The 121,896-nt window shown below is 40.7% G+C and overlaps 8 protein-coding genes, 1 long non-coding RNA gene and 1 pseudogene across 14 annotated transcripts in view; 3 read left to right on the top strand and 7 right to left on the bottom strand.

Moving 5' to 3' along the window:
• The first annotated feature begins 860 nt into the window (after positions 1 to 860).
• Positions 861 to 4,116, top strand: LOC129856696 (1-phosphatidylinositol phosphodiesterase-like). The gene is made up of 3 exons (XM_055924429.1): positions 861 to 1,607; positions 1,751 to 1,838; positions 2,985 to 4,116. Exons 2-3 carry the CDS (start codon positions 1,759 to 1,761, stop codon positions 3,826 to 3,828), a joined length of 924 nt encoding a protein of 307 aa, XP_055780404.1. The 5' UTR covers positions 861 to 1,607; positions 1,751 to 1,758; the 3' UTR covers positions 3,829 to 4,116.
• Positions 4,117 to 4,246: 130 nt separating this feature from the next.
• LOC129857513 (uncharacterized) lies at positions 4,247 to 9,599 on the top strand. Its single transcript, XM_055925836.1, has 7 exons — positions 4,247 to 4,385; positions 5,577 to 5,775; positions 5,892 to 5,993; positions 6,227 to 6,283; positions 6,478 to 6,702; positions 6,991 to 7,113; positions 7,259 to 9,599. The coding sequence occupies exons 2-7, from the start codon at positions 5,602 to 5,604 to the stop codon at positions 7,322 to 7,324; spliced, it is 747 nt and encodes a 248-aa protein (XP_055781811.1). The 5' UTR covers positions 4,247 to 4,385; positions 5,577 to 5,601; the 3' UTR covers positions 7,325 to 9,599.
• A 14,657-nt stretch (positions 9,600 to 24,256) lies between these two features.
• On the bottom strand, positions 24,257 to 39,781 carry LOC129857512 (protein rapunzel-like). The gene is made up of 3 exons (XM_055925835.1): positions 39,669 to 39,781; positions 30,153 to 30,243; positions 24,257 to 29,406 (listed from the first exon to the last, which is right to left on the bottom strand). Exon 3 carries the CDS (start codon positions 29,354 to 29,356, stop codon positions 28,181 to 28,183), a length of 1,176 nt encoding a protein of 391 aa, XP_055781810.1. The 5' UTR covers positions 29,357 to 29,406; positions 30,153 to 30,243; positions 39,669 to 39,781; the 3' UTR covers positions 24,257 to 28,180.
• A 386-nt stretch (positions 39,782 to 40,167) lies between these two features.
• On the bottom strand, positions 40,168 to 44,978 carry LOC129857511 (uncharacterized). Its single transcript, XM_055925834.1, has 2 exons — positions 44,555 to 44,978; positions 40,168 to 42,260 (listed from the first exon to the last, which is right to left on the bottom strand). The coding sequence occupies exon 2, from the start codon at positions 42,189 to 42,191 to the stop codon at positions 41,007 to 41,009; it is 1,185 nt and encodes a 394-aa protein (XP_055781809.1). The 5' UTR covers positions 42,192 to 42,260; positions 44,555 to 44,978; the 3' UTR covers positions 40,168 to 41,006.
• A 14,389-nt stretch (positions 44,979 to 59,367) lies between these two features.
• On the bottom strand, positions 59,368 to 63,348 carry LOC129857509 (protein rapunzel-like; annotated as a pseudogene).
• A 19,582-nt stretch (positions 63,349 to 82,930) lies between these two features.
• On the top strand, positions 82,931 to 111,277 carry LOC129857508 (uncharacterized). 3 transcript variants are annotated; one of them, XR_008759911.1, is made up of 5 exons: positions 82,931 to 83,150; positions 90,473 to 90,596; positions 91,326 to 91,443; positions 105,380 to 105,447; positions 106,300 to 111,277. It is a non-coding gene; the product is annotated as an uncharacterized LOC129857508 (long non-coding RNA). The 3 variants fall into 3 exon arrangements; XR_008759912.1 differs by lacking the exon at positions 82,931 to 83,150 and adding an exon at positions 90,287 to 90,404; XR_008759910.1 differs by lacking the exon at positions 82,931 to 83,150 and having other exon boundaries at positions 90,287 to 90,596.
• On the bottom strand, positions 86,638 to 90,254 carry LOC129857505 (protein rapunzel-like). The gene is made up of 3 exons (XM_055925830.1): positions 90,100 to 90,254; positions 88,297 to 88,793; positions 86,638 to 88,109 (listed from the first exon to the last, which is right to left on the bottom strand). Exons 2-3 carry the CDS (start codon positions 88,788 to 88,790, stop codon positions 87,419 to 87,421), a joined length of 1,185 nt encoding a protein of 394 aa, XP_055781805.1. The 5' UTR covers positions 88,791 to 88,793; positions 90,100 to 90,254; the 3' UTR covers positions 86,638 to 87,418.
• Positions 95,015 to 106,797, bottom strand: rpz (rapunzel). 2 transcript variants are annotated; one of them, XM_055925831.1, is made up of 3 exons: positions 106,707 to 106,797; positions 103,059 to 103,115; positions 95,015 to 98,502 (listed from the first exon to the last, which is right to left on the bottom strand). In XM_055925831.1, the coding sequence occupies exon 3, from the start codon at positions 98,406 to 98,408 to the stop codon at positions 97,725 to 97,727; it is 684 nt and encodes a 227-aa protein (XP_055781806.1). In that variant the 5' UTR covers positions 98,409 to 98,502; positions 103,059 to 103,115; positions 106,707 to 106,797; the 3' UTR covers positions 95,015 to 97,724. The 2 variants fall into 2 exon arrangements, with proteins under 2 accessions (XP_055781806.1, XP_055781807.1); XM_055925832.1 differs by lacking the exons at positions 103,059 to 103,115; positions 106,707 to 106,797 and adding an exon at positions 101,095 to 102,425.
• Positions 99,017 to 101,088, bottom strand: LOC129857507 (uncharacterized). Its single transcript, XM_055925833.1, has one exon. The coding sequence runs from the start codon at positions 100,264 to 100,266 to the stop codon at positions 99,595 to 99,597; it is 672 nt and encodes a 223-aa protein (XP_055781808.1). The 5' UTR covers positions 100,267 to 101,088; the 3' UTR covers positions 99,017 to 99,594.
• Positions 111,278 to 118,672: 7,395 nt separating the features above from the next.
• The window catches only part of zgc:113210 (uncharacterized protein LOC541387 homolog), a 7,827-nt gene continuing 4,603 nt past the window's right edge, over positions 118,673 to 121,896 (bottom strand). For 2 of the 3 annotated variants that reach the window (XM_055925827.1, XM_055925826.1), the window contains 4 exons: positions 120,856 to 121,765; positions 120,641 to 120,710; positions 120,204 to 120,378; positions 118,673 to 119,550 (listed from right to left, as the gene is read on the bottom strand). In XM_055925827.1, the coding sequence (XP_055781802.1) occupies positions 119,397 to 119,550; positions 120,204 to 120,378; positions 120,641 to 120,710; positions 120,856 to 121,765 (1,309 nt within the window). In that variant the 3' untranslated portion in view covers positions 118,673 to 119,396. Of the gene's footprint in view, positions 119,551 to 120,203; positions 120,379 to 120,640; positions 120,711 to 120,855; positions 121,766 to 121,891 lie in introns of all 3 variants that reach the window. The other variant, XM_055925829.1, reaches the window with a different exon arrangement.

Below are 121,896 nucleotides of genomic sequence, written 5' to 3'. Positions count from 1 at the left end.
CACCCTATCAAAACCCAAAATATAAGATTGTTTTACTCCAATGGTTTGTAAACAATGTAAATGTAAACAAACACTGCATTCTAAAAACTTGGTTGAAAAGAAACTGTTAATATCGTGGATGGTCAGTCCTTGCACCGTCATGTTTATGAAAGTGAGAGTGGTTACATTTCTCCAGGCCCATCCCTCAGCTTTTTACCATACCATAACAGCGTTGGGGTGTCTACTTTGTTATTGTTTTAACTGCAAATTGGCCCTTTAAATTATTTAAGTTTTTGTGCGGTAATGAGCATAAAATCCAACATGCATTCATTTAATTCTTTAATGACATGAAAATTAGGTTTAGAAGGTGAATAACAGCCTATTAGGCCTAATAACTAAATCAGAGCACTGCACGACCCTAATGCATTTGACCTAAAGTCCTATCTTATAAAAAAATATTAATGAAAGCTGTGATGGAAACAGGGAGTTTCGGTAGGCTTCAATGTTATAAATCCCAACAGATAATTTGTTCATTGGACATGGTGGGATCTTTTTGTGTCGGTAAAATTAATTATGCGAGAAATGGCGGTGGAAACGCCTTTATGCGCAAATATTGATTTGATATAATAATTATCTTATGAAAGTACATTTGGATGTGGCGCGCGCGCAGGGGGAAGGGGGTCCCGAGTGAAAACGTTTTGGGATCCCCTGGTGTAGATAATGATTGTAGGCATACTATCTAAACCAGGGGTGTCAAACTCATTCCATGGAGGGCAGAGTGTCTGCGGGTATTTGTTTTTTCCTTTCAATGAAGACCTAGACAACCAGGTGAGGGGAGTTTCATACTAATTACTAACCTTAATTAGTCAATCAAGTACAAGGGTGGAGCGAAAGCTCGGCTCTCCGTGGAATGAGTTTGACACGTGATCTAAACTGCTGTAAAATACATTTTCCATAAGCAAAAATGTTGAATTTTCAGCTGTTTGAAGCTGGTATAGCCTACAAAACTGAAAGTAAAAGACTCAAAAACTAACCTTTAAACCGGGAGCCACAGCCCACCTAAAACTGTTCTACCGCTTCTTAGTAGGAAAAATAATGCACTCACTACTGTAAGTCTTTGTGATATGACTAACATGTAAAACATCTTAGACTTGCTTTCAATGGGAATGACAGTAACAAGTTAAATATTGCAGCTTTAAGCGAAAAAGAACATTGTGTGCACTACATTCTCACGCACGGACTTTTAGATTTTAGAATATTCGCATGAAAATCTGTATCCAATTGGGTGTAAACCTACCGACTGGTGGGAAAATGTGCATATGTTCTTTATGCAGATTTTAGAAAATTCATATTAAAATCTGTCGCCAAATTGTCTGGAAACCTAGCTAATGACATTCTTAAAGACGCTCGTCTCACATTGGTGAAGGCAGATCAAGGCTGAGAATGTACCATTTGATTTCATTTGATCTTTTTGAAGTGTGCTTAACCTTTCTCAAAGAAAAAGAAAAACCGTAGGTAAACACTACGAGGCCACACCTATCCTTTATCAGTATGCTATAATTCTGTTGCCAATCTGCAGAGGTCAAAACACCAGCACCTGTGTGAAACTCCTTAGTCCAGAGCTGTATGTGAGTATCCCAGTCTTTAGCCAGGTGAAACATTTCAGTATTTCAGTCTTGGTATAGGAAAGCCATCTAGAAAAGGTAGGCTATATAGAAAATCAGGAGTATGATTTTTGGATTTGCATTATATTATTCATGTTTTTTGGCAGGTTGTTGAATGTTTTCCTCCTTTAACGTGACCATGAGGACCACTGAGAAAGCTTTGTTTTGCCACCTTTACATGTTACTGCTTTTTGTGTAAGTATGGCTACAGGTATTTAAAATAAGTCCCCATTAATTCCAGAATGTATATTGTAGGGGTTTACATTGTCCACTCTGATTCGAACCTAACATTTCTTCTTTTAGTGTAAACTTAATGGAAGTAGTAAAAAAGTTTATGAAAAGTGAGCAAAATGCTGTGAGTCAATTGATGTTTTTGTGATATACCATACATATGGTGTAACGTGTAAACTGGGAGTCGGGAAACAAGTTCAGGGAGTGTATTTAATAAATGAATATGGAACAAAAGAAGAAACAGGAGTGGCGTACCGACATGAAACATTGACGCCTAGCGATTTAACTAAAGGGAGTGATATGTAAGGTAATCAGGCAGGTGATTGAGTCCAGGTGAGTCTGATGACAGGTGTGCGTAATAATGAGCCGCCTGACGACCCCAAGCGCCAGAGAGGGAGTGTACGTGACATATGGCTTTGGTGCAAGTTGTAATTCACAGGGATACACAGATATTTAAGAAAAAGTAAGCATAGTCTGGACTGATTGTTTAAAAAAATATATATTAATATTTTTTTTTATCATGGTTTCTTTATTTGGCTTTTCAATATTTTACAAACACTACCACCCTCAATCCCATGCTCCATTGACTGATTATATTCTCCCATCTTTGAATGAAACAGCATGTGTAACGGATGTGAAATAGCTAGCTAGTTAGCGGTGGTGCACGCTAGTGGCCTTTCAATCGGTTACGTCACTTGCTCTGAAACCTGAAGTACTGGTTCCCCTTGCTCTGCAAGGGCCGTGGCTTTTGTGGAGCGATGGGTAACGATGCTTCGTGGGTGTCAGTTGTTGATGTGTGCAGAGGGTCCCTGGTTCGCGCCCGGGTCGGGGCGAGGGGACGGTCTAAAGTTAAACTGTTACACATGGTACCTGAGTAAAGCCTCTCTTCAACCTTTCAGTCTCTATTATCTAGCTGATGACCTTTGATAAATGGTATGGCATTAGTTGCAGAACAAGGTGACTTTGGTAAAGTGAGTACACTGCTCAGGAAAGTGCAAGGTGACATCTTTTTTTACTGTGAGCTTATACACCATTCATAACCCTCAAACACCAATATTTCGATGACAAACAAATGATGAGTCAATCCTTTGTTGTATGATTTACTTTTAGAGGTTTTTGCCAAGGAAAGGACCTCTTCTTCAATGACAAAGGACTCCTACTCCCAGAAGCCTACAAGATTGGCTGGATGGAGGCCATTGATGACGACAAATTAATCTCTGACATCACCATACCTGGTACCCATGACACCATGGCTCTCTATGGAGGCCCAGCGGCAGAGTGTCAGGCCTGGGAGTTGGGGGATCAGCTGAGGGCCGGCATACGCTATCTGGACCTCAGGATATTCGCCTTTGAAAACAAACTCTATGTCATGCACGGGGTTGTCTACCAACACAAGTCGTTCTATGAGGTCCTTGACACGATCAGAGCATTTTTGTCCAAATTCAGAAGTGAGGCGGTTCTCATTAGAGTAAAGCCTGATTTGTTTGATAAAGAGAATGTTGAGGAGCTGGTTGGAAAAATGATTATTGATGATACAGATGTATGGGTGAAGTCTGACATGCCAACTATGGCTGAGGCAAGAGGAAAGATGATATTTGTACAGAAATCCAGCTTTAAGCTGGGCATTCCTCTCTTGGAAACAGACAGCAAGGGTGACTATGAAGTTACGCATATTGCAGACAAGGAGAACAAAATTGTGAAACACTTGACACAAGCTTCAGGTGATTGTGGTGGGGATTATATCGTTCTGAGCTACTCCAGTGGCACTGGCATTGGCACACTGTTGGGCATGTTTCTAACTCCCAAGAAGGTGGCTGAAAAGATTGACCCATGGCTCGATCAGTATCTGAGACAGTTCTCCAGTGACCACAGCAGTGCATGTTTTGGGGTGATTGCCATGGACTTTCCTGGTATCGACCTCATTCAAACAGTCATTAAGATCAATGGTTGGTGAAGTGTTCACCCATGGAAGTCATAATTATATTGCTGTCTGAAATGTTAGTTGACACCATTAGATTAAGTCCAGCAACAACACATGACACATACTATACTTGATTGTGCTCATATTGAAAAGGAGTGAGATAGAAGACTATGACAAAGTAAAGAATTTAGTGATTGTAACGTAGTATTGGCATGAGCTCTTAAACAACAATAATGAAGAATTGGCACTACACGTCTTTGTACTTTGCCCCTGCTTGCTGTATTAAAAACAAAGAAAATCATTAAAATGGCAAAGAACAACTGTGGAGTCCTTGCTTTGTGTGTGTGGTGGGGGGGTTCTTCAGTATGACAGGAATCCATTATATGTTTATTATTCAGTGAGGGAAGGGTTAACCTCTCAGGATCTCTTTAAAGTGGCGAGGAAAGCCTGTTGGGAACTAGCTGAGACTGGCTGAGCGCTCCCTACCAGCTACTTCCCTGTAATTAAACCAAACTGCGCAACAAGCAGACTGGTCTGCCACTGTGATTGAACAGGACCTGTAGAGGTGTCCATCTCAATTGCAGGAACGGGTGAGCTTTTCTCTAAAATACATGTTGAATTATACGTTTTGAGTGAATTTAAATCTGTGTGTAGTTGTTTCATGCTCTCAAAAAGAAATGATGTAATTACAAAATAGTAAATAAATAGATTATATTAAACAATTCACGCTGCAAAGTTCAGCAGTTATAATCTAAACAAACATTTGTTAGGGTTTACATTTGTGAGTCGGGATGGATTTGATTGGAGAACACCCAATGGTTGAGTTTGTTTTGCATGGCCTGGTGCTCCTGGTGGCGGAGTTTGCGTATTTTAGACCATTCCATTGGTCTTTAAGTGAAATCTGTACACACCCGGGGCACCGGGACATGCCAAACGAACTCCACCACTGACACACGGATGTGTAACTTCTGGATAGTACTGTATTTTACAGTACTGTTTAATCTGGTTTACTGGGACAGTATATGGTATGTGTACTTTCTGCTGCTAACTAAAAATAAACACTATTTGTAAATACCTGTAGCCTACTGGTACAAAATGGGTGGAGTTCTTTCTAATTCAAAATGGCTGCCATTGATGGCATCGCCCAGGTGGGTGCTATACATTGTAAGTGGATGACGTGAGTTTCCCCCATATCTAAGTAAACAACCAGTGGCATAAATGCTTTATGGTAAAGTGATGCAGAATTGTTGTGCTGTACTGATTTGCTTGAATTCATAAGTTAATTGAGCAACATGGTAATACAATTGCTGTTTCAAGTCATTTCCCAGAAGGAGGGAGTTGTTGTGCACTTCCTGCTCATGTGTAGCAGAGGCTCTACACCCACTCATCACCACACTTTATGACATGCCCTATCTCCTATCATCTTTCAATGAGGCAAGAGATTACCGCAATGAAGGAAAGCAAAGCAACAAAATAATGGGTAGATTCACTTTAATGTTGTCCACGTGGGATGGAACCTGTTAGTCACTATGACCCAATACACACTGTAGCAGTGACAGTAAGAGAGCCCTTATTTAGGTCATATTCAGAGTGCTGTACAATGCAATACATTCTCTAACGGAAGGATAGTTGGTCCTTTAAAGAAAAAGTTGTATCCTGCAGATACAACACAGACTTTTTCAGATGTTTTTCGAATGAATGTGCACCTTTTAACATCATGACAGTATAAGGCATACACACTTATTTTAACATTAAGGTGATTGTTCTGCCTTTTGTTTTAGAGCTGTGTAACCAAGAGTGGCCAGCATGTCAGTGACTGTGACCAAAGGTGGAGGGGTGACTGTATTTACTGTGAACTCTAAAGAAGGAAGCAGTTGGCCCCAGCTGTGTCAAATACTTGGGACCTTGTGCTACAGCCCATCATGCGTTGTGTCCGAGGCACTGAGGAGGCTCCAAACAAGTTCCCAGACAGCTCTGGGGGTGGGTGAACTAAATTAACACACACACCACAACATACATGTCTATCATCACTGAGTTGCATTTGTCATCGGAAGTGAGCCAGAGATTTATAAAATTATTATTTTCTTCTTTCACAGACTATACAGATCATGGTGGGAGTTCTCAACATTGGCTTGGGAATGATCCTTGTTAGCCCGGATTATTCTAATAATGGGGTTCCTTATTGGCTTGGTGGTGTGGTAAGTTTACTTTATTTTGTTATCGTTTACCATGTCATCATGTTTAGTATGGAAGCATGTGATTTCACTTGGAGTTATAACCACAGTAAACAAAACCAGGAAACATAACTGCCTACCCACACTTATTCTTAATTTTTTTTTTACATGCAGGGTTAAAGTCAAATGTTTTTGTTATTTATTAGGACAAATAATGTGTAGGTTGTTCGTATTTGATATGTGTGCCTTCTCCTTAGTTTATAGTCGTTGGCATCATGTGTATATTGGCTGAGAAGTTCCCCAGTCCCTGCTTGGTGAGTTGTTCACTGATGCACATACCTTTAACTCTTTCCTGTCATTCCTTAGCCTCATTCCCTTCCTCCATTGAACAATCATTCAATCTGATCCAGCTGAATTATAATCATCAACTGAACATCTGAGATATCTAGACCTCTGTGGTTTACTCAGTTGAGTCAAACTGGTTTTATATTCTCTGATTGTGTTTTAGGTGGGTATCAATGTGTTGATGAACCTGTCAGGTGCTGCTCTGGCCATTACTGGAATTGTGCTGTATGCTATAGACCTGGCAAACTACAATTTCTGGTGGATTTGCAATGATGACAACTACAACTGGCGAGATGACTACTATGGCGGCCAGGTGGCAAAACCACCCAGTGATTCGGAGAGGGATAGACTCTTGACGAAATGCAAAGATGCCAAGCAGATTGCACAGGTGAGTGCTTTTGAATTAAGTTTTTTAATGATATCCATCATGTGAGGAAGGTGTCCCTTGTCTGTTCTAAGTCAAATATATTAACATTTGATTAGAAGGATCAAACTGCTTAATTTAGTAATGAACATGTCTCCTTAAACAGAGATAGTGGGTACCATGTTTAAAGCACATTCTAATAGCTGGTATGCCAGTCTGTTTCTGTATTTTCCAGTGTTCACCAACAGCACTATCTTGCTAAACAATCCAGTCAATATGTTCAAATCCTCCATGTGTTTGTTCTACCATTAGATGTTGATGAATGCCTTGGACATCGTGCTCATCGTCCTTGCAGTCCTTCAACTTTGTGTCACCATAAGCTCTGCGGTGTTGGGTATCAAGGCTTTGTACAAGAATGGAAAGGAGGGAAAAGAGGTATGAACAGAGAACCCTTGAACAGAGCGAATACAACGGCCATACAAATGGAAGTAGAATACGGATATGTAGATACACACACAACCAAGGTAATGTTTGTTGTGTCCTGCCAAGTAATATGTAACTTTGCTCTGATATGTTGCAGAACATCCGGGACCTGGAGCAGTATAAGCCTCTGCTGGAGGAGGTCACCACTAACCCTGCAGCTTAAAGAGCACTGATCTGATCTGATATACTTTATTGACCACATGGGGAAATTTGTCATGGACGATTAAAGAGTGATGCTGCTTCCACATGGAATACATAAATAAATAGAATTAAATGTATTCTACATAAATGGATCATCATACACCCCCCCTCCACACCCCCCTCCACACCCACATTTGTTGTTATACATACAGTATGTAGTACATATAGTTAATTTACTTAATTTACTTCCTTACTTAATTTACTGTAATGCCTACTGTGACTTTGTTTTGTTTAAATGATAACTGACACTGATTGTGTCTTCATGACTTTTGTATTGGTTGTTTTTCCAGAACTGAAAGGACAGTTAAAGGGGACTATATCAAGTTAATTACTGAATTGACTCTTGTATATGATTTTTTTCCTTCTGCATTTTGATCATTTCTTACTGTATCTTTTATTCTGTCCCCAGAGCCCCCCCCTTCAAAAAAAACAAACTGTTTTAGCTCAACAGTTTGAAAACCGTTTTACTTAACATTGCCATCTGGTGGCAGTCATTCCCATACAAACATACACCATTGGTTGCTCATAGGTTTTCTTGGAGGTAAATACAGTTAACTGCCAAAATAAAGACAACACCAACATAAAGTGTTGCATTATCTACTAAGTTAATATATGGAATTGTTTAAGATGGTCATCAAATTGATAATTTAGCCACTTGAATGAGGACCACAGTAGGTATATAAAAAATATATATATATATATTTGATGAAACATTGAAATTGGCCTTTACTGCTATAACACATTTGTACATGGCAAAACAGACAGTCCAACAATACATAAGGAATAACGTTTTAAAGTGTCTGTCTTATACACTGGCGTAACGCAGTTTCTCTGGACCAAGGTTGGAGTGGGCCCCCAATCCCTATTGTGGGGAGCCACTACAAACCACTGTCCATGGTGCTGACATTGGGACATATCTATGCGGTTGCCGATCGGATCGATGATAGGGTTTCTGTGGTGCCAGGGCATGTAGCTTATAGCTTTGCTTCAGCAAACGGATACAGTGGGGCAAAAAAGTATTTTGTCAGCCACCAATTGTGCAAGTTAAAGATGACTTAAAGATGAGAGAAGCCTGTAATTTTCATCATAGGTACACTTCAACTATGACAGACAAAATGAGGAAAAAAAATACAGAAAATCACATTGTAGGATTTTTAATTAATTTATTTGCAAATTATGGTGGAAAATAAGTATTTGGTCAAACTTTTGTTCTCAATACTTTGTTATATACCCTTTGTTGGCAATGACAGAGGTCAAACGTTTTCTGTAAGTCTTCACAAGCTTTTCACACACTGTTGCTGGTATTTTGGCCCATGCCTCCATGCATCTCCTCTAGAGCAGTGATGTTTTGGGGCTGTTGCTGGTCAACACGGACTTTCAACTCCCTCCAAAGATTTTCTATGGGGTTGAGATCTGGAGACTGGCTAGGCCACTCCAGGACCTTGAAATGCTTCTTACGAAGCCACTCCTTCGTTGCCCGGGCGGTGTGTTTGGGATCATTGTCATGCTGAAAGACCCAGCCACGTTTCATCTTCAATGCCCTTGCTGATGGTAGGCTTTGTTACTTTGGTCCCAGCTCTCTGCAGGTCATTCACTAGGTCCCCCCGTGTGGTTCTGGGATTTTTGCTCACTGTTCTTGTGACCATTTTGACCCCACGGGGTGAGATCTTGCGTGGAGCCCCAGATCGAGGGAGATTATCAGTGGTCTTGTATGTCTTCCATTTCCTAATAATTGCTCCCACAGTTGATTTATTCAAACCAAGCTGCTTACCTATTGCAGATTCAGTCTTCCCAGCCTGGTGCAGGTCTACAATTTTGTTTCTGGTGTCCTTTGACAGCTCTTTGGTCTTGGCCATAGTGGAGTTTGGAGTGTGACTGTTTGAGGTTGTGGACAGGTGTCTTTTATACTGATAACAAGTTCAAACAGGTGCCATTAATACAGGTAACGAGTGGAGGACAGAGGAGCCTCTTAAAGAAGAAGTTACAGGTCTGTGAGAGCCAGAAATCTTGCTTGTTTGTAGGTGACCAAATACTTATTTTCCACCATAATTTGCAAATAAATTCATTAAAAATCCTACAATGTGATTTTCTGGATTTTCTTTTCTCATTTTGTCTGTCATAGTGGAAGTGTACCTATGATGATATAACTTTTCAAGGAACGGTTTGCCTTCTTTATTCTTCAGACACAATTATCTGGAGGGATTAAAATCATAAAGTACCAGTCCCCAAATGTGAAATGTGTCTGCCTCTGTGTTCAACCTCTCACATTTTGTCAAAGTGAGGCTGTGGGTGGTTACATGTATTTCTAAGAAAAATACCTTGGCATTGAGTCAAAGCTACCAAGGAAGGATGCTATATTGAGTTTTAGTGCAGTCATGGTCTCCTTCAGATGTTTGTGCTTTCATGAGCTGAAGGTTATTGAGCTGCCTTTGTAGCTAGGACACAATAGACTGACAACATTCAATGCGTAGTGTTTGCACTGAATGTGAAAGCCTGTAAGTATGAAAGCCACTGAAATAAGCCTCAGGGTATCTTTTGTTACCAATGCTTACTTTAATACACAATACTTTTCCATTGTGGGAAATATCTTTGAGGCAGTTCCAGATACGTTTTTTGAGTCTAGTAATGTTGGGAGATTGGTATGCAAGAAGGAGTCAATCTGAGAATAGGGATACCATATGTACTAGTGACGAAACTGCACGTGACAACATGACTGCATGTGAAATATATGTCACAGCATGGGGATGCAAAATTTCAACATGTGATACCATCAAACGTCAATGTTTTTAACATATGAAAATGCAATTCCGTATGTTTATTTTATTTATTTATTTTACCGTTATTTTACCAGGTAAGTTGACTGAGAACACGTTCTCATTTGCAGCAACGACCTGGGGAATAGTTACAGGGGAGAGGAGGGGGATGAATGAGCCAATTGTAAACTGTGAGGTGTGAGGTGTTAACATGTGAGGTGTTAACATGTTATTCTCCTCATGTGAAAAGGTGGTGTTAACGTGTTTAATACATGTGAAAATTTGGTTTCATGTGAACAACTGACCTCATGTGTCTCTTGTTTTCACGTGACAATTTCAGCATAACATGTGAAAACAGCTATTTCACATGTGAAAATACGATTTCACATGTGAAATTGCACATTTGGCATGTTTTTTTGAGGGACATAATGAAATGGTATGGGGGTTTTCAGTGGTGGATAAAGTACTCAATTGTCATACTTGAGTAAAAGTAAGAACACCACATCAATCTCACTTTCACATATGGAAATGGAAGTTCACATGTGGAAACCATTCACATGTGAAAATCTTATTTGCAGCAGTTTCACATGTAAGAAAACTCCACATCAAAATCTAACTTTCACATGTGGAATTGCAAGTTCACATGTGGTGGCGAAATAGTGTTATTCTCCTTACATGTGAAAAGGTAGTGTAAAAATAGCATTAGCAATGTTTCTAGATATGAAATAGCTAATTCTGTAATGCCATTCGGTAAAAAGGTAACTTAGCCTACCTAAGCATAATAATTCAAATGTGTTAAAAATAATTATTTCTTATTTCTGAGCCATCCATTTGGGGTGTTACTGCTGCAGGCGCACACGTCTCTTCTTCAAACGTTGGTCAGTGGTCGTTGGAAGAAGCCCAGTGAAAAGAACAGAGAAGCTAGCGCTCCTGATTTATCCTGTTTAACATGTTAAAGTAAATCAGTTCACTCAAGTTCACTTTTTGTCATTTTAGTGCTCTTTCTTTATTGCATTGTCTGAAAGCGTTCAAAATACACTGAAAACCTCTACAATCTGTACAGCTAAAAACAACAATGTGATGTCAAAGCAAGTTGACATTGAGGTTACAAAAAAGTGTGTTTATCAATTTACCTGATTTTGAGAACCATTTCTTTGTACAAAATCAAGACGTCAATTTTCTTGTAATGCTTTTTGTATACAAAATCTGAAAATTTCAACTCCATTTGAGCAAATTTTGAATTTTTCCTCAATGTTGTTGTTGTGTATTTTACCTTTATTTAAGCAGGGAGTCACCATTGAGACCAAGGTCTCTTTCATAAGGGAGCCCTACATATACAATTTCATGAGACAAATACAAAATAACATACAGTATAAAACAAGTAAAATACAGCACGATACAAATATTCCAGAAAATCAGTTACATTCCTCAATAAGAACGTCCCCAATAAATATTTTAAATTGCCCAAGCAGCACCAGAACATCCAATTGTAATGTATTTTGTAGTTGGTTCCAGCAATGAGGTGCTTGAAAACTAAAAGCGGATTTACCTATATTTTAACAGAGAAGTTAGGTAAGTCGTAAGCTTGTGTATTAGGGCTTTGTAAAGAAAAAAGGAATAATGAAGTAATCTATACGGGACTTTAACGAGGACCAGCCAACCTTTTGCTACAGGATGCAGTGGTAAGTATTAAAACGGTCACCTGTGATAAAGGGCTATGGTAGACGGCATTCAAAGGTTTAAGAGAACCCGATCATGGGAGAACCAATGAATACATATGTAGTCCATCTGAAACAGTTTTGCAAGAAGTAGAGAACAACACATATTTAATTTGGCCCACAATAAGTCGTTTTAAAGTTTTAAACCAACCAGGGTTTTCTGTAAAGCAACAAATTCCGATTGTAGCTATAACATAGCCTGGTCAACAGTTGGGGCAAAGGCATACATAAATGCAACAGCGTCGTCTGCATACAAATTAATATTACACATTTTAACAGATAGACCAATATTATGTATATAAATAGTAAAGAGAACAGGTCCCAGTACTGACCCCTGTTGTACTCCTTTTGTAATATCCAGGAATCTAGACTTGACACAATCAGAAATCATGCATTCTGTCCTATCTGACAGATCATTCTCAATCCATTTGCAAGAAGCCTGATCCAGGCCTATTTCAGTCAGCCTTTGAATGAGAATGTAATGATCAATAGTGTGATCAAAGGCCTTGGAAAGGTCTATGAATAAGGCAGCATAATGGTTTTTATGATCTAAGCTATTTAACACATAATCTAGAACAAGTGCAGCAGCTGAAACGGTGGTATAGCCAGGTCAAAAACTAGAATGGTGCACATTTAGAATAGAATGAGAAGAGAAAAAAGTTCTTAGCTGAAACTTAGCCAGGGATTCTAAAACTTTGGAAAGGCAAGATAACTTGGAAATTAGACAGTAGTTACGTTGTTTCAGAGATTTGACTACTTTCCAGAAGTTCGCTGGATTCCCACCATTCTCAGATACACAGTTCAAAAAGTATATTGACTTTGCTTTTCTAACCAGACATCTATTTTTCAAATGTCTGAAGGGCTGCCAGTCAGACATAGTATCAGTCAGTCTAGCCTTAGCCCAAGCGACATTTCTTTCTTGTAATTTTTCAGACAATTCATGCATAAACCAAGGGTTTGATCTATCCGTTACTCTTAGTTTTGTATATGGAGCATGCTTATCGGCAACAGTGTTAATAAACAGAGGGGCCTGACCCGAGTCAGAGATAGAAGACATTAAAATGTGAAAATGCACATGTTAAAGTGTAGCGTACATGAGTTGGTCATGGTTGCTCATGGTCACGTAATGAGGTAGCCCCACCTGCGAATAAATAATTAGTGTAGGCCCTCTTGGTCTAATGATGTTGGCTTCTCCCGTGGGAAATCTGGGTTCTAATCATGCCAGTTACAAAAGCACAGATTACATTTTTAATATCACAATGTGAAATGTTGGGGGGAATTGACCTGATGTTTTTCACGTGATTTGTTCACATGTAAAAAAAAATCTGTGAAACGTCACACGTGTCCTAAAACCACATGTCTGACTTGTGAACATTTTCAGGTGATTTGTTCAAGTGTGTCCGAAAACCACTTGTTTTTTTTACGTGTTCTTTTTTAGCTGTAACTGTGGTGGGGCTTTTTATTATGTTTTGATGTTACTCTTGAATCACTATGATAAATATAATGGTTTTTCTTGAGTGTATTTTTAACAAAGCTGGGATTTGCTTTGAAGTCCAAAGTGTAGGAATACAGGTGAACTCAGTTATTGACACAGGCATGGTGGCGTAGCAGGAAGATCAGAATGGCGTGAACCTAGAGGTTGTGAGTTCAAGGCGAGGACATGTTGAATAATCATTACTGTATAAATAAACGTACACAATGTATGTCAAATATGTAAGTTGAAGACTGTGTGACATTCATGGGACATCCTAGCGACTCCTTTTTGTTTGCAGGGTATCACCTGTGAAATCTCATGTGAAAAATATCCACATGTGGAACTTCATGTGAAATATCCTCATATGTGAAGTGTTCCAGAAACACATGGTTTCACATGATTTCACATGTGAAAGGTTAAGTGATCACATGTGAAACATCATCACATGAAGTGTTCCAAAACCACATGGTTTCACAAGTGAAATAACATTTTACATGTGCAAATCATAACACTTTCAAACTCTGAAGATCTACTTCAGTCCTTTATAACTCAGGTGTGTGCAGAATTAAATCACATTTTACGTTTTACTTTTTTTTTACTCGGCGTGCACTGGAGTCGCTAGTTCGCGATGAGACAAGGACATCCCTGTCGGGCAAACTCTCCCCTAACCCGGATGGTGCTGGGCCAATTGTACGCCGCCCCATGGGTCTCCTGGTTGCGGCCGGCTGCGACAGAGCCTGGACTTGAACCCAGAATCTCTAGTGGCACCTTAGACCACTGCGCCACTCGGGAGGCCCCTATTTCAGTCACTTCTAACCATGGTAGCCATAATAATGGGCACTTCTAACCATGGTAGCCATAATAATGGGCACTTCTAACCATGGCAGCCATAATAATGGGCACTTCTAACCATGGCAGCCATAATAATGGGCACTTCTAACCATGGTAGCCATAATAGTGGGCACTTCTAACCATGGTAGCCATAATAGTGGGCACTTCTAACCATGGTAGCCATAATAATGGGCACTTCTAACCATGGTAGCCAAAATAATGGGCACTTCTAACCATGGTAGTCATTATAATGGGCACTTCTAACCATGGTAGTCATAATAATGGGCACTTCTAACCATGGTAGTCATAATAATGGGCACTTCTAACCATGGTAGCCATAATAATGGGCACTTCTAACCATGGTAGCCATAATAATGGGCACTTCTAACCATGGTAGCCATAACAAAGAGAGCAAAAAAAAGAAGAAAAAAGCTCAATCAGTGAATGAAGGATTGGAGGAAAATGACTCAACTATATTCTGTAAGCATGTTGTAATATTCAAAGGATGCAAAGGATAGACTGTAACTTAGGCAAACTTACATTTAAACGTAATCAGTTCCCTTTGAAGCTTCTCACATGGGTTATCTGTATTCCTCCTTACATAAATAGACTGTCAGGTTCCTCATAGTGAAAACTCAATATATTCTCTGCAAAGGGTTTAAACTTCGCTGTACTTAGTCTCATAACCTTGTGATACAGCTTCAAAATCCTTAACTTCCTAGTTTCTCTGTGCAGTGCCTCTGTGAGGGCCTTGTGATGCTGCCAGTGAATTTCTGGAGCCCACCATCTGATAAACATTTACGGGTTTCTATTTCCCAGGAGAAAATAAAGTCATTTCCACGGAGACGAGATTAAACAAGAGACAGGGTGACGTTAAGGTAGATAAGTGCCAGCACAATGTATCCCTGCATGGCGGACGCATCTTTTCGTTACCTCGTGATGTTTTTCTGCGTTCCTGAGGTCACCTGATGGGCCGGCTCAATTACGGACTGTGGACAAATCATATCTATGGAAGAGTCATTTTGGTCTGATTGAAAGCATCTCTCAGCCTATTCACCAGTCTTGCATGGTCAGCCCTCTCTTGAATATAGACAAAGTCTAGCCTGAGAGTGAAGCCATCCCATGAATGCAGAGGACACTTTGTGTTAGGTCAGGGATGGGCAACTCCAGACCTCGGAGGCCTGATTGGTGTCACACTTTTGACGCAGCTATCACACCTGACTCCAATAATCAACTAATCGTGATCTTCAGTTTAGAATGAAATTAGTTTAATCAGCTGTGTTTGCTAGGGACGAGGAAAAAGTGTGACACCACTCTGGCCCCCGAGGACTGGAGCTGACCGTCCCCATTTTTACTTAAAAAGGATCGGACCCTTTTTTTCTCTCAATTTTAGCCTAAAATGACATACCCAAATCTATCTGCCTGTAGCTCAGGACCTGAAGCAAGGATATGCATATTCTTGATACCATTTGAAAGGAAATACTTTTAAGTTTGTGGAAATGTGAAATTAATGTAGGAGAATATAATACATTAGATCTGGTAAAAGATAATACAAAGAAAAAAACGTTCCTTTTTTTTTCTCATAATCTTTGAAAGGCAAGAGAAAGGCCACAATGAATTATTGCAGTTTAGGCACAATTTAGATTTTGGCCACTAGATGACAGCAGTGTATGTGCAAAGTTTTAGACTGATCCAATGAACCATTGCATTACTGTTCAAAATGTTATATCAAGTCTGCCCAAATGTGCTGAATTGGTTTATTGACACATTTTCAAGTTCATAACTGTGCACTCTCCTCAAACAATAGCATAGTATTCTTTCACTGTAATAGCTACTGTAAATTGGACAGTGCAGTTAGATTAACAAGAATTTAAGCTTTCTGCCCATATCAGATATGTCTATGTCCTAGGAAATGTTCTTGTTACTTATAACGTCATGCTAATCACATTTGCGCACGTTAGCTCAACCGTCTCGCGGGGGGGAGACCGATCCCATAGAGGTTAAAGAATTTAAGAATATTGTGTCACAACTCCATTCAGATTGTTCAAAAAGTTGTTGAAGAAACGATGAGAATGGTTTCACAATATGGACACTGAAATCAAAAGGCAGCCATTAAGTCAGTCTAATCAACACTGTTCTTGATTTTAGATTGTTCATGAGAAGGAGAAATTAACAATGAGTCTAGGTAGACACAAAACGGTAAGGACAAAAAGTGAAAAAGTCAAGATCAATAGAGAAGAGTCCAAATTTCTGTCTAACAGGTAAAAGAGAAATTAACCAGGATTCAGAGGGGAAAAGAGATGGGCCTTCAACAGAAGCCGGAGGTGCTCCAGAATGTCCATCATGATATTCAATAGCTCTGGATTATGTCATGTTGGATTACACACAGAGACGGACTGGGACCAGAAATTGTCCCAGGCCTATTTTTTTGTCCCAGGCCCACCGGCCCATTTTTTCCCTTGATGCCCGTATTTTAGGCAAATAATGATAATTCTGCACAATTCCCCTCAGTTAGACAGGCCCACTGGCCTTAGATGGACCAGCCCATCTGGCATTTACCCAAACTGTCAGTTTCTGATTACACATACCCACATTTGGGTTATTCCTATCAAAGAATATCATGATCAAACATCTTGATATGTGGAGTTTATTATTAGCCTGTCTGCAAGTCTCTCTGATTTGGCCAATATCTTGCCAAAAACGTCAATGCAACTGTGCAGCATTGTTGAATTCAAGAGACTCATGCTTAATTATGCATTTTTTTTTATAGAAAATAAATTTATAATTTTGTGATTTTCTATGAGATTTTATTTCTATTCATTTTTTATTTTAATTAGAAATTCAGTTTAGTTTCAGTTAGTTTTCAGACTTTGATTTACTAGTTTTTATTTAGTTTGAGGTTTATAAAACAATTTCTATTTTGTTTTTATATTATTTATTTTAAGTTTTAGTGTTAGGGACAGAAAGTAGAGTGGGAGGCTAGGAGTGTGGGAGGCTGCCTCACCGTTCAAAGCTATTGCTAGCTCTGGTTGATGTTGGTCATGGATATTCTCTTGCCTGTGTTGTAGGCCTATAGTTTGTGTTTTCTGGGGATTTCACCTCTTGCCACTGGGGGTCAGTAATACACAAGGTGAGTAATACATAGGTTTGATTATGTTTAAATTATAAATCAATCTTAATATGACGTGGATTTAAAATGATAATCGTCGGTGTCCCACTCAGATCCAGACATTTCCGCCTCGCTGTTCAAAACTATTGCGAGCTCTGGTTGATGTTGGTCATGGATATTATCTTGCCTGTTCTGTAATAGCTTAATAGAATTGACTATGTTCGCCCCGTTGTCACTATGGTATGTCCCATGTGTTCAATGTGCGGTCAATTACCTCTCCGGTGTGTGGATGCTAAATCCGATGGAGGTTGAGCAATGCATTCTGTGCCTTGTTGGAAGAGGGGTGATAGAAGCAGGCTGATATGCCCATAAACAAACCAGTCAGTCCTTTCTTGCTACATCCGTCTACACGTAGGGTTATGCCTCTTTTAGAATCTCCTTAACTTTCTATGTTACTGTATCCATTTGCAAAGCCAACTCTAGCAACCCCAGGAGTTTTACATTTGGGATCAAGTGTTTGGTTGAATTTTCGGAAGGCTAGTTCATTGCACAGTGTCGTGGACTTGCCAGACTGGATGAATAAATGAACCGGTGCTGCTTCACTCTATTTTTTAACTCATTTGAATTGAGTTGCCATGTTTCTGCTCTTTTCATGCAAACCGTTAAAGTTGATTGCCCAAGCAATGCCGTCTAGCAATGCCGTTGATGTGCAGCTACTAATAGCTGGTGTCTATCTCACCTTGTCTTTATCCTGACATGTTTTTTATGATTCCTTGTGGGTGCTGTTCAGATGAACTTTGAGGTTGGTTGGGTTTTACCATTTATCTCTGTTCCACACATGCTGCTGACACTACAACACATTTGCTTTTGTATTTTCCAGCAATGTACTCAAAACAATCCCATACAGGGCTTTACCTTTTGCTGCCGCCATTGTTCACACTCACGGTCAGCGATCACCCTCTGATTTCTTCCCTGTTAGCTAGATAGCTAGTGATAGTGATGCACAAGCTAGGCCTATTGCAAACATCACCATCTACTGGCAGCATTTATCCGCCAGATTCAGAAGCTTGAAAACCCCATCCGAAAAAAATGACTTGAAAACCCCATTTGAGAAGGAAAAAAACTACAACTAAACATAATTTATGATGGTTTGTATTTTATTCTTGTTAGTTTTGCAGTCAAAGATAATAGTTTCAGTAGAGTTTTAGTTTTTCAAATGTTTTGTAATGTCTGGAGAGTGATGGGTGTGGAGTCAGATGCAGAGAGCAGAAGGTTGACGGGAAAAACGCTTTAATGTCCTTTCGCACAGTAACTAGTTACAAACATGGGTGAAGCCCAAAACACAGGCGCAACAAACCCAAAACCATAGTTACTAAAATACAGGACAGCGAAAACCCAAAAGAACACAAACACCACTAACGTGAAATAACAACAAGCCCGCACAAACACCAGCGGGCTAAACGAACTTAAATAACACCCATCCCAAAACCCCAACAAGGAACAGGTGAAAACAATTAGACAAAAACAAACGAAAAGGAAAAAGGGATCAGTGGCAGCTAGTAGACCGGCGACGACGACCGCCGAGCGCCACCCGAACAGGAAGGGGAGCCACCTTCGGTGGTATTCGTGACATGTTTTTCCTGATTATTTTATTTCAGTTTACTAAATAGTTTTTCCAATTGTTGTTTTTATTTTAGTTTCAGTTTTCGTTAACTATATTAACCTTCCTTCACAGGTTTTGAAAATATTATACATAGGAAGTAAAACATATTTGATGTGAGTTAGTTATTACACTGTAGATATAGTCGTTTATATAACATAATAACAGTTTATGATACATTTGTTTCTTAGTTATTCTAGGAAGATGTAAACTATATAACTGGTGTGCTAGTAGTAGCCATTGTGCAATAACTTCACATCCCCTGAGACCTGAAGTGGTGTTGCTTCCAGTCTACCACAACCATGGGTTTGGATGGCTAGTGCCATTAGGAACACCTTCCTAATATTGAGTTGCACCCACTTTGTCCCTCAGAACAGCCTACATTCGCATGGACTACAAGGTGTAAAAAGTGTTCCACGGGGATGTTGGTCCATGTTGACTCCAATGCTTCCCACATTTGTGTCAAGTTGGCTGGATGTCCTTTGGCTGGTGGGCCATTCTTGATACACACGGGAAACTGTTATGCATGAAAAACCCAACAGGGTTGCAGTTCTTTAACACTCAAACCGGTGCGCCTGGCACCTACTACCATACCCTGCTCAAAGGCACTTAAATCTTTTGTCTTGCCCATTCACCCTCTGAATGGCACACATACACAATCCATGTCTCAATTGTCTCAAGGCTTAAAAATCCTTCTTTAACCGGTCTCCTCCTCATCTACACTGATGGAAGTGGATTGAACAGGCGACATCAATAAGGGATCATAGCTTTCACCTGGAGACACCTGGTCATTCTATGTAATGGAAAGAGATACTGTTCCTAATGTTTTGTACACTCAGTGTAGATTTGAGAGTACAACGTGTAGTGTGAGTTTGCATCCCAGGTCGGACAAACAGAAACAAACTCCAATACAGTTTCCTAAATATACAGTTGAAGTCGGATGTTTACATACACTTAGGTTGGAGTCATTAAAACTCGTTTTTCAACCACTCCACAAATTTCTTGTTAACGAACTATAGTTTTGGCAAGTCGGTTAGGACATCTACTTTGTGCATGACACAAGTCATTTTTCCAACAAATGTTTAGACAGATTATTTCACTTTCACATAATTCACTGTATCACTATTCCAGTGGGTCCGAAGATTACATAGACTAAGTTGCCTGTGCCTTTAAACAGCTTGGAAAATTCCAGAAAATGATGTCATGGCTTTAGAAGCTTCTGACAGGATAATTAACATCATTTGAGTCAATTGGAGGTGTTCCTGTGGATGTATTTCAAGGCCTACCTTCAAACTCAGTGGCTCTTTGCTTGACATCATGGGAAAATCAAAAGAAATCAGCCAAGACCTCAGGAAAAAACATTGTAGACCTACACAAGTCTGGTTCATCCTTGGGAGCAATTTCCAAACACCTGAAGGTATCACGTTCATCTGTACAAAGAATAGTACGCAAGTATTAACACCATGGGACCACGCAGCCGTCATACCACTCAGGAAGTAGACGCATTCTGTCTCCTAGAGATTAACGTACTTTGGTGCGAAAAGTGCAAATCAATCCCAGAACAACAGCAAGGACCTTGTGAAGATGCTGGAGGAAACAGGTACAAAAGTATCTATATCCACAGTAAAACGAGTCCTATATCGACATAACCTGAAAAGCCGCTCAGCAAGGAAGAAGCCACTGCTCCAAAACCTCCATAAAAAGGCCAGACTATGGTTTGCAACTGCACATGGGGACTGTTTGGCCATAATGACCATCGTTATGTTTGGAGTAAAAAGGGGGAGCCTTGCAAGCCGAAGAACACCATCCCAACCGTGAAGCATGGTGGTGGCAGCATCATGTTGTGGGGGTGCTTTGCTGCAGGAGGGACTGGTGCACTTCACAAAATAGATAGCATCATGAGGGAGGAAAATTATGTGGATATTGGAGCAACATCTCAAGACATCAGTCAGGAAGTTAAAGCTTAGTCGCAAATGTGTCTTCCAAATGGACAATGATCCCTAGCATACTTCCAAAGTTGTGGCAAAATGGCTTAAGGACAACAAAGTCAAGGTATTGGAGTGGCCATCACAAAGCCCTGACCTCAATCCTATAGCAAATTTGTGGGCAGAACTGAAAAAGCGTGTGCAAGCAAGGAGGCCTACAAACCTGACTCAGTTACATCAGCTCTGTCAGGAGGAATGGGCCAAAATTCACCCAACTTATTGTGGGAAGCTTGTGGAAGGCTACCCAAAACATTTGACCCAAGTTAAACAATTTAAAGGCAATGCTACCAAATACTAATTGAGTGTATGTAACAATCGTCCTGGGAAGAAGGTGACCAAAACGCAGCGTGGTAAGTATTCATGTTATAAATGTAATTAAAACTGAACACTAAACAAAATAACAACGAGGAAGAACGAAAACAAAACAGTTCTGTCAGGTGAAGATGCACAAAACAGAAAACAACTACCCACAAACACAGGTGGGAACAGGCTACCTACGTATGGTTCTCAATCAGAGACAACGATAGACAGCTGCCTCTGATTGAGAACCACACCAGGCCAAACACCTAGAAAAGGACAACATAGAACAAAACATAGAATGCCCACCCCAACTCACGCCCTGACCAACCAAAAATAGAGACATTAAAAGGATCTCTAAGGTCAGGGCGTGACAGTGTATGTAAACTTCTGACCCACTAGGAATGTGCTGAAAGAAATGAAAGCTGAAAAACATAATTCTCTCTAATATTATTTGGACATTTCACATTCTTAAAATAAAGTGGTGATCCTAACGGACCTAAGACAGGGAATTTATACTAGGATTCAATGTCAGGAATTGTGAAAAACTGAGTTTAAATGTATTTGGCTAAGGTGTGTGTAAACTTCCGACTTCAACTGTATAGTCTAGTTGTGTCACGTTCTGACCATAGTTCTTTTGTGTTTTCTTTGTTTTAGTATGGTCAGGGCGTGAGTTGGGGTGGGTAGTCTATGTGTGTTTTTCTATGTTGGGGTTTTGAGTTCGGCCTGGTATGATTCTCAATCAGTGGCAGCTGTCAATCATTGTCCCTGATTGAGAATCATACTTAGGTAGCCTGGGTTTCACTTTTGAGTTGTGGGTGTTTGTTGTCGTGTCAGTGTTTGTTCGCCACACGATACTGTTTCGTTCATTTGTTCACTTCGTTTGTTGTTTTGTATTTTGTAGTGTTCTGTTTGTTGGATTAGCATTAAAATTCATCATCATGAACACTTACCACGCTGCGCCTTGGTCCTCCTCTCTTTCACCCGAAGACGAGCGTTACAAGTTGTCATGTAGAACACATACTTAATATCAACAAAACAGAAACATTTCTATCAAACATTTTATTCATCGTAAGAGTATTTTTGACCCTGCAATTTCCAAAGAGGGGATATGAAAGTTCTGTCACATGGCCACAAAATTATGTTGGGTGTTTTCAAACTATAATGCCATAGCCAAAGCTTCTGTCCCTCAGATAGCTCTACCCTGTGACTCCGATTGTTTTGCTATGATGTCATTGACTATATACACTACCGTTCAAAAGTTTGGGGTCACTTAGAAATGTCCTTGTTTTGAAAGAAAAGCTCATTTTTTGTCCATTAAAATAACATCAAATTGATCCGAAATACAGTGTAGACATTGTTAATGTTGTAAATGACTATTGTAGCTTGAAACGGCAGATTGTTTATGGAATATCTACATAGGCGTACAGAGGCCCATTATCAGCAACCATCATTCTCCTGTGTTGCAATGGCACATTGTGCTAGCTAATCGAAGTTTACCATTTTAAAAGGCTAATTGATCATTAGAAAACCCTTTTGCAATTATATTAGCACAACTGAAAACTGTTGTTCTGATTAAAGAAGCAATAAAACTGGCCTTCTTTTGACTAGTTGAGGATCTGGAGCATCAGCATTTGTGGGTTCAATTACAGGCTCAAAATGGCCAGAAACAAATAACTTTCTTCTGAAACTTGTCAAGTCTATTCTTGTTCTGAGAAATGAAGGCTATTCCACGCAAGAAATTTCCAAGAAACTGAAGATCTCATACAATGCTGTGTACTACTCCCTTCACAGAACAGCGCAAACTGACTCTAACCAGAATAGAAAGAGGAGTGGGAGGCCGCGGTGCACAACTAAGCAAGAGGACAAGTACATTAGAGTGTCTAGTTTGAGAAACAGACGCCTCACAAGTCCTCAACTGGCAGCTTAGTTAAATATTACCCGCAAAACACCAGTCTCAATGTCAACAGTGAAGAGGAGACTCTGGGATTTGGTATTTGGTATTTTATTAGGATCCCCATTAGCTGTTGCAAAATCAGCAGCTACTCTTCCTGAGGATGCTGGCCAAGAAACAACCATATCTAAGACTGGCCAATAAAAAGAAAAGATTAAGATGGTCAAAAGAACACAAACACTGGACAGAGGAAGATTGTAAAAAAGTGTTATGGACAGACAAATCTAGGTTGAAGGTGTTCAGATCACAACGAAGAACATTCGTGAGATGCAGAAAAAATAAAAAAAATGCTGGAGGAGTGCTTGATGCCATCTGTCAAGCATGGTGGAGGCAATGTGATTGCCTGGGGATGCTTTGGTGGTGGTAAAGTGGGAGATTTGAACAGGGTAAAGGGGATCTTGAAGAAGGAAGGCTATCACACCATTTTGCAACGCCATGCCATTCACTGTGGACGGCGCATAATTGGAGCCAATTTCCTCCTACAACAGTACAATGACCCAAAGCACAGCTCCAAACTATGCAAGAACTATTTAGGGAAGAACCAGTCAGCTGGTATTCTATCTATAATGGAGTGGCCAGCACAGTCACCGGATCTCAACCCTATTGAGCTGTTGTGGGAGCAGCTTGACCATATGGTACTTAAGAAGTGCTCATCAAGCCAATCCAACTCGTGGGAGGTGCTTTAGGAAGCATGGGGTGAAATCTCTTCAGATTACCTCAAAAAATGGACAACTAGAATGCCAAAGGTCTGCAAGGCTGTAATTGCTGCAAATGGAGGATTCTTTGACGAAAGCAAAGTTTGAAGGACACAATTTTTATTTAAATTAAAATCATTATTTAGAACCTTGTCAACGTCTTGACTATATTTCCTATTCATTTTGCAACTAATTTCATGTATGTTTTAATGGAAAACAAGGACATTTCTAAGTGACCCCAAACCTTTGAATGGTAGTGTATAACATTGAGTAAAATGTATTTTTTCCAATCTGTAACTCCTCACCTTAGTTGCAGATTTAGGCAATACTCCAGTGCAGTATCAGCCCTTTCCTCAAACATATTATACTGTTGTGACCAAAGGCAAACAGCAAACCAAATAAATCAAGATAAAATAAATTAACATAGTAATATCCATCTTTGTTTTTATTTGATACAGTAATTGTGTGATACAAGGCATATTGATAGAGAACCTAGAATAAAATAATAATTCATTTGAGGTGACGTATTGCTATTATAAACTGGTTACTAACGTAATTAGATCAGTAAAAATAAAATGTTTTGTCATACCTGTGGTATACTGTCTGATATACCAATCTGTCAGCCAATCAGCATTCAGAGCTCAAACCAGACAGTTTATAATGTTGAATATGGAGTCCTTATTACTTAGTTTAAGGGGGTGCAATGACTTGTGTTCTTTTCATCCCATTTAAAAAGGTTGAAGTTATTGGCAATGGCTAGTTTGTAATAGGCAGGACATAGACATCAAACCGCCACTTCATAATTATTAACTGATTGCATTTACAGTACCAGTCAAAAGTTTGGACACACCCACTCATCCAAGGGTTTTTCTTTATTTGTACTATTTTCTACATTGTAGAATAATAGTGATGACATCAAAACTATGAAATAACACATTTGGAATAATGTAGTAACCAAAAAAGTGTTAAACAAATTAATATATATTTTATATTTGAGATTCTTCAAAGTAGCCACCCTTTGCCTTGATGACAGTTTTGCACACTCGTCATTCTCTCAACCAGCTTCATAAGGTAGTCACCTGGAATGCATTTAAATTAACAGGTGTGCCTTGTTAAAAGGTAATTTGTGGAATTTCTTTGCTTCTTAATGCATTTGAGCCAATCAGTTGTGTTGTGACAAGGAAGGGGGGTATACAGAAGATAGCCCTATTTGGTAAAAGACCAAGTGCATTATGGCAAGAACAGCTCAAATAAGCAATGAGAAATGGCAGTCCATCATTACTTTAAGACATGGTCAATCAAACCGGAAAATTTCAAGAACTTTGAAAGTTTCAAGTGCAGACTCAAAAACCATCAAGCACTACAGTGTGATGAAACTGGTTGTCATGACGACCACCACTGGAAAGGAAGACGCAGAGTTACCTCTGCTGCAGAGGATAAGTGCAAAGCTGTCACCAAGGCAAAGGATGGCTACCTTGAAGAATCTAAAATCTACACTATATTTTGATTTGTTAAACACTTTTTTGGTTACTACATGATTCCATATGTTTTATTTCATAGTTTTGATGTCTTTATGATTATTCTAATATGTAGAAAATAGTAAAAAAATAAAGAAAAACCGATGAATGAGTAGGTGTTCTAAAACTTTTGACTGGTAGTGTATATAGCGCCTTTCCAGATGTCATCTACCACCAACGTGAAGCACCCACTTCAGATCAACATGTTTTGTAAAAGAAAACATAAAACTAGTAAAATTGCTCAGAAAATAAAGGTGCAAAAAAGAATGAATGCATGGAAAGTGGAATGGGTTAAACATTAAGATACTAAATGTAAGTACTTCATAGGGTTGTGGAACTATGGACTGAGTCGAGATGACCTGTGATACCACCATTTCTGTTGCACATCACAACAGGTAAAGATGTGACGAGCATATCTATGCTAGGCATTCATGAGTAAACAAGCGTATCTTCCTCCACCTTCACAGCAATAATATGTCTTAGCATGCCTGTGTAGTGGGTTGGTTGATCAAATCACATGGAATGGGAGCAGGTTCAGTGAAGCAGTGTGTGATAAAATATCAGTTGAGTTGTCGTCATATCACAGGAGGTTGGTGGCACCTTAATTGGGGAGGAAGGGACTCGTGGGAATGGCTAGAAAGGAATGAGTAGAATAGTGTCAAATACATCAAACACATAGTTTGATGCCATTCCCTTTGCTCCGTTACAGCCCTTATTATGAGCCGTCCTCCCCTCAGCAGCCTCCACTGTGCCATATGAATGTAAATTGCAGCAGTTGAAATTGAATCTGCAAGTGAAAGTTCACTCTAAGGTGCTGTTTTATACAGTTGAAGTCGGAAGTTTACATAAACCTTAGCCAAATACATTTTAACTCAGTTTTTCACAATTCCTAATATTTAATCCAAGTAAAAAGTCAGAATAATAGTAGAGAATGATTTATTTCAGCTTTCATTTCTTTCATCACATTCCTAGTGGGTCAGAAGTTTACATACACTCAATTAGTATTTGGTAGCATTGCCTTTAAATTGTTTAACTTGGGTCAAACGTTTTGGGTAGCCTTCCACAAGCTTCCCAGAATAAGTTGGGTGAATTTTGGCCCATTCCTCCTGACATAGCTGGTGTAACTTAGTCAGGTTTGTAGGCCTCCTTGCTCGCACACGCTTTTTCAGTTCTGACCATAAATTTTCTATGGGATTGATGTCAGGGCTTTGTGATGGCCACTCCAATACCTTGACATTGTTGTCCTTGGGCCATTTTGTCACAACTTTAGAAGTATGCTCGGGGTCATTGTCCATTTGGAAGACACATTTGCAACCAAGCTTTAACATCCTGACTGATGTCGAGATGTTGCTTCAATATATCCACATAATTTTCCTCCTCATGATGCCATCTATTTTGTGAAGTACACCAGTCCCTCCTGCAGCAAAGCACCCCCACAACATGATGCTGCTACCCCCGTGCTTCACGGTTGGGATGGCGTTCTTCGGCTTGCAAGCCTCCCCCTTTTTCCTCCAAACATAATGATGGTCATTATGGCCAAACAGTTCTATTTTTGTTTCATCAGACCAGAGGCAATTTTTCCAAAAAGTACAATCTTTACCCCCATGTGCAGTTGCAAACCGTGGTCTGGCTTTTTTATGGCTGTTTTGGAGCATTGGCTTCTTCCTTGCTGAGCGGCCTTTCAGTTTATGTCGATACAGGACTCATTTTACTGTGGATATAGATACTTTTGTACCTGTTTCCTCCAGCATCTTCACAAGGTCCTTTGCTGTTGTTCTGGGATTGATTTGAACTTTTCGTACCAAAGTACGTTCATCTCTATGAGACAGGACGCGTCTCCTTCCTGAGCGGTATGACGGCTGCGTGGTCCCATGGTGTTTATACTTGCATACTATTGTTTGTACAGAAGAATGTGGTACCTTCAGGCGTTTGGAAATTGCTCCCAAGGATGAACCAGACTTGTGGAGGTCTACAATTTTTTCTGAGGTCTTGGCTGATTTCTTTTGATTTCCCCATGATGTCAAGCAAAGAGGCACTGAGTTTGAAGGTAGGCCTTGAAATACATCCACAGGTACACCTCCAATTGACTCAAATTATGTTAATTAGCCTATCAGAAGCCATGACATAATTTTCTGGAATTTTCTAAGCTGTTTAAAGGCACAATCAACTTATTGTATGTTAACTTCGGACCCACTGGAATAGTGATACAGTGAATTATGTGAAAGTGAAATAATCTGTCTGTTAACAATTGTTGGAAAAATGACTTGTGTCATGCACAAAGTAGATATCCTAACCGACTTGCTAAAACAATGTTTTTTTAACAAGAAATTTGTGGAGTGGTTGAAAAACGAGTTTTAATGACTCCAACCTAAGTGTATGTAAACTTCCGACTTCAACTGTATATAAAGAGGGAAAATGCAGTTCTAGTTATGCAAAATGTTGAGGGATTTCTTACAGACAATACAAACATTAGGCTTTTATATTTACACACTTCCTCAAAAATCTATGATTTGATCAATTTAGAATATGTATCAAGATCCAAAGTTGAATTTACATTATCAGAGGCAACACAGAGTAGGGGGGATACATAAAAGAGAAACATTACAAAGAATAGATTAACAGGTAAAACAGTCTTTGGTAAGTATCATGCTTTATAATAAGTGTTAGCTTGTGTTCCTCCTCATTAGTATAGCTGGGGATCAGAACTCAACTGAGAAAGAGAGAAAGTTCTTGGGAATGTCAGTCTTAGTGCAAAGACCAAATTGGAATGAATATAATCTTGGTATCTATAGCTAATTATTAATTAATTTTTAAGTGAGAAAACGTCAATTGCAGTGAACGCAAACATAGAAGTTCTTGTGCTGCTCCCAGTAGTGTAGCTCTTCGGCAAAGCTCCAGGCACAAGCCAGGTCTTTGCAAGTCTTTACCGTGTGGACTGCACATGCACCTGGCAACTGCTCAAACAGGAGCTCAGCTGTACACACTACGGTGAGTTTCTTCTGACTCTGGATCAGCTGCTGGATGTGGGCCTTGTTCAGAGGCTCGGGCGAGGCACTGTAGGACACCATGACGTTCAGCTTCTCGTCTGTCGCTGGCACCTGAAAGCGATTTTTTCCTGTGGGGCACTGGATGTCTTTTTTGTTCGAGAACAAGCCCGAAGGGGAGCTGAATATACGGACAGACCAGCACACCCAGTCATACTTTTTTTTCATCTTCTCCAAAATGGCGTCAGCCAGCTGCTGGTTGCTCAGGTCAGAATGGTCCCTAACCAACCTCCGGGAATCCAGTTCAGCCTGCTTGGAGAAGCTGGTGATGCAGTCCTCGATGACAGTATTCATTTTCACCTGTACCTCCTTCATCTTTTCACCCCAGTCTTGAAGAAGCTTCTCTTCGTCATCGCAGTCCTTCAGTGCGGTGTAACCCATCAGAGCGATGAGGCCTATGCAAAAGAGGTTCTTCAACCTGGCACAGAAGTCTTCCATGGCGCGTCGACTCTTCTCCTCATAGTTAAGAGTAATCTCCAACACTGACTCTCCAGAGAAGTTGTCTCCTGTCACGGCACTGTAGAGGGTATGTAGGTTTTTGTCGCCACCTGTTTTGACAAAATGCTCCATGAAAAGCTTCTTTTTGACCTCACGAAACTTGGGTTTGGCATTGAGGATGTCCATGTACTTGCGGAACTGGTTAGATATGTTCTCCTCTACAGAAAAGTAGGCAGCGTCCGCGCCGCTCTTCTTGATTTCCTCGTTAATCCGCTGCATCTCCTCTGAAATCACCTCCAGGTGTTCACGAACCTTCTGGAACTGCTCCTTCATGAACACAGCTTCCTTACTCTCCACATTGTCCAGGGCCAATTTCACGATGGGAGCAGCGATGGCGAAAATAGGGAAGAGGTCACCTGCGATACTGGCCACCACCTCAGCTCCCTGTTCAAACACTTCCATTACAGTCTCTACCATGTTCTTCTTCTCTGATACAATCTTCTGTAGCTGGCTGGCCATCTTTGCTGGTATTGTTATTATTCAGTGCACAACAAATACCAGTATAACATCTGAAAAAAGAGCATAAGGGCATGGTCAAAAGGATGTTCGGAACTGTTATACATTTTTTTACCCATTTTTCTCCCCTAATTTCGTGATATCTAATTGGTAGTTACAGTCTTGTCCCATCGCGCTGCAACTCCCATACGGACTCGGGAGAGGCAAAGGCCAGGAGCCATGCGTCCTCCGAAACACGCCTCCGCCAAGCCGCACTGCTTCTTGACTCAATGCTCGTTTAACACGGAAGCCAACCATACCAATGTGTTGGAGGAAACATCGTACACCTGGCGACTGTGTCAGCGTGCATTGTGCCCGGCCCACCACAGGAGTCGTTAGAGCGCGATGGGACAAGGACAAACCCTCCCAAAACCCAGATGACGCTGGGCCAATTGTGCGCCGCCTCAGGGTTCTCCCGGTCGCGGCCGGCTGCAACACAGCCTGGGATCGAACCATGATCTGTAGCGTCTGCGATACAGTGCCTTAGACTGCTGCGCCATTCGTGAGGCCAGAACTGTTTTATTTACATTGGACATGATAAAGTCTATGGTCTATAGCAAGATTTCCCAAAGTTGGTCCTGCCCCCGACTTTGAATATCCATTTAAAACATTTAAAATATAGACAACCAATCATCCCCCAGTTCAAGGCCTTAGTTAAAATGAAGGAAAAGTTCAACAGCAATACCAAAGTTTTAAAAGCTAGGCCCATATAGTTGATTACCTCCCTCCCTCCGTAGAGTATATTATTTGATGAACTTACGTAGAGCTGTTCCACTATTGTTGGACTGTAGCTCTGCTTCCTTGCTCAAACTCTCAACTAGAGTGAATCCCTGCCGGCCTCACAGTGAGAACTGATAAAGAAAGAGAGAGAGGGATCAGTGTACATTTCAGTAACCAAGCCTGCTGGGGTTACAGCTGGACACACCCAGTGAGCAATAAGGCAACAATGCAAAGAGAATTCACCAGTGAGGGATGACACATAGGGGTAGATACTCTATGGAGTTTCAAATGTGTATTTCAAGGTAGTGTTTTAATGGTTTTATGTTATAGAAATGTTTTAAGTATTTACCATTTATTGTCTGCAGTATACACTCAATTCAAGTGTGTTGTATAACACATCAACAAAGTGCCAAATGGGGAAAAAAACAACCAACTAATGAAGATCTGAAATACAGTATGAAGTATGCACAGCAAGCAGAAAGCCAATTAGTAACTTCAAACACTATGATGTACTAGAGTAGACTGTGACTGAAGGGGTGGTGCTAAGTGCATTGTAACAGTGTACATTTGAGGAAATCACATACAGTATCTACCATTGGAATAACATAATACAAGCAGGAATTAAGACAAATTTCAGCCTGGGGGCCATTTTAGATTTAATACTATCATTATTTGTTATAGAAGAAGTTACAGAACATTTATTATTCAGTATAACGTATACACCACTGCTGAAATAAATCATGGTAAATTGTATTTGACAATTGGCATGATATTACTTCCAGGTCAAAGTAAAATGTTATAAGCTCACAGTTTATTAATAAAAACCTAATCCATTCTCCTTTGGCCCTTCAACTACCACCACCATCCCCACCAAGCTCGCTCAGCCAGTCCAGTCAATGCCACAGAGAGTGTGGGAGTGATAAACTGTCTGTTGGAGATTAAACTTGCTGAGCAGGAGTGCATTTTCCACAGTAATGCCAGTAACCACAGCAACAAGACAATGGAAACTATTCTGTCAGCGTCTCAGTCTGCCTTTGTCTGCTGCTGAGGTCTGTCCCAATGGGGTTTACACTGCAGATGATCAGTGAAGATGTCAACCTGATCTATCACCTACAGCTGTCAGGGGAGGCACAGTCTTTATGCCCATAGAGAACAGAGACTACTGAGAGAGAATTGTCTAAGAAAATCCAAGAACTCTAGAACAATCTCAATACAGCCAATCTCAATACAGCCACTAGGCTACCTGGAGCGGCAGGTAGCCAAGTGGTTAGAGTGTTGGTCCAGTAAACGAAAGGTTGCTAGATAGAATCACCGAGCTGACAAGGTAAAACATCTGTCATTCTACCCCTGAACAAGGCAGTTAACCCACTGTTCCTAGGCTGTCATTTTAATAAGAATTTGTTCTTAACTGACTAGTTAAAAAAAAAAAGAAAAAAAAAGAAGAGATTTTAACTCTGTATTAAATCATCATCAATGATTCAAAGCTGACAACGCCTTGGATGTGAGACACACGCATTTGACCATTTTCTCACGCCACACCTCATATGGCAGACATTAGATGAATGGTTTGGCGTCAAATAAGCCAGTCTTTATATGTTATTTGCCGAATCTCAGTTTGCCATGTGGGTTTTATGCTAGCTAAAGTTCCCTCTTTGAAGTTGGTAGCTAACTTGAAAATACATCTTCTTTAGGAGTGCTATTTATATCCGGTCGACTACTCATCATTCATCCATACTGTGTGTCCCCATGATTGCAGGAAATTTGACAAATGTATAAAGTATATGTTTTATACATTTATGAGCACCAGCTAGCAGCATATTAGCCTGGTTTTGTTAATTTGGAAAATATGTGGAACATTCTAGGTGTATTATATTTCTTCGCCACAAATGCAATTGTAAATAACATTATTGCATATACTGTAGTATATATTTTTTGGATTGACTTAGTGTTTTTCTTTTGCTGTTTTCGTATAACGTACTTTGAGGTCACTGATACTCCACCTGATGTGGAAGTTGTCGAACCAGATCAGAACGCCTTCGAAGACCACCTTCAGGCACGGACTGAGGTTTTTGACCAGGTGAAAATTATTGTCCGCTGTTAATTTATTTTCTGGCCTTCCAAGAGTTATATAAGAGATGTATTTGTAATAATATGAAATATAATTGCATTTATTTCTATTATCAATCAAGGTGAGACTGAACATGGACAGGGCGCATGAGAAGGAAAGCCACCTGAGAAGAATCAAGGGGACCTAGTGCTTCGACATCTGGGTGCATGACTTGGCTTGGAAGAAGGACGAAAGGAAGGCGAGGACCTGGGAAAGCTTGGTGCTTTCCATCAGCTACTGTTATTGTCAAGTTGTCATTATCTGCTAATAAATAGCAAGAAAACTAAAGTACTAGGCACATAATGTGAGATGCACAGATTAGCTAAAAACACTAGCACTGCAAACACTCAGAACAAAGAGGGCAGCAGCGCCTGGACTGCAGTTTCCCTCTTCGAGTCCACTACCTGTTAAAAAACAAGTGACGGGCAGAACCTCCCATCCACACAATACCCACCTCCTCTCTAGTCCACACACTAGAATTCTGTATTTCAGTCTGATTGCCATGTGAGTATACAAAACTAATCTGAAAGTAAATTGACAAACATGTACCAAAAAATATCAATGGTTATATATTTAAATCTAAAATATTGCTAGATTGGTTTTCACAGCAGCTTCATAACGTGTTCGGTACTGTAAATTGTAACGTATCTCTTGATGGTATTTGTTAGTTCAACATTATTAATTGTATCTTAAGACATACAATATATATATATATATATATATATATATATATATATATATATATATATATTCCAAGGGTGTACTAATGAGCTATGATTTATTTATTTTTTCCGTAATTGAGGACTGAAATTATTTCAGTGTAGATAAGGGAATGCCTGATTAAAATGAAAACATACCAGCCAGACAAGCCAGTGTATGAATCAAATGTATTTGCATATGTATGGAGTGGAAATTAGCTCACTTTGTGATCTGTAAGGTAAGTATCATTAATGTGTGCGTGTGGGGGGCATTGAAATGACATGTTTACCCTGATTCCTGTTCATTCATAAAAAGCAGAAGATGTTAAATAACATTAATCACAATGGTTAGCCTATGCAAATTAATAGGAATACATTTAGCCTAATTGGTAATACATTTGACGTGGGGGAAAGTCGAGATCCTAGCCAGGCTTCTGTTTGTCAATTCCAGATTAAATATAGGTCTTCATGTGTATCAAAGCTGTAGGCAATTCTGGGCTAAATCAATGACGCAGCCTAAATGTTCAGGCTTCATCATGGTCTGTGATCAAAACAGGCTGGGGTGTTTTCGGTTCCGTTTTGTCTAAGGATATGCGTAAGAATGGAACTGTACTGAAATGAATAGCCTGATTCAATGGGATTCTCCTGAATAATTCATGTTTTTATCTGTTAAGCTTTTTGGTCAATGCATAGACCCATACCGATTCTAACATTTTGGTATTTTGCATTAGACACAGCTCTACATTGCAGAGCATTTAATAAACCAACCACATTTTCCTGTGATGTTTAGGCTGCGCAAGACCTTCGATAGGCTAGTAGACTATGCAGAAATAATCGTGGAGTTTATCATTGTTATAGCCTAGATCGCTTTATAAAATCTGGACCGTTGCTTTTCCTATGGCTAAGCAAACAAGTGGCAGCATATGCTTTTTTGCATGTCTATAACAAGGCCTATATCCTCACATACCCCCTCAATTCGAACCCTGCTTTTAACCATAAAACATCTCAACAGAAATGTATAGACGAAGGATTGCATGGTGATTGTGTCTGTTAATCCGGTAAACTGGGAAGTGGGGGGGGAAACAAGGTCAAATCATGACATCAGTGATTTTCAGGTCAGAGAAAGATGCCAGAGATTCCGAGTTGGATTACTGTACAAAATAAAAATCCTAATCAGCTGGTTTTTTTCCCACAGTTCCCAGTTGTCTTGAACGCACTGAAGTCGGAAGTCAGAGATTGCCGACTTCCGAGTTGTTTTAAATGTGCCACTAGAGACCTAGGCTACCTCCAACAAAGGAAATTAAAGGGGGATACCTAGTCAGTTGTACAACTGAATGCATTCAACTGAAATGAGTCTTCCGCATTTAACCCAATCCCTCTGAATCGGAGAGGTGCGGGAGGCTGCCTTAATCGAAATACACGTATTCAATCGCATAGGGAACAGTGAGTTAACTGCCTTGCTCGGGCAAAACAACAAATAATGTATCTTGTCAGCTTTGGGATTCGATCCAGCAATCTTTCGGTTACTGGCCCAACACTCTAACCACTAGGCTACTAAGAAGCCCTTGATTTCATATGGATGCAAGAAATAGGCATATCTACAGGGTAATGGTGGCTGCGATATCAACTAGCCTAATAATTTTTGCATTAAGGTGATAGGCCTATTTTAGCTAAATCGACAAATGAAATTGATGAACTAAACAGACACTTAAACTAACACGTAACGCATAACACATGTAGATGTTTTTAAGGCGTTCATGGTAAGATCATTCTTAATAAACGTACACAAACTGACACGTTACGTGATGACTATGTGACGTGAACGCGTCGGCAGTTTCAGTCCATGTTAATTCATGGTGTTATTTTACGGCACGGCGCTAGGAAGACGTTAGGTGACTTGGTGAGAGGTATCATTAGCTTCACTACGCTTAATTCTGGCATGAATCACCCCCCATATAGGTGTGTTTTGCATCGGCTCAAAGTTGATTGCGTTCGATAAGAGAACCAAGCTGCCTCCAGGGCGTGAGCCAGGTGCCCTGTTCAATGCCCACGGTTAAGTTGGCTCAAAACAAAAGTGACATAATTATGCACGTGTAGTAATTAGTAGGATTGTGTGTTCCCATGCAAAAGTGATTTACTTTTTATAAAAATGCGTTATCTGCCTTCCCAATGAAAAATAGTTTGAATTTTCTAACATTGATTTTATGGAAAAGAGATGTATGTCTCTGGATGATGCACCATGCTGCCTTGTTGACAAAATGACCGAGTGGCACATATTACTGTTCTATTTGAGAATTGCGCTCTTCCCTTCCTGCTTTCGGTCATTGACGTGACGGGCCTTGCCCGGTGCCTCGCGGCTCAGCATAATCGAATCCGCCCATTGTCTTGCCACAGCACTGTGAACTGGGGCACATTGAAACATATGATTGGTCTAGTTATATAAGGGATCAAGGGGATTGGATGCGCGTTTTAAAGAAATTCCCCTCAAGATATAGGATTTGAATGGAGAGAGTGAGCGTTCTCCGCGGAGTTTATAAAAGAAGCAGCATGATAGCTCTGTTTTATGTACAATGTCAACAAAATTATGTTGCTGTTATTCCCATTCCTATAGGGGGGAAATAGTAATGCTGTCTTTTTTTAGGCACTAACTCCCCCATAGTTGGTCGATTTAATCCACACTTGTATTAGTCCCCTTGTTTTAGCAGGGAAGTTTAGTAGGGTGACCTGATTTGTAACTATGAAAATAATTTTGTCAAACAGATTGGGAACTCATAAATATACAAATGATTTGGTAAGGGATGGTGTAGGGGCAGATTTATGTAATCTTGTCTTCAGGAGATTGTATTATCTAGTTACTTTTTTTAGTCTGATCAGTGGAACAATTCTCATTCTTAATTATGGAGTAAAATATAGGGTAATTAGTGTGCTTGTCAGCAAGAACACTGTTTTCCCCCATAGTTATTTTATTATTCCGCTTCTTCCAATTTTGCCAGTGTAATCACATATATGAATTCTGATATGCCTATTTGTGTCTTTGAAAATGAATTTTATGAGACTATGCATTTTTGCAGCAATTCATTGACAGTTTGGAATAAGTCACACAGGCCTCATCATTTTATTTTAGTATTGTGCACATATTTTGTCTAGATAGAGTAAGACGATGGCAAGGATCTTCAACTAGAAGACATAAACCACCCGAATATTGATATTCATTAGATTTTTCTTGAAGGTTGGGTGATTGAGAAATGTTATAACAACAACATTTTCAAACACCCAGCACTTGGGAAGTATAGATCAGGAGTGGCCTACCCTCCTGGAGAGCAAGCAGGATTTTCTTCCAGCCCTAATTACAAAATACTAAATGTTTGTGTCCTTAACTTGAAAGCAGTCTATGGTCAAGTACAGTTGAAGTCGGAAGTTTTCATAAACCTTAGACAAATACATTTAAACTCAGTTTCACAATTCCTGATATTTAATCCAAGTAAAAATTCCCTGTTTTAGGTCAGTTAGGATCACCACTATATTTTAAGAATGTGAAATGTCAGAATAATAGTAGAGAGAACAATTTATTTCAGCTTTCATTTCTTTCATCACATTCCCAGTGGGTCAGAAGTTTAAATATACTCAATTAGTATTTGGTAGCATTGCCTTTAAATTGTTTAACTTGGGCCAAACGTTTTGGGTAGCCTTCCACAAGCTTCCCACAGTAAGTTGGTTGAATTTTGGCCCATTCCTCCTGACATAGCTGGTGTAACTTAGTCAGATTTGTAGGCCTCCTTGCTCGCACACACTGTTTAAGTTCTGCCCACAAATTTGCTATAGGATTGATGTCAGGGCATTGTAATGGCCACTCCAATACCTTGACTTTGTTGTCCTTGGGCCATTTTGCCACAACTTTGGGGGTATGCTTGGGGTCATTGTCCATTTGGAAGACCCATTTGCAACCAAGCTTTAACTTCCTGACTGATGTCTTGAGATGTTGCTTCAATATATTCACATCATTTTCCTACCTCATGATGCCATCTATTTTGTGAAGTGCCCCAGTCCCTCCTGCAGCAAAGCACCCCCACAACATGATGCTGCCATCCCTGTGCTTCACGGTTGGGATGGTGTTCTTCGGCTTGCAAGCGCCCCCTTTTTTCCTCCAAACATAATGGTCATTATGGCCAAACAGTTCTATTTTTGTTTTATCAGACCAGAGAACATTTCTCCAAAAAGTACGATCTTTGTCCCCATGTGCAGTTGCGAACCGTAGTCTGGCTTTTTTAATGGTGGTTTTGGAGCAGTGACTTCTTCCTTGCTGAGCGACTTTTCATGGAGCGGTTCCCAAGGATGAACCAGACTTGTGGAGATCTACATTTTTTTTCTGAGGTCTTGGCTGATTTCTTTTGATTTTCCCATGATGTCAAGCTAAGAGGCACTGAGTTTGAAGGTAGGCCTTGAAATACATCCACAGGTACACCTCAAATTTACTCAAATGATGTCAGTTAGCCTATCAGAAGCTTCTAAAGCCATTACATAATTTCGGGAATCTTCCAAGCTGTTTAAAGGCACAGTTATCTTAGTCTATGTAAACTTCTGACCCACTGGTATTGTGATACAGTGAATTATAAGTGAAATAATCTGTCTGTAAACAATTGTTGGAAAAATGACTTGTGTAATGCACAAAGCAGATGTCCTATCTGACTTGCCAAAACTATAGTTTGTTAACAAGAAATTTGTGGAGTGGTTGAAAAATGAATTTTAATTACTCCAACCTAAGTGTACGTAAACTTACGACTTCAACTGTTTACTGCAATCTATGATTTGGTTCCCCACTGCCATCAACCATTAATATAAGTATTCCTTGTGCAGAGCATTTGAAAAGTGGTAACTAACACTCCTCGGCACGTGTCACATACAACTTTCCACCTGAGAACATTGATCAATCCCTGCTTCCAACCTTCCCACTGTTTCTCCCATGTGCCTGTCTTCCCATCTCATTTCATTACTGTCTGAATAAAGTGTCAAACCACCTAAAAAATATGTTTACAATTTCCGACCCCAAAATGTGTTTTTTTGAGTGTTCATTTCACGCTGAAAGCATCCTGAATACATCTGACCTGTGGTTTTAATTTTGCACTCTGGTCATAGGCCTAAGGACCCACAGACCCCTCGTCTAGAGGTTGTGCCAGGGGGAAATGAAATTCGCATTGCAAATCTCACTCCAAGCTTTCTTCAAAAGTTGACAGCCCTGTCAATGTAATTGATTAGAATTTATAATCCAGCATCCTAAATAAAAGCAGATGGTCTGATACTATTAGATCAGCAGCTATCATAACAATTATGGTGCAAATGGCTTTGAAAAAGACACAGCTCTCATTGATACAACATCTGCATTAGAAGCCAGTTCAATGATGTAGGGAAATGGCATGCATTAGGATAGAAAAACATCCATCTCATTTGATTTAGCCATCCACACTGCCATGCAACAAAAAAAAATAGGAGACATTTCAGCTCTCCACTAAAACCCTAACTCCCAGGGGTTATCTCATGGTCTGAGTGTATGTGAAGTATCTCTACCGCACTAAAGCAGACAAATTATCCAGGGTAAAGTGATGGTGATTGTACATTTTCAGATGTGAAAGAATTAGGTCAACACACAGGTTGAATCAAAGTTGTTTCCACGTCATTTCAATGAAACTACGTTGAATTTACATCTTTGCCCAGTGGGTACAGAGTCAAAAGTGCTATATCTGTAGCTCTACACGGGAGGCATATCTCAGGCCCAACAATTCACCAAATAACAAGCAGGCCAGTTAACCTTAAAATGTACATTAACTGATGTCCACTGACGGGCAGTTAGGCCTACTGAAGTAATAATGTCAACATCATAACTGATCCATTTGTATATCAATATCTGGCCATCAAGATAGACATTTGGTCGTTTCTTCTTTTCATGGTTTGAGTCCTAAATTAAATAAAAATAATTTCAAGCTGCAAGAATAAATGGCAACATTTGAGTGGCCCAAACAAGCAGTAAGCTACAGTATCTATGTCGATTGAGGACTAGTTGAGGGAGGTGGCCAAATCATCCTGTGAAGTTTGCCCACATAAACACTGACCGGCCATGACTGGCTGCATTTAACAAATGGACATAGATCTTTGCAAGCTGAGAAGTGCAATCATATTACAGTTGTTGTTGTTAAAAGCTGTTCATGTGGCCTCTTAATGGGAAATGTATCGATTAGCTCGTTCAACAAGGGCTCTAATTGCTTTATTTCAGTATCTTGTTTAACTCCCTATACAGCCAGCATACCTCGTGGATTAATATGATAAGGCCTTGCAACAATATGTCAATTGATTAATTCAGCACTGTTGCCACTGCAGTACTTTAATCATGACAATATATAATTATGGCCACGAGAAACACTTCCTGGAAAAAGCCAGCACACTATTCTAGGCTACCAACGCCCATCTACTGTATTGACAGAAGTTCACATTGTGCACATAGTTACATTGTGTTTTGCGCAATTTACAGTAAAACATTGGATATTATTTAAATGCGCACATGACATTATAAAGTAATGTATTTAAATATGTCGTAGGATCTCAAAAAGGCATGGCCAAGTTTACCAGACGACTCGTTAAAGAACTGCTTAACTAATGAAAACAGCTGCGATAACTTTTGGAAAACATCCCAGTAACTGTATAAGCCTATTGAAGAAACATTGAAATGTTCATATGCAATAATGTTTGTCTAAAAACTCACCTTTTCATTCGCTGTAGTTTGAGGAAGAAAAGTAAATAATTTGTCCGATCTGTTTTTCTCTTCCTATTGGTCACATGGTTCTCATATTACAGCTAAAGTGACACACCCATAGAGAGCTAAACTTGGGTGGTGGTTAAACAAGTTGTTGAACAAATGATAGCATATTTTCCTGGTCAACATGGAAACTATACTAACTTACTCTCCTTTGACAAACAACTGACAAAAGTATTTTACCAAGGCTATTAAAACATCTGCTGATGGTAATTGTGCTCATATTTCTGGGGCTGATGATTGTTTAGAGAGTAATGTATATAAACTGTCACATATTATCACTATCGATGTTTATGACTCCGTGTACCTCTGCTTAAACGTTTTTACATAAAGTACCCTCTAAAATGATGTTATCATGCCAATTAGGCACATTTCCTCAGCTGCAGGTAGAGATAGAATATACAAGTCATAATTTACTATTGCATAATGATGACCCGTGATAACAATGTCCTTTAAATTGTGGTTTATTATGAATAAAGAAGACCATAAACATTTTATAGCTGTATGAAGGATATCAAATGTGTGAATATAGACAGAGATGTAATGTGGTAAGGCTGTAGATTTGGACCGTGAGGTGGGTCTATCACCAGCATTTTTCAAAGGAGCTTGCGTAAGTCCTCAGTACATTGACGAGGAGAAATAGTTGTTTGCAGTAAGCTTACATAACTCATTATTACGCTGGCTGGTGTGCTAATTTACAGTATGGTCATCATGAAATACTGGAAGGCAGGTAAAACAAGGCATCTTACTATTCTATTTGGTAGGAGGAAGTACTACGTTCTCATGCGTTGTCATTGTTGTTGAGTAGATAGCCACAGCCTGGCATAAAATGTCTCATATATGCCCATTAATACACATATACAAATCCTGATAGTTTAAACTAGGTGTGTGAAACTCATTTTACCCAGGGGGCCGCATTCACTCTTCAAAGAGATCGAGGTGCCGTACTAAAAATGTGTTATATTTCTCACCTTGAAATTTTGCATAAGACAGTCCACTATCCATTGTTTTTCCCCCCCAAAAAAATCTGTCCCCGCGGGCCATGTGTTTGACACCCCTGGTAAATGATCACTAACTACACAAAAATATACCAGGTCGATATACAAATAAACATTTTGCAGTCTGTAACAAGAGATTACATTTCACACAATCACTAGCTAAAGCATCAGCTAGGTTTGAGATATCAATAAAAACATCTCTAAACTCAGTTATAAACATTCATGAATTGTATTTGTAGTTTTCCCCATTATATCTACTCTATTTTCCATTGCACTGTTTTTAAAAAAGCTACTCAGGATGAATGCATAAGTATGCTTTTTTGTGTTTTCCATAGTAGTAAGAATCCTCTTGGAAGTTGTTGGCCTCCACCACTTCCTTATAGTGGCTGACAGCATGCACCAAGCAGTTGGGGAGACTTCTGCTGAGGACCTGAGCCACATCCATCATGTTCCCCTTCAGTTTCTGCCCCTCAATTTCTTGCTGAATCTGACCCTTGTTGATAGGCTTAGGCTGAACACTGAAAGAGATCACCACTTTGATGTTGTTCTTGGTCAACACATCAAAGTAATTAGCTCCTCCCTCCCTGCCATGGTATTTCTTTCCAGCTAGCCAGTTGAAAAAGAAAATGCGCTCCTTGTCATTGAAGACCCTGATAGACCAGCTAACCCAGTCATATTTCTTAATAAGTGTGTCCAATAGGGATTTGGTGAAGTCAAGGTCAACACTGCCAGGTTTCTCCTGAAGCTGGTTTTCCATGTCCAATTTGGCTTGATCAGCGAAGTTTTCAGTGCAATCATCCACCGCTGCTTTCATGCGGTTCTCAACATCTTCCATACGCTCCTGCCACTTCTTCACCATCTCATCCCCCACAACCCCTTCCTTGAGGCTGGCGTAACCCATGACAGCAATGATGCCCACCACAAAGAGCTTCTTAAGCCTGGCGCAGAAATCTTCTACCGCCCTTCTACTCCTTTGTTCTGTGGAAACCACTGTCTCCAGCATGGGGTCACCTGAGGTATTGTCCCCGGTAACGGCATTATAGAGCGCGTCCAGGTTCAAGTCCGTGTCCGTGTTCTCATAATGGCTGAGGAACTTCTCCATCTTCTTCTCTTTGAACTTGGGCTTGGCGTTGACAAAGTCCTGGAACTTTTCGTACTGGCTGAGCATTTGTGCCTCACGGTCAAAGTTCTGCTTATTCAAGGAGGTTCTCTGCAGCTCCAGGGCGATTTGTTCGATCTCAGCCTGGATGCCTTCCAGTTTTTGGTTGACCATGCTGAACTGCTCAGTCAGGTAACGGGCATCCTGCCCTTCCGGGTTGCTGAGGATCTCAGAGGAGGCTACAAACACGGCCTCCAGGACGGGATGGAGCTGACCCACAGTGGCTGCCAGGACTGCGGAGGCCTGTCCCATGATCTCTACCCCCTTCTCGATCTTGCCCCTGTTCTGCACGAGCCATTCTGTCACACTGGTCATTTTGAGGGCTTTGTCACAAAGTAACAATGGCCAACTAGGTCTTCAAAGAATATTCAACTATGTTGATGTCTGAAAGAGAAAGAGGAACAAATGATAAAACTCTTGTGAAGGTTTGTTGAGGTGAAATAATACATGTGTTATTAAGGCAGCAACATCAGATTTGGTCTTTTTTTATTTCTAAGGATTAGCTAGCTATTAGTTTGAAGAAGTTTGTGTTGGAGATGACTCGATCATCATCGTCTTCAGTGGTGTAAAGTACTACTTAAGTAATCTTCTTGGGGATTTGTACTTTACTATTTATATTTTTGACAACTTTTACTTTAACTTTTACTTTACTACATTCCTAAAGAAAATAATATACTTTTTCCTCCATACCTTTTCCCTGACACCCAAAAGTATTCATTACATTTTGAATGCAAGACAGGAAAATGGTCAGAGAACATCCCTGGTCATCCCTACTGCCTCTGATCTTGCGGACTCACTAAACACACATGCTTCATTTGTAAATTATGTCTGAGTGTTGGAGTGTGTCTCTGGCTATCCGTAAATAAAATAAAACAGATAATGGTGCCATCTGGATTGCTTAATATAAGGAATCTGAAATGATTTATACTTTTACTTTTGATACTTAAGTATATTTTAGCAATTACATTTACTTTTGATACTTAAGTATTTTAAAAACCAAATACTTGTATTTTACTGCGTGACTTTCACTTTTACTCAAGTAATTTTCTATTAAGGTATCTTTACTTTTACTCAAGTATGACAATTTGGTACTTTTTCCACCACTCATCGTATCTAGAAAACACGAACAGCATCTAACACAGATTACAACAGACAGTTGGAGTCAAATAGAACAAGCTACTCTCAGCAATAAAACAAATGGAGAACATGTTGGGACATGCAAGAGTCTAGTTTCATGCCACACCCAGAGTCTCAGGTTTATGACAGGTTTACGACAGGACTCGATCACAGCTTCGGTGGCACTGACTCACTTCAAACCATGATTTAAAATTAACATACTGAATGTTTATGGGGACTCAGAGCAAATATCAAAAGCAGTGTGTGTACTCTCGCTTTCTGACGTGGAGAGTTGCGCAACACTGCAGTGCTGGCTTTTTGGAGTTGAATTGACAAGCCTAACAATAGCCAAGACCCAAATCAAACACAGATGTCCACAACCTGGGAAAAAAAAGGGGATTTACTTTGTGAAGATATTATTTGCAATGTAAAATACACAAAAGAGATGAACTCAAACATATCTCATTCCCCTGAGACAATATCCACTACAGAAAAAGGCACACCCAGATCCAAGGAAAAAAATCCACCACTGCACTTGTTCAGTACTGAATTGTTTTTCTTCTCCCACACACTAAAATGTGAGTTAATTGAAATGCAATTGGGTCATTGAATTCACAGCAGCTATATGTACAATGTAGCCTCAGTCATTTATATTTAGAGGAAAAACACAAAATACAGATTCATATGTACACCCATAGACCATGGGCTTACCAGGTATTGCTGCATGGCAAGATGAATGGTGTCATTTTACATGCTTTCCCAAAGACTACCACTGTACTAATTACATTAGTCCAATTAAATAAGCTAACATCACCAGTTATTGCTATCCCTTTTTTAAGTTATAACATGTTAAAAAAAAAATGTTAAGAGTACATGAAATAATTTGATTTTTTAAATATTTTGTAGAATTCACTTGTGACTCATCACCACATTGAACTGAAGGCATTCTAATAAAAAATAAAAGTGAAGGAAAATACTTACTGAGCAATTGCCCTGGTTTAGGATATGTCAAGTCTTCACTAGCGAAACACAAATTGTTGACTGTGAGAATGGTAGTCCAAGGGTACAATTAAGAGGAAGAAAAAGGCGAGCCCCAAACTATTTTTGTAACCAACAGGAGGCATTTTGCCTTCTTTTCAATATCAGTCAACTTCTCTCAAATCCTTTGAGCATAGGAGTGCTGAGTAAAATTGTATTGCTACCCATTATTTTCCTTGCCACTTGGGGAAGAAACCAGCCTATAGAGCTCTTATGGAGACCACATCCTTGAGTCATGAGACACCAGCAAGACCATATCCGTTAACAATGCTTTCCCAACATCTCAAATTGCACTTCAATTTCACCTGTTTGTCTTGTCAGTACACAAAAATAAGTATCTTTCAAAACCAGTTCCTCACTTTTTCATATAGGTCTCAGAGGTACTCTATACTTCTCAAACAAGATCAGGTCATCAAAGAATAGACAATCTGGGTAAACAAAACTTGACACCCTTGATGGTAATTCAAACTTCCCGGAGAGATAGACAAAATGGAGCATGATAAAGAAAAGAGGAAAAAACTCACCTGTAATTGTCGAATAAAGTATACAGGGGGGTGAAGTCCAGTTATCCAACAGTCCAGCTGTGCCTATGAACACCAGCCTCCTAGTGTTGGGATGTATATGTAGTCTCTCTCTCTCTCTCTCTCTCTCTCTCTCTCTCTCCTCTCTCTCGTCACTCCCCCTTTGGAACTCCTCCATCCCCTCTCTGCATTCCAACGGGAACCCACTCAGAGGGATGAGGGGTAGGCACTGAGACAGATAACATCCTGTAAACATTGCCCATGCAAGGACACCACACTGCCATTCACACAGGGTCTGGAGGATTGTGTGTGTGCGTGTGCATCCAACCGTGCAAGTGCGCAGGAGAGCAGAAACAGGGAACGCCAAGCAGCCCTTTCCCACAAATACAAAACCCTGCTTGTTCTCTCTCTACTGAGGTTGCTATGGCCACTGCTTCTTGCCTCTTGCCTGCTTAACAAGGCCACCGAGTTCTGTAAAGTAAGCAAGAATTTTTACAGATAAGGAATTGCAGTTCCCTAAACAGAGGCAGTTTTTGGTTATTTTCAAAATAGCACACATAAGGGACATCAGAGCTAAAACGTGTGACATTTTGAACTATTTTAACCTTATAAATGCATTGTCATTGAAAGCAAGTCATTGGACATTTGGATTGAGGCGTAGTAATGGAGTTGTAATACAACCTGGAGCTGCAGTGCTCTCAGAGTCACTCTGTCACAGTGCTGAGCAGAGCAGTGAAAGGACCTCTGTGTCTCTGTATCCACACCATGGGAGACAGCGCTCACCCACTGTCTTTGTGCTTCAGCTCTGACTGTGACACACACTGCCTGACATGACCAATCAGTCCAGTTAACACTGAAGAGGAGGAGATAGAGGAAGAGGAGGGGATATCTGTCGTGAAGTCAGGACGATCAGTCATATTGAGGAGGAGTTGGCGAGCCTGCCGGCTACCCCCGGTGTTTTTTGGGTCTCCCTGTATCGTCCCGCAGTCAGATGTCACACTATGCTAAGTCATTACCATCGGAAAGGGGAGGATATGTTTCGCAGGGGCTCAACGGTAGGTGGCGTGTGGTATTGACTGGCGCTGGGAGACACGCTGACTAGGAGGCATCAGTGTGATGAAGCAAAGCTTACTTCCTGAATCCTACTTCCCGAATATTCCACATTACGTAATTTGAGATGTCCCATATCCTGTCAAAAATTACAGTTCACTATCCAGTGTGTGAAAATCCTAAATCATTCATCCATTACCCATTTGCCAACAGGTTTAGTAGTTCATTTTTGAAGAAAAGAGAACTGAAAACAACAGACTGGAAACTTCAGAAAGATTCCATCTCACATAAAATGTAATCAATGGAAAATAGGGCCTCATTTAAAAAATCATGGCCTTTGTAGGGGATTTAAGCAGACAAGGTGGAACAATGGTAAAGTCATTAAAATAATGACAACCAGGTGAACAAGGTGTGCCAGACAGGTCAGTGTACTTTTAGCTGATGTTTTGTCTGGTTTTACTCAGCTAATAGCCATATCAACTTAACATTCCTGTTCAACAGCTTTAATGTTAATAAACAGGTGGAATAGACATTATTTCTCTCATTACTTTATGTGCATAGTGAATCTGCAGACATTATGGCACACGTTGAACTTCTTTGTCTTCTCTTTGATGATCATTCTATGCCGGTTTTGTCACGATCGTCGTAACATTGAAGAGAGGAGGACCAAGGCGCTGCGTGAAATTAATACATATTTAATTAATGAAGACAAAGAACACTTTACAAACTAAACAAAACAACAAACGTAGAGCTATATAAACAATAAGTGCAGACACAGGCAACTTAGACATAGAAAATCACCCACGAACTACCTAATGAATATGGCTGCCTAAATATGGTTCCCAATCAGAGACAACGATAGACAGCTGTCTCTAATTGAGAACCAATCTAGGCAACCATAGACATACATACACCTAGACTAGACACTGCCCCATAAACATACAAAACCCCTAGACAATACAAAACACACACATCCCCCATGTCACACGCTGACATAACTAAAATAATAAAGAAAACAAAGATAACTAAGGCCAGGGCGTGACAGGTTTAGTCTATATTTCTAAAATCTCAACAGAATCTCATGATTGACGGTGAGGCACATGTCCAATGCTTTAGCTGCTATCCCTAATAATTCCAGACTTGATTAGGATGTACAGCATATTTCTTCAAATGAAAGTGCAAGGGAAATGTTTATGTGTGTGCTATTCTCATTACATATTTCTGTGTTCTATTCATGTGCTGTTCTAAATAACGCATTTCTGTGTTCATGCAAGTGGCTGACTGTACAAATCCTCACTATCAGTAGCTGCAATTTGGCAGTACGCCCAGATCTTGTTTTCAGAACGAACGAAGGATATCTCAGTTTCAAGGTCTTGGCTTAGAGAGAATGAAGTCTCGTGAGGTATTGGTCTGTCACGTGTTATGAACCAGTATTGGTCGTACACAAGGATGAAACAAAACGGTAATGATTCGTTCATTATGCTAAATCATACAAATATAACTTGTCTGTGTATAGCCATATATAAGACAACTGCTGTGACTTCCCAGGCAGAGTTCCTGATTGACATGTGTACTATGGTGCATTGAGTTGGTTTGAGCCTCTCCAGCACGCTGGCAATAAACAATGATTCATTAAGATTGACTTTGAGTGTCCCTGTGTAAGAATTTCCACGACAAAAGGTAATCAAAAACAGTTGTGTCTTCTCATGTTGAATGGCTGTTGAAATAGAAGATTACCTCAATATTATTGACCACACTTTCTGACCTTGGTCTCTAGCTATAGTGTTTCCTCCTTGCCACAAGATGTCACTTTAGTTCACTGGAAAGCCCCCCATTGTCTCATCCAAGACATAATGTACCACTTTGCCAGAGGGGGGGGGGGGGGGGGGGGGGCTCTGTTTGGGAAATAAATATACATATTTTTGCATAATGGGGATAGACAGGATGTCCTTTGTCTATCATTTGTTAATGTTAAGAGAGGACTTAGCACCCGTCATTCCTGGATTTGAGCAACTCCCATGGGAAAACAAATGTGGGTTGGAATGACAGTTTACTAGAACCAGGGTTGAGCAACAAAAATGAAATTGCTTCTCAGGCATAGTGGGTGCTACATTATAAGACGTGAGATACAGCTGGAGGCTCCAAGGTTTGGTCACAGCCAGAGACTGTAGGTGCATCAACATCATATGTCTGTATCATCAACATATGTGAGTGCTAACATGAGCATAAACTGTGATATCACAGTATAATATAATTTCATGGCATGGTATACTACCTAGTTATTAGGTCACTTATGTCATGTACAGGTGTGGTATCTTAATTTGATCACTCTGTTGTTGCTGAGAATATTCCTTCACCGCATTCAAATCAGCCTTGTGATTTACATAAATTCCCTAAAAACCCACAGTTTTCTTTCTCTCTCGCTCGATAAAAACGCTAAAGCACCAGACAGAATAAATGTCCTCCTACTGTAGTTCCTACAACTGCTACATTCAAATGTACAAAATGTATCCGAAATGCAGCCATACACATTAACAACCATTATTTTATATAACTTAATAAGACAAGATAGATATTGGTCTCCACTACACACAAGTGAATCTGAAATGCATCCGTAGGCTACACCTAAACTATAGACTACTGTAGCATATCAAAACAAATTTCCAGTTAGAAATCATCCCTTTTGTTTTAAAATAATCAAATCCTGCTACTGCAGGATTATTTTATTCTTGAGAAGGAACTGGTCAAATTAAGATCCTACACCCCCACTAAGCACAAACTGGTTGAATCAATTTTGTTTAAAGGTCATTTGTCAAGGTATTGTGACATGGAAATATCAACTACAGGATTATGTCATCATGGTAAGCAATTTCAAACATAGACAAATATGTTGAATATGTACCTTCGAAACAATGTTCAGATCTTCAACGTTACTGTATATCGACTATCAGAAAAGAAAAACAATAGGCTGGGCAGCACCTCCTACTGGAGAATTGATCTATGTACAGATATTAATTTGGTCTCCCATCCAAGAATATATCCAAGCCCTGCTTATATTTGTCACTGACTACTACCAATGTGCTATCGTGAGAATGATAATTAAATAGCTTCCCTGGTTAATAACTAAATAGATTCCCTGTTGCTATCAAAGTAATTTCAAAGGGTAGGTTTAACAGAGAAAATTAAATGTAACAATACTTTTTAAGTCATATATCATCAATATTTTTAGGCCTATTTAACATTTGTGAAGACATCAACAGCTATTGTTTCAATTCAACCCAGGGTTCAACTAAAAATAGACAATAGGCTACATGCACTGAGTATAACACACATTAGGAACACCTTCCTAATATTGAGAGGTGTGTGGACTTGATTAGCATGTACATTATAATTCCTCAAAGGAAAGGTTATCAAAAACGGTTGTGTCTTCTCATGTTGAATGGCTGTTGAAATAGAAGATTAGCTCAATGCTATTGACCACACTTGATCTTTCTGACCTTGGTCTCTAGCTATAGTGTTTCCTCCTTGCCACAAGATGTCACTTTAGTTCACTGGAAAGCCTCCCAGTGTCTCTTCTAAGACAGAAGGTGCCACTTTGCCAAAGATGGGATAAAATTGATGCAGGGCGGTGTTTGGGCAATATATAGACACCTTGGGGATAGACATGATGTACTTGTTCTATAAATAGTTTGTCTTGATTGGTTGGGTGAGGGTAAACTGGAAGAGCCTTTCATGTCATGAATAGTCTGGTTTGTGGATTATTGTTGCTGGTTTGTGGATTATTGTTGCTTCACTGGTTTTTAATTTGCAGGCAATTTAGAAAGATTATACAGTTATTTACTATGACTAAGCAGCCTATAGTAACAACAAAACTGGGATTGAGAAACACATGAAAATACAGTTATAGGTCAAAACTGTTTGCTGCTTATATAAAAAGAAACCATCCTTTATTCCACATGACCACAGTGTATTGTTGTGTTACTTTGAATGAGGGATTGCTATGCAAACAAAAAGTTGTTACTTTTCAGAGAGGATTTAGCACCCGTCATCCCGGATTTGAGCAACTCCCATGGGAAAACAAATGTGGGTTGGAATGACAGTCCATTAGAAAAAGGGTTGATCAACAGCCATGAAAGTGCTTCTCAGGCGTAGTGAGTGCTATGAGACGTGAGATAAAGCCGGAGGCTCCAAGGTTGGATCACAGCCAGATGCTGTAGGTGCCTCAACATATGCCTGTGTCAACAACATACGGTGCCTTCAGAAAGTTTTCACACCCCTTGACGTTGTCCACGTGTTGTTGTGTTACAGCCTGAATTTTTTTTGTTTTTACTGGCCTACACAAAATACCCCATAATGTAAAAGTGAAATTATGTTTTTCAAACTTTTTTTTACATATGAATAAAAAATGAAAAGCTGACATGTCTTGAGTCAATCAGTATTCAACTCCTCTGTTATGGCAAGCCTGAATAATTTCAGGAGTAAAAATGTGCTAAACAAATCACCTAATAACTTGCGTGGACTCACTCTGTGTGCAATAATAGTGTTTAACATGCTTTTTGAAAGACTTCATCTCTGTACCCCACACATAAAATGATCTGGAAGTGAAGCAGTGAATTTTTAACACAGATTCAACCATAAAGACCAGGGAGGTTTTCCAATGCCTCACAAAGAAAGGAACCTATTGGTAGATGGTAAAAAAGGCAGCATTGAATATCCATTTGAGCATGGTGAAGTTATTAATTACACTTTGGATGGTGTATCAATACATTCAGTCACTAAAAAGATACAGGCATCCTTCCTAACTCAGTTTCCGGAGTGGAAGGAAACCACTCAGGAATTTCACAATGATGACAATGGTGACTTTAAAATGGTTACAGAGTTTAATGGCTGTGATAGGAGAAAACTGAGGATGGGTCAACAACATTGTAGTTACTCCACAGTACTAACCTAACTGACAGAGTGAAAAGAAGGACGCCTGTACAGAATAAAACATATTCCAAAACATGTATCCTATTTGCAACAAGACACTAAAGTAATACAGCAAAAAATGTGACAAATCAATTTACTTTTTGTCCTGAATACAAAGTGTTATGTTTGGGGCAAATCAAATACAAAACATCACTGACTACCACTCTCCATATTTTCAATCATAGTGGTGGCTGCATCATGTTATGGGTATGCTTGTAATCGTTAAGAACTGGGGAGTTTTTCAGGATAAAAAATAAACGGAATGGAGCTAAGCACAGGCAAAACCCTAGAGGAAAACCTGGTTTTGTCTGCTTTCCACCAGACACTGGGAGATTAATTTGGATTGGATTGGATGTAAAAAAAAACACTGTCATTATAGGGTATTTTGTGTGCATGGGTGAGATTTCTTAAAATATTTTATCGATTTTGAATTCAGGCTGTAACAGAACACATTGTGGAATAAGTCAAGGGGTATGAATACCTTTTGAAGGCACTGAAGGAACTGTGAGTGCTAATATGAACATAAACTGTGATATCTCAATGTAACAAAAAAAGTATAGGTTAAAGTTGAAGTGTACTGCTCTGTCTTCAGCTGCAAGGATAGCTTCTCACTGTCCTCTGTCCTGCAGATGTTTCCAGGTCACAGAACATGTAACATGATGACAGACAACTTGGATTCAGGAGATTCAGCACCACTTGGCTGATTTAAGGCTTCCCCTGGTGAATGAGGGAGGTCCCACAGGAAATGAAATGAAAGTGACAAAAAAACGAGGACCACTCCTTTGTGCCAATACTTCACTGCACTACGGCTGAGGAATGGTGTTGAACAAACTGTACTCACAGGGAGGCAACATTATTCAAATAATTATAGGCTACAATAAATTAAAGTTGTGTGTTACAGAAAACATTGCTTTTCCTTTTGACCTTTTTCAGTTTCAATATGTTCCGTGGACACAAGGTAAACAATGCTGCTATGGCAATTAACTATTTGATAATGATTAACGCCACTAACAAATACAATTTCTCACTCTCCCATTCCCTCTTTGTCATGTGTTGTTAAGTACAATAGGCTAATCATCCATAAATGCTGCGCTCTAACAGAACTTTGACCAATCTGAGTCATAACCCACTGGGCCTCACTGGTTGAATCAACGTTGTTTCCAAGTCATTTCAATTCATTTACGCAGAACCAATGTGGAATAGATGTTGAATTGATGTCAGAGCCCAGTGAGAAGCCACTGATCTGTATGCACACAGCCGCTCTTGTGCTGAGGGACGCTTGTCTGTCTCTCAACCACACAAATAGGTCCAAGCCATCAGCCACTCCCACGGATCGATACAAACTCAGGTTAGATCAGAGGAAACAGATAAGGTTCAGAGGCTGGGATAGGGCAGCTTATTGATTGCAGACAAATTCATCCGAAAGGTCATTCTTGCCCTTACAAACCAAGCGAACCACCTTCATACAAATTGGAAATGAAATTACTCTGACTGTTGTAAATCTTGTTAAAGCAAATGTTTTTACCCCCCTATTTCAGGATTACATTTTACTGTAAGTTTCAGCAGAGCGGCTCATACATTAAATTGTCTCTAGTGCACGCAGGTAGGAACAATGTTAGAAAATGTGGACAACAGCTAAATTCCAATCATCTGTTTCATTGTAACCAGATTGTACATTCTATTGTGTCTCAAAACATATTCTGAGGTCTATTTGCATGATTGAGTTGCACACAACCCAGTGAGGCAGTGTAGCTCTCTTTAGAATCTGGCCTCATCAGTATTTGAGAGGGGGAGGTGGACAGCCAAACAGTGACGTGATTCCTTCACATGCCTCATTGTTCCAGTGTCATTGGCCATGGCCTCCTGCTGTGGACCCCAGTCTTCCACACACAGGCCCACTCTGCCAGCCAAACAACTAATGCCATTCATAGGAAGAGAGGACTGCCACAGCGTTTAAATAAATATTCTTAGGGATAGCCCCCTTTTTTTCCAATTTTCGCCTAAAATGACATAGCAAATCTAACTGCCTGTAGCTCAGGCCCTGAAGCAAGGATATGCATATTCTTGGTACCATTTCAAAGGAAACACTTTGAAGTTTGTGGAAATGTGAATTGAATGTAGGAGAATATAGCACAATAAATCTGGTAGAAGAAAATACAAAGAAAAAAAACAACTGTTTTTTTTCTACCACCATCTTTGAAATGCAAGAGAAAGGTCCAAGTTCTAGCCATCACTCTGGTTGTAATTCCGATGGTGTCCACAAGATGGAGGCAGTGTATGTGCAAAGTTTCAGACGGATAAGTTGAAGCATGAGCAAACTACATGACCTTTAGTGTGAAGTCACCCAGGTACATTTGGGCAAATCGTGAAGGAGACATTGGCATTCATATTACATTTTTCAGCAAGAATATTGTCAAATCTGTATACTTGGACTTTGATTTAGATTTTCCAGTATTAGTAGCCATATTATAAGTTCAGCATTTGCAAAACAACCAGTTTTCATAACTTCATAACGGAATACTCTTATTTTTGTCCAAAAGGAAAAGGCATGCTGTCGCAAAAGGTTAGCAAAATCGATCGTGCATGCTATGTGGACCTTTTTAGGATATGAAAAAGGGTTTTATCAAACAAAACGACACTTCATGTTATCTCTGAGACCCTTTGGATGATAAATCAGAGCAAGATTTCAGAATGTAAGTACACATTTCACCTTCAGAGGTGAATTTATCAAACCTATCGCGGTGAGAAAAGTGTTTTGTTGTTAGGAGCTCTCCTCAAACAATAGCATGGCATTTTATCTCAGTAATAGCTACTGTAAATTGAACAGTGCAGTTATATTAACAAGAATTTAAGCTTTCAGCCGATATAAGACACTTATATGTACTGACATTTGTTGTTTCTCTAAAATCTGAAATGGTGACAAAAGACGCTGCATGATTTACCCTATTCATTTTTTAAATTTAATTTGCGACCTGGCCAGGATAAAGCAAAGGAGTTCGATACATACAACAACACAGAGTTACACATGGAATAAGCAAACATACAGTCAATAAAACAGTAGAAAAAAAGTCTATATACAGTGTGTGCAAATGAGGTAAGATAAGGGAGGTAAGGCAATAAATAAGTAAGTAGAGATACTGGGGTGCAAAGGAGCAAGATAAATAAATAAATACAGTATGGGGATGAGGTAGTTGGATGGGCCATTTACAGATGGGCTATGTACAGGTGCAGTGATCTGTGAGCTGCTCTGACAGCTGGTGCTTAAAGCTAGTGAGGGAGATATGAGTCTCCAGCTTCAGTGATTTTTGCAGTGCGTTCCAGTCGTTGGCAGCAGAGAACTGGAAGGAAAGGTGGCCAAATAAGGAATTGGCTTTGGGGGTGACCAACGAGATTTACCTGCTGGAGCGTGTGCTACGGGTGGGTGCTGCTATGGTGACCAGTGAGCTGAGATAAGGCGGGGCTTTACCTAGCAAAGACTTGTAGATGACCTGGAGCCAGTGGGTTTGGTGATGAGTATGACGCGTGGGCCAGCCAACGAGAGCGTACAGGTGGCAGTGGTGGGTAGTATAAGGTGCTTTGGTGGCAAAACGGATGGCACTGTGATAGACTGCATCCAATTTGTTGAGTAGAGTGTTGGAGGCTATTTTGTAAATGACATCGCCGAAGTCAAGGATCGGTAGGATGGTCAGCTTTACGAGGGTATGTTTGGCAGCATGAGTGAAGGATGCTTTGTTGCGAAATAGGAAGCCGATTCTAGATTTAATTTTGGATTGGAGATGCTTAATGTGAGTCTGGAAAGAGAGTTTACAGTCTAACCAGACACCTAGGTATTTGTAGTTGTCCACATATTCTAAGTCAGAACCGTCCAAAGTAGTGATGCTGGACGGGCGGGGGCAGGTGCGGGCAGCGATCGGTTGAAGAGCATGCATTTAGTTTTACTTGCATTTAAGAGCAGTTGGAGGCCACGAAAGGAGAGTTCTATGGCATTGAAGCTCGTCTGGAGGTTTGTTAACACAGTGTCCAAAGAAGGGCCAGAAGTATACAGAATGGTGTCGTCTGCGTAGAGGTGGATCATAGAATCACCAGCAGCAAGAGCGACATCATTGATGTATACAGAGAAAAGAGTCGGCCCGAGAATTGAACCCTGTGGCACCCCTGTAGAGACTGCCAGAGGTCCGGACAACAGGCCCTCCGATTTGACACACTGAACTCCATCAGAGAAGTAGTTGGTGAACCAGGCGAGGCAATCATTTGAGAAACTAAGGCTGTTGAGTCTGCCGATAAGAATGTGTTGATTGACAGTGTCGAAAGCCTTGGCCAGATCGATGAATACGGCTGCACAGTAATGTCTCTTATCGATGGCGGTTATGATATCGTTTAGGATCTTGAGCGTGGCTGAGGTGCATCCATGACCAGCTCTGAAACCAGATTGCATAGCGGAGAAGCTTCGGTGGGATTCTAAATGGTCAGTAATCTGTTTGTTAACTTGGCTTTCGAAGACCTTAGAAAGGCAGGGTAGGATAAATATAGGTCTGTAGCAGTTTGGGTTTAATAGAGAGGCCACATAGGGTAACCATGAGTGTCCACCAAAGTCTGCTAAATAGGTATGTATAGCTATACTTGTACCAGTGTTGTGTTCCAGAATGTTAATTTGTTTTACAGACAGACAATTTTACACCATACAAGTTGCAAACGTGGAACTTGCAATGGTATCATTCTCAAAGGACAAGGTAAGAAATTGAAACAATTTGAAGAGTATATATTGTCTTTTATCCATGCTGAAGTTCTGGAGTTACTGGTTGTACAGTATATGTGCATGTAAGAGAGTGAGAGGTGAGTGCGTGTGGGGTGAGTGAGAGTAAAGAGAGAGAGAGAGAGCTAAAGAGAGAGAAAAGAGAGAACAGAGAGAACAGAGAGAGAGAACAGAGAGAGCACATGTTTCACAGCACAGATCAAAAGACAGATTACAGTACAACTTTAATTCGCTAATGGTTGTATGGACAGACAAAAAAAGGAAGCCTGTGGGACTATTTATAGTGCTGCTACAGGGAACCACCCAGACTGAGGTTGAAGCTGGTTCTCTTCTGTACATGTGACATTTTCCCTGAAAGTCTACTGCCTAATTAGGAAGCCACAAAGCCAGTTATGACGTATATTGTTTAGATGGGGATTCTATGTAGATTCCAAACTATTACTTCCTGTGCGTTGACAATCATAGATCGCTGCTGTGTGGTTTCCTGATTTCCCTTCCTCCATTTCCTCTTTCTCACGCTTTCGCTCACACTCCTTATCTTCCCCAGGGGGAAGGCCTCTTAGCCCCCTCCCCACACACACTCCGTAGCCCCTGACTCCCAGCTCATACAAGGCTACAGTAGATGAGTCCTCTAACAAAATGGGTTGATGTGCTGGACAGTATAAAAGAGGAACTACTCTGTGTGTAGTTTGGGGAGGAGGGTAAGTGTGGGGGAGGAGAGCAAACAAGAAATTCTGGCTCTTATCTCCGAGATAGAGAGAGAGAGAGGGAGAGAGAGAGAGGGAGAGAGAGAGAGAGAGAGAGAGAGAGAGAGAGAGAGAGAGAGAGAGACCTGAGACGGAGCTGCATTTCCTGACAAAATGTATAAAATATAAAACAATTAGAGAGTGTCATTTTCCCAAATTTGAAAACCCTTATTCAAGGTCTTAAAGACCTCTCAGACAAGGATAGGCTACCCATCCTGTTGGGGGAGGACGTAGAGAGCTGTGGGTTGGCAGCGCACTACATTGCTGCCTGCCATAAGTTGAGGGACAGTGTCTGATAGACCAATCAACCTGCAAATGTACTCTACTGTATGCTTATTGTTATTGTCCAATGTATGGTTATTTTGACCCTTGGGTATTGTTGTTACTGTTGTCCCGTTGACAATTGTGATTCTCATTTTTATTTATTTTTATATTGTAAATATCCAAAATAGCTTTGGCAATATGTACATTGTTACGTCATGCCAATAAAACGAATTGAATTGAATTGAATTGAGAGAGAGAGAGACAGAGAGAGAAAGAGAGCGAGAGAAAGAGAAAAGAGAGCGAGAGAAAGAGAGCGAGAGCGAGAGAGCGATTATCTACTTCACTTGCTTTGGCAATGTTATGTGTTTCCCATGCCAATAAAGCCCTTGAATTAAATTGAATTGAGAGAGAGAGGGCAGAGAGAGAGAGAGAGAGAGAGAGAGAGAGAGGGGCATAGAGATTCTGATGTGATGTATGAACAGCTATGAGGAGAAGAATTTGGCTGGGGGAAATCCAGTCTATACTGCAAACACAAACTTCATGGGGCCTTAAAGGGAGGCCACTGAGAGCTCGAGGGGAGACCGGAAGTGTTGCCCAACATGAGGGAACTGTTTGAGGCAGTGCAGATGGCAAAAACACATGTTTTGTATTCACTGGAAACACTTTCCCATGGTTTTTCACCATAAAGATGTGTTCTACAAACATTCCATACACTATTTCAAAGTCTCATATACCACTACTCCTAGAGAAGTGTGTAGCTGACTACAGCCCCAAACTCTAAATGCAGATCCTCCAGCCAACAGAGAGACTTTTTACAGAGTTGATCCTGAGTGCTGGGCTGCACCTGCTGCTGTGTGTCACTGAACAAATGTTTTAATGCTTTTTATCAGATTAGCCCTCTAAAAGAGCAGCGGTCTGGTCGATGGTCCACTCGGACTGATGGGTAATAACATTATCCTGGGCTGAGATTGGCAGAGACAGCCAGGCAGAGCCATCCTGCCATTGATCCAGACCCTCCAGGGCCACTCTGATGCTGCCCTCCATCAAATCACTCATTTGTTTATGAAATATTGATATTAGCTGCGATCTCTTCCTGAAGACGGGTAAACGTGGCTAGTAGGAGAAGAACATGTCTCTAAGCAGGCTTTTGGATCTACTAGATAGGGTTTATTAGAATTCCTGAGCAGGTTAAAATATTAAATCCAACAAACCTGTTGCTGATTGTTCATTAATGTCTCCTAACATTAGGGGGCTCAGCCATTCTGTGCAAACAACATGATTGATTTCGTGTCCTGTCTCCTTAATGCTGATTGTCACAGACTGGAAGTGTATAGACATAGATTCCAATGGAAATGTCAGCCGTCGCTTCTTTTCTATTTCATCTGTATCTAGGGGAGATTTGGAGATGGAAGACAGGGATCAATACTCTGACATTCAACAGTGCCACTACATGTACTCCTGTTGAATCATGGGAATCTTTGAGTACTTTATGAAAGTGAAAGTAAAAATTAAGGACTTTTGGAAAATATTTTCAGAATAGTATTTTTTTAAGGTTTTGAAAAGCTTAACATTTTAGCACGTATTGCAAATAATCTGGTATAAACAAATCAAACATGGTCATGCACAATATGTGGTAAAAACCCTCAAATGTTAATCTCTAACTGCTTTGAGACAGCTGCAGATTGTGGAGAATCAACATACAAAATCTGTCATTCTGAGGGAGTCTTTGAGAAGACCAATGAGAAGCCTGTTGATCTGTTTGGTGATAGCGCCCTCTGTCTTCAGAGTAGCACCTACTCCATGTCACCATACAACATTTCTCATTCAGATAATATTTTTATCCAGATGAACAAGGTAGCCTTGACTCCTTCCCCACAAAGCAGACTCCCTCAATAGATCAGGCTAGCAAGCAGAAGCTTTGATCGTTCCATATTGGCAGTTGGAATTGATGTGCTATCACAGGGAAGGCTCTTTATGCAGGAGTAGAGCTCCATGGATCAATAGAAGTCACCCAGGAAAAGCCCACAGAACCACTAATGAATACAAGACGTTCCATGGGCTTATGCTGTATGGTTTATGTAATAAGAGCTGAACTAACCACCAACCTACAGTGATAAACAGACCATGGAGAGGGACAACATGGCTCCAATCCTGTATTTAAAAAAAGAAAAACATAAACCCCCTCAGCCTATGAATTGAGACGTTGCAATTATTTCCATACTTATATACTATACTAGAGCATACTATGCTAGGCTGCATGAAGAGCAAAATGAAGTCCAGGGATGCCCTGTTAACCCCAATTTCCTGTTCTCCTGGGAGAAAGTTGGCGAAGTTGGCAAATTCAACTTTATGGCATTGTTTATCCTGTTGTGATGATGCATTTCACCAGTGGTCTGCAGGACAGGTTTTATGGTGTGTTTGAAGAGAAGTGCTCTTTAATGGTGAATATTTGACACACCCATCGGTCTGCAGCATTCTATCTCTTTTCAACACCACCTGTTTTTCAATGGTGGTAAATGTATGATCAAGGAGACCCTTCTTATGGAACTCATACCCTTGACTATGAAACTCAACCTTCAGAGAGGAGCAATGTTACCCTATTATGTCACCCTAGTAAACAACAAGAAATCTCCTAACCCTTGTTTTCCTCACACATCCCTTAGACACATTAAGAGAGGATGCATGGAAGACAAGAGGATGATTAAAAAAGGTCTATTTCCTACTGCACTGTATGTTACAGACTGCGCTCAATCAATGTTGACAGGCTTGATTTCCGATAGTGTAGCACTGAGGCTAAAGCCCTGGCAGAACCGTATAGCTACTCCACCGGCCAAGAAACGATGGCCGTTTCTACCGCTCTCCACCTCCAACACCGATAATGTGTGATTCCATCATGCTGATCCAAGCACTTTGGAGCTCGTCTTCAGGATATTAGCGCAGCCAAAGGTTATTCATAGACTATCAAACCAAAGTTGTGGACAGGAAACGCTGACTTATGTGCAAATAGCAATTCAATTAGTAGGGGCCCCAGTGAGTGCGGGTGCACTAGCTTGCTTTAATGGCAATAGACGTCAACATGTTTACACAAGACAGGCAAGACACACATATATACATCTAATAACAGCTGATTTCAAAGCATAATGCCAAAGGTTGTTTTTATTATGACTGAATTAGTAGGAATTAGAAAGATTAGTCAATTAAACATCACTTCACATCCATGCTGTACCAACTGCCATAAATAATGTGTTCACAAACAGGCACAGCTCAGGAGGTAATACCCTTAAAGTTATGTTACTGCAGCATGCCTGCTATGGGTTCAGAAGCAAGGATTTGAGTGTATTGTGAAGACAAGGCACAGTAGAGAACACTGCCAAGTTGTTTTCACGGATGGCAAAATAGCTTCCATGCTCTCTTTCATTGTAATGTAGGCCAGCCTGTGTCGTAGAGAGACAAAATGAGAGCACAGCTCACGAGTTGCAATCTCAGCAAAATCATCTCTGTGGAATTGTGGGCAGCAAGGTTATTCCTATTTGGCAGTAGGGTAAGATGCATTGAGTTAAGCTATTTAACTACGAGAGAGTATTGAGTAAAATGTGGTCATAAGTTATGGTAGGGGTTAGTCACTTATAATAAAATGCATATACAGTTCATTAAGTACTCTGCGAACACTGGACTATTGTAACACTGCCTCCAATTAGCAATACATTCAGATTTCTATACAGTGAATCTAATTGCAACCAAAGCTACTTGCTGTACACAGTGCAATTTATTATGTAATGGCTAGGACAAAACCTCATCACCATTTACTATAATTCCCCACACATCCTCTTTGAGTCGGTCAATTCAGAATTTAGAATAACCCTTCAGGTTGACTACATGAATTGTCCCTATTTGTCTGACTTGTTGCACCTCTATCCGCATCACTCTGAATGTACGCACAGCGCCACGTTCTTGTGCCTCTCCCAGTAGTGGCAGTCCTCAGGGAAGCTCCAGGTGGCCTCGCTCTCCATGTGGTGACTGACAGCATGCACTACGAACCCTGCCAGCTGCTTCTCCAGGACCTCCACCACGGCCTGGGCATCACCCTTCTTCCCCGGGCCCTCCATCAGTTGCCGGATACAGTCGCGGGGCACTGGTTGGGGACTGGTGCTGTAGGAAACCACCAGGTTGGTATCGTTCACCTGCAGCACGTCAAACCAGTTCTGACCGGCCATGTGTTGGAAGTGGTCCCCGGCACGCCAGTTCCGATAGCTGCTGCCAGAGTGGTTGACCACTCGGACCGACCAGCTCACCCAGTCGTACTTCCCGGTGAGGAATTCCTGTACTTCCTGAGCAGTGTCCTGAAGATTCCTTTTTTATTTTTCCTGGAGAAGACGCTGGGCGTCAAGGTAGGCCTGTTCAGGGAAGGCTGCTACGCAGGCCTCGATGCATGCCTTCATCTTTAATTCCACATCCTTGATTTTGCTTCTCCAGTTGCGGATGGTTTCCTCACATGGGCCCTTGGTGAGGGCACAGTGGCCCAGCAGGGCAATCAGGCCCAGGCAGAAGAGCTCCTTCATCCTCACACAGATGTCCTCCAGTAGGCGCCTGTTTCCTGCCTCATACCTGAGACAGATGAAGAACCAACCACTCAGTTGTTATGAATAACAATAAAAGTAGTCATCCTATTTCCCATAATCACAAGTTAGCAGTTCAAATTGATAACACAAGTGTTCTTGAACTAAAACACTCAACAAACACCATGCTCCCCAGCTGTATAAAGGTCCATTTAGCATGGTTAAGAACACTTTACATCTCCACCACCTCCAAGATGGACTCCCCAAAGCTGTTGGTGCCCATCAGAGCATCATACAGCACATACAGGTTCTTCTCCCCTCCGGTCTTGGAGAAGTGCTCCAGAAACAGCTTCCTCTTGACTTCCTGAAACTGTGGCTTGGCTTCCAGAATGTGCATGTACTTCCGGAACTGGTTCCTGATGTTCTCCTCCGCCGAGAAGTACTGGGAATCCAGCCAGCCCTTCTTAATCTCACAGTCAATGTCCTTCAGCTGGGTGGACAGTACGTCCAACTTGTTCCCCACGGCCTGGAACTGCTCTTTGACATAGAAGACCTCTTTGCTTTGCACGTTGTCCAGGGCTAGTTGTAGGACAGGGCCGGCTGCCACACAGAGAGGGAAGAGCTCCCCTACTGCGCTGGCCAACACCTCAGCGCCTCGCTCAAAACTCTCCATCACAGCCTCGATGGCCTTCACCTTTTCTAGAGGACTTGCCATGCTCTGGAGGGAGAATCAATAGGAAAGTTGAACTATGTGTCAATTCTTGTTTAGGTGTGCCGGTCTTCAGAAAGCATGCTCAAAATCAGGACGGAAAAGCAGCATATTGCTCTCTAATAAAGTGGTTGAATGCCCTATAATAACAATTGACATTCAACCCCTTATGGGGGCGCAGTCTGTGAGTTTTCCCTGCAGAGTAACACAGATAAATTATAAATTCAGATATCGCTATTGGACATTTACAAATATGATTGATAACCTTGTCAAAGACCAAAACACACATTTATGAGCCACATCACTATTACATCTTAAAGGGGCAATCAGTAGTTCTTACATACATTTATTTGCACTAAATGAATGATATGTACACATTGATGTACACACAGAATATAACTTAAAAATGCCTCATAAGCTAAGTTCAACTGTTGTACACCATCAGAACCTAAAAAATAAGCTTGTTTTACTTCAATGTTTTTCAAAGTAAACAAAGTAAATGTAAACAAACACTATAAAGCCTCAAAACATGGTTAAAATTATAATGATTGTATCATGGATGGTCAGTCCTTGCATCCATAGCTCTGTTTATGATTATTGTATTTTGATGTTACATTTCTCTAGCCCCATACCTCAGCTTTTTACTAAAACAGCTATGGAGAGTGTGCTTTGTTGTAGTTTCTACTGCTGATTGTCCCTTTAATGATTGACAGTCAGTGAAAAGAAATACATAGAATATCATAATTAAATCAATAAAGTACTGTAGTCAGGCAGAAAGTGTAATCACTAGCCAGGAATGTCACTATGCCACTTTTTACAGACACGTTTTAGAGATGCTTGTATACAAGAGCTACACTTTTATATGTCTGATATTGTCAAGGTCAAAGGTAAAAATCTGTATAATATTGAATGAGATGCAACATTGGCATGTAAAACAAATGTCAATCTAAAGCCAAAAGGGATGATACATTTATCATGTCATAAAATGACTGAAATAGACAGTGTGCGCAGCCCTTCACACTGGGTCTGTTTATGCCTCATTGGTTTCAGAACCGACCAAACTCAAGCAATATATATTTAAAAAATCAAATTTCATTCCTTGTCTGCAACCTCTAATAGGCGAAATTATTACACCACAATCCGTAGAGGATGAACGGTCATACAGACACTGCGCCATCTTCAAGTACATGATGTCCAATTAACCAAGCCTTAATAAATAAACACCAATTAGATGTGTTTTATTGGAATATCATGGATAATATTTTTACCAACAGTTGTAATTTCCAATGTTTGAAAAGAAATATGAAAAATTTATAGCACATTTTGATACTGACTTTATTTTACTTTTACATTTGCATTACTCCAACTGCAATTGATAACTATTGCAGTTGGGTAGGTCGAATAATATAATAATGATTTGTTTTTATTCATGCCCATGTATGATGGAGACGCACTGTATGGGTACATTTACGCACGCATTTGGCTAAGCCCCGTGAGTAACATTGGGCACACCTTGCAGTCCTGACCCCTGTCTTGTTGTTCGAGAAACCTATTCCTCTCTTACAACAGCACAGTTTCTTTACCTGGTAGTGGCTCGACTTGTCCTTTACGCCAGATCAGCCCCAACAGCTGCAGTTAAAATTTTCTTCTCACGTTTTCTCAAATTTTACCACGACTCTCTCTTTGCTATGATGTTGAGGAGAGGTCCTGGAAGAGAGGAGGAATCACGGCCACGCATTTAATATCTGCAGTTTGGCATGTGGAGAGAGAGAGCGAGAGCGTGAGAGAGAGCGTGAGAGAGAAAAAGAGAGAGAGACAGAGAGAGAGAAAGAGAAAGAGAGAGAGAAAGAGAGATAGACATATTTATTTTCATTTATTTTCCTGTTTATACTTTAACTATTTGCACATCGTTACAACACTGTATATAGCCATAATATGACATTTGATATGACTCTATTACTTTGGATCTTTTGTGATTGTAATGTTAACTGTTCATTATACTTTGTTTATTTCACTTTTGCTTATTATCTATTTCACTTGCTTTGGTAATGTACAATAAAACCCACTGAATTGACTTGAATTTAATTGAGAGAGAGAGAGAGAGAGAGAGAGAGAGAGAGAGAGAGAGAGAGAGAGAGAGAGAGAGAGAGAGAGAGAGAGAGAGAGAGAGAGAGAGAGAGAGAGAGAGAGAGAGAGAGAGAGAGAGAGAGAGGGAGAGAGAGAGAGCGCACGCTATGCGGTAGAATATTTTGGGATTCCCTCTCCCCTGTCTCAACCATCAGTTTACATGAAGAGGATTTTGGTAAGATCCTATGAGAGTAAGGAAAGATAGATGTGACTGTGACTGTAATTTTCACTGATTCTCGGGTACAGGCGTTTGGCTGAAGATCTTGGAAGAGACTATTGCACACTTTGTGTGAAAGAGTAAACTCTTGAAAATGGGCGCCTGGATGTGCACACATTGTCTATTCTGAAATTATTATTTTTAAACTCGGCAAGTACAACACGTTTGTGTAAATGTGTGATAGTATAACATGTTTTAGCGGTTAAGACATTGATCGATGGGTGAGACGTCGATACCGTTTATCGAGCGAATCTCCCTACAGGGAAAGCTTTTATCTGCTACCTATAGCACATACAATATTTTGTAGCCTGGTCTTTTTGTACAACCAGCATTGTACAAATGAATTGAAATAACTCCCTCGTGTCTAAAACCATTAATTGCATCAGTTTAATTCTCTCTGAGTGCGCGCCACAGTCTCATGAGCTACTCCCCATCCCTGTATGATGGGGAGCATCTATAATCTGCATCTATAATCATAATCTGATTATAGATTTGGTGAATGCAAAATTACACCTTTTTTATTAATTTAAATGTTATGAAACCAATTACACAACACAATAGAATTTAATGGCATTTATTTGCAGTTTAATAAAACAAATATCAACGGTCCGGAGCTTCCAGTGACGGTCAACGGTCCGGAGCTTCCAGTGACGGTCAACGGTCCGGAGCCTCCAGTGACGGTCAACGGTCCGGAGCCTCCAGTGACGGTCCACGGCCCGGAGCTTCCTGCGCCGGTGCCCAGTCCAGGCACGGCGTCCAGTCCCGCTCCATGACTGGAGCCTTCCTCTGCTCCGGTGCTCAGTCCGATCTGAGCGGGGGCTACGTCCTACACCGGAGCCGCCACCGATGCTAGTTGCCCACCCTAACCCTCCCCATCCAGGTTCAGGTTTTGCGGTCGGAGTACTGTCGCGCCCTGACCATAGAGAGCCCTCGGGGTTCTCTATGGTGCAATAGGTTAGAGCGTGACTAGGGGGTGTTCTAGTTTTTGTATTTCTATGTTGGTGTGAGTATGGTTCCCAATTGGAGGCAGCTGATGATCGTTGCCTCTAATTGGGGATCATACTTAATGTGGTCCTTTTCCCACCTGCGTTTGTGGGATATTGTTTTGTTTTCAGTTAGTGCCCAAGCGCGCGCTGTACTGGACGTTCGTTTATTCTTTGTTGTTTTTGTTAAGTTTCACTTTGTAATAAAGTATGTGGAACTCAATTCACGCTGCGCCTTGGTCCACTCCTTTCGACGAACTAAGGTCGGAGGAGACTTATCCAATTATGATCATTCAGTTTATTTTGTTTTGAAACATTTCTATAACTTTTTTCACTTTGAAAATGTGGAGTAGGTTGTGTAGATCTGTAGGAAAACAACCAGGTGTGCTTCTAGATACGAATGAAATACCTTTTTAGATTTAATTTTAAGGCAGAAAAATGTGAACTTCCTATTGCATGTTTCAAATATTAGTAAATTATATTATTTTATAGTAATACAATTGCTCAGAGAAAGAGATTTTGTTTAACAAGTCTCAAAAGATAGGGAAAGAAATATTGGTATTATTTCAATACTCTAGCAGCCTACCCTTGTGAGGATAACTACACTGATCCTTTTTCTAATTATATTGATTGTATAGTCTTTTTTTGAATCAAGGGTACAAATAATATGTATTGCCCATCATCATTTTAAGAGAAACCAAGTTAAAATGATGATACTATTGTGAATTCCTCAATACATTTTAATGCATAAAGCTAATACGAGTGATATTTAACTTTCAATCTTTATTGATAGTGCTGCATAGTACAACCAGGCAACTAAAGAACAACATAACAAAAAACATGCTATGACGTTTAAATGAGGGACATATATTTTCAGAAAGCCCTAAAGTGGTAAATATATTCCCATCTATTAATTTTAACAGTACAGAATTATAACTATTTAACAGCTGGTTGAAACAAAATGAAAGACAGGGACTGGTACCACAGAATAGCCATTCCATTGAATATAGGGTTATGAAACATAGATATGGAGAGCTCTCTTGGATCTGTGAGTATAGACATGGCATCAGTAACACTGGAAATCTGAGTAGTGGGGTTAATAGCACAGAAGAGATCAAATCAAACTGCAGTCCTTTAGAGCACAAGAACAAATGAAGTAAAGAACAGAAAACATAACTTTGTGAACACTTTTTTAGGCAAAGACACAGTAAGGGGACACGGAACATGGACCACAGTGTAAGAGGAGACACTGTTGGTCAGTCATGAGACGATTCCTATCAAAATAAAAACTACTATGGCAAATGAAGATGTATAAAATCCCCAAAACATCTAGACAACAAATGCCCATATTATTTTTTAGAGTGATTTTTGTCTCTTACCTTACTTTTGGTGTAAATTGCTTCAAAATATGTCAAATATATAATAGATTATGTAAAAGAAAGATATGCACAGAGCAAAGACAATTTCCCGAGAAATCTAATTATTTTGTTATAAGAAACACAAATAATTGTTATATTACTTCATCTCTGAGATACAATAAAACACATAAGAGATACATTCATAGATAACTTTGGATATTTGTTTTAAGTACACTTTTGGTTAAATTAGATTTTACAGTGTTTTATTTATCAATACATTTTTGATCCTATTTCCACTCAAATTGTAAATAATAGTTAATTTATGTGCAGATATTTAGTTACAAATTACCTACAGTAATAAGTAAAGGAATACCCTTCCAATTAACCCACTATTAAGTCAAGTTTTTTGCTATTTAGGTAATTGGCCTGCTTTGTTAATATTTGCAGCTATATAGATACAGATTTTTTTTGACTGATAGTGCAAGTGTATATATTGCATGGAGTGTATATCTGTTCAAACAGATACCCATTATGGTGAATCTTACGCATAGTCGCGAGAAGTAGGGGTGTTGACCGTGCTGCAGCACCTCCTGAAAAATCGAATGAATTTTTTTTTGAAATAATATATTTTTTTTTAATGTATTTTTCTGACAAAAGTAGTGCACTGGGCTGTGTATAGTGCTGTATTAGCTGGCATAGTGCTGTAATAGTGTTGTATTAGCTGACAGATATAGCACGGGCAAAAATTTTGTTCTGCACCCCCCCTACAAAAAAACGATATATATATATATATATATATAAAATTTAAAAAAGACAGCACCCCCAAACTATGATCTTACATTCATGCAACAGAATCAGCATGTTCTCTCTGTCTCCCTCTAAAAACTCAGTCTTATTGGCTGGGCCTGGCTCCCCAGTGGGTGGGACTGCCTCCCAAGTGGGTGGGCCCATGCCCTCCAGCCAATCAGACTGAGTACTTCCCCACAAAAGGGCTTTATTACAGACAGAAATACTCCTCAGTTTCACCAGCTGTCCAGGTGGCTGGTCTCAGACAATCCCGCAGATGAAGAAGCTGGATGTGGATGTCCTGGGCTGCCGTTGTTACACGTGGTCTGCAGTTGTGAGGCTGGTTCGATGTACTGCCAAATTATCTAAAACAATGTTGCAGGTGGCTTATGCTAGACAAATTAACATTCAATTCTCTGGCAAAAGCTCTGGTGGACATTCCTACAGTTGGCATGCCAATTGCACACTCCTTCAAAACTTGAGACATCTGAGGCCTTGTGTTGTGTGACAAAACGTCACATTTTAGAGTGGCCGTATATTGTCCCCAGCACAAGGTGCACCTGTGTAATGATCATGCTTTGAATCATCTTCTTGATATGCAACAACTGACAGGTGTATGGATAATTTGGGCAAAGGAGAAATGCTCACTAACAGGGATGTAAACAAATTCGTGCACAAAATTGAAGTGAAAAAAGCTTTTTGTGCGTATGGAAATGTCTACTCATGAGAAATGTGACCAACACTTTATAAACAAGCACAAATAGGGCTATCTTCTGTATCCCCCCTCTACCTTATCACAACTCAACTGATTGGCTCAAACGCATTAAGAAAGAAAGAATTTCCACAAATTTATTTTTAACAAGACACACCTGCATACCAGGTGACTATCTCATGAAGCTGGTTGGGAGAATGCCAAGAGTTAGCAAAGCTGTCATCAAGGCAAAGGGTGGCTATTTGAAGAATCTCAAATATGAAATATATTTTGATTTGCCAATTTTTTAAAAATTGGTTACTACATGATTCTATGGGTGTCTTCACTATCATTCTACAATATAGAAAATAGTACAAATAAAGAAAAACCCTTGAATGAGTAGGTGTTCTAACACTTTTGACCGGTAGTGAAGCTGCAATCCAATTTATTTTGAGTGACGCCAACTTCCATGGAAATGTTTCATTTATGTTCTACTGGAATGAAGTGACAATGGCAAGGTGAAAAAATTATGTTGAAAGTTATGATGCCAGATGATTCAATTGCACACACAAAGAGCTACTGAGATAGGGTGTTCATGCTTGCTATTTTAAGACAGCCTCTAAAAACAGTACAACATCTGTTGTGCAACTGATTGTCAGCAAAGGGGTGCACAGACGAGGAGTAGCAACAGCCCAAATAAAATTGTACACATTGCAGTCAGTGGCAATTTTAGCATACAAATCTTGGTGGGGCAAACTCAACAATTTTTTTCTAGCTGCATGCCAGCAAAGCCACTGCACAACACAACACTGAACAATACACGAATTGCATTATAATGGTGACAAACGGTGCCCACAAACGGTTATGGCCTACATAAAGCTGTACCAACAGCGGAGCTTTCCTTTCAGCACCATGGAATGAATCCTTACCACCGCTACACCTGGTTATCAGCGGAGCCTCGTCTGGCAGCGAAGCAGTTTATTCAGCCTCATTGCTGCCTTTTTAAAACTAAAGCTGATTTGGGCTGACTTGCTTAAACAAATGTGGTTTCTACTGACTCCTTGTGGTTTTGTGTAAGTGGATAAGAACCGCATTCTCCTTCAATAATAATGAACGCCAACATGAGTTTTAACTTTTGAACCATACACAAACAATATTAAGTTTATGTTCAGTAAATTCATCATGTTTGTTCTTATATCATTAACACTTAGCCCTATAGTATAAGCTGAGGTAAGTATAAGCAAGTGCAAACAAACGAGCTGCGAGGAGGTAGGCCTATTCTTTCAGGACTTTCAAAATGGACAACGACAGAAATTCAGACAGATGTTAGTTCAGATACAGTGCATTCGGAAAGTATTCAGCCCTCTTGACTTTTCCTACATTTTGTTACGTTACAGCCTTATTCTAAAACAGATTAAATTAATTGTTTTCCTCATCAATCTACACACAATACCCCATAATTACAAAGCAAAAACAGATTTGTAGAAATGTTTGCAAATCTATTAAAAAAACAAACAGAAATACCTTATTTACATAAGTATTCAGACACTTTGCTGTGAGACTCGAAATTGACCTCAGGTGCATTCTGCTTCCATTGATCATCCTTGAGATGTTTCTACAACTTGATTGGAGTCCACCTGTGGTAAGTTCAATTGTTTGGACATGATTTGGAAAGGCACACACCTGTCAATATAAGGTCCCACAGTTGACAGTGCATGTCAGAGCAAAAACCAAGCCATGAGGTTGAAGAAATAGTCCACCCACACAGACAGTGTGGAGAAGAAGGCGCAGCAGCGCCACTTCAACCTCAGGGGACTCATGAAATTAGGCTTGTCACCTAAAACCCTCACAAACTTTTATATATGCCCAATTGAGAGAATGCCAACAGTGTGCAAAGCTGTCATCAAGGCAAAGGGTGGCCTGTCGGCCTGTATCACCGCCTGGTACGTCAACTGCACTGCCCACAACCGCAAGGCTCTCCAGAGGGTGGTGCGGTCTGCACAACGCATCACCGGGGGCAAACTACCTGCCCTCCAGGACACCTACAGCACCTGATGTCACAGGAAGGCCAAAAAGATCCTCAAGGACAACAACAACCCGAGCCACTGACTGTTCACCCCGTTACCATCCAGAAGGCGAGGTAAGGCAATAAATAGGCCATAGTGGCAAAATAATTTCAATATAGCAATTAAAAACGGGAGTGATAGATGTGCAGAAGATGAATATGCAAGTAGAGATACTGGGGTGCAAAGGAGAAGAACAAAAATAACAATATGGTGATGAGTAGTTGGGTGGGCTATTTACAGATGGGCTGTGTACAGATACAATGATCTGTAAGCTGCTCTGACAGCTGATGCTTAAAGTTAGTGAGGGAGATAAAAGACTCCAGCTTCAGTGATTTTTGCAATTCGTTCCAGTCATTGGCAGCAGAGAACTAGAAGGAAAAGAGGCCAAAGAGGAGGGCTTTGGGGATGACCAGTGAAATATACCTGCTGGAGCGCGTGCTATGGGTGGATGCTGCTATGGTGACCAGTGAGCTGAGATAAGGCGGGGCTTTACCTAGCAAAGACTTATAGATGACTTGGAGCCAGTGGGTTTGGCGATGAATATGAAGCGAGGGCCAGCCAACGAGAGCATACAGGTTGCAGTGATGGGTAGAATATGGGGCTTTGGTGACAAAACGGATGGCACTGTGATAGACTACATTCAATTTGCTGAGTAGGGTGTTGGAGGCTATTTTGTAAATTACATCGCCAAAGTCAAGGATCGGTAGGTTAGTCAGTTTTACGAGGGTATGTTTGGCAGCATGAGTGAAGGATGCTTTGTTGCAAAATAGGAAGATTCTAGATTTAATTTTGGATTGGAGGTGTGAGTCTGGAAGGAGAGTTTACAGTGAGTTAATGTGAGTCTGTGAGTTAATGTGAGTCTGGAAGGAGAGTTTACAGTCTAACCAGACACCTAGGTATTTGTAGTTGTCCACATATTCTAAGTCAGAACCATCCAGAGTAGTGATGCTAGACGGACAGGAGGGTGCGGGCAGGATCGGTTGAAGAGCATGCATTTAGTTTTACTTGCATTGAAGAGCAGTTGGAGGGCACGGAAGGAGTGTTGTATGGCATTGAAGCTCATCTGGAGGTTTGTTAACACAGTGTCCAAAGAAGGGCCAGAAGTATACAGAATGGTGTCGTCTGCGTAGAGGTGGATCAGAGAATCACCAGCAGCAAGAGCGACATCATTGATGTATACAGAGAAAAGAGTCGGCCCGAGAATTGAACCCTGTGGCACCCCTGTAGAGACTGCCAGAGGTCCGGACAACAGGCCCTCTGATTTGACACACTGAACTCTATCTGAGAAGTAGCTGGTGAACCAGGCGAGACAGTCATTTGAGAAACCAAGGCTGTTGAGTCTGCCAATAAGAATGCGATGATTGACAGAGTCGAAAGCCTTGGCCAGGTTGATGAAGACGGCTGCACAGTATTGTCTTTTATCGATGGCGGTTATGATATCGTTTAGGACCTTGAGCAGTGGGAAGGTACAGTGGGATTCGAAATGGTCGGTGATCTGTTTGTTAACTTGGCTTTCGAAGACTTTAGAAAGGCAGGATAGGATAGATATAGGTCTGTAACAGTTTGGGTCTAGAGTGTCTCCCCCTTTCAAGAGGGGGATGACAGCGGCAGCTTTCCAATCTTTAGGGATCTCAGACGACACGAAAGAAAGGTTGAACAGGCTGAATAGGGGTTGCAACAATTGTGTCGGATAATTTTAGAAAGAGAGGGTCCAGATTGTCTAGCCCAGCTGATTTGTAGGGGTCCAGATTTTGCAGCTCTTTTAGAACATCAGCTTTCTGGATTTAGGTGAAGGAGAAATGGGGGAGGCTTGGGCAAGTTACTGTGGGGGGTACAGAGCTGATGACCGGGGTAGGGGTAGCCAGGTGGAAAGCATGGCCAGCCGTAGAAAAATGCTTACTGAAATTATCAATTATTGTAGATTTATCAGTGGTGACAGTGTTTCCTAGCCTCAGTGCAGTGGGCAGCTGGGAGGAAGTGTTCTTATTCTCCATAGATTTTACAGTGTCCCAGAACTTTTTGGAGTTTGTGCTACAGGATGCAAATTTCTGTTTGAAAAAGCTAGCCTTTGCTTTCCTAACTGCCTGTGTATATTGGTTCCTAACTTCCCTGAAAAGTTGCATATTGCGGGGGCTATTCGATGCTAATGCAGTACACCACAGGATGTTTTTGTGCTGGTCAAGGGTAGTCAAATCTGGAGTGAACCAAGAGCTATATCTGTTCATAGTTTACTTTTTTTTTTTTACGGGGAATGCTTATTAAGATGGTGTAACGTTCGTCGTCTGAAGATGAGGAATCATCGGACCAAGGCGAAGCATGGTAAGTGTTCATGTTAATTTATTAAAACAGAACACTAAACAAAATAACAAAGAGAATGAAACGAAACGAAACAGTCCTGTCTGGTACAGGCACAAAGACAGAAAACAGCTACCCACAAAACACAGGTGGGAAAAGGCTACGTAAGTATGGTTCTCAATCAGAGACAACGATAGACAGCTGCCTCTGATTGAGAACCACACCCGGCCAAACACACAGAAATAGAAAACATAGAACACAAAACATAGAATGCCCACCCCAACTCACGCCCTGACCAAACCAAAATAGAGACATAAAAAAGGAACACTAAGGTCAGGGTGTGACAGATGGTGAGGATAGCACTTTTAAAGAATAACCAGGCATCGTCTACTGACGGAATCAGGTCAATATCCTTCCAGGATACCCGGGACAGGTCGATTAGAAAGGCCTGCTCGCTGAAGTGTTTTAGGGCGCGTTTGACAGTGATGAGGGGTGGTCGTTTGACCGCGGACCCATTACGCACGCAGGCAATGAGGCAATGATCACTGAGATCCTGGTTGAAGACAGCAGAGGTGTATTTAGAGGTCAGCTTGGTCAGGATGATATCTATGAGGGTGCCCGTGATTAGTGATTTAGGGTTGTACCTGGTAGGTTCCTTGATAATTTGTGTGAGATTGAGGGAATCTAGCTTAGATTGTAGGATGGCCGTTAAGCATATCCCAGTTTAGGTCACTTAACAGTACAAACTCTGAAGATAAATGGGGGGGGGGGGGGGGCAATTAATTCACATATGGGGTCCAGGGCACAGCTGGGGGGTGAAGGGGGTCTATAACAAGCGGCAACAGTGAGAGACTTATTTCTGGAAAGGTGGATTTTTAAAAGTAGAAGCTCGAACTGTTTGAGCATAGACCTGGATAGCATGACCGAACTCTGCAGGCTATCTCTGCAGTAGATTGCAACTCCACCCGCTTTGGCAGTTCTATCTTGGTGGAAAATGTTGTATTTGGGGATGGAAATGTCAGAATTTTTGGTGGCCTTCCTAAGCCAGGATTCAGACATGTCTAGGACATCAGGGTTGGCAGAGTGTGCTAAAGCAGTGAATAAAACAAACTTAGGGAGGAGGCTTCTGATGTCATCTCCTGATGGAAGTTCCAGTTATAAGGAATAAAAATAGCAGATCCGTACCACATTGGGTGAGTTGGGTTGCAGGAAAGTATATTTAGTTCGTAGATAGAAAGTGAGATAAAGATATATACAAAGAAGACCGGCTATTTAAATGGGATAAGACACGGGTTAAGACAAGGACAAACACATACGTGCTACTGCTGCGCCATCTTGTATATGCATAATCGCATTTGTGGTCACTTTTGAGAATTGTGTTTTCCTGGAACATTCACGCTAATAGCCTACTGCCGTGTGCCATTGCTCCGCTTGTAATGTGAAGAAAAAGACTAATAGTTTATCAACATTTTAAGCTAAACATTCTCATCTGTTGAGTCAGGCTCATTGCTTAAAACACATGTTTTAATTCTGTGGTTGTATTAATTTGGTGTCTATCGCATCCCACAACTGTCCCAGACTGTTTGGAATATTTATTTCTCCCACAGAATAGAATAGGTAAACTTTTGTACTATGGGGGATAGTAGATTGACATAGGCTAGTGCTTTTGTTGTTCATTAGGCCTACTCGTCTTGTTGGCTGACGAAAAGTAAATGTGGACAGTTCTTCAATATCTTCAATATGCCCCACGGAATTTGATAAGGACGCGCGCAGTTGCGTCCCGGATGTGTCTGTCTTCACTTGTAGCCTGTGAGAAAAACCCGATCCCGTGACTGAGAGCCATGTGAGTGAGAGGTGCTTCGGCATGCAGCCTGGAGAAGGGAAAAGGCCACTGGCTGCAAATTTATTTAGAGGACATTACGGCCACACAAAGGATGCAGCCGGGAAATCTGAGGCATTATCAAGTGCTTGTCAAATTGTGAATGAGACTGATGAAGTGTGTACAGCCTGCGCAAAAAACAAAGCAAAGCTCATGCCTTTCATGCAACTTAGAAAGTATTAAAACATCTAAACATATAGTCCAACATTTGTATCACAACTAAAGTTTTATAAATAACTCTAAATTAAGCATATAGGAGTAGCTGTTTATCTGTTAACCGCTCAACACAGAATAGCCGCATGTGAGCACACCCTCAAATCATTTGGAGAAAAAAATTCCTATCTATTTTATTCAGCTATGTTCAATTGTATTCTTCATACTATACAATAATATAAAATAATGCCATGGAATTCTAAGCAAATCTTGTCTACTAAATTAACTAGTGTAGTCCACAGTAATATGTAATAGCCAGATCAGGGCCTAACTTAATTATGGACAACTCAGAATATGCTATTCTGTTCTTCTAAAATAGATTACATTTTCTTCATGTTTTTTTAGACCTAAATAATGGATTTATTGGGATGGTGTAGGTTATGTTACATGGATTTATTAGACTTTTTAAAACATAGGTGTTCCAAAGGTCTGCACCAGTGGCTTGTGGAAGCCAGGAGATGCTAAACGTGTTTATGTTAATTAACAGTCAATTACCGTGAGACCAGCAGTTATTTGCTTGACAATTACCGGCTGACAAAATGTCATGACCGCCACAGCCCTACGCACACCTGCTCTCATTCGTTATGCACACCTGGACTTAATCATTACCTTAATTACTTGCCCTTTATTTAGCCATCAGTAGCCTCAGTCTTCAGACAGTTTTGGTTTTGTTTACGTTCAGTACGCTACTCCTGTTTTGTTTATCTTCATGTTTCTTATTATTAAACTCATTTTCTGCACCTGCTTCCTGACTCTCTGCGTATGCGTTACAGAATTCTGGAAAAATAGGAAGCAGCAGAAGAAAACACCATCTTCCAGACAGTCAAGGAACAGGGTCATCTACTCCACCTACACCACGACCAGGAGGTCCTCCGCGTTCTCCACCACCTCGACAACACCAGCGAGGTTCTCCATACCTGTGACAGAGGGCCTCCTAACATGGGTTGTCACAGTGAGCCAGTCCCTCAGCCTAACCAGCCGTCCGCCCAGGTCAGCGATGTCCGACTGTCCCTTCCAAAATGCCATGGTTCCTACTCCAGTGCTCTCTCTATCAGACAGGAGCCCTCCATCTGGATAACCTTCTTCGTGAGCGCCAGTGTCCACATCGCCACTCGGCTCCCTCCTTTGGCTGTCCTGAGGCGGAGCCTGAACCCATGGCGGTAGGAGCCACACACCTCTCAGCAGAAGAGAGGTATAACTGGAGACAGCTGGAACTCTGTCCCTATTGCAGCCAGGAGGGGCACCAGCTTCAGTGGTGTCCAATGCATCCCAACCCGGGGTCCACTAAGAGCAGAGGAGTGGGACCCTGACCTTCCATCTCCCAGTGTATGTGTGAGTATTTCATTATCATAATTTTCCACCAAACCCTTTTCACTGGCTGTCCCTCAAGTGTCGTTTCTACAGCTCTAGTGGACTCCGGTTCCGCTGGGAACTTCATCGACCAAGCCCTCGCCTCCTCCCTGAACTTACCTTCCTACCCGCTCTCCTCTCCTTTTCCTGTCCATACCCTGGATATGCTACCTTTGGAATCCTGCGCGATTACACACATCACAGCACCACTCACCCTCACTGTGAGACCCATGCACCAGGAAAGCCTTCCCTTCCGCATCACCACCGCACCTGTACATAAAGTCATCCTCTGCCTCCCGTGGCTCCAACTTCATAACCCCACCATCTCCTGGTCAAGGATGAGAATCCCCGCCTGGGGACCAGGATGCCAGACGACCTGCTTTCCTGCACCCTGTGGTTTCATGCCTATCAATCTGTCCTCCCGAATCGTTGGCCCTGTGTATTGGGACGTGGATGTTGACATCTGCCAGTACTGGTTTAGTTTACGTTCAAAATGGGTTCTCCTATGGGGACAGCCGAAACCCAATTTTGGAACCATTTTCTTTAAGAGTGTAGAGGATGAGGCGATCTCCATAGTGAATTTGTATTGAGGAGGAATTGGTAAGCCCGTCTGGTACCCCTCAGTGTTTTTTGGATCTTCTTGTATCGTCCCGCTGTCAGATGTCACACTACGCTAACTCCTTACCGTTGGAAAGGGACTCAACGGTATGTGGTGTGATGGGTGGTAATGACTGACGCTGGGAAACACACTGGCCAGGAGGCGTCAGTGTGAGGAAGGAAAACTCAGCTGTAAAATCATCAATTCAACATCTATTCCACATTGGCTCAACATTTATTAAAGCAGTGTGTGCCCATTGGGCTACTTCCTGAATCCTATTTCCCAAATATTCCACATTACGTAATTTGAGATGTCCTCTATCCTATCAAACATTACAGTTCACTATCCAGTGTGTGAAAATCCTTCATCCATTACCCATTTACCAGGAGGTTTTATGCTTCATTTTTAAGGAAACAGTGGTAAAGGCATTAAGATAATGACAATCAGGTGAACAAGGTGTGTCAGACAGGTCAGTGTATTTTCAGTTGATGTTTTGTCTGGTTTTACTCAGCTAAGAGCCATAACAGCTTAATGTTCCTGTTCAGCAACTTTAATGTTAGTAAATGGGTGGAATTAACATTGTTTCTCTCATTACTTAATGTGCATAGGAACCGTTTTCCGATTTAGGAAATTACACCTTACTTATACACACCTTTCCAATGCAATTGTCACGCCCTGACCTTAGTTCCTTTTTTATGTCTCTATTTTGGTTTGGGCAGGGCGTGAGTTGGGGTGGGCATTCTATGTTGTGTTCTATGTTGTCTAGTTCTATGTGTTTGCCCGGGTGTGGTTCTCAATCAGAGGCAGCTGTCTATCGTTGTCTCTGATTGAGAACCATACTTAGGTAGCCTTTTCCCACCTGTGTTTCTGGGTAGTTGTTTTCTGTTTTGTGTGTCTTCACCTTACAGAACTGTTTCGTTTTTTCGTTCTTGCTCTTTGTTATTTTGTTCAGTGTTCAGGTTATTTATTCTATTAAAATATGAACACTTACTACGCTGCACCTTGGTCTCCTCCATTAGCCGATCGTTACAGCACTTCTCAATAGTTTGTATTCAGACTTACCTTGTGAAGTTGCATAACGGACTTTGCAGGCATGGTTCCCTTGAGTGCTCTGAATAAATGTAATTCAACCGCTGAAAACCCTCCCACTTGCTGGCCAACAGATTTTCTCATGGAGTTTTCATTAAACAGGGTTTCCAGTACCTTATTTTAAACCATCCCTTTAAATAGGTGTATCTTAAATATTGCGGAATGCATCGAGATCAAACTGTTATGGTTTGTTTGATCTATGCTCCGCTCCATAACAATTTAATTAGCCTACATGTCTTTTTCTGAATATTAACAACAGTTACTAATGATCCGCAGCAACAACCACATGGCCGTGACAGCGTTTACAGGGGAAGCAAATGAAGGTAAACAAAACAATGTAATGAAATTGTTTTTGGGTTAGGAAAGCATGTACGAGTCATATAAAGGCTATGTAGGCTATACCAACTAAAGGGAACTAACAGTAATTTGGCAGTTGAATATGTGTTGTTATTAGGCCTACTGATGGTCGATACTGATAGTGGCTAATATTTATGATAGAAATAGGAAACGGAGAAAGTCGCAGTAACCTATGATTAAGACATTTGAGAGTGGCCATCCCTGCAAGTTAAAAGGCTGTACAATTTCAATTCTGCATAATAGCACAGCATTTCATGAACTTTACTGCCATATGCAGTGGCCGTGCGTGGGGAAGCCAGTACACACTTGTATTTTTTGTTGTCCCAGGCAACCTGGCTAAAATGCTTCTCAGGCCAGGGGCACAACAATGTATGAATTAATGGTTGGATCAGATTCACCATTCTAATCATTGGCCAGTATGGAGAATTAAGTAAAACCACAAGTCCAAATCCCTATCTCCATCCATGGCTAATTTAGAAAAGGGACAATTTTATGCCCTCAGGCCCCTACTCCACCACTACCACATATCTACAGTACTAAATCCATGTGTATTCATAGTACGTATGTTATAGTGTGTGTGTGCCGATGTTTGTGTTGCTTCACAGTCCCCGCTGTTCCATAAAGTGTTTTTTTAATCGAATTTTACTGCTTGTGTCAGTTACTTAATGTGGAATGTAGTCATGTAGTAGTGTGTGCCTCCCATAGTCTGTTCTGGACTTGGGGACTGTGAAGAGACCTCTTGTGGCATGTCTTGTGGGGTATGCATGGGTGTCCAAGCTTTGCGCCAGTAGTTTAGACAGACATCTCGGTGCATTCAACATGTCAATACCTCTCATAAATAAAAGTAGTGATGAAGTAATGCATATTATTAATATTAGCTCTCTGTGTACACCCAAGGGCACGCTGTGCTACCCTGTTCTGAGCCAATTTTGTGGCACCTGACCACACAACTGAACAATAGTCAAGGTGCGACAAAACTAGGGCCTGTAGGACCTGCCTTGAGTAGACACACCTCCGCCACACCTTAATTTATAATTCATAATTCAGGGCTCATCTGTAAAAAAAAGACCTTTCAGTATGACTCCATGATAAAATAAAGGTTAAATAACAATTTCTTAGATCTCCACCGTGAACGAATAGCAGGTGAATAGCGTGCTAATCTCATGCTTGTTCATAGTCAGAATAAGTATAAAGAAAAAAAGTGCATAAAAAGGGAATAAAGTTCCATTTGCGTGGTCAAAATTGGGTGCATAGTGAATCTGCAATCATACTGGCACACTTTGAACTTTTTCTTCTTTTTGATGATACTTGTACGCCTTTGGAAAGTATTCAGACCCCTTGACTTTTTCCACATTTTGTTAGATTACAGCCTTATTCTAAAATCTATTCAATATTTTTTTCTCATCAATTTACACACACTACCCCATAATGACATAGCAAAAACAACTATTTTGAATTTTTGCCAATTTATAAAAATAAAAAAAGATATATTATATGTGTAAAAAAAACTGAAATATCACATTTACATAAGTATTCAGACCCTTTACTCAGTACTTTGTTGAAGCACCTTTGGCAGCAATTACAGCCTCAAGTCTTCTTGGGTATGACGCTACATGCTTGGCACATCTCTATTTGGGGAGTTTCTCCCATTCTTCTCTGCAGATCCTCTCAAGCTCTGTCAGCGTTGCTGCACAGCTATTTTTAGGTCTCTCCAGAGATGTTCGATTGGGTTCAAGTCCGTGCTCTAGCTGGGCCACTCGAGGACATTCAGACACGTGTCCCGAAGCCACTCCTGCATTGTCTTGGCTGTGTGCTTAGGGTCGTTGTCCTGTTGGAAGGTGAACCTTCACCCCCAGTCATATGCCTTTTCCTGAGGAGTGGTTTCTGTCTGGCCACTCTACCATAAAGGCCTGATTGGTGGAGTGCTGCAGAGCTGGTTGTCCTTCTGGAAGGTTCTCCCATTTCCACAGAGGAGCTCTGGAGCTCTGTCAGAGTGACCATCAGGTTCTTGGTCACCTCCCTGACCAAGGCCCTTCTCCCCAGATTGTTCAGTTTGGCCCGGGCAGCCAGCTAGGAAGAGTCTTGGTGGTTCCAAACTTCTTTCATTTAAGAATGATGGAGGCCACTGTGTTCTTGAGGACCTTCAATGCTGCAGACATTTTTTGGTACCCTTCTCCAGATCTGAGCCTCGACACAATCCTGTCTCAGAGCTTTACGGTCAATTCCTTCGACCTCCTGGATTGGTTTTTACTCTGACATGATGGCACCGAAGAACATGGCTGACGTTTTACATTCTCCCAACCAATTGTGAAATTTTGTTATTTTCTTTGCGTTTTGTGTAACTTATTTTGTTACTTGTTGTGTACATAATGTTGCTGCTACGGTCTCTTTCAACAGAAAATAACTTCTGGACATCAGAAAAGCGATTACTCACCGTGGACTGGGATAAACTTTTTCCTTTAATACGTCCGACGAGAAGGATATCCTGCTTTCAATGGAACAGGTCCAGATCCACTCCTTTTGCGTGAAGAAAAGACGCCGGAAAAGGGGATGCAGATCGGGGATCCTTCTGAGAATCCGGAAGCAAGCGAACAAACTCCCAATGCCTTCCATTCTTTTGCTAACGTGCGATCGTTGGAAAATAAAATGGATTACCTACTATTAAGATTATCCTACCAACGGGACATTAAAAACTGTAACATCTTCTGTTTCACCGAGACGTGGCTGGACGAAGAAACGGACAATATAGAGCTGGCGGGATTTTCCATGCAACGGCAGAACAGAGATGCTACATCTGGTAAGAAGAGGGGTGGAGGTGTGTGTCTTTTTGTCAATAACAGCTGGTGCGCGATGTCTAATATCAAAGAAGTCTTGAGGTATTGCTCGCCTGAGGTAGAGTACCTTATGATCAGCTGTCGACCACACTATCTACCAAGAAAGGTCTCATCTGTATTTTTCGTAGCCGTCTATTTACCACCGCAAAGCGAAGCTGGCACGAAGACCGCTCTCAACCAACTCTATAAGGCCATAAGCGAAGAAGAAAATGCTCACCCAGAAGCGGCGCTCCTAGTGGTCAGGGACTTTAATGCAGGCAAACTTACATCAGTTTAAACAAATTTTTGGTCGTAGTGAATGGATTACTGTACCGTCATAACAGGGTTGACCTTTGGGTTGCTGAGCCAGCACCTACTCAGAACCCTGATGGTCATAGGGGTCGTGAGGAGCCAGGGGATCACAGGACGCCCGCTCCCTCGCCCATCAATACTCCCCTCAGTCAGTCAGATGACATGCCTGTGCGTGATCCTGCAGTCTTTGCAGAAAATGTGGCTGTCCCAGCCACCTAAAATACTTAATCTGTAGGTTTCCTCCTATAGATTCCTGACAGATTTTTTTTTTTTAAATAAATGGGAAAAGTGAACAGACTATCAAAATGTGTTGTTTATTTTATACCTGAAAAAAAACGAAACTGTTCATGTTGGATATTATTACTAGGTTTGCTTTGTTAGTGTATTGACATCTCCTGTCCTATTTTATGAACGGGAAGATGTTATGGGTGTAAGTTGGCACGTTAATGCCATCTGTTGGTAAATGTTCGTTGCTGCAGCACAAGTGTTTTTACCAGTGTGCTTGATGTACCCGGATGTATTACAATGTGCTGAACAAGACTGGTTACTCGCATCATTGACTCCTTCTCGTCATTTAACATCCAAACAAATGCTGCTATGGCAATTAACTATTTGATCATGATTAACGACACTAACAAACACAATTTCTCACTCTCCCATTCCCTCTTTGTCATGTGTTGTTAAGTACAATAGGCTGATCATCCATAAATGCTGCGCTCTAACAGAACTTTGACCAATCTGAGTCATAACCCACTGGGCCTCACTGGTTGAATCAACGTTGTTTCCAAGCCATTTCAATTCATTTACGCTGAACCAATGTGGAATAGATGTTGAATTGATGTCAGAGCCCAGTGAGAAGCCACTGATCTGTATACACACAGCTGCTCTACTGGTGAGGGATGCTTGTTTGTGTCTCCATCACAGAGACAGGCCCAAGCCATGAGTCAGTCCCACGGATCGATACAAATTCAGGTTAGATCAGAGAAAACAGATAAAGGTTCAGAGGCTGGGATAGGTCAGCTTATTGATTGCAGACAAATTCACCCCAGACATCATCCTTGCCCCTACAAGCCAAGCGAATCACCTTCAGACTTTAAGCAAATTGAAAATGTAATTACTCTGACTGTCGAGAATCTTGCTTACCCCCTAATTTCAGGATTTCCTTTTACTATAAGTGTCAGCAGAGCGGCTCATACATTAAAATGTCTCTAGTGCACGCAGGTAGGAGCACTGTTAGAAAATGTGGACAGCAGCTAAATTCCAATAATCTGTTTGATTGTAACCAGATTATACTGTCCATCAGAGGTGGAAAAAGTATGCAATTGTCATACTTGAGTAAAAGTAAAGATAACTTAATATAAAATGACTCAAGTAAAGTGAAAGTAACCCAGTAAAATTCTACTTGAGTAAAAGTCTAAAGGTATCAGATTTTAAATGTACTTACAGTAAGTACAGTGGTGGAAAAAGTACTCAATTGTCATACTGGAGTAAAATTAGAGAGGTAAAGTAAATGCTACACATCAAATTCCTTATATTTAGCAAACCAGATGGCACAATTTCCTTTTGTATTACTTTTTTTGACAGCCATGGGCACACCTCAACACTCAGACATAATTTACAAAGGAAGCATTTATGAGCATTTATTTATTAAGCATTTATTTATGTTATTTTAGTGAGTCCAACAGATCAGAGGGATGACCAGGGACATTCTCTTGATAAGTGTGTAAATTTGGACCTTTTTCCTTTGCTGCTAAGCATTGACATTGTAACTAGTACTTTTGGGTGTCAGGGATAATGTATGGAGTGAAAAGTGCATAATTGTCTTTAGGAATGTAGTGAAGTAAAAGTAAAAGTAGTCAAAAAATGTAAATAGTAAAGTAAAATACAGATAATCCCCAAAAAAGTAGTACTTTAAATCATTTTTACTGAAGTACTTTACACGGCTGCTGTCTATTGTGTCTCAAATCATATTCTGAGGTCTATTTGCTTGATTGAGGTCTATTTGCTTGATTGCACACAACTCAGTGAGGCAGTGAAGCTCTCTTTAGAATCTGGCCTCATCAGTATTTGAGTGGTGTAGGTAGACAGCTAGACAGTCACGTGATTCTTTCACATGCCTCATTGTTCCAGTATCATTGGCCATGGCCCCCTGCTGTGGACCCCAGCCTACCACACACAGGCCCACGCTTTGCCAGCCAAACAACTAATACCATTCATAGGAAGATAGGAGTGCCACTGTGCTTAGTAGAGAGACCACATAGGGTAACCATGAGTGTCCACCAAAGTCTGCTAAATAGTTAGATACTGTTATACTTGCAACAGTGTTGTGATCCAGAATGTTATTTTGTCTTACAAACAATTTTACACCATTTAAGTTGCACACATGGAACTTGCTATGGTGTCAGTCTCGAAGGACAAGGTAAGAAATTCAAACAATTTGAAGAATAGTTATTGTATTTTATCCATGCTGAAGTTCTGGAGTTACTGGTTGTACAGTATATGTGCATGTAAGAGAGTGAGTGTTGAGAGAGAGAGAAAGCTAAAGAGAAAAAGAGAGAACAGAGAGAGCACACTGAATTGTATATTTAGATGAATATACAGATTACAACTTTAATTCACTAATAGTTTTGTGGACAGGCAAATAACAGCAAGCCTGGGGGACTATTTATAGTCCTGCTACAGGGAACCACCCAGACTGAGGTTGAAGCTGGTACTTTACTCTAAATGTGACCCTTTCCCTGAAAGACTAATGTCTAATTAAAAATCCACACAGCCAGTTATGACGTATATTGTTTAGATGGGGATTCTATGTAGATTCCAAACTATTACTTCCTGTGCGTTGACAATCATAGATCGCTGCTGTGTGGTTTCCTGATTTCCCTTCCTCCATTTCCTCTTTCTCACGCTTTCGCTCACACTCCTTATCCTCCCCAGGGGAAGGCCTCTTAGCCCCCTCCCCACACACACTCCGTAGCCCCTAACTCCCAGCTCATACAAGGCTGCAGTGGATGAGTCCTCTAACAAAATGGGTTGATGTGCTGGACAGTATAAAAGAGGAACTACTCTGTGTGTTGTTTGGGGAGGAGGGTAAGTGTGGGGGAGGAGAGCAAACAAGAAGTTCTGGCTCTTATCTCCTAGAGAGAGAAAGGGAGAGAGAGAGAAAGAGAGCAAGAGAGACAGCCATGACACAGACAAATCTGCTGAGATTCTTGGCTGCTGACGTGATGTATAAACCGTTATGAGGAGAGAAATTTTGCTGGGGGAAGTCTAGTTTACAGTATACTGCACAAACTTAATGGGGCCTTGAGGGGAGAGCACTGAGGGCATGGGGGGAGACCGGAAGTGTTGCCCAACATGAGGGAACTGTTTGAGGCAGTGCACATGGCAAAAACACATGTTTTGTATTCACTGGCCACACTTTCTCTATGGTATTTCACCATAAAGATGTGTTCTGTAGACATTCCATACACTATTTCATAGAGTCCCATATACCACTACTCCTAGAGAAGTGCGTAGCTGACTACAGCCCCAACCGCAGATCCTCCAGCCAGGAGAGAGACCTTTTAGAGAGTCGATCCTGAGTGCTGGGCTGCACCTGCTGCTGTGTGTCACTGAACAAATGTTTTAATGCTTTTTATCAGATTAGCCCACTTAAAGAGCAGCGGGCTGGTCGATGGTCCATTCCGACTGATGGGTAATAACATTATCCTGGGCTGGGATTGGCAGAGACAGCCAGGCAGAGCCATCCTGCCATTGATCCAGACCCTCCAGGGCCACTCTGATGCTGTCTACCATCAAATCACTCATTTGTTTATGAAATATTGATATTAGCTGCGATTTCTTCCTGAAGACGGGTAAACGTGGCTAGTAGGAGAAGAACATGTCTTTAAACAGGCCTTTGGATCTACTAGATAGGGTTTATTAGAATTCCTGAGCAGGTTAAAATATTAAATCCAACAAACCTGTTGCTGATTGTTCATTAATGTCTCCTAACATTAGGGGGCTCAGCCATTCTGTGCAAACAACATGATTGATTCCGTGTCCTGTCTCCTCAATGCTGATTGTCACAGAGTGGAAGTATATAGACATAGATTCCAATGGAAATGTCAGCCGTCGCTTCTATTCTATTTCATCTGTATCTAGGGGAGATTTGGAGATGGAAGACAGGGATCAATACTCTGACATTCAACAGTGCCACTGCTTAGCTACATGTGGTCCTGTTGAATTATAGGAATCTTTGAATACTTTATGAAAGTGAAAGTAAAAATCAAGATGTTTTGGAAAATGTCTTCAGATTAGGATTATGTTCTAGTTTTGAAAGGTTTAACATTTTTACCACGTATTGCAAATAATCTGGTATGAAAAATCAAACATGGTCATGCACAATATGTGGTAAAAACCCTCAAATGTTAATCTCTAACTGCTTTGAGACAGCTGCAGATTGTGGAGAATCAACATGCAAAATCTGTCATTCCGAGGGAGTCTTGGAGGAAGTCAATGAGAAGCCTGTTGATCTGTTTGTTGATCTGTTTGTTGATAGCGCCCTCTGTCTTCAGAGTAGCACCGGCTCCATGTCACCATACAACATTTCTCATTCATGATGGAGAAATCAGATGAACAAGGTAGCCTTGTCTCCTTCCCCACAAAGCAGACTCCCTCAATAGAGCAGGCTAGCAAGCAGAAGCTTTGATCGTTCCATATTGGCAGTTGGAATTGATGTGCTATCACAGGGAAAGCTCTATATGCAGGAGTAGAGCTCCATGGATCAATAGAAGTCACCCAGGAAAAGCCCACAGAACCACTAATGAATACAAGACGTTCCATGGGCTTATGCTGTATGGTTTATGTAATAAGAGCTGAACTAACCACCAACCTACAGTGATAAACAGACCATGGAGAGGGACAACATGGCTCCAATCCTGTATTTAAAAAAATAAAAACATAAACCCCCTCAGCCTATGAATTGAGACGTTGCAATTATTTCCATACTTATATACTATACTAGAGCATACTATGCTAGGCTGCATGAAGAGCAAAATGAAGTCCAGGGATGCCCTGTTAACCCCAATTTCCCGTTCTCCTGGGAGAAAGTTGGCAAAGTTGGCAAATTCAACCTTATGGCATTGTTTATCCTGTTGTGATGATGCATTTCACCAGTGGTCTGCAGGACAGGTTTTATGGTGTGTTTGAAGAGAAGTGCTCTTTAATGGTGAATATTTGACACACCCATCGGTCTGCAGCATTCTATCTCTTTTCAACACCACCTGTTTTTCAATGGTGGTAAATGTATGATCAATGAGACCCTTCTTATGGAACTCATACACTTGACTATGAAACTCAACCTTCAGAGAGGAGCAATGTTACCCTATTATGTCACCCTAATAAACAACAAGAAATCTCCTAACCCTTGTTTTCCTCACACATCCCTTAGACACATTAAGAGAGGATGCATGGAAGACAAGAGGATGATTAAAAAAGGTCTATTTCCTACTGCACTGTATGTTACATACTGCGCTCAATCAATGTTGACAGGCTTGATTTCCGATAGTGTAGCACTGAGGCTAAAGCCCTGGCAGAACCGTATAGCTACTCCACTGGCCAAGAAACGATGGCCGTTTCCACCGCTCTCCACCTCCAACACCGATAATGTGTGATTCCATCATGCTGATCCAAGCACTTTGGAGCTCGTCTTCAGGATATTAGCGCAGCCAAAGGTTATTCATAGACTATCAAACCAAAGCTGTGGACAGGAAACGCTGACTTATGTGCAAATATCAATTCAATTAGTAGGGGCCCCAGTGAGTGCGGGTGCACTAGCTTGCTTTAATGGCAATAGACGTCAACATGTTTACACAAGACAGGCAAGACACACATATATACATCTAATAACAGCTGATTTCAAAGCATAATGCCAAAGGTTGTTTTTATTATGACTGAATTAGTAGGAATTAGAAAGATTAGTCAATTAAACAACACTTCACATCCATGCTGTAACAACTGGCATAAATAATGTGTTCACAAACAGGCACAGCTCAGGAGGTAATACCCTTAAAGTTCTGTTACTGCAGCATGCCTGCTATGGGTTCAGAAGCAAGGATTTGAGTGTATTGTGAAGACAAGGCACAGTAGAGAACACTGCCAAGTTGTTTTCACGGATGGCAAAATAGCTTCCATGCTCTCTTTCATTGTAATGTAGGCCAGCCTGTGTCGTAGAGAGACAAAATGAGAGCACAGCTCACGAGTTGCAATCTCAGCAAAATCATCTCTGTGGAATTGTGGGCAGCAAGGTTATTCCTATTTGGCAGTAGGGTAAGATGCATTGAGTTAAGCTATTTAACTACGAGAGAGTATTGTGTAAAATGTGGTCATAAGTTATGGTAGGGGTTAGTCACTTATAATAAAATGCATATACAGTTCATTAAGTACTCTGCGAACACTGGACTATTGTAACACTGCCTCCAATTAGCAATACATTCAGATTTCTATACAGTGAATCTAATTGCCACCAAAGCTACTTGCTATACACAGTGCAATTTATTATGTAATGGCTAGGACAAAACCTCATCACCATTTCCTATAATTCCCCACATATCCTCTTTGAGTCGGTCAATTCAGAATTTAGAATAACCCTTCAGGTTGATTACATAATGATCCCTATTTGTCTGACTTGTTGCACCTCTATCCGCATCACTCTGAGTGTATGCACAGCGACACGTTCTTGTGCTTCTCCCAGTAGTGGCAGTCCTCAGGGAAGCTCCAGGTGGCCTCGCTCTCCTTATGGTGACTAACAGCATGCACCACAAACCCCGTCAGCTGCTTCTCCAGGACCCCCACCACGGCCTGGGCATCACCCTTCTTCCCCGGGCCCTCCATCAGTTGCCGGATGCAGTCGCGAGGCACTCGTTGGGGACTGGTGCTGTAGGAAACCACCAGGTTGGTATCGTTCACCTGCAGCACCTCAAACCAGTTCTGACCGGCCATGTGTTGGAAGTGGTCCCCGGCACGCCAGTTCCGATAGCTGCTGCCAGAGTGGTTGACCACTCGGACCGACCAGCTCACCCAGTCGTACTTCCTGGTGAGAAATTCCTGTACTTCCTGAGCAGTGTCCTGAAGATTGCGTTCCTCTTTTTCCTGGAGAAGACGCTGGGCGTCAAGGCAGGCCTGTTCAGGGAAGGCTGCTACGCAGGCCTCGATGCATGCCTTCATCTTTAGTTCCACTTCCTCGATTTTTCTGCTCCAGACGTGGATGGTTTCCTGCTCCTCATCGGGGCCCTTGGTGAGGGCACAGTGGCCCAGCAGGGCAATCAGGCCCAGGCAGAAGAGCTCCTTCATCCTCACACAGAAGTCCTCCAGTAGGCGCCTGTTCCTCGCCTCATACCTGAGACAGATGAAGAACCAACCACTCAGTTGTTATAAATAACAATAAAAGTAGTCATCCTATTTCCCATAATCACAAGTTAGCAATTCAAATTGATAACACAGGTGTTCTCGAACTAAAACACTCAACAAACACCATGCTCCCCAGGTACATAAAGGTCCATTTAGCATGGTTAAGAACACTTTACCTCTCCACCACCTCCAAGATGGACTCCCCAAAGCTGTTGGTGCCCATCAGAGCATCATACAGCACATACAGGTTCTTCTCCCCTCCGGTCTTGGAGAAGTGCTCCAGAAACAGTCTCTTCTTGACCTCCTGAAACTGTGGCTTGGCCTCCAGAATGTCCATGTACTTCCGGAACTGGTTCCTGATGTTCTCCTCCACCGAGAAGTACTGGGAATCCAGCCGGCCCTTCTTAATCTCACAATCAATGTCCTCCAGCTGGGTGGACAGTACGTCCAGCTTGTTCCTCACGGCCAGGAACTGCTCTTTGACATAGAAGACCTCTTTGCTCTGCACGTTGTCCAGGGCTAGTCGTAGGACAGGGGCGGCTGCCACACAGAGAGGGAATAGCTCGCCTACTGCGCTGGCCAACACCTCAGCCCCTCGCTCAAAACTCTCCATCACAGCCTCGATGGCCTCTTTCTTCTGGGCCACCACCTTCTCCAGAGGACTTGCCATGCTCTGGAGGGAGAATCAATAGGAAAGTTAAACTATGTGTCAATGCTTGGCATAGGTGTGCCGGTCTTCAGGAATCATACTCAAAATCTGGAGAGAAAAGCTGCACAGTAATCTAAAATAAAGTGGTTGAATGCCTTATAATAACAGTTAACGTTCAAATCCTTTATAATAACAGTTAACATTCAAATCCTTATTGGGGCGCAGGGTGTCAGTTTTCCCTACAGAGTAACACACTTGGACATTTACAAATAATATTGAGAACCTTGTTACAGAGCAAAACACACATTTATGGGCCACATCGCTATTAAATCTTAAAGGGGCAATCATCCATAGCACTGTTTGTGATTATTTATTTTTTCGTTACAAACGTTATCCCAGTGGGGTGTTTTTTGTTATGGTTTCTACTGCTGATTGCCCCTTTAATGATTGACAGTCAGTAAAAAGAAATACATAGAATATCATAATTAAATCAATAAAGTACTGTAGTCAGGCAGCAAGTGTAATCACTGGCCATGAATGCCACTATTTACAGACACGTTTCAGAGATGCTTGTATACAATAGCTGCATATTTATATGTCTGATATTGTCAAGGTCAAAGGTAAAAATCTGTATAATATTGAATGAGATGCAACATTGGCATGTAAAACAAATGTCAATCTAAAGCCAAAAGGGATGATACATTTATCATGTCATAAAATGACTGAAATAGACAGTGTGCGCAGCCCTTCACACTGGGTCTGTTTATGCCTAATTTGGTTTCAGAACCGACCAAACTCAAGCAATATATTTAAAAAATCCCCTAGCATCCCTTGTCTGCAAACTCTAGTAGGCTAGATTATTGCGTCCTTGGTCAGACCACAATCCGTAGAGGATGGACCGTCATACAGACACTGCGTCATTTTCAAATACATGATGTCCAATTAACCAAGCCTAAATAAATATTAGATGTGTTTTATTGGAATATCTTAGATTATGTTTCTGCCAACCGTCTGTGTTGTAATTTCCAATGTTTGAGAAAAAAAAAGAATAACAACATATAGCAAATTTTTATGTTGACTTTAATTTACTTCTACATTTGTATTACTCCAACTGTAATGAATAACTATTGCAGTTGGGTAGGTCGAATAATATAATAATGATTTGTTTTTATTCATGCCCATGTATGATGGAGACGCACTGTATGGGTACATTTACGCACGCATTTGGCTAAGCCCCGTGAGTAACATTGGGCACACCTTGCAGTCCTGACCCTTGTCTTGTTGTTCGAGAAACCCATTCCTCTCTTACAACAGCACAGCGTTTCTTTACCTGGTAATGGCTCGACTTGTCCTTCACGCCCGATCAGCCCCAACAGCTGCAGTTAAGATTTTTTTTCTTCAGTTTTCCCACAGCTCTCTTTTCACTGTGATGTAAAGGAGAGGTCCAAAAAGAGAGCAGGATTCACCGCCACGCATTTAATATCTGCAGTTTTATACGTAGAGACAAAGAGAGAGAGGGGGGAGATAGAGAGGGGGGGGGGGAGATAGAGAGAGGAGCGCACACTATGCGGTGGAATATCTTTGGATTCCCTCTCCCCTGTCTTAACCGCCAGTGCTTACATTTATATGATTTTGGTAAGCTCTTATGAGAGAGGGTAAGATAGATGTGACTGTGACTGACTGTAATTTTCACTGATTCTCAGGTACAGGCGTTTGGCTGAAGATCTTGGAAGAGACTATTGCGCACTTTGCGTGAAACAACCAGCTCTTGAAAATGGGTGCGGGATGTGCACACATTGTCTATTCTGAAATGGTTAAAACAATTCGGTATGTACAACACTTTTGTATAAATGTGTGATAGTGAGACATGTGTGATAGTGTGACATGTTTTAGCAGTTAAGACATCGATCGATGGGTGAGACGTCGATACCTTTTACCGAGCGCATCTCCCTACAGGGAAAGCTTTTATGTACTACCTATAGCAGATCAAATATTTTCTAAGCTAATCTTTTTTGTTTAACCAACATTGTATTCAGGAGTTTTCTTATTGAAATCCAATTAATGAAGTGTTGTATACAATTTGAGAATGTTCATGACTGTTTGAAGCTTTTTGACCTCATAATCATATTAATATTGTGCCATATTGTGCCTCTAATATTGTATAGGCTTATATGACAGTTCAATTACATTAATGAAATTGGTCAATTTTTACAGTTTTTTTTACAATGAATTGAAACAACTCCCTAGTGTCTAAAACAATTAATTGCATCAGTTTTATTTTCTCTCTCTCCCTCTCTCTCTCTCTCTCTCTCTGTGCGCGCCATAGAATTGGTGCGCGAGCGCGCCTCGCCTCTCCCCATTCCGGCATGATCAGAAACCATTACGCAAATCATTATTTATAAATCATTATAATCTGCATATAGATTTGGTTAATTCACAATTATAACTTTCTATTCATTGATATGTTATGAAACGGATGACATAACACAATTGAATTTAACGGCATTTAATTGCCATTTAATAAAACATATATCCTATTTTTCGGTGTCTTTAAAGCATGCAGCGGCCAGTCTCAAACGACGACTTCTGACTGATGCATAAAGGTGTGGGAGCTGCACATATCGGCCAACTGCACATGAAACAAGGGAATCCGACAAGTCGTGAAGTTATGCAGGTAAGACAATATCTTCTGTCTCAGACAATTGGCCTACTTGTCTTAATACATCTCAGTTTTGGTCAACCGACTCAGGGGAGGGGAGTGTGGGGGGAAACCTGTTTTTCTGGCTGACATGGGGACATACCACAGAGGAGTAGCTCATATCTGTGTGCGCTGTCTAGATGTCTCTTCTTTAACAGTGCAGTGGCCTAAAACGAAAGCAGACTTTTAAGTAAGCTTACTCTCATAGTAACATATTTTCCCAAATTAATGTATTTTTCATTTAGACCCACCATGACGCTTATCAAAACGGCCCATAGGCCTATACATTGACTTTGTAATACAGTTTGGTATACACCAGGCCCTCTGGTGGAAATATACAGTACACTCTTAGAAAAAAGGGTTATTTGGCTGTCCCCATAGGAGAACCCTTTTGGGTTCCATGTAGAATCCTCTGTAGAAAGGGTTCTACATGAAACCCAAATAGGTTCTACCTGGAAACAAGCATCTTCACGCAAAAGCATCTGCTGGCAACAAGAAAATGTCATTCACTAATACATTATAATGATTTATTATAACGATGTTATAACTACTTATGAGTTATGACAGCTAATAGCAAATATTAAAATGCACTTTATCATTAGGTATTAAATTCACTTATATGGCATGTGTGTTGGTGCCTACAGTAGCAGTGTTACCAAATGTTTAGTTATCAGGATTCCAAGTCTATTCTGACACCTAGAGGTATGAAATTATATTACAGCAGGGATCTCCTACCCTGTTCCTGGAGAGCTACCCTCCTGTAGGTTTTCACTCAAACCCCAGTTGTAACTTATCAACTAGCTAATTATTAGAATCAGGTGTGCTAGATTAGGGTTGGAGTGAAAACCTGCAGGTATGTAGCTCTCCAGGAACAGGGATGGAGAGCCATGTACTACAGTCACTACCCGATTGGCTTTTTGCAACACATGGGCCAATCCCAAAAGGACCCTATACATTTATTTTAATTTGACCTTTATTTAAATAGGCAAATCAGTTATGAACAAATTCTTATTTTCAATGACGGCCTAGGAACATACAGTTGAAGTCAGAAGTATACATACACTTAGGTTGGAGTCATTAAAACTTGTTTTTCAACCACTCCACAAATATCTTGTTAACAAATTATAGTTTTGGCAAGTCGGTTAGGACATCTACTTTGTGCATGACACAAGTCATTTTTTTCCAACAATTGTTTACAGACAGATTATGTCACTTATAATTCACTGTATCACAATTGCAGTGGGTCAGAAGTATATATACACTAAGTTGACTGTGCTTTTAAACAGCTTGGAAAATTCCAGAAAATATCATGGCTTTAGAAACTTCTTATAGGCTAATTGACATCATTTGAGTCAACTAGAGGTGTACCTGTGGATGTATTTCAAGGCCTACCTTCAAACTCAGTGCCTCTTTGCTTGACATCATGGGGAAAAAAAAAAAAAAAATCAGCCAAGACCTCAAAAAGAAATGTAGACCTCCACAAGTCTGGTTCATCCTTGGGAGCAGTTTCCAAATGCCTGAAGGTACCACGTTCATCTGTACAAAAAATAGTACGCAAGTATAAACACCATGGGACCACGCAGCCATCATACCGCTCAGGAAGGAGACGCGTTCCGTCTCCTAGAGATGAACGTACTTTGGTGTGAAAAGTGCAAATCAATCCCAGAACAACAGCAAAGGACCTTGTGAAGATGCTGGATGAAACAGGTACAAAAGTATCTATATCCACAGTAAAACGAGTCCTATATCGACATAACCGAAAGACTGCTCAGCTGGAAAAAGCCACTGCTCCAAAACTGCCATAAAAAAGTTTTTTTTTTAATAATTAAAAAAATAAAACAAAAATAGAATGGTTTGACCATAATGACCATCGTTATGTTTGGAGGAAAAAGGGGGAGGCTTGCAACCCAAAGAACACCATCCCAACCGTGAAGCACAGCGGTGGCAGCATCATGTTGTGCCGGTGCTTTGCTGAAGGAGGGACTGGTGCACTTCACAAAATAGATGTCATCATGAAAAATGAGCAAAAAAGACTGTATAAAATAAGTAATACAAATACTGAGCTACTGTGCCTATAGAAAGTCTACCCTCCCTTTAACTTTTTTCACTAGAGATCTACATAATCTACTCCACATTTTCCAAGTGAAAGAAAGTTATACAAAAACATTTTTAAATAATAATAATAATACAGAAATATCATAATTGGATCATGTGTATTTTGCATTAAAATGTGTGTAATTGTCCTACAGAAAATAAATCCCAGGGTTTTCAAAAGACTGAGGGGAATTATTTTGATCCTAACAAACTCCCCAGTCTCTGCCGGTGACAACCATACCCATAACATGATGCTGCCACTACAATATTTTAAAATACAAAGGGATCAACAACATTGCAGTCACTCCATATTACTGGCGTGTATGACAAAGGGGGAAAAAGAAGCCTGTGTTAAAAAAATCCACTCCAAATCATCCATTCTGTTTGCAACAAGGCCGTTAAGTAATACTGCAAGACAAAAACAGAAAATATCAACTTTTTGGCCAAAATTCAAAACTACATTGTGGTGGCAGCATTACATTGTGGTTATGCTTGTCATCGGCAGGGACTGGTGAGTATGTCAGGATCAAAATAAATATTAATGGAGCAAAACCAAGGTAAAAAGTTCGAGAAAACCCTGCCTCAATTTTCTGAAAACCTAACCCTGGGATAGGGTTTTATTTTTCAGTGAGACAATTACACACATTTTAATGCCAAAGACACACCAGAATGGCTTTCCAAGAGTTGTACCTGAGTGGTCTAGTTTCAGTCCTGACTTAAATTTGCATGAAAATCAGAGACAATATTTGAATATTGATGTCCATCAATGATTCCCAACCAAATGTAATGAGCTTGAGCAATTTTGATAAAAACAATGGATATATGTTGCCCTAAGAGTTATACAAATTTGATGGAATCTTATTCCAGATGATTCACAGCTGTAATGGCTGACAAAGGTGATTCCACCAAGTATTAACTAAGCGGGGTGGAGACTTATCCAATTATGATATTTCAGTTTATTTTGTATTTGTATAGAAACATTTCTATAACCTTCTTTCACTTTGAAAATGTGGAGTAGGTTGTGTAGATCTGTAGATTTAAAAAAAAAATGTAATCCCTTTTTAGTTAAAATTTTAAGGCAGCAAAATTGAAGAGGGTGTAGACTATATTGCATGCTCAAAAACATTTGTCAATTATTCTTTTATACTAATACAATTGCTCAGAGAACGAGATTTTGTTTAACAAGTCTCAAAAGATAGGGTTAAAAATGATATATTTTTGCACCTGTTTTCAATACTCTAGCAGCCTCCCTTTGCCACGGTAACTACACTGAGCCTTTATTAAATTGTATTATTTATTGTATAGACTTTTTTATCAAGGGTGCCAAAAATCATGGACCTGACTGTATGTATTGCCCCTCATCATCATTTTGAGAAAAACCAAGTTAAAATGATAATACTATTGTGAATGCCTCAAGATATTTGAATGCATAAAATCAATCTAATACAAGTGATATTTTACATTCAGTCTTTATTGATAGTGCTGCATAGTACAACCAGCCAACAAAGAACATAACAAAAAATAGGCTATGAAGTTTAGATGAGGAGCATATATTTTCAGAAAGCCCTAAAGTGGTAAATATATTCCCATCTATTAATTTTAACAATACAGAATTATAACTATTTAACAGCCATACATCTCGGTTGAAACAAAATGAAAGACAGGGACTGGTACCACAGAATAGCCATTCCATTGAATATAGGGTTATGAAACATAGATATGGAGAGCTCTCTTGGATCTGTGTGAGTATAGACATGGCATCAGTAACACTGGAAATCTGAGTAGAGGGGTTAATAGCACAGAAGAGATCAAATCAAACTGCAGTCCTTTAGAGCACAAAGAACAAATGAAGTAAAGAACAGAAAACATAACTTTGCGAACCCTTTCTTAGGCAAAGACACAGTAAGGGGACACGGAACATGGACCACAGTGTAAGAAGAGACACTGTCGGTCAGTCATGAGAGAATTCCTATCAAAATAAAAACTACTATGGAAAATTAAGATATATAAAATCCCGAAAACATATACAAAACATCCCCATAATGTATTTGAGTATTTTTTTTAATCTCTTACATTACTTTTGGTGTAAATTGCTTCAAAATATGAAAATAATATAATAGATTAAGTAAAAAGAAAGGGGGTCACAGAGGAAAGATAATTCCCCATAAATTTAATTATTTAGGGTGTGTTCGTAATTTGCGCGCTCTGGGCCTTCATACATTTTGAGTGTTGTCAGATTCTCCGTTTGTATATTCAGAGCGTTTCGCTCTTGGAGCGTTTAGAGGGCACAATGGACGCTCTGGCCGGGGAGTAGGGTTGATCTGAGCGTTCTGACCTCACAACGGCAGTCAAGCACCTAAGCTAACTGGCTAAAGTTGGCTAGCTTGCTAGCTACTTCAAGACACAAATGAGAGAACACCTCACTCGTGTTGTCTAGAGTTTTGGTGACTAACTGTGCTGCTGGCAACAATTTAAATACGTTTTCTTTGCAGATGTTTATTGACACCGGTCATATTCAACGGGTGTTGCGTGTTCGAAAATTAATCAGTTATTCTGCGCTCTGACACACTCAGACTGCTCTGAAATCATAGTAGATGGCCAGAGTGAATTTATGAACGCACCCTTGGTAAAAACAAACACATTTTTTTTGCTAATACTTAATTTATCCGAGATACAAGAGAACCAATAAGAGAGGAAGAACTTAAAGCTAATGTATACTTTGACCTTTTGTATTGTTGTGCGATTAGTTGTCACGTTCACGTATAGTTTAGTGTAGTCACTGCACTTGGTTGGCTTACATCACACCCACCATAATGTAGTGTGTTCATGAAAACAAACAAACACCAAACAACATGGTTGAAAAAGAAACAGTAGTGTTTTTGGACAGTATAGTAGGCCGGTTTTGGTAGTAAATTAAAACAGGCTACAAGTGTTTAGTGTTAGTTACAGTATGATTATCATTCCACTGACTTCATTTTCCGGGCCAAAGCGCTTTGACAGACAGTCGAGTGTTTTTGTTGAATAATTATGGAAGCAACATAATGCTAGTGTTGTGTGTGTGGGGGGTTAACTATAGGATCCCCGCCAAAAATACATTCTTAGATAACTTTGGATATTTGTTCTAAGTTAGATTTTGGTTAAGTTAGATTTTACAGTGCATTATTTAGCAATCGTTTTTTTAATGCTATTTCCAATTAAATGCTAAATAACAGTTAATTTAGCTGCAGATATATAGTTACAAAGGACCTACAGTAATAAGTAAAGTAATACCAGTTAACCCACTGTAAAGTCAATTGTTTTTGTATTTAGGCAATTGGCATGCTATGTTAATAGTGTCCACAGTATAGGTAATGTTTTTTTTTTTACTGAAAGTGCTAGGTTGCATCAGTGGCACTATTAGAATTGCATGGAGTATATATCTGTTCAAATTGATACCCATTATGGTGAATCTTACATTCATGCAACAGAATGAGCCTGTTCTCTGTGTCTCCCTCTAAATCACCAGCAAATACCAGCGAGAACACATTTTTCAAAAGTGCTGAATATTGTCAGACATTAAAACCACTCCATCTTACTCTTTAGAAGATAGGAATGGCATAATTAAATCTAATTGAGAGCCAGTCCAAATGTTGATCGTCAGACCGCTGTGTATGCAGGTTTCCATATCAACATGCACGTATTATATAGGTCTGTTCATTGACTACTGCTGTGGATGAGGCAAATAACTAACTGTTTTCATTCAATTTACTTACCTCTAACTCATAGATACCAACAGTGAATAGCCATGTGATCATTAAAGAATAATGAATTCACATCACATGAGGCTGATGAGGGGAGAAGGGCTCATTATAATGGCCAGAACTGAGCATATGGAATGGCAAACACCTGGAAACTGTGTTTGATGTATTGGATACCATTCCACTAATTCTGCTCCAGTCATTACCACGGGCCCGTCCTCCCCAGTTAAGGTGCCACCAACCTCCTATGATCCACATTGATAGTCAATTAACTGGTTGAATAAATAGAGACGTTGTATACACAGCTGTCCTGGAGTAAGGAGAAAAGTGATGGGGGGGGGGGGGGGGTTCCTAGAGGGAATGTGGAGAGAGTCCTACATATGGAGGATAAGTAGCAGCCTCTACACCTCCTTCTCCTCCTCTTCTTCACTTGCATTTCCGGAGGGCCTCCTGCATCCTCTCCTGCACGTGCTCCATCTTCTCGGTCCACTCGTCGCTGATGCCCTCCTCGTCGTCTCCGATGACAGCGGCGTAACCCATGAGGGCGATCAGGCCGATGCAGAAGAGGTATGTGAGGCGCGTGCACAGGTTCTCCATGGTGCGGCGGTCGCCCTGCGAGTGCTTCAGGTACACCTCCAGGATGGGCCGGCTGAACAGCTTGGGCTTGCCCACCACACCCTCGTAGAGTGTGTGCAGGTTCTGGTCGCCTAGGTCGTTGGAGTAGCTCTTCTCGAAGTCGTCCTTCTTGCGCTCACAGTGCTCGGGCCGTGCCTCCACCATCTCCATGAACTTGCGGAACTGGTTGCGCAGGTTTTCCTCCACACGGCAGTACTGACCGTCCAGCGTCTCCTTCTTGATCTGTAGCAGGGCGCCGCGGTTCTGCTGGGACAGCTGGTCCAGGGCACGGTTGACTGAGCCAAACTCGCGCTTCAGTGTCTGGATGTCCTCATCATCCACGTGGTGCAGCACCACTCGGATTAGAGAGCCGGCCACGCCAAAAATGGGGTTGACCACAGCCGCAGCAGATGAGATGGTGGCCACACACTGCAGCACCTTCACCAGGCCCTGTTTCAGCTTGGCCCGGTCCTCCACGATCTCCATCTCCGACATGATGGCAAGCAGGGGGTCACGACACAGAAGTCAAAACCAGGTAGGGCTTGAAAGGGTTGGGGAGGATGGTAGCTTCTGATTGAGAGACAGGAGTCTAGGAGAAAGAGAGAGAGTAGAGCAATCTATTGACAAGTTCTTAAAAAAAGAAAAGTCAATGTTTTAAACTCTAAGTGTTACATTTAAGACAAAAAAGTATCTATTGTTCCACACTACACAGAGTTAATGTTAGCTTTTTTTAGAGGCGGCAGGTAGCCTAGTGGTTAGAGTGTTGGGCCAGTAACCGAAAGGTTGCTGGATCAAATCCCAAAGCTGACAAGGTAAAATAAATCTGTTGTTCTGCCCCTGAACAAGGAAATTCCCCGGTAGGTCGTAATTGTAAAAAATAATGTGTTCTTAACCGACTTGCCTAGTTAAATTAAACACTCACTGAAGTTCTGTAAATAGTTTGAAATGAACACTAGCCAACACGGTTGAAAATCAACTTCATCAGTATGTTGTACGCTTTGTAACATTCTCTGTGTAAGTGTTTTGAACCTAATAAAGTGGACTATATTTTATCACCATTGGTGATTACATAACTCCATGTAAGAGCATAAAATTAATAACAATTAATAACAAGTGCAAAAAAGCATTTATTTAGAAAAAGTCAAGAAGCAAAAGTACACTTAATCGAAGGTTACCATAAAGTATGCATTCAGACTCATTTCTGAAAATAAATGACAGTCGGCAGTGGTAAATAGAAAACATGAGGGCTGAAGTGCAACACTGATCATAGCAAAATATTATACAATCTAGATTTAATCCATTCCATTCATTGACAAAGAATATCGCCCACCACCCAAAAGGAGATTACTTTTCTTTTTAAATTGAGGGAAGAGGTCTAGACTCCAAACAGCTTTTAACCTTACAGGGATACTTCTGGATGTTGCCAGTGAGGCCCTTTATCTACTTCCCCAGAGTTAGATGACTCGCAGATACCCATAAACTTCCAGTCATTGCGCTAATGCTAGTTAGCAGTGACTCACAAAACTACCTCTAACTTCCTTCATACTGGACACAGACATAAAAATGATACCCATGAGTTCATCTGACTCTGGTGAAGTAGATAAAGGGCCTCATTGCCAAAATCCCAAAGTATCCCTTTAAAGCCCTCATATGGACACCCGACCCTGGGAGTGGATGAGGATCAGTTCCCCTCACACTGGGCCAGCGCCTCATCCATCTTGGCCTGAATTTTCTTCACCCTGGGGGCCCATTTCTCCCTGACTTCAACCTCATCATCCTCTGTGACCACCGTATATGCCATTAGTGTCATCAGGCCCATGCGAAAGACATTAGACAGTTGGGAACACTTTTTCTCCATGACGTCTCGGTTTTGCTTGTAGTGCTCTAGGTACACCTCCAGCAAACCCCTTTGTTCAAAAGTTTTATTCTCTTTTACGACACTGCTGTAGTATGTGTCTAGAGCAAGGGTATCCTTGTCTCTCTCATAGACTTCCTGGAAATCTTTCATGTAGCGCTCTCTTCCCTCAGGGTGGTTTTTGAACTGTTCCACCATGGTGTTGAGGGCGGTGTACTGGTGCTTGATATACTCCTCATACTTGCTGTACTTCTCATTGACCTCGTTCAGGTGAATCTGCTTCAGAATCTGCTGGTTTGTCTTGGAGATGCTTTCCAGCTTGGCGTGGATGTGGCCCAATTGTTGGGTGTCCAGGTCTTGGGTGAGGTCTTTGGCGACCAGGTTCTTTGTCACCTTCACCACTGCAGTGACTATGTCGAAGAGTGGGTTGATGGTGGCGGAGAAGGAGCAGACTTTCTCCATGGCTTGTAGGATTATGACCACTGTCTCCTTGTTCATAGCTGCTGCTACACATACGACTTCACTGTCGTCCTAGAGAGAGAAGAGAGTATTTTAGTATTTACATCGCTCATGTCTGCAAGTAGTGCCAACTTTATTGCATTTCAATCATGTGGGGTGATTTGCTTTGACTTTTATTCAGAATATTCACAAAGCAGCCTCGTGAATCTTTGACAAACTTTTTAGTGTGTACGCACATTCTGCAACTGCATCTGGAATTTAGCTGAATAATAATAGAATATTGTCATACACCTGAAGAACAGATTACAGTCTGCTCTTTGAACATCGGCTGACTCTCTACAACATTGGGACACAACATTATGCCCCTTATTTTTAACAAACAGAACATTAAAAGTATTCTGCTGCAGCCAATGGTTGCTGTCCAGTTCTGAAACTGGAGTTTAAAATACCATGTATGTCACACATTAGATGGAAATGTTAGTTAAATAGTCTTCTCAGAGTATTTTTTAACTAGGCAAGTCAGTTAAGAACAAATTCTTATTTTCAATGATGGCCTAGGAACACTGGGTTAACTGCCTGTTCAGGAGCAGAACAACAGATTTGTACCTTGTCAGCTCGGGGATTTGAACTTGCAACCTTTCGATTACTAGTCCAACACTCTAACCACTAGGCAACCCTACCGCCCCATTGAGGAATGTACCATTTTTTATGTAATCATTGGAAGGGATTACGTCTTTTGATATCAGTGCGATCTACAACTAGAATTATTCAATCTGAAATTGTGACCAAAAAAAACATGTTATTGTGCTAGATAAATTCAATGTCCATTGATTTAATCTAAAATTATGATTAGTAATCGAATCTTACCTGAGTCAAGTCGGAAGCTGTTCCCCTCCTGGTTCTGTAGTAGTACTCTTGGTAATTGTGGTTCTGTAGTGGTAGTAGTAATAGTTGTAGTGGTCTTGGTATTGTGGCTCTGTTGTCTCTGAACTAGCAGCCTTTACATCCATCTGTAAGACCTTGGCCAGTCCTCCGTGCCATGTAAGGGCAGGGTGTAGGAGTGGCTCATGCATACACAATGCTGATTGGGTTACGGGGAAAAGGCTACTCTTCAATCCACTTTTGATTGGTTCACTATCCCACGGCTGCAGTGTTGAGTGATGCCAACTTCCATGGAAATCTTTCATTAATGTGAATGGAACTAGAGGAATGAGGAGTGACAATGACAAAGTGCTAAAAGATTTTTGAAATATTTTGTGGTTTTCTTTGGCTGTGTCTTCAGAAGGTTTACATGGAAATTATCTAGAAAGTTATGATGCAACTGCACACACAAAGATCTACTGAGATGAGGGTGTCCATGGTTGCTGTTTCGAGACAGCTTCTAATGTAGCACTTGGAGATATGTAAAACTTACTCCTCACCCTGGAGTCTCCCCACTTTGTGCCACCATATAGCTAGCTTTTTGTGTGGCGTGACTGGTAAGACGCTTCGGGAGGGCGGTCACATGTGCTAGAAAACAAGAGGTCCTGGGTTTGAGCCTCTGTGTGAGCCGAATCAGGAGGAAGTGGTACTCGCTAAGCAAGAAGCGTGACATCCATTATACTAACGCCAGTACCACAGCTGTCGTGCAACTGATACCCATTGTCAGCTAAGGGGTGCACAGAGCTATAGCAACAGCTAAAATAAAACTGTACACATTGCAGTAAAGTTACGTAAAACAGAAATATATGTAAAATTGTGACCGCTTTAATCAAAGTGGAGGTGATATGTAGGCTACATTAAGAAGTGTCAGAGCCTTTGTATCATTGTTGTGAATAAAATATCTAAGTAAAATGTTGTATCTTTAAAATTCTGTATTTGTATCTGTTGACAGGTGAGTGGATGAATTGTAATGGCTAGCTCCTGGTCTGTGACTCAGATGCCTATAGTGTCCCTTCAATTTCCAGATGATATTGGACAGCAGTGAAGGTGTTAATCGCCATCTCTGTTAGTGAAAGCTAAATCAGTGTGCCGCTAACAGCTTTGCTTCCTCCACTGTCCCTGCGTCCCCTTACTGGGCTCAAACCAGTGGTGGTCTAATCGCAAACACACGTGACCGCCACACGTGACCGCCCTCATTGACAACTTCCTAACCAGTTGCTCTATATAAAATGATCCGATACGATAGCACCATTGGCGACATTTAAGCTAGTTGTGTGGAATAAGCTTATGTCACTTTCTTACCTCCGTTACATTAGCATAGCAGCCCTCCTTTCAGTATTTCAGCACAAGACCGATGTGAATGTGCCTTTATGGAGGGGACTGGTCGCTCCAGTGAGGAAGTCATACCTTTTGAGTGGTAGTTAGAAGCAATGGACGCTAACAGCCACTGGGCGGGACACAGTCATACAGAGAAGCAGGTAGAATATCTGAGCTCAGTTTTGGTGAAAGAGAAACCTGTTGTGGGCCAGCACGGTTGACTTATACTGTAGTGTACTACATACAATACACTATACGATGCCAGATGATACAACTGCACACAAAAAGCTACTGGAATGAGGGTGTTCACAGCTGCCCTCAACCGTACCACAGCTATCGAGCAACTGACACCCAGAATTGTAGCAACAAACAAAATAAGTTTCCATAAAACACACTTATTATTTGACAGAAATGTAGGTAAAATAGTGAAAGCTGTAATCAAAGCGGAGTATGTAGGCTATATTAAGAAGTGTCAGACAGAGCCTTTGTATTATCCATGTGAGTAAAATATCTAAGTAAAATGATCTGAGTAAAATTTGTAAAGAAGTATTTGTAGCCGTTGACAAGTGAGTGGAGGAATTGTAATTGCTTACGTTGGAGGGTTTGACAAGCTCCTGGACTGCGACTTCGTGCTCTGATCGATGTGACGCCTAAAGAAAAGACAACATCCATCAAGATTTGGGGAAAATATGACTGCATCTGTGCACAGCTAATAGTGTTCTTTCAATTTCTAGATGAGATTAGACAGCATTTCTCTCTACAGCCTTTCATGCAGTTTTTAACAGGGGATCACATTGCCTACTACACAAGGACATTGTATTTGTCAGTGAAGGAGTTAACAGCTATCTCTGTTAGCATAGCAGCCCCCCGTTCAACACTTCAGCACCACGCTGCTTTGAATGTGCCTCTATGGAAAAGAATGATCGCTCCAGAGTAGCCGTGATATCAGTGCTAGTAGGTGGAATGTGGAAGTAGAAGTGGTGGTCAGAACCAATGGAAGCTAACAGACACTGGGCAGGACCGAGTCATACAGAGAAGCAGAGACGACAACAGACTGAGCTTAATCTTGGTGGAAGAGAAACCTGTACTATGGCAACACAGTTGCTTAAACTGTTGTGTACTACATCAAAGACACTACTTTACATGAAGTGAAATAATTTCACAGTGCTAATTTAACCTGCATGAGTGAGAGTGATGGACCTTTTCAAAGAGTGGCAGTTGTTTCCAAAGGTGTACCTAGATCACTGCGACTGAAACTGAGGTGGCTTTAAGGTAAAATGCTGGGTCATCTCTTCCACATGTTTGAAATACAAATACAAAATATGTTGTTTTTTGTTTTTAGCTGTGTTTTTCTTCAGGTGTGGGTTTACATGGACATGATCTTGAAAGTTCTTATATGATGCCACATGATGCACACAAAGACCTACTGAGATGAGGGTGTTCATGGTTGCGTTTCTGTTTTACAGCTACTAACAACAGTCACACAGCTGTCGTGCAACTGACTCCCATTGTCAGCTGTTTCTAAGGAGCGCACAGAAGAGATGTAGCCAAAATAATATGGGGGGGGGGGGGGGCTACTCTTCAAACCACTTTTTGCTGGATCACATGGCTACTGCTGCAGTAGAACATACAGTAGCTACAAACCAAAACAGAAGTCTAAAATCTGGAGTAGCAGTGGCATTTGGCAGTGAAGGAGTTAACAATTTTCTCTTTAAGCATAGCAGCCCTCTGTTCAGCACTTCAGCACCAGGCCGAGTTGAATGTGCCTCTATGGAAGAGACTGATAGCTCCAGTGTAGCTGCGATAGCAACGCTAGCAGGCTAAATGAGGAAATCTTGCCCTTCGAGTGGTAGTTAGTGCGCTAACAGCCACTGGGTGGGACACTGAGTCATACAGAGAAGCAGAGAAGACAGACTGAGCTCAATATTGGTGGAAGAGAAACCTGTTTTAGGGCAGGATGGTTGACATAACTATAGTACTACATCAAAGACATTACTGTACATGAAGTTAGATCATTTCACCGTGTTCTAGTGGAGGAATTCAGAGGCTAAATTAACTTATATGAGTTGAGGATTAATGTCTGAGAAGTGATTTCTCATTCTTCACAGTGGTACTTGTGCTCATGTTCAAATATGTTACAGAAACACGTAATTGTAGTCTAAGGTGTTTTTGAAAAAGCACAGCCTTAATGTACCAAAGTCACGAGTTGAATTTGACAGATATCAGACTGAGAGCGGTGTCAAAGTGAGAGCCTGCTCATAATCTCTCTTTTAGTCTCTCACCTCATTGAGTGCAAATGACAGGATAGGAATGCCTGCTGAGACCACAGCCACTAAAAACATGCACCCCAGTTGTGGGATTACAACAGTGGCTAAATGTACATGGGTTCTGGCAGACGTTCACCCACATGTACAGGCGGAGACAAGGGTTTATCAAGAATTGAGGCACTGCACACCATAGTGTGAGGAATACCCAGGTTGCCTGTTTGTCTTTGTTCCCACTCACTCTTGTGCCTGAATCTACCAGAGGGGGCAGTAAATGTACATATTTTTATGGGGGAAAAAACTCAGTCAGTTTTCAGCACCAACTATATGGACTGCGTAGCAATGTCTCTCCAGAGCACGTTTTAACCCTTTACATTCAGGCAAATATTAGTTAGTGGGTTTGGATAGGATGCTATTTAAATTCATATGGGGGAAAGAAGGCACTTGAAAAGAAGCAAATGGGGAGATAGCAGCTTAAAGAAATCTGATTAAAAGCCCAGTTTTCATGAGAATATGATCTGGCTTCCGGTGCCCCTTACCACACCGGTGAGACAACATATGTCACTTTCTGAGATCTGAAATATATCTATGGATACAATTTCTAATTCATTTGGGTAATTATTTCTCTTTTGGTGTCTTTCCCTTTACAGATAACACCGCATCCGAGAAAGAATTTGTTACCCATCACCCCTGACTCAACCCAATACGGCTTTGAAAAGTAGGTCATGAAAGGGTTAATTGTTTTCTTTAACCCGGGGGCCATTTTTTTTTACTTCTAAAACTACAAAAGCAGCAAAGAATTAAGTAAATTAAGAAACATAAAACACTATTACAGACATTTTCACATTAATACTCTGTCTATCATCATCACAGAAATGCAAGCAAGCGGCAATGTAATTTAACCCTTTGTGCAAATGAAGCCTGTGCTTAACTGTTCCTCCCAATTGAATGCTTTATAACTGGTGGTTTCAATTCTACCCATCCCATAGTAAACTGTTTCTACACAGTATAAAAGTGTATGCATGGAAAAGTTGATGTATATGGGCTGTCAACCTAATATGTTATTTCAGGGAAAGAGCTGACCAGGCCCCACGGCAGTTAAACTAACGTCTCCCTTTCTGGTTAACCGATCACCACTGTGCTACTGTATAGCTGAGCCTTCAGAGATTCAGAACATTGCAGCACTCCCTGTTTGAAGCAGTTAGTCTAGGCCCATGTCCTGTAGCCTCAAATACCACCATTATTTCCAAAATAATTAACTTAATTCTAAGTTAAAGCTGGTAATTTGTATTCAAACAACACATTTTGCCTGAGCATGAATGCAAACAAAGCTGTTGCGATGGTGCTTCAATCAGGAAGTGGGCAGTTACTCTCACCACTCTCCCTACAGTGGAGCGGCCATCTTTACAGCTCTCTAAAAAAGCACATAGCAGAGCAAGCTAACAAAATTCTACATGTTATCTCACACTAAAATCTTTACAAAGTTTACCATTTGCATGTTTCCTCTTTATTTGAATAATTTTCTGTCTCTTATTGTTCAATCATGACAGCTTCCCATCTTTCTTTACAGAGCACAGCCTGTGAGGCAGTTTGGGCACTTCCCTTTGGACAACAGCCCTGAGACCAATATAAATCTGACAATAACTGACTAATTAACACAATAGACAACAATACAGTTTCTTCCGGAGTTTTACTGACTTTGTGAGTACTAAATCCAACCAACATCTCCTCTGCAGTAGCATAGAGCCAGCAAGCTCCCTTCCTTTCCCAGCTATGGCTCCCCCTAGCCGTGCTTCCATATTTCCTTGTTTATGCACAGCATAATGGCCTGACCCTCCCTTCTCTATAACATTATACAGACACCACCTAGCACCTGAAAACCTCAATTTTTCTGGATATATTTTGAGATTAGAGTCTCAATATACCCCATATTCATCCAATGGCACCCTAACCATAGTGGAACATAGCTTTTCTTACCTTTACAAAGGGCCTCTCTCTATACCTCTCTCTCTCCAAAGTCCCAACCTCGATAGCCTCCTTCTTCTTCCCAGAAATCCCTGCAAAAGGGGCACTTCCATGTAAGTTGAATGTGTAGGGGTGCTCATTTTGGACTCAACCATTACTGTAAAATACAGAAGTCCCCAGATGCTCAGTAAGGGCCTATTTGGGTACATAGTCCCACAGGCACCAACATGTCCCTTTCAAACGGTATGCCACTGGCCCTATAGCAAATAACCCTCCCCTAACTCCCTCTGTCCTCCCCCCCAATGGCTTTCACATCATATGGCCCATCCACCAGTCATACAGCCAGTACTGAGAAGCAATTGTCACTTGCTGCACAAATGAGCTCTCAGAGAGTTTACACTGGGTTTTTGTGGATACACCATGCCTTGGGGCCTCTTAGAGTGGCCCAAAATCATTGCTAGGGGGTATTTTGGACACACAGAGACCCCGTTTTATTGAAACAGACCATTTGAATGCAGAGGAAAATATTATGGTGTGAATATGATGCAATCAAGCAAAAAGAGAGCATTGTCTCCAAGTGTCCCTCTCCAAAAGTGCAGAGATGTATCCACTGGGACAAGGAGCTTTCCACTCACACAATGAGAAGGTAATTAAGCTCCTGAAGTTTAAAATGTAATTTTTATGAATGTTTTTCTTCATATATTACTAAACAAATCATCATTTTAAGGGGTGGCGGATGACAAATGCCAATTTTGGCGTCCGTGCTTTGAAGCCCAACAGGTAAGCTCACTAATTGACAGGACACATTGCAGTGCATAAGGTAAGGACTTCAATCTTGTTCAAAACTATATGTATATATTTAAATAAAATATTTATTTAAAATATTTTAAGATGTCATATATCAATGGTGTATCGTCTCAAACTGAATATTTACCATATAGTCTACAATGTACACCTACCACTTTATTATAATATTTTATTCAGCACTAGCCTATACTAGCCTACCGTTGAGAGCATGGTCCTGAAACAAGATAACATGATGTTTTTAAAATAAACTTATCATAAAATGAACAAAACATAGCGTAGCAGTTTAAGACTGGACTGAACCAAATTTGATATAGCCTACCTGAATAAGCAGCTATATTTCAGGATCTGACAGTAGGCATCATCAAGACATGACATGAGTATGCTTTCAACATTTCCAATGTTTTAAAACCAAACACTAAAACCTTGTCTTATTTCACAGTATTTCCAAAGTAGAAGTGGTATGAAAAACAAATGCCAGTATTTGGTTTCCTGCGAGTCCAGACTTGAGATGATCTTTGTCCTAAAACAATAAGCCCCCAAACCAGTCATCAACTGCCCAAAGCAAAAGCAGATCAATCCCAACCTTCAGTATCAAAATATAGCGTAAAACGTGGTCTTCATTTTAAAACCTTGAATAACAAACGCCTAAACACCTGCCCAGAACGAATCTCGGCACTACAGCACAGATATGCTATTTAAAATGAATCATGTATTCGTAAACAATGTTAAATTATATTTAATCGAATAAAAATGAGACACTAGGTGCATTCAGAATATGGAGACAGGCTTCAGCGCAGGACTGGAGATGTCAGCTGCTGGCGCGCGCCTGTCGCGTTTGTTCACGAGAACAGCTGCAGCTGTCTGGCTAGAATAGAGCACATTTGTGAGCGGAATAAGCACCAATAACAGAAAATAACTGGCCATTTATCTTAACAGTAGCCAATAGCCATGGTGGTAGTAAGCTTCATATTTTAGTTGTCTGACGGCGGTTTGAATGCGTAAATATTTACATGTAGGCCTACACAAACATGGACGTTGCGAAAGATAGACGCCCTTGTTGATGGGGGTTTGTTTGCACACAGGTAGACCATTGCATGGGCTACAAGGGAAACGCTAACCTAAATACCGGTGCATACTATTCGACAAATTAGGCCTCTTATAAGAGCATATGATTTGAGCATTTTACATTTTAAACCATTCCTTCTAGCTACCTAAAGTTGAAGTATGCATAAGGGATTAATGCAAGGCTAAATGTCGCCTTTCACTATAAGTCCTAACACATATCAATAAAATCAATCAATATCTGCAGTGTAACAGTATCGCATTCCCATAATGACATGAGGCAGTGCAGAGCATGCTATGTGGCTACGCTATGTTATGCGTGCGTAAAACACGCGCCAACGTCACTACGCTTCTACATTGGAACAGAGCATATGGATGAAATACAGTAATGAATGAATGCCTTCACTTTTGTTTAATTAATGTTCTTTATAATGTTGTAATTTTTGAATATCTGTACTATTTATCAGGGGGGTCATGTACTCCAAAAATATGAGGGGCACAAAGTATGTGAGGATGGCTTGGGGGTGGTCAGGAGGGGAACTTGGGTCCTGTTCATTAGTTGGAGAATTTGGAATTTTTCAAACACATTACACATATTTGTCTTGCCATCTAAAGCCATAATCATTATGCTTAATTCTATGTTAAACACTTTTGTTTTTCTGCATATCTAAGCATACCTTTTGAGCTGTCTGTATCCTCCTGATTAGTGGTTATTCTTTAAAGAAACTAAATATGCTTCTCTGCATCTCTGCTAAAATATGGGTAAAATATTGAAAGGAATGTGAGTCTTATTCAGTACATTTAGTTATTGCTTGCTTTTCTAAAGTCTACCGATCTTGCCAGCAGGCATGTCAGCGAAGATGATAGTTAGACAAGCTAGCTACTCTAACTTGATTGATTGCCTCAACCTATCTGGGATAGCTAAAGCCAACATAAAATTGCTAGGTTGCTAGTAGTATTGAATTGTTTTATTAAATTCAGATTGTGTGTCACTGATCTACACAGAATACCCCATAATATCAAAGTGGAATTGTGTTTTTAGAAATGTTAACGAATTAATAAAAAATTAAAAGCTGTCTTGAGTCAATAAGTATGCAATCTTTTTGTTATGGCAAGCCTAAATAAGTTGAGAAGTAAAAATGTGCTTAATTAACAAGTCACATAATAAGTTGCCTGGACTCGCTCTGTATACAATAATACTGTTTAACATGACTACTCCATCTCTGTACCTCACACATACAATTTTCTGTAAGGTCCCTAAGTCGAGCAGTGAATTTCAAGCACAGATTCAACTACAAAGACCAGGTAGGATTTTCTGTGTTTTGCAAAGAAGGGCACATATTGGTAGAAGGGTAAAAAAAACTGACATTGAGCATTGTGCAGTTATTAATTGTACACATTAGATGATGTATCAATACACCCAGTCACTACAAAGATACAGGCATCCTTCCTAAATCAGTTGCCGGAGAGGAAGGAAACCACTCTTGGATTTCACCATGAGGCCAATGGTGACTTTAAAACAATAACAGAGTTTAATGGCTGTGATAGGAGATAACTGAGGATGGATCAACAACATCGTTACTCCGCAATAGTAACATAAATTACAGAGTGAAAAGAAGGAAGTCTGTACAGAATAACAAATATTCCAAAACATGCATCCTGTTTGCACTAAAGTAGCTGTATCATGTTATTGTTTGGAAATAACTAGGGAGTTTTTTTAGTATAAAAAGAAACGGAATAGAACTAAGCACAGGCAAAATCCTTGAGGAAAACCTGGTTCAGTCTGCTTTCCAACAGACACTGGGAGACAAATTTAAATTTCTACAGGGCAATAATCTAAAACACAAGGCCAATTATGCACTGGAGTTGCTTACCAAGACATCATTGAATGTTCCTGAGTGGCTTAGTTACAGTTTTGACTTAAATCATCACCTTGAAAATCTATGGCAAGACTTGAACATCGCAGTCTAGCAGTGATCAATAACCAACTTGACAGAGCTTGACACATTTTTTAAAGAATATTGAGCAAATATTGCACAATCCAGGTGTGCAAATCTCTTAGAGGCTTTCCCAGAAAGACTCCCAGCTGTAATCACTGCCAAAGGGGATTCTAACATGTATTGACTCAGGGAGTTTAATACTTATCTAATCAAGATATAATAGTGTTTTATTTTCCATTAATACAAAATATATATACTTTTTCTTCCACTGACATAACATGGTATTTTGTGTATATCATTAACCAAAAAATGACAATGAAATCAATTTGAATCCCACTTTGTAACAAAACAAAATGTGGAAAAAGTTGAGTGTGAATACCATCTGAAGGCACTGTATATACTGTATATAATGTAAATATCTTTAAACAGGACAAATCTGAGGGGGGCATGTGCCCCTGTGACCCCTTTGGGCATGACACCTCTGCTATTTATGTTTGTGTTATTGTTATAATAAACAATGGGAAAATAAATACATCAGAGCAATATTTCAGGGTAAGGTTCTTCTGTCCATGATATGCCATAAATGTTGATGTTTCTATGTTCATTTATATGTTTTCTATAAACACTAGGGCTAGGCAATGGAAGATGGAGCCTATATGCAATAGATTATTACAAATGACATAGACTGGCTATACTGTATGCTGCTTTAGTGACGATATTCAATGCAACATTGTACAGAGAGTTGTTTTGTCAATAAAATGTAATATTTCAAGACGTTAAAGTGTAAAGTGTTAGATTGTTACTATAACCTCTTCTCATATACATTGTTTATAATTCAGACACAGTGGCGGATTTAGGTATAGGCGACATGGGCATTGCCGGGGGTGGTACAGGGCCCCCACACAATATTTTTTGGAATGGTGACATTTGCACAATAGGTTTTCTATCGTTCATTTGCACGTCACGTCAATGATATCATGTCACCGTGTGGGACTGTGGGTCAATTAACCTTGTCGGAGTGGGCGCCCTGATTCTAGTTTGTGAGCTAGGCAGGCTACTGCCTGGGAAGGTCTCCCACTCAGAAGTACTAGATGGGGAGGGGGGAGAGGGTAGGTTGACCTCAGGTATCCCCACTGGAAGCCAGAGGTAGGGGGAGCGGGGCAATCTATCAAATAGTGCACCTCTAACTTTGTACAGTACAAATGCAATTAGTAAAATCAGTCACACTATGAAATTCTACCAAATAAACCACAATTCAATCACAATACTGTGAATATATAGTTTCACAAACATTTTCTGGTTTGTGCGAAATTGTTAAGAATAATATAAAACCAGTCTGCACATCACCAAGGTGAATTGGTTTAGTCTTGACTTTTGGTTGACAGTGTTGGGGGATGGGTAATGTATTGATGCTCCAGTGCCAAATCAACACAAATGGATAAGAAAAGGTCTAAGCCATCAGTGCCCAGTTTAAGAAAAAGAGGAAAGAAGAGGAGAAACGTGCAAAAGATAAAGGTATGCAGCTATGTTACAGTGAGGGAAAAAAGTATTTGATCCCCTGCTGATTTTGTACGTTTGGCCACTGACAAATAAATTATCAGTCTATCATTTTAATGGTAGGTTTATTTGAACAGTCAGAGACAGAATAACAACAAAAAAATCCAGAAAAACGCAAGTCAAAAATGTTATAAATTGATTGGCATTTTAATGAGGGAAATAAGTATTTGACCCCCTCTCAATCAGAAAGATTTCTGGCTCGCAGATTTCGATTGCTTCTGTGGACAGGTGTCTTTTATACAGGTAACGAGCTGAGATTAGGAGCACACTCTTAAAGGGAGTGCTCCTAATCTCAGTTTGTTACCTGTATAAAAGACACCTGTCCACAGAAGCAATCAATCAGATTCCAAACTCTCCACCATGGCCAAGACCAAAGAGCTCTCCAAAGGATGTCAGGGACAAGATTGTAGACCTACACACGGCTGGAATGGGCTACAAGACCATCGCCAAGCAGCTTGGTGAGAAGGTGACAACAGTTGGTGCGATTATTCGCAAATGGAAGAAACACAAAAGAACTGTCAATCTCCCTCGGCCTGGGGCTCCATGCAAGATCTCACCTCGTGGAGTTGCAATGATCATGAGAACGGTGAGGAATCAGCCCAGAACTACACGGGAGGGTCTTGTCAATGATCTCAAGGCAGCTGGGACCATAGTCACCAAGAAAACAATTGGTAACACACTACGCCATGAAGGACTGAAATCCTGCAGCGCCCGCAAGGTCCCCCTGCTCAAGAAAGCACATATACATGCCCGTCTGAAGTTTGCCAATGAACATCTGAATGATTCAGAGGACAACTGGGTGAAAGTGTTGTGGTCATATGAGACCAAAATTGAGCTCTTTGGCATCAACTCAACTCGCCGTGTTTGGAGGAGGAGGAATGCTGCCTATGACCCCAAGAACACCATCCCCACCGTCAAACATGGAGGTGGAAACATTATGCTTTGGAGGTATTTTTCTGCTAAGGGGACAGGATAACTTCACCACATCAAAGGGATGATGGACGGGGCCATGTACCGTCAAATCTTGGGTGAGAACCTCCTTCCCTCTGCCAGGGCATTGAAAATGGGTCGTGGGTGGTATTCCAGCATGACAATGACCCAAAACACACGGCCAAGGCAACAAAGGAGTGGCTCAAGAAGAAGCACATTAAGGTCCTGGAGTGGCCTAGCCAGTCTCCAGATCTTAAACCCATAGAAAATCTGTGGAGGGAGCTGAAGGTTCGAGTTGCCAAACATCAGCCTCGAAACCTTAATGACTTGGAAAAGATCTGCAAAGAGGAGTGGGACAAAATCCCTCCTGAGATGTGTGCAAACCTGGTGGCCAACTACAAGAAACGTCTGACCTCTGTGATTGCCAACAAGGGTTTTGCCACCAAGTACTAAGTCATGTTTTGCAGAGGGGTCAAATACTTATTTCCCTCATTAAAATGCAAATCAATTTATAACATTTTTGACATGCGTTTTTCTGGATTCTTTTGTTGTTATTCTGTCTCTCACTGTTCAAATAAACCTACCATTAAAATTATAGACTGATCATTTCTTTGTCAGTGGGCAAACGTACAAAATCAGCAGGGGATCAAATACTTTTTTCCCTCACTGTATCTCTTTATGAGTATAATATTATGCATGTAATGAAATAGGCTAGTATAACACTTTTGTTTGTTAGCCTATGTTGCTTGCTATGCTATTACACATAGGGCAACAATATTCAGTTTTCTGTCCAACTAGCTTACATAACATTGGATGTAATTTCACACAGTTTCATCATCATAATGTGTGTAGCCTGCAGCAAAACGATTACAACCTAACTAGCACATTATTGATTTGGTTAACTTTCATTGAGATGACATCATAAAGGTTTTCTGTGATTATATTGACTAGGTCCCAAGCTCAGTAAGGGGAATTTCCAATGCTGTAGGCTAACTTAAAAGACGTCTAAATTATGCTGTTTTTTTTATGTTTTGTGATATATTGAGTATTTTGGGGTGAATAAAAATGACAGTTAGTGCAGAATGGTGTTTTTTTGGGGGGGGGGGGGCATATAAGCTAGAACCGCCACCGAGTCTGTAGAATACGATCTAATACAACCTATCATAATCAACATCTCATATCTCACAACCTGCCTTATTTCTGCTTGTGGTCCAAAAGGTGTTCCTGTATTGCCTGTTTGACTACACTGGTGCAACCTCTGAGTTACTCTGCATGCACATTTCCTTTCTACAGTTACAATCACTCCACACGTAAGGGTTGTCAAGATAGTTCATCTTCTCAATGTTGTATCAAGCTGCATTTAGTCATGATAAAATATTCATAATTAAGGAATTTGTGCTTCTTTTTTTCTGTGACGAGTAGAGAGTAGAGTAGTACTTTATTGATCCCGACTTGGGAAATGGTTTTAGCACTAAGCATCATCAATAAATTACGAGGACAAGAGAAGACATGTAACAAACACATGATGAAAACAGATAGACACATACAGTATGCGCCTTAGAGGCCATAAAATATAGAGTTCAATTCAAAGGAGTTAAGAAATGCTGTTGTCAATCCTACTCTGGGGAAACAAGCAGCAACAACAACATTCACAATAAATCAGTTCATTATTAGACTCATTAAGTCTCATTGCTGTGGATAAGAACAACCGTCTAAACCTCTCTGTGCAGCTTCTTTGCAGGATGAACCTGCTACTGAAGCTGCCTCTGTTCTGCACTACAGTGCTGTGGAGTGGGTGCTGCATTACAGTGCTGTGGAGTGGGTGGGTGTCATTGTCCATGATCATGTGTGTCTTAGCTTGCAGCTCTTTTATGAATATGTCCTGCATTGATTCTTGACTGCAGCTGATTGTAGCACTGGCTTTCTTGATGATTCTGTCAAGCTGGTTTAAGTCCTCCTTGGCCCATTCCAGCACATCATTGTTGTAGAACATGCAAAGCATTTTGTCAACGACAATATCTAAGCTTCCCTAAAAAATACAGTCTGGATTGGGCTTTTTTGTAGACACTGTGAATTCTCCTTCCAGTTCAGCTTGTTGTCCACTATTACACCCAAGTTCTTGTAAGAGTCAACAGTACTAAGGTCTTTACCATTAATACAAATTTGATTGAAAAACATTTTCCCCCTAAAATCTACCACTAGCTTTTTGGTCTTTAGTAGATTCAGGTCCAGGTAGTTGGCCTCACACCATGTCACAAAGGACTCTGTTGTTCCCCTGTGGTGAGCATTGTCTCCTCTCATGATACAGCTTACTATAGCAGTCACCAGTTCATTGTTGTGTGTAAAGACATTTGTGTAAAGGATAAACAGGAAAGGTGACAGGACCGTTTCTTGCGGGGGCCCCCATGTTTGTACATATCCGATCTGATACTGCCTGGTTCAGTCTTCGAAACCGTGGTCTATTGATCATATCACAATCCATTTGATTATGCGTGGGTTGAGATTAATGTCCGTTAGCTTTTGGGCCAGCAGGTGGGGTTGTATGGTATTGAATGCACTGGAGAAGTCAAGGAATATTGTGCTCTGTGGGAGAGATAGAGAAGAGCATCTTCAACAGCAGTTTTAGTGCGGTCTGCAAATAGCAAAGGATCCAGGTAGGCTGCCACCTCGGCTCTTAATAAGGGTATTCAAACTTGTTGGATCATAAGGTAATAAAGATATAAATAAGTCATATTCTTCCAAAATCAAGGGATTTATTTTGGTCATAATTCTATAACACCTATCCAATTGTTTCAGATCAGGACCATTTGAAATCCCCAAAAATACTTAAGTTTGTTAAATGTTATTCATTTGCAAAAGATGGACAGTATGTTTAAATGAAAAAGGAAAAACATTTGTCTCGCTTTATTGCCATTACAAACTGTACAATATTTAATGCTAAATTGAACAACTGATAGAATAACACTGCAAGTATGGATGATAAGGTACACCTGTAAGTTCAACCTGTCAGGAAACTCCTGAACATGCACAAACAGTGCAACCTGTTGATAGGCTCAATGACACTAATTACAGAGATGAACCAGGTATCTATTCAGTCCTGAAACTGTTAAAGGCCATGCTCAAGATCTCATTTAAAGTAAGTGGTCTGTATGGAATGTCAAAAGAACTGTCCAGTAGCTATCCAAACCTTCCACCCTACTGCCTGCCCCTGTGGCATCCCCTAGTCCCCCCAGGTGTCTCTGTGTTCTGGGGGAGGTGGCAGGGCTGTGTGGGGTTCGTCTGAAGGGAGGACAATTCGCGGGCACGACGGCGTCTGGATGCTTCTCTCCAGGCCTCCCTCTGCTGTCTCTGGGTCTCTTCAGGTAGATCTGATATCAGCACCCTCTTCTGATAATACCTGAAGAGAGAATGAGTATGAACACATGCTCCACAACACAGATACACACACTAGGGCTGTCGTAGTAGAGCCGCCCAACCTTTGCTTTTGGATGTGCTTATTGTTTTCTAGGTATTATCACTGCACTGTTGGAGATAGAAACACAAGCAATTCGCTCCACCTGCGATAACATCTGCAAATAAACTTTGATTTTATAACCAGTCATAAATACAGACCGTGCGCAAATTGAAGTAAGCCTAAACCTTGGTGGACAGTCATTGTTTTACATTTCAGTAGATGTATGTATTTTGTCTGGATTGGTACATTTCCACAAGGAGATTAAAATAATGAATAATGCTGTTTTTCTGCCTTAAGTCGTTTATTTATCGGGCCTCTCGCACAGACAGATGCTTGATAGAAAACATGAACATGCCTACAGCTGTTGCACAACATAAAAAAAAATACTATTATGGCTAAGTTTGGAGAGCACACCTCTGTGGTGTAGTGCAGCTTGCTCTACTTTGTCTTCTTGGCAGGTGGCTGGTAATCAGGTTCCTTGTCCTCTTCATGTCCCTCAGTTCTATCACCATCATCTTCTCCCACTTCCACATCTGCAGCCCTTTCGTCCACTCCTTCCCCAGTGCTAACGTCACCCTCATCTCCGTCCTGTCCCGCTTGTCCTTCCAGGACACTACCACTGGTGGTGGCTTCTGTGGAGTTAGTGGGGGGCTGGTAGTCAGGCATATCTGTTTGAAGAAAAATGGCAGGTATTTTTTATAAATAATAAAAGAATGTAGCATACATTCTGCAATCTTCACCTTAATGTGTTGTTACAGAGGGGAGTTGTTGGTATATGCTGTTGTATGTATGTTGAACGTATACTGACTGTACAAAACATTAAGGACACCTACTACCAGTGAAAGGTACATATTTTGTCTTGCCCATTAAACCTCTAAATGGTACACATACACAATCCATATCTCAATTGTTGCAAGGCTTACAAATCCTTCTTTAAGCTGCCTCCTCCCCTTCATCTACACTGATTGAAGTGGATTTTACAAGTGACATCAATAAGGGATCATAGCTTTCACCTGGATTCACCTGGTCAGTTCATGTCATGGAAAGAGCAGGTGTCCTTAATGTTTTGTACACTCAGTGTATGTTGTGGATGCTGTTGAGAGTGGAGAGTAACTTACGCTTCAGTAAAGATTCATAGTATTTGAGCAGCTCCTGGAGGCAGTCCTCCTCCAGACCTGGCTGAGGGTTGGTGGGCATCATGATTTCTACTCCCCAGCAGCCTCCACGGGACTGCTTCCCTATGAGGAGGACGGGCCTAAAGCCCAGAGCATGCACTTTCCGGAGCTGAAGAAGACAAAAGGGTTTAGAGAATTATCATTTCAATCAGATGGCTGCAAATCATAAATAAAATGGGAATTAGTTCAATTCAAATGGAATAAAGCTAAGAATGTGTCCAGAAATGTAGAGAGTTACCATTATAAAAAGTGAGTCCAGGAACCTGGCAACGTTGTTGTGCAGGATGGTCTTTCTTGCCCATTCCATCAGTGTCTTGTCCATTGCCTTATTGCGTAATTTGTGGTATTTCTTGAAAGGCTGCACTGCTTTGCACCTCTCACATATTTTAGAAGCACAATTTAACAACTTTTTGCAGTTGTCACACACCTTCTTCGTTGAGCCATGAGTTCTATTGGTTAAATTTGATAAAGAATGAACAAAGAAACAAACAGAAGCGTGTCAAGAAGAGCACGTGGATAGTACATTTGATTTGACAATAAACAGTAGATGCAGTCAAAATGACCTCTTGAACAGGTAACCCGAGTGTCACCTAATAGAATCAGCTAGATTGGGTGAGTTTTGATCATAGCCTCCCAACTCACTATTAATCCCATTCAAGTGCAACATTTTTTAAATAAACTACTCAGCAGCAGAACACACACATCAAGTACAGGTTGAATGAATGGGGGATTAATGGAGATTTAATTGATTTATGGCCAATTGTACTTAAAATTGTTTAACATTTTACTGTAATTTAAGGTGTGAAATTAATCAGCTACCAGTCAGAGAAAAACACCTCACTGTAAGGAGTAGACAAATTCCATTCCTCAAGCTAGACTGGCAATGGCAAAATGCAGTTTAATACAAAACAGGACGTTTTATCACAAATAAGTAATATTGAAAAAGATAACAGCTTAAGCCCCCATGCACTCTTTGTAATTCTATTTTTAAATCACCACCATATGTATAAAAAAATCACTGTATTTAATGAAAAATAACTCCAACATATACTGTATGTTCAACCATTTATTTCCTTGAGCCTCCTTTGGCCCTAAAAATGCTCAGTTTGATCATGTGGGCATTAGGAAACACATTTGAGTATACATTATTTACATACACAGACCAGATTGGCTGATAGGATGGTCTAGAGCCCACCCCCTTACCCAGATGAACAATCATTGATCTATTATAATTAGATCACATTGTGACGTCATGAGGTGGGCCAAAAAGTTCCATCCCAACTAGACTGGCTGCAATTCCAGGCAATTTTCAAACAGCTCGTACACAAAAAAGGGCATAATTTTCACAATTTCTGAGTTTTATTTCAACCTCATCGTGTGAAAATATTTAACAAAGCAGGAAAATCAAGTTTAACTGCACTGCCCCTTTAACACTGTAGGGAAATGGGAACTCGTCACGAACAAAATAGAATTTATCACACTGATTTTGTTTACAATAAGTCTACAAAACGTCTTAAATTTGTCAACAAAAAAAAAAACACTTCCAGTAATCATTTAGAACATCATTATAACATAAAAGTTATAAAATCACGTTTCCCCATCACAGACAGGACCAGCCAACAGCAACATAGGACAAATATTCCAAGATGACAGATCTCAATTGCAACCTGTAGTGGTGATTGATTGATATTAAAAAAGAGCAACATTACAACATTTGAAGCTATGCATCATGTATGTGCATCCTTGTTTGTGTGTTTGCATCTCCTATGAAACTGGTTCACCATTCAAATTCAGTCAGGTCTTTGAGGAAGGCGGCAACTGCATCGGTCTTCCTTTGCACAACTCTTCCAGTCCTGCGGCTCACCCCGGCTTCTGAATCAAGGCATGAAGAGCATTTGGTTCCTTCATTTGGGTTGATCCCTACTAGACACCTAAACAGTCAACATAGAAGAGTTAGTCAATCCAGGCATTGCTTTCACAATTCTTTCAATTCAGGTTGCAAAGCTACCGGTAATTTACCAATCTACCAGAATCTTCAGTAATTTTGGTAGTTAGGAGAAAATGTATGGCAATCTATTGTAACTTTGGTAATTTATACTTGAATAACTTTAAAACATATGTATTCATATATAGTATAATTTTTTTATATGTGTCCATATTGTCCATGAGTTTCTTGTAGATAGACTATAAGGTTCAAGAGAAAATAGCCGAATTAATGAAAAAAATCTAATTATATTTAGGATGTTTTACAGCTTTGTTTTTCTATTTTAAAATCATCTTCTTTAATTATTTCATATATTTACATGTGAAAAGGCCACAGAGGGCCAGAGATAATTACAGACACCTGTGGTAATCTGAGGTACCCAAAAGGGCCACTATGTATTGTAATAGATTACATAAAATCCTTGAAAGATACCAAAAATCTGGTAGTTTACTGGTAAACTAAAGTTTCCAGTAATATACCCTCCCTTTGCAACACTAAGTAAGTCTCTCAAAACTGAGATAAGCAAAAACAAAATGTAATTTAACTGCAAGGCATGCAAGACAAATGTAAGTGCTGGATCAATAAATGTTCAATACTTGCCTCTGAATAAACTCCAGTGTTGCTGAGGCTGTCTCCTGGTACTCTGTATTGAACACGTAGAAACAGCCGAAGAGCACAGAGAGGGCAGCAGCAAAGTTGGACTGATTTTCCAAAACACAGACCACTCTTCCCTCGATCGACACCATCCATTTAGATGAAGCCAGCAGGGAACTCCCTGAGGTATACAGTAACAATGATTGTGTTACACAAGATATTTTCTAATATAGGCCTACACAATATATTACTGTTCCACCACAATTAAATATTACAGTATTTAGGCTAGAATTCATCTTATTGTTCTATTCTTCTGTGCAGCGTTAACATTATGTAGTTAAGTACCAGTACGTATTTCTGGTGGTTTATCTAGCCCCACCATGGACATAATCTGAGTTATGAATATGATCATCTCCAGTTCATACACAAAATGTTGTCATTACCAAGCATGATAAGTCTTGGAGTGGCCGGCAAATGCAACTGAGCCTCTACATCCATCTGGGTGTCATTCACCTACATTAAACACAAAAAGAAGGTTGTTAAATCTTGATATGATCAATCATGTGTGTAAAATCACAGTATAATGTATATAGTCCCAGTATGAAACAATCAGAATACAATGTTTTTTATTTGAATAAAATCACACACAATAACTTACATCAGCCAAGAGGAAGAGAGAGTCCTCTTTCTCTCTGAAGTGGGACAGCACCAGAAGAATGGCAGCACAGGCTGTGAGGTCCTTGTTTCCACTGAGGTCACCTTCAATGTCATTGAGGAGACTTATGACGCCTCTCCTCCATTTGGGTTTCTGACTTCGGAAGAAATTGACAATGGTCTTTCCCTTGCTCAGCAGAGCGTCACTGAGGCAGCGGTCGATCTCAACTCCAGTGAGCATGTGGAAGTGGGCGCAGAGCCATCTCTTGGTAAAAAGAAAAGGCCATTGTTCCTTGACATCACCGATGCTTGGGGCTGGCCATGCATTTATCATGTGGCGTTGGTTAATGTACGTAAGCCTCATGAATTCATCCACGTCTCCCCTGTCCACACCTATGGGGCCTGCAATGTTGAAAATGGTGGCCATAATCTGTCTCTTATTTTCCATGGACTCAGTAGTCTCTCCTTCCGGAAGGTCCTGTGGGTGCCAGTTGATGCACCCATAACTGTCCATTTTTGTTCTTGCTGTTTTGGCTTGTCTGTTGCTGTGTTCCCCTTTTTTGCTCGTCTTGGGTCTGCGTATTCTATTTTCAGTGTTCCGGTTCACATGCTCCACTCTTGTCTTTATTTGGGTGAGCAAGGAGGAGTACCTTCTGCTAAGCAGTTCCCCTTCTTTTGACAGGTCTGCAAAGCTCTCTGGATATTCTGCAACTATGGCTTTGGCTATTTCTGCACATACTTTCTTGTTGGGGTTGAGGCAGTGTACACGCATTGCATCAACGGTGATCCTCACCATCAGCCGCCTATCTGCCGCTTCGACTCTTCGTCCCTCTGCAATGGCTCGCCTGAGGCTTTCAGGCGTCTGCTGCCAAGGGACATGAAAGTTGCTGATCCAATCCTCATCCTCCTCCTCCCTAAAAAGCAATACCAATTGCATTGGATAAATTGATGGTTGCTTGTGTGGCAAGTGTTCACAGTGCTATACAAAGCCAATATGTTATTATATGTTTATTTTTGTCTGAGCCAAGATTATTTGGTACCTCCA

The sequence above is a fragment of the Salvelinus fontinalis genome, chromosome 6 (assembly GCF_029448725.1).
Source record: "Salvelinus fontinalis isolate EN_2023a chromosome 6, ASM2944872v1, whole genome shotgun sequence".
Taxonomy (NCBI): Eukaryota; Metazoa; Chordata; class Actinopteri; order Salmoniformes; family Salmonidae; genus Salvelinus; species Salvelinus fontinalis.
Note: the sequence above shows the minus strand (reverse complement) of the source record. Positions and strands in the feature narration are given on the sequence as shown.

Coding starts and splice junctions, on each gene's coding strand:
- LOC129856696 (XM_055924429.1), top strand. CDS start 1,759: ATGTTTTCCTCCTTTAACGTGACCATGAGGACCACTGAGAAAGCTTTG. Junction 1,839..2,984: donor TACATGTTACTGCTTTTTGT/GTAAGTATGGCT, acceptor ATTTACTTTTAG/AGGTTTTTGCCAAGGAAAGG.
- LOC129857513 (XM_055925836.1), top strand. CDS start 5,602: ATGTCAGTGACTGTGACCAAAGGTGGAGGGGTGACTGTATTTACTGTG. Junction 5,994..6,226: donor CTTATTGGCTTGGTGGTGTG/GTAAGTTTACTT, acceptor CCTTCTCCTTAG/TTTATAGTCGTTGGCATCAT. Junction 6,284..6,477: donor AGTTCCCCAGTCCCTGCTTG/GTGAGTTGTTCA, acceptor ATTGTGTTTTAG/GTGGGTATCAATGTGTTGAT.
- LOC129857512 (XM_055925835.1), bottom strand. CDS start 29,356: ATGGCCAGCCAGCTACAGAAGATTGTATCAGAGAAGAAGAACATGGTA.
- LOC129857511 (XM_055925834.1), bottom strand. CDS start 42,191: ATGACCAGTGTGACAGAATGGCTCGTGCAGAACAGGGGCAAGATCGAG.
- LOC129857505 (XM_055925830.1), bottom strand. CDS start 88,790: ATGGCAAGTCCTCTGGAGAAGGTGGTGGCCCAGAAGAAAGAGGCCATC. Junction 88,110..88,296: donor ATCTTGGAGGTGGTGGAGAG/GTAAAGTGTTCT, acceptor CATCTGTCTCAG/GTATGAGGCGAGGAACAGGC.
- rpz (XM_055925831.1), bottom strand. CDS start 98,408: ATGTCGGAGATGGAGATCGTGGAGGACCGGGCCAAGCTGAAACAGGGC.
- LOC129857507 (XM_055925833.1), bottom strand. CDS start 100,266: ATGAACAAGGAGACAGTGGTCATAATCCTACAAGCCATGGAGAAAGTC.